Here is a 143369-nt window from a genome sequence, read left to right on the forward strand (position 1 = left end):
GGCAGTTATCCCATTTGTTGCGATCATGTGTAGTGTCTAATTAAAAAGGTAGATTTTATCATTTGCGTGATTAAAGTTTTAATGATTGTACATAGTTTTAGGTGTCCACTGCTACAGAAAAAAAAATAACACTAAGGCAGCGCGCATAATGATCGCATTACGTGCCCCTGTTATGGAGGAAATTCGGATACATTTTCTGAAACGCCCTGCAGACAAAACACTTCTTCGTTTCGCTCACAGACAAGCCACACCAGTGCTACCCCCTCCCAAACACAGAATCGACAAAATCCTGCCAACGCCCATTTTAGGTTACTCGCAGGCCCACAGCCACCGAAAACGAAACTCTTCGTAACAGGTGGTCGCCATGATCGTTCTGGTAGTATGGGCGGTTTCGGTATCACACTAGAGCTACCGAAAACATCACTAGAGTTGCCGGGTTACCGGCGTCACACGCACGGTTCATCACGATTAAGACCAATCGCGATCGAATTACTCAACAGTGGTTGGCTTCCTTCTAGCCAGTGATAAAACAATTCCAACTGCATCAGGCCCGATCGCAATCGATGGGACCGACTCCTGTCGACGTACACCCTGGATATTTTTCGATGTATCTCCCGGAACATCTACACCGGCACGGTAACGAATGTTCCTCATGCGATTACATGCCGATCCACGTCCCATTGAAGTTGCGACGTTGACGAAGAACTTGGCAGCGTTCTCACATCGTGGAATGCTCCGAAATGGCCGGACCGGTTTGCGCGACTGGCGTGAACACGGGCCACTTTTTTTTTTTTTTTTTTCTTTCGGTTCCCGAGATGCAGGCCGCCCTGACCGGCTCCGTTTTCCATTCCTCTTGGAGAGACGAGCCGCCCTCGCCTAGATATCACGTGTCCTTATCGCGGAAACAGCCAACGTGCGGTGCCCGGCTACGCGAGAGGGTACCAGGAAAAGTTGAGATAGGAGACGTGTGACGCCGCTCGCTGTTTTGTCTGCCCCGCCAACGGATAGCACCGTGTCCGTCGTCAGTTCGATCATCGCCTCCGTTGGTGACCGCACCCCCAGCAGCAAGCATGTCTTCGAATCCGACAGGTGAAGCGACGGTGCTGTCCGGAAGGCAAATTGCCAAGTAAGTGCACGCGCGAGAAGGCGTGCGCGAAATGGGGGAAAAACAAATACGACGCACTGCTAACTTCACGTGTCTCGCGGTAGTTCGCCGAACTTTTACCGTCGTGCATTGCTTGCGGGCTAGAACGTTAGTAGTAGGGCATTTTTTAAATGCTGGTAGCGGTGCAATTTTTAGCGATGTGAATGCGCTCACTTGCAGCAAAACCTCGTAGTGGTGCATCTTTTCACACCGAAACTTGTAGCTGGTGCATTAAGGGTAGTTATCCAGAGATACCTCTCGTAAACTTTGTTTTAAATAGTTTGCGTATGTGAATCATTACGGTCAAAACTTGGAACTGCAGTGCGGGAAGAAACGCTCGTATTTCAGGATCACGCCCTAAATCGTGCTCGACTCGAAATCAAGCTCATGGCCTTGAATCTGTGGATTCTTGGATATTACTATAAGTAAGGCAGCTAATTGGAACATATGACGGTCCTGCTTGTCTCTTGCACTTGTTTGTTGTTTTTTTGCTTTTATTTCTTACGCTTACCGTCGTGAGTTTTTATAAGTAAATCGGTGCTAACGAACCATGTAATTCAATACCTGTCGTACGACAATGAATTTATTAAGATAACAGTGTGCCGCAGCACTAAATGTTTACTTGGGTGCATCTGTGTCAGCTTCCTCAATTTCTGCACGCTCATTTTGAAGCCACATATCAGTAAAGACATCCTTTCTGACCTTGGTCTGGACGTCTGAGCGACAGGGCTCCAAGACTGCTGATACCTGCGAGATAACTCTGAAGCAGCAAAATGTGAAGGCTTCATATCTCTACATGGTGTGGCCGTGGAAAGATAATTTCCGAGCTGTGTAGGAACACTCTTGCATGGGTATTGTGTGAAAAGTCAATGCTCCGACCATTGAAACCTCATGTGTGGATGCGTGTGATCGAAGCATCCAACAAAGTGTTGCTCTTACGATAATAGTAATCATTAATTAGGTGCAGCAATCCACAGGATGTAGGAAACGGCTAAAATGATTAAACTGGCAAAGTATGTTGAATGTAACAGCACAAGGAAAAATAAGAAAAGCAGTTACAGTTAACCACAAAGGAACGGGATGAATGAAATAATAGGCAAATAATTGCTGGCAAATAATGCCATCACATACCTCAAATGCATTGCCTAACCAATCTACTGAAGTTATTGAGCTTAGCTGTTTATTTTGCGATTATTGTTTATTTTGGGATTATGTATATATCGCCCTGCTACGGTGGTCTTGTGGCTAAGGTACTTGGCTGCTGACCCGCAGGTCGCGGGATCGAATCCCGGCTGCGGCGGCTGCATTTTCGACAGAGGCGAAAATGCTGCAGGCCCGTGTGCTCAGATTTGGGCGCACATTAAAGAACCCCAGGGGTGGAAATTTCTGGAGCCCTACACTACGGGATCTCTCATAATCATATGGTGGTTTCAGGATGTTAAACCCCCCATATCAATTAATGGGATAATTTATAGAATGAAGAGATACTATTACTTCTTTTTGTCAACTTTCATGACCTCTCTGTAGCTATTCTCGACTTGATATTCAACTGGATGAATGAAAATGTTTTATTGCGAAACAGAACTTGCACAAAACTATGTTAGTAGCACGTTGGGATCCTTAGCCAGTTAGGCCAGTAATGAATTAATTTCAGGAAATGTTTGGAATTTCCTGCCTTGTCAAATAAAAACAAACTATTTCTTCCGTTCTTTTTTCGGAAGCGATTAGTTTTGCAAGCACCTTGCTTCTTCTTTCTTTTTTCACAAAACTGATGTTTCGCTGCCTAGGGAAATCCGGGAAAAGTTGGCTGAAGAGGTCAAGGCCATCAAAGCGAAGCACCCGGAGTTCAGGCCTATGCTTGCCATTGTCCAGGTGAGCCAGACAGTATGCCTCTTGCACCCATTTTCTGTGATAGCAAAAGGTGACAAGATAATGACGTGTGTAAAAAATTGTATCTGAGCTGGCACAGAAGCTGACATAGTGCGGAGACACTACGCATTCACAAATGTGCCTTAGGTAGTTGGTTATTATCTTGGCGAGGGAGGGGGTGGTTACGAGTCAGCGCTTTGTTGTTGTGTGGACATATGAAGCCTAAGCATTGTGCCACAACCCTTTGTGCAAGTCCGTTTACAATTTCTTTACCAATCAATGCTCAGCCAGGTATTAAATATTTTGGTTGCTGTACTGCATTGCGGGATACAATTTCACCGAATCTTGCTTGCATACGCTCGCTTCTGTCTCTTGAGTCAGTGTTTCTTGCTTGCATTGGCAATCTGCGTTCCTTTTTTTTTTGCTTTTTTTATTGCTAAAGAAAAGTTTCTGGAGATATGTGAAGAATTTTCCTTTTTATAGTTTAGTAAGTAGCATTAAGATTGCTTTGCTATTCAGCTGAAATGCTGCCACATGGTGTCTCAATGGCCATTGTCTTGTCATCTGCTAACGGATTGCTTCAGTGATGCACGTGTGCACAGTGGGGGTTTTTCGTGACAGAAAGAAACAAATCTTCAGAAAAAGCCATGTAATGTTTGAAATTAATGCCACATCTGCATTAGCCTAGGATGTGCCCACTTTGTTGTTCTTTCTTTTGCAACAGACTGGGTGATTTTCCAGGGAGCAGATTGAATACCTGGTTAATGTGGTCACAAGCATTAATTCAGTGTAGACTTAAGCATATTTTCCTTGAACCATGTTCAACTATGTATCTACCTAACTCATTGCAAACTAATCATCACCCATTACCTAGTTATTTTTCAGTGGAACTTTAGCAGTTATTGTAATTGATTGAAAAAAAAGATAGTGTATCAGCATTCAAGTGGTCAAAATACTAATTACTTTTCTTTCAAATTGCACCTAGGTTGGCGGAAGAGAGGATTCAAATGTCTACATTCGTATGAAGCGCCGGGCGGCTGAAGAAGTTGGTGCTGAATCCCAGCACATCAAGTTTCCTCGCACCATTACTGAAGAGGAGGTGAGAGGGAATTTTCTTTTGCCACTTGCATGCAGTTCTTCCATTGGGTTTTCCAGTAGAGATTACCACGTTCACATTTTCATGAAATACTCAAGATGGCTCTCAACTACGAAGCATAGGTGACCACAAATTTTTTTTTTACAAGCTTTATACTTGCCTTCCAGTCTCGAGCATGTCGTAGTTGTTATACTTAGTTGCGAAGTACGAAACAAATGTGTGCTCCTCCCACAGAAAATTTTTATAAAAAGTTCTGTTCAATTGTACTTACTCATTTTGATGACTTCAAGTTCTTGAGTGCATCATATAGCTGACTTCACATTTGTACTGTAGTGGAGAATACGCACTAACGCGTATGCACCTTAAAAAGAGAACGAAGAACCCCGTGCTCTGATTGCGCGAGAACCTTTGCCGCCTTTGCCAGACTTGCCGTTCGCCCATTTTCCGTCGCGACCTCGTTGCGACTCTTCTGTTCGAATAAACATCATCGCAGTACCCATGTTTATTGTCGCTGGTTTTAGATCAGAAACTTGAAAGGCGTGGTTGATTTCATTGAATTCTGACATTGCTGCTGAGCCAAACGTAAGGCTTTAGGTTGTTATAACAAACCTCTAACTCCTATTAGTGTAGTATTTATATTAGGCAAAAAAATGTAGTGCTTGCGGTGTGAGCAAAAAAACAGCTAGCACGACTTTTTCACACGTGTAGGTCAAAAGGGCCGCAGTTTTATGGGCAGAGCTGACATTTTTTTTAGGCTTTAGCTCAGTATGTCATCTCTAACCAGTTATTTTTTCAGGTAACTCAACTGTAACTTGTTACTTTTACACCCGAATAACCTTTATCGGCTAAACTTACTTTTTTTGCTCAATAATGTCAACATTGCTCTGTTAAAATTGCCTATACTTCCATAATTGGGCCTAACAAGCATATTTTATCAGCAAAGCACAGAGCGAACATAAAAAAACAAAGATAAGTATGTTGGTTTGTACATTTTTTTTGAAAAGGCTAAATAACTTTTTGCCATGTGAATTTAAATTTGTATTGCATGTATTGCTTGTGTTTTACACATTTCAATTATTTTTCTTGCTATAATGAAAAAATGACATTGACTTGATCTACAGTAGCTGCAATGAGCACAAGGCATCTTCATTTATTCTTGTCTAAAAACAAAAAATGCATTTTGTGTGGTGAAATTATTGAATTATTTTTTTCTTGGTGTGAATGCATCTGCTGCAAGAAGTCTCGCTAGGTTCCGTAGCGCTGTGCCTGATGTATGAAACGGAGTATAATTATACGCAGCCTTCTTTATAACTTGTGAGGCATTCATGATTGTACAGCCATGTGGATTGTTAAGGCTGTGGTCTTTTGTTTTTTTGCAGCTGTTGAAGGAAGTAGAGACACTGAACAAGGACCCCAGCATCCACGGCATCATTGTCCAGTTGCCGCTAGATTGTGAAACTAACATAGACTCTAACCGGATCACAAATGCCGTCTCACCCGAAAAAGATGTGGATGGGTATGTTCCATAACTTGCCACTTCCGTACTTCTCTGTTCTTTAAACTTGGTGTACTAAGAATTGACACTGGTAACTTATCCACATTTTTTTAGGGAATATTGTCTGGCAAGAGGGTTGTTGCAGAAGATCTTGAATAGTCACACCCATTTGTAGCGTGAAGCTTCGAAGAAAACCTACATGGGGTCTTGAAAAGATCAAACGTTTATCTTGGTGTGGCAAGTTCTATCAGCTAGCACACTTTCTTTCTGGGAAAACTGTATTTATTCACTTCATAGCTTCACAGTAAAAATGGGTGAACGGCATTATTTATTTCCCAGTTTTTAACCTTTTCCCACTTTAGCAGGCTTCCCCAAAACCATTTGTCATAATATGTCTTATTGAAGTACTCAGGTTAAACTTCCTTCTAGGTGAAGTTTCCTTCTCAGTGTCCCAAATTCAAATGTTTCTTTAAAAAATTTCCAACTGAGTCATAAGTATGTTTTCCATTCACTCCAGTTCCATAAATTAATTTGTTACTCAAAATCTGCGACTTCAGATGCTAAAACTAATCCGTAGTTAGTAGTAATCCAAAATCAATGCTTTATTGCTTGTCGAAACTAAGAGACTTCAGTGCGCATTCAAAACTTCAGTGCACATTAATAACTGTTGACGTATTTCTGTATCTGTGAAGCGTAATCTGGAGTTCGCTGACTCAGCTCTGTAATTGGATCGTAGTTTTGACAGTAGAGAATTCGTGGTTTATTGTTCTTCTAGGATCCACGACCAAAATGCTGGCCGTCTGGCTCACGGGGAGTTGGAAGGCTTTTTTGTCCCCTGCACACCAAGAGGCTGCCTTGAGTTGATTAAGCGTTCAGGTAAAGTTAGCTTTGAAATCTTTCCTGTTTTGCTTATATGAGGCATTTTTGTGAATGTTGCCTAGTTAAACCTTGGATAAGCCCCTTTTCTGGCCTTCTTATAAATTTCGCGTATGAACTGCCAAATGCAAGACCCTGGCTAGGGCAGATTTTAATTGAATTTTTAAAATTACACAGAACTTGCTTCTTTTCTAAGTCTTCCTTGTGAGGGGCAAAGGCCTTTTTTTCTCCCCAACATGTGGTTTCGAAGAGACTTGAAATTCAAGTCTTAAAAAAACATATCCGAAGCACTAAGACATCTCTGAAATCTTCGTGGGGTAAGGACCAATCGTTCCCATACTATTTTGAACTGTCAGCATTACTCTTCGGAGATTACAGGAAAGTCTGAAAATGGAGTATGATTGTAAGCCGAGCTAGTTGGTTGACGTTCACGATGAAAAATTTCATGCCCTGCTTGTGCAGTGTTTCTCTTCTTTGACCTAATCTCAGGTGTTGCATGAAATTTTTAATCACACTGGGAAATTACACCAGAGAATAACCAGACTATCAAGGAGATGATCTTGAGGTGGACAATCAACTGAAAGCTTAGTTTCGTTCACAGAGAATGCGTTCTGGCCAACAAGCACATGACCTAAAGCACTTGTTAGTACAAGTATACTAGGCATAACCATAAGCAATAACTATAGCGTGCTTGAACAGGATCTTAAAAAAAGTACAAGTTCATTCCTGCTTCCAACTCTTGCTTCCAATCCTTTTTCCTGGTACGACTGATACAGAGCGCCAGGCAGTTATTTTATTTTGGCATTGAAGTAGAAAATCGTGAGTAGAGCACCAAATATGCCATGATCACACAGCCGTATTTCTAATCTATAGAAGGTGCTAGAGCCAGGTGAGGGGGGTTAGTTTTCGTGCAACGTGTTGGACAGTCCATGACTGGACAAAAGAAAGGAGAGAAAAGCTATGTGGACATGACGTTTCCCGTTATTTTTGTGTGATTCACACTCTTCATCACGCAGAGTTGCTGTTTGTGTTTTTTAACTTACTGTCTTTTTACTGCACTCAGCTCAATCCTGTGTTTGCAAAACTTCCGAGACGTGCCTCATTCGTTTCACAGGTGTCCCCATCGTGGGTGCTCGTGCCGTGGTGCTTGGCCGCAGCAAGATTGTGGGTTCCCCAATGTCGTCACTGCTGTTGTGGAACCACGCCACAGTGACCACTTGCCACTCAAAGACGAAGGACCTGCCTTCAGTGGTAAGAGGACGCGGGCAGATTCGCTAAGCTCTTGCACGCCTGGTTAAGGCATCTCACTGGCAGCATCTAAATATGGCAGAACGGAACTTGTAAAGCAGGCTTACGTAGAACGTCCCGAGGGGCTACATAGCTCATTCTAATGACAAAATAGTGAATGCACGAGATGCGGCAGCTTTTCATGAACGTCGATTGGGACGTTTCTGCATACAAAAATATGTTTACAGTGTCGTTTTTTATGATAAGTATTCAGTTCAAAGCGCTCATCTCATTATGCCTTTCTTGTGCTCTCCTGCCAGTACTACAGTACCTTTTGATACATACCTGTAGAGTGCTCATGTATTGAGATGCGACATCAAAGCTTAGTATAGCGATTGGTACGTGCGATTTCTCAAAATAATTGCCTCATGTCACTACATCTGGTCGCTTAGGGTAATGGTGAATCTTACCTAACTGTTCGAATTTAATTTACTCCAGTAATACATAGACTGAATACTGTGGAAACAAAATTGTCTGCGTTAGATAGCCCTAAATTGTTTTGTCAGTTTGCAAGTGCTGTGTACTAACGTTTTCTTCTAGTGGAAGTTGTAATAGTTTACAAAATGCAACAAACTTGTAGCAATAGTACAAGAACCGGATCTTGTACACATCTGACGATAGAACGGAATGCTACATCACAAGAGAATGGAGCGGGTGCAAACGGCCAATAAATGTAGGGGCAGCACCCACGAAGAATACATAATGTTTTGATAATGTGCTGGAGGATCATATAATGAATTTATAAATGATCTGAATGCACAAAAAATGTAAAATACTTATAACTGAATGTGTCACTATTTCAGCGCCTTGTTTTCAAATCTTGTAACTGAAGAGCGTAGTTACTTTATTTGTGTTGATGTCTTTATTGGGTGCTAGGTGGCACCTCCACTTCATGAGTTGGTTGGTGGTGGCTCTGGAAGCCATTTTAATGAACTTTAAGCCTGGGGTTGGATTCAGCCAGGCACAAAGCAGGTTTATTCGCTTCTCCGTCCCGACAGCCTATGTTACGAACCAATCCAAAGCATTTAGAAACTTTTCTAGTATATCCGTTCTCTCAGGTGGAATGACATCTACATTTGTTCTTTGCCTAGCAGATGACAAAATGGTTTGCGGTACTCTCTTTCAGTTGCTGTTCTCATGTCTGACCATCAGAGATATACACGGGAGCCTCAATGCCGTGCAGCGTGATGGAATGTTTTATCACACAACATGTGCGATGTCATGCCCCAGACTGTGTGAAAATTTTCACGCTTTGTGCTTGGCGAATGCTTTCGTTAGCTCGTCTGCAATGTTTCCTGCAGTGCCGGGAAGCCGACATCTTGGTGGTGGCCATCGGCCGCCCACGGATGGTGAAGGCTGACTGGGTCAAGCCTGGCGCTGTGGTGATTGACTGTGGCATCAATGCCATCCCAGGTACACATTGCTTGAAGCCACATTTTTAAGAAAGGCTAAAGTTGTGAGAATAGGTGAAGAACACGGAATTCAAATAATGACGTTTCAAGTGCAGAACAATACCTTTCCTAGGATTTGGCATAGACACAGACAACACTGTGAACGAAAAAGGTAATTAAGGCAGAGAACCTTAAAATTATTGGTCATCTCGTAAACACCCTGGTGTTTTCGTTAGAGGCCTATTGGTACGAGTCGTTAGGCTTCTAGAAATAGAAGAATAAACTGTTTTCTCTTGAGTTTCGAAAGGGAAGACTTTAGAGAACCTCATGGACTGCAATATCTGCAAATATTTCACTTGTGGCCCAGCAGTTGTGGGTTCAACTCAGTTGCAGGAGGCAGTTGGTTCAAAACCCATTGCCAGGCAACCACTGGTAAAAAATGGTACGGGTGTTGGCCACGTTGCCCGGCTTTCTTTACGAGATTTTTCGGGGCTAGGGAGGCTTCTACTGTTCTATGTTAGTCAGGCTTCTAACATGTAGCGGGGCTTCTAATGCTTAGTCAGGCTTCGACAGCTTCAATATTTAAACAGTCACTGTTACCACGACTACTCCTAACTGCTTTTTCTTAGTTATTGTGGAAAATCATACATGCTCAGTTTGTTGTCGTTAATCATTGTTTTGTAGTGATGCATATTTCTCGCCATGTTTTAAGTCTATTTTAAGTTTACAGTGGTGTACCCTGGCCCGTTGTTCCATCTTCATTCTGTCATTATAGCTTGTAACGTATACTCGCAGATGCGACCCGAAGCTCAGGCACTCGCCTTGTTGGTGACGTGGACTACGACGAGGTGAAGAAGGTGGCCTCTTACATCACACCCGTGCCAGAGGGTGTGGGTCCCATGACTGTGGCCATGCTCATCAGCAACACTGTCGACTCAGCCAAGCGCTGCCTCAAGGCCTCTCTTAAGGTAAATTCTCCCCAAGTTACCTCAAGTTAAGGCGAACTGAATCGTAGCAGTGTACGGAGCTGGTACAGGTTCATGTTGAAAGTTGGCGTGAAGAAAACTGGGCTCAAAGAAGAAGACAAGGGACGGTGCCGGCCACGTGTCATCTCCTCTGCGTCTAGTTTTTCTTCACCCTACATTTTGCATGAACATAAAGTCGCCTCATATCGTACCTCATTAATAGGGAGCCAAGCCTCAAAACTTGTCTTGTTTGGAGCTCATGGCATAAAGCTATTGGTGCATTTGTTAGCAGCGCAGTTTAGTTTATTAATGCCTTAGTTATATAAAACTGTGGATACACAATTCAAAGCATTTGGCTTGGGCTAAAATCTCTTTTCTGCATGTGCAAAAGTTTTCAGCCCTGAATAAAAAAGTTGTCAAAGGTGCAAACCACTTTATCAGCAGTGAGGGCTTGATTACTGTCATGGTAAAGTTAATGAGAACTAACATACTACAATGATGCCAACTAACATATAGGAGATTTTTTTGGTATTGGTTGTAATGTTGATGTAAAGAAAGAAATGCTAAAAAAAGATAACTTGTCACAGCAGAAACGGAACCTGCGACTAAACCTGGTTGCAGGTTCGGTCCCTGTTAGCGGCGAGTTGCCTTTTTGTCCACTTTTCTTTTTTCACATTTGCATTACAATCGCAAATAATATTTCTTGTACCTTCCTTAGCTTCATTCTCTGTTATTTCCCATCAATATTGTGTCTAACAAAGGAAAACAAGCCCTTCAATTTCTGCTTGTTTTCTTGATGGTAATTCCGATGACAGTAAACAGAGCTGCCATTTTACACTTCTAGTAGACCTTTCAAATATTGTTTCATGTATTTGATCTCAGTCTTGGCGGTGGTTGTTAATGATGTGCCTTTTGTTTCATTTTGCAGCAATAAACACCCCCGTGCCTTTCAACGAAGACTGCTCAATGGATTTCGAGGCAGCTGTTCAAGTTTAGCACGAGCTTTGAACAAACATATTTTTGCGAATTTTGCAAGTGCCTCCAGTATAGATCAATAAAAGTTGTACTAGCAAGCGGCGGTGATCCCTGTTCCACTGCTAGACTTTTGCAAGATTTGTAATTTCAAGAGACCACCTTTTCGAACTTCCAAGGGATTGCAGAATCGAATTCCAGGGGCGGCTGCCGCATTTTCGATGGAGGCAAAAACACTTGAGGCCCACGTGCTTATATTTAAACTTTAAGGTTTTGTAGTGTTAAACGGAGAAAATTGTTATAACTTCCAAGAGAGGTGTTAAAAGAAGTGTACATGCTAGATTACAAAAACTTGTTTTACACTCATGCCTCAATGTAACTTATACTGACATAACGAATTATCACTTATAGTGGAGTAAATGAAGAGTAGACCCGTTTTAAATGCATTGTTACGAATATATGCTTAAAACAAATTTTTAGATACAATGAATGTAGTTTCGTGTTAGTTTGAAATATGTTGTAATGAGGGTTGATGGTATTGCATCAAACTACACAAAGGGTTACACCACTGCTGTTTTCAGGGGACCAAAAATGACTCGGCCAACTGACATGAAGTGTACTAGCATCATTTTTTTTTCATGAACAGACTTTTCTTGCACAGCTATTCGCCTACTTGTAAACAATGAGCTTCAGTACTGATGTGGTATGCAGAAACGTAGTTGTAAAGGTGCCCAGCCCTATTTATTGCATAGTAGTTGTCGGTTTGCCTCTGTGTGTTTGTAGGTATTTTCTTTCTGCTTCTCTGCTATGTATTCAAGTTAATGAATTCTTTGCTCACATGAAAAGGTGTCTGAAGAGCTTTTGTCTCGCATAAGAATTTAACAATAGTATAATAAGAATTAATGAATAATTGAATTATAATCAACTGCACCATATTGGACTGTACCGTCACAGACTGTACCATCGCTTCATGAAGTCTCCACGAGACTAAGCAAATGTATGCTGACACTAATAGTTTCTCTTGGATTTTAGACCTGACAATGTTTGATGGGTGGTGTGTAGGAATGCATGTTAGTACATTTCAATCGATTATTAAATTGGGCAAAGAAAGATCCACTTGCAATAATAAATATTCAAAGTATTCAAATTTAACACAGATGTGCATGTCTTACAAATTTTGAGCAAAAAATCCCTACTTCATTTTTTAGTAGCGTATCTATTAGGTTTGCAGATAACGAGCGCCACGAAGATTTTCTAGTCACATTTATGCCGTTTTTGTGTCTTTGCTGAATATCCGAGCAAAGTATTTTTCAGTCTGTAAGCATATTTCATAATGCCATTTGCACTGGACACTACTGCTGTGTGATGCACTCTCCTCAGTTGCGTCAACTCTCTATTAGTAGCCATCGATAAATGAGATTTGGTCCTGCGGCTACGTCTCAGCCATATATAGTCGAAAGGCACATTGTCATATCCCCCCATAAGACCCCGCGTTACTGATGCGCGATTTTCCTAGAGAACTAGTCTGGCAAGCCGAAACGCTTGCGTACTAAACGTTTCGGCGCGACAATCCGGTTCAGCAATCCGTGTTGTCTGCTCGTTGTACACTCGTAACATCCGACGAAGCGAACGAAGGTTTACACGTGACTTATTTCAGCTTACGTCATCAAAGTCAACGTACGTAAGTCGCTCTTTCGGATTGTCACGCCTTTACTTATTCACCGCGTTCCCAACGAAACAAGTGATTCCTTGGCTCCAGCGTTTCGGCCATCTCGCTGCCGGCTTTGCGTACGCCACGCCCATCCCACTCGAGCGGTTGTTAGGCCCAACGGAGGCGCCGCCGTCTTTCGTTTTGTACGATTATCTCCCCGCGCTGCTCGAAGCGCCGGCTTCGGTAGCAGACGAAATCCGGCCGCCGCCGACGGCGATAGCTCCCGCCACCATCCGAGCTGCGGAGCCCGTTCCAAGGGCACGAACGGTCCGCTCCAGTCTCTTCCAGCAGAAGTGAAAAAACCGCAGTCCGACCCGTCTCTCGGACAATCACTCCCTGGGACACCAGCCATAACCATGGTAATTTATTGCAACCGCATGTTCCCGATTCTTTGAGTGATGTCTGCGTTATATGTTGTTATATTCTTACTCTCTTGTTCAATCGCGCCCTAATGGAATGCGAGCGGGAAAAGTTAAGCGAGCTAAAGGAACCGGTTTCCGCCGGTTTGTTTTCGCTCGTCGGAGTACCTGTCGCGGGCTCGTGTTGCAAGGCTGCGCATGTTTATTTCGTTTTGCTTGGCACGTGTTTGCAAAAACGTACGCAGGGTTCTGAATGAGGGAGGGAAAGGAGGAGAGTGGGACTAACCGCCTTCTCATTGGACGAGACCGAAAGAAAAAAAAGGGGGGAGGATGGCGTACTGTCTCACCTCCTGATTGCACATGTTCTAAAGAAAGAGAAAACAATATTTCGCAATAGGCGCAAACATTGAAATGAACCGTATGTTATGTGGCCTCAAGGCGCAGCTACCGTTATAGTTTCAAACCTTCATAGCCACGTGGCGCTGGCTGGAGTTTGTTTTGGGAAAATGGTGTGACGGGTAGAGAGAATTGAAGGAGGACTGCAAACCCGTGTTCCTCCGCGGGAGCAGGGGAGGGCAAGCTCAAGTGCCCATTTCGCGCTGACCTGCCAATGCTTATGTCATTAAAATTATTAATAACCCTTTTACACAGTAACGGTACATCTTCGACTTAGTGAATATTATTTATTGGGCTGAAGATGTGAAAATTGGCCGAGTTTTTAATAGGCGCGTTCATCATTCAAAGCGCAGGACGAAGAAAAGGCCGAAAGAACATTGCTGCAAACTTTCAACTGGTTTAAATACCGCCTCATTGCAAGCACACCTGCTGGTATGGTAACTAAACACGTGGTCATTATGAGACGCCGTGGTCCGCTATCAAATGTTTATTGATATGCTAAAAAAAAAAAAAAGCGGCGTCAACAGGCACCCGAACGACACGTTGTGTGCAGGAAGGCAAACTTGTTTGATAACGCGATAGAGACCAGCCCGGTCGTCGAGGCCTCTTATCTCGTTACCATTCAAGGAAATCGCTTCCCGGCAGCTCGTGCGTGGTTGCAGACTTTCTGAAACTGCTGGCTTGTTGACCATTTACGGATGACGGCTCTCGTCACGACCACGTCTTTAGTTACCACGTGGGTGTGCTTACGAGAAGGACATTTGGTCTTGTTCGTAATAAAGAATGCAGCAGAGAGGTAGCGCGCTCATGCAACTTTCGGTCTCTTCTTCGATCGTTCTTGTCTAATGCTGCGGATCACCCCGCCGCGGTGGTCTAGTGGCTAAGGTACTCGGCTGCTGACGCGCAGGTCGCGGGATCGAATCCCGGCCGCTGCGGCCGTACTTTCGATGGACGCGAAAATGCTCAAAGCACGCGTATTCTTAGATTTAAGTGCACGCTAAAGAACCCCAGGTGGCCGAAATTTCAGGAGCCCTCCATTGCGGAAGAGAGGAGACGCCGTATCGACGAGGCTGTGAATGAAACATATTTCAAACCAGCAGCAGCGGCGTGACCGGTTGACCAGCCACCAAGCGGAGACCACTCTTTGTCAGGCACACGCGAGTCATCCCACAAAATGTCAACATGCATGTAGCAATATTATTATGTCCTTCCCCTTAGTGTGGGGTAGCGAACCGGTTGACCTCTCTGCCTTTCCCTCGTTTTGATATCTTTGCTTAGTCAATATAGTGTACGTATGCTTCTCATACAGAATATAGTATGGGTACGCCTAGTGATCAGAGTCGACAAAGTGCATGAGGTGAATCGAAGGAAAGTTAGGGTAAGTAAAGAGAACCGACGTCGAGATATAAGAGAACTGAGAGCTAAATAAAGGTGAACCAAATGTGACTTTTAAAGTATTAAGGGCATGTAAGCCAATCAAATGCCCCCCCCCCCCTTCTCCCTCACACACTCAAAAAAAGAATTCGGTTTTCACGCAAACATACGAATACATGAGCAAAGACGCATAAACAGTGGTTGACCTTTCCCCGAGAAGCAAACAATTCCTGGATAAGCCTCTAGTACAAAGGTTAGAATAACAGAGAGATGAGCTATAGTTGGTACGTATACATTTTAAATGAGACAGGACATGTAATCATGGATGTAAGCAGGAAATCCACCATAAATGCCTACTAACAACTGAAGAAGAAGCGCGAAAAAAAAAAAAAAAGGCACGAAAACTTATCTGCGGCTAATTCAGGCCATGGTGTCGCCGCCTCGGCAATGCGTTTTTGGATGGTCACACAACTTACTACAGCCCAGCGGGAATTGACTTTTTCATGATTCGCAAGTGCACTTCTCTGCACTGCATTGGTGGCACCTGTTGCGCTTCAGGCAGAGACGCGGTCCTAGTTGTATCTGAACGTGCTGGGCATTGTCTATTATGAGTGTATATGTCGAGAGATGCGACCCAACATCTTCCATGTCATTGCGTAAGCAAACTGCGCTTGAACATGCTATTTGCCCTAAATGACAAGCTTCCATTAGTTGTTCAAACTGCATAGCACTAAAGCTATAGCTTTGCGATTTTGAAAAGGCCTCTTCCTTCCTCGAAAAACTGTACATCTTGAGAAGAAGAAAAAGAGTCGGAAGACCCTGAGGCAAATATCAGTTGCTTCGCTGCCTGATCTTTACGACAGGACGAGATAAGCTATGTGAAACGAGCCCGGAGTGAGTAGCTGTCGTTCCAGTATATGGCTTCACATTTATGACATAATTCGCGTAATCGTGCGTCTCTCCGACACCGTTTCTTGTTTCATTGGCTTTTTTTTTTTCGTTTCCCAGTAATTAGGCGAAACATGCTTCGAGTTTCTGGAGTCGGTCTTACCTCAGGAGATCAGATCTTCGTTCTCATGCTGTATATAGCGAGCTTTGTTGCCTAATGTGTTAGTGTCGTTAGTAGAGACATGAACACTTCACATGTGTTCCGCAATAGTTGGTTCAAGTCGCTTATGGCAGCCCGCCGCTGTGGTCTAGGGGTTAAGGTATTCGGCTGCTGACCCGCAGGTCGCGGGATCAAATCCCGACTGCGGCGGCTGCATCTTCGATGAAGGCGAAAATGCTGTAGACCTGTGTGCTCAGATTCGGGTGCACGTTAAAGAACCCCGGGTGGTCGAAATTTCCGGAGCCCTCCCCTACGGCGTCTCTCATAATCATATCGTGGTCTCGGGACGTTAAACACCACATGTCAATCATCATCAAAACGCTTATGGCGTAAGCAGCACACGCACGTGACGTGGCGGATGAAATAGACACTAGTCACGACAACTGTCAATTGATGATCTTAATCGTAGAGCGCATGCGACAACAAACAATTGAGTTCATGTCTTAGGGCATGTGGCTGCAGCAACCTCTGGGGATCAAGCGCCGTTGCAAGCTGGTTGTGCGTGCTCTTCGCCGATCGAGCTAACCGGAAGCTATTGTGCACTCTTGCGTGCAATCTCCCCCCCCCCCCCCCCTTCTGCGGTGACAGATAATCGGACAGAATATGAGTGGGTCCGTCGACAGTAGCTCGGTTAGGGTTAGCTCGGTAGTGAACCAAAATTCAAAATGGCGGCTGAAGAGGTACCCATAAACAGAGCGCGCCTTTGCTTCTATCTAATGAATTGCTTCATTGAATACGCATGCATTTACTGTTTTTATTGAGCCGGACGGAATCCACGTGTGGATTTTGATGTTATGACAAGGGGGAAAGGCGTTCTGAATATTTGTTCCAACAATTTGTACCAATTCAACCAGGCGCATCGCAATCAGAGGCATCCCACTTATCCAGGGTGATGCCTCTGAATGTGATGTACCCCCCCCCCCCCCCGTGATTCAACATGACGCGTTTGCAACCCCCCCCCCCCCCCACTCCCTAAGACAAAATATCACTTGCGCCGTTGTTTTCGCACCCGTTGTAGCTATAGCTACAACGGGTGCGAAAACGCTACAACGGGTGACGCACTGCAACTATAGTTGCAGTGCCTCAGCGCGTGGCATTTTGACGTGGCACCTCCCCCTCTTCCTATAGAGAAAGAAGGAACATGGCTACGAGAAACTGCGCACTCTCTCTTTATTAGGTAGATTCTAGATCAGTGTTCTGCACTTGTGTCCCAATATTTTCAAAAATATGGCGTATAGCACGCGGTAATCGAAGTGAACTATAAGTCCGTGCATGATAGTCATGCGAGACAAATAGAAAAAAAAATGGAGGTGGGCCGCTTCGTGGTAAAGAGAAATAGACAATTCACAACTGGTACACCCGTTTGTATGGATAGACCAATCGAGAACTTGTTTATTCATGACGTCACGCCAACAGACAGCTGGCGTCACGAACTGCGCCGAAAATACGGGGCACGCCTGAATATAACTGCGCATTCGTTCTTTGTTCTTTCTGAAGTTTTTTTAGGAGCCATTTGTAAGATGTATTTGGTGTAGCCCTGCTCCTTCAGTGCATGTGCCCCTACATCGGTGTGGCCACTTGTACGAGTGTCAATAACCTCTCGCTCCTTGAAGATATCGCTGGTCGAAACACCAGCTTGTCTGTGCTCTCCGTCTCTGTGCGTACCCGACGACAAAACGAGTTATCACGCGTCTTATCAAGAGTGGCAATCTCTCCAAGCAGAGGCAAAGCACACTCGAGTCGCTGCCCTATCGGTTTACTCGCGCCAAGAAAAGATACTGTCTATCCTGAATGGCTTGCGATCATGAACGCGGGATCGCATCGTTGGAAGCGTATAGCCCTTTATCGCTTGCACGCCGTCTACACGCGTATTTCCTGTATTTCAGCTTCCAAACACTTATTTGATGGGGAGTACTCTGCTTGACGTGTCACCTGTGTATTTCAGCGTACCTAATAGGTGATATTTGATCTGCGAGAGCGTCTGAAACGGTGCAGTGCATTGCGATCCGCCTTGAGTGAGCATACGGGTAAAATATATTTTACGGGTCGATGGTCTTGATATGTCTACATGGCGGCTCTGTGGACTGAGGGCAACCGTTCCTCTGCAAGTGTTCCGCTCAAACGCCGGCTTATCCGTCAAAGTAAGTTGGTGAATGATTGCTTCTCGGTTCTACGGACTCCGTGTTCAATTTGCTGGCTGAGCTATCTGTGGTTATCGCTGAACAGACGTGATGAGAGCGGTGGTTATCGCTCAAAAGGGGGCCTCTCGACTTCCGAACGCTTCGAACGAACGCTCATGTGGCATCTTCTACTTCGCCAGGAGCCACGCCCCCCCCCCCCCCTCCCCGCCGGACAGCGGCGCTGGTTGCAGCGCATTGGTGTAACCTAGGGGAGGGGATGTAAAATAATTAAATACCTGTGCTATATTTAGATGCACTCATATAAACTAGCTTCACTTGCCACGTTGCCCTCTCTCACCTAATGTGTTTTTGCAAATGTGCCAGTATTGAAGCGTTGGGCCATAGCATAACATACCATAGCATGACACTGTTTAAAAGGCTAGCAGGTTGTTCTAATGGCGCGCCGAAATTATACTTGAAAAAAGCGCCAATGCAGATGAGAAGCTGTTGCACAATCAAGAAGAAACGTCTTAAAATCGGCAGACTTGCTTCATTTTGGGTTGTATTGAGACGAAGCACCTGCAATGAACATCTTGGTGATCAGTTACCGATAACTAATCCTCCAAATTGGGAAAGCATATGCCTAGACGAATAAGTTTACCAGAAGTGTCTCTTTTCCGAGAAATTTCGCGCTCGAACTAGAGGATCTTAGAAGAATTAGTGATCACTACTACATTAACACACCAGCACTGTCTAGTGAGTAGCTGTTTTCGTTGCCTAGGGAGCAAGGGCGTATAGGGAAATTTTTTTGTGGGAGGGTTCCTTCTTGATATGACGGGAAGGGGGGGGGGGTGGTAGATGTGGTGGAGTGTCATTTCCTGCTCTCTACGTCATTGAAAAAAATGGGGGGAGGGGGCACGGGCGTTTGTGTCAAACTTTTGCCTCTGGCCTGGAGTGCACTACGGTGTCACTGCGTTCAGAGCACACCAAGCAGCCATCTATTCTTTGTACTGTAAAGCAATCAGTGCTGTAAAGTACATAAATTTTCCGCGCTGCTCAACAAATTTATTGCTTCGTAAATATATATTCGTAAATATTCGGTTTGATTTGCATTTGGTTTTAATTCTTCGAATTGACTTCGAAGTTGAAATTTACATATTCCCACACTGCTGATAGAGCTAGTTTGGCACGTATGTCGAGGGGAACTCGGGCACCCACAAGGTCCAACTGCGTTACTTTACGCAGGCAACCACAGCAAAAGGAGGGGGTGCATGGTCGATGCGGTACCTGCCGCTGTCTCGGCAGACGCCCGTTCCGTCGGACTTGGACATCGCGTTCGCCCAGAAGCCCAAGTTGGTCGATGAGCTCGCCCGCGAGATGGGACTCGAGCCGCACGAGTGGGAGCCCCATGGCCGACACAAGGCCAAGCTGCTGCTTCCGCTACTGAACAAGTAGGCACACACCATGCTATGCACACACTTACGTTTTGCGAATCCATGGACGTTTTGACGATGAAACGATTTGCGTGAAAAAAAAAAAGGATTTTAGTTGTGGAAATTCGATGAAATAAACATAAAAAACGCAGAACTCAGCGTGAGAACGTTTTTTTTTTTTTTGTCATGACCAAAGCCCGCGTGTAGCTGGCGTTCGCAAAAGCCGTGTCCGGAAATCACGTGACCTTTCCCACCGGAAATGGCGTCGGTGGAATAGGTCACTTCGGCAAAGCCAGCGTCTCTAGAATTTCGGGCAAAGCACACACCCAGCTAGTGTTGCCGCAGCGACACTCTGCGCGCGCTCCATTGTACATACGTCACAGCAACCACCGGAAACCGCGGCATATATCAAAGAAAACTCCTCTCTTAGCCCCAAATTAAGAATAACATTTCTAAATACGCCCTTGCTGATACTTCCCGTGTAATGTGTAGGCGTGAGCTATGGACAAACTGCACAAATACGAAAGGAAAAAAAATTATTACCTACCACAAAGATGAACTGTGAAGTATTTTGTAACTATAGTTCGAACTTCATCCAGTACATATAATGTAGTATTGCACGAAGAGCTGAATATAAGTCTCGACACTATGTTCTCACTGAGTTACCCGGATGTTTCGTTTGAAGTGCCTTGATAAAGGCGCTCGCACTTTGGCCCAAGGTCACTTGAAGACCCGCTGACAATGCAAGCTAAAATCCTTTCACGCTTTGAAACTCTGTTCTCCTGAGCTATGCTGATGCTGTGGAGTTCTGATAATCCTGTTTCAAACAAACTATCTCCACTGTAAAAGGGACCCTCAGGGGCGTAACCAGGGGTAGTGCCCTGGCGCCTCCCACCCGAAAAAAACAAAACAAAAAAACTTCTGGATATGGGCCTTGGATGGATCAACCTTGAACGTTCTTTCGAAGCAAAATTAATGAAGCTGTATATATCGTTCATGTCAGTCGAGCCACAAGTTCAGTGACGAGATTATATAGCGGCATCCAAAGTGGAAGCTGAAGGAGAAAACGATGGTGCCCTTGCACAAAACGAAGAAATGGAATTTGGAGGCCACAGCTTTTAAAGTGAAAACTTCAGCGCAAACCAGGACGTACGACAAATAATCGATGACATTTATTCTTTGTTGTCCGCCCTATAGTTCACACTGAAGCCCCGCCACGGTGGTCTAGTGGCTAAGGTACTCGGCTGCTGACCCGCAGATCGCGGGATCAAATCCCGGCTGTGGCGGCTGCATTTCCGATGGAGGCGGAAATGTTGTCGGCCCGTGTACTCAGATTTGGGTGCACGTTAAAGAACCCCAGGTGGTCAAAATTTCCGGAGCCCTCCACTACGGCGTCTCTCATAATCAAATAGTGGTTTTGGGACGTTAAACCCCACAAATCAATCAATTAGTTCACACTGAAGGTTTCACTTAAGAAGCTGTGTTACCAACTATAGGCCCAAGTGAAGTTTTATTGGAGACAAGTGCAGCAAGTTGGGCAGGTGTCGTGTGTTAGGTTCGTCACATAGCAAGGCGTGTGACGCGAGGAAGATGGAGACAGTGAGTGAGTGAGTGAAACAACTTTATTCGGTCCACAATAGACGCGAGTAAACTCAGCGTCACCTGGCTAGGCCCACTCGGGGACCATCAGGTTAAACCTGACGGCCCTCGCGCGGGCCCTCTGGACGGCCAGGATTTGAGAGGTCTGGTCCTGGGCCTTAATGAGTCGCTTAATTTCCTCTTGGGTGAAAGGGGGACCGGCAAAGGCGCAGCCCCACAGTACATGCTCGAAGTCCGCATAACCACCACACAGGGGGCAGTCCGGGCTTGGAAACCGTTCAGGGTACATTGTGTGCAGTGCCGCAGGGCTCGGGTAAGTGTTAGTTTGTAGCAGTCGGAGAGTAACAGCTTGGGCCCTGCATAGCGAGGAGTGTGGTAGAGGCAGCAGTCTTCTTGACAGATAGTGGTGCTTGCATATCTCGTTGTACGAGCAGAGAGGCTCAGGTCGCCCAGGAGATGACGCGTTACCCGGCACACGGTCAGTCAAACCTCGTGCAGCCGAGTGCGCCAACCGAGTGCGACAGTGAGCAAAACAAACGGGAGTTATATTGGACGAACAAAAAACTATTGCACATACAGTATACTATAAGTCTACACGCACGCAGTTCACACACGAAAGAAAAGAGTAAATAGTCTCACAGTCTGTGCTGTAGCCCGGTGCCTTGAAGTGGGATCCGTTGCGTGATCGGATGCTGTCGTCGCTTAGGTGCCAGGTCAGCATACCACTGTAGAGGGAATCACCAGGTCTAGGCGTAGCCGCACACTAGCGGTCTTTCGAGGGCGCTCGCCGTACCCGAGATGTCCACAGGACCACTCACCGAGAACTCGTGCTTGGCCACGCCGACACGCCGTGCCCCGAGGACGTCAATGGCTCGAGGACTGGAACCCGGTCTTTCGAACCTCGCGCGTAGTTGCGGGTTCGCCCTAGGCTCCCTTGCGTCGTCTTGCCGGCGTCCAAACAGCTTCGTTCTCCGCGAGCGTCTCCTCTTCTTTCTTCAATGGGCGCGCTGCAATGCCTCTTCATTCTTCTCATCTTCTAAATGATGTGGTGCTGTCGTCTGCTATGCTCGCATTTTTAAGGTACTACATCACAGCAGGTTTGTCACTTACGCATAGCTTCTAATACGTAGCGCGTAAATTGATTTTGATATGTGGGGTTTAACGTCCCATAACGACCATATGATTATGAGAGACGCCGTAGTGGAGGGCTCCGGAAATTTCGACCACCTGGGGTTCTTTAACGTGCACCCAAATCTGAGCACACAGGCCTACAACATTTCCGCCACGTAGCGCGTAAAACACAGATGCAAAAGACAGAGACGTACACATCAAAAACACTAAATTTGAACCACGTTTATTTCGTAACACGCAAGAATGTATCACGAAACGTGTTTTAGCTGAAAAGCGCCAAGCAATAAAAAATTAAGAACGAGCGCTATGTGCCTCCAGCTAGCGTGGTATTGTTCTTAAGGCCTGACCACATGCATCCGTTGCAACGCGTCAGATCATGGCTTTTTGGCGCGGCGTCGCGCCTTCTTTCATATGAATAGGGAGGGCGCACAGTTTCGCGTAGCCGTTTACCTTCTCTCTTTGTGGGGAAAAGGTGTGGCGCCGCGTCAGAAAGCCCGGCGAGCTGACGCGCTGCAACGGATGTTTGTGGTCAGGCCTTAACGCGGCGCCGCGCCCTCTCCGAATAGAGAGAGAAGATACACGGCTACGCGAAGCTGTGCACTCTCCCTATTCATATGAGAGAGGGCGTGACGCCGCGCCAAAAAGCCACGAGCTGACGCGCTGCAACGGATGTTTGTGGTCAGGCCTTAACGCGGCGCCGCGCCCTCTCCGAATAGAGAGAGAATATACACGGCTACGCGAAGCTGTGCACCCTCCCTATTCATATGAGAGAGGGCGTGACGCCGCGCCAAAAAGCCACGAGCTGACGCGCTGCAACGGATGTTTGTGGTCAGGCCTTAACGCGGCGCCGCGCCCTCTCCGAATAGAGAGAGAAGATACACGGCTGCGCAAAGCTGTGCACCCTCCCTATTCATATGAGAGAAGGCGCGACGATGCGCCAAAAGGCCACGATCTGACGCGTTGCAAGCAACGTTTTTAGAAATTCTAAAAAAGTTGGCTGCATCAAATGAGTGTGGTCAGGCTTTTAGATGTATGTAGCGCGTCAAACTATTTTTTAATCCACCAGGTTTATTGTCTTTTTTTCTTTCCTTTTTCGAACGGTACCATCAAAATATCGCTTAACAACCATCATAGTCACCGATAACCTTTTCAAGCGACCATGCATGACACGGAGGAAGAAAAGATTCCTTTCCTTCCTCCGTGATGCATGAGAAGACTTTGCTAATTCATTCAACTTACACATGAGGGCACTAAAAGTGTCACGCGTTAGGCAGCAATGACCTGGCATTTTTTTTAAAATATCGCGCACTTTAAAGAAACGCTGGAAGAAAAAATAATCAGCGTTGTTATCTTACCGTAAATAGATTTAGTTATTACTGGATAAAGGCTACAAGTTTTGTATTAATTTTTTTTCTCTAGAGTCAGTACTTAAGTAGTTGATTAAGCTATGTTTCTTAATTCCTGGGCAAATGATGGATGAAAATATATACATGTTAATATAAGCGGCCACACGAACACCCACATTCGTGCAGGCAAGGCACGGACGGCCACTACGTCCTGGTGACGGGAGTGAACCCGACTCCATTGGGCGAAGGCAAGAGCACCACTTCGGTCGGGCTGGTCCAGGCACTGGGTGCCCACCTGGGACGCAATGCGATCGCCTGCTTGAGGCAGCCCTCGCAGGGCCCCACCTTCGGCATCAAGGGCGGCGCAGCCGGCGGAGGATACGCGCAGGTATCCTTTGGCTTTTCTTCGGCAATCCTGGGTTCTCGCCTTTGTCGTTAATCGCCGTACTTTCCCAGCAAGTACAAAGTGGCTTGGAGCCTGCTCTGTTCCTAGGATAAGGCGTGGGTACGTGGTGCCGTCACTCGTAGATGGCGGCTGCTGCAACTGAATAGTACTGAATGCCGTAAAAATACTGGGCGCATCGGAGCAAGCTCATCTCGCTTTTTTTTTTCGGGATATATACAATATGCGTAAATTACATAGCAAGCTCCTCCTGCCACTTTTACTGCATTCACTATTTTGAAAACGGCGCCTGAGTGCATGCGTACTCACATTTCATTGGAATCAGGGGTATGCATTGTTTTATTTTTGTGACTCTTCTCCGCCATATTGAATTTTGCTCCATGACCGAGTGATTCCCCTCCTCCCCTACAAATGTTCTGACATTATTTTTCACGATGGGGAGGGGAAGAATGCTTGCTCGAAATTTTACGGTAGGCGAGGACGTTAGGTCTGACTGAAAAATAATGTTTTCTTTCTTTTTTCTCTTTCTTTATTTATTTATTTATTTATTCATTACTGCAGACCTTATACAGGTCCAAACAGGGTGGGGAAAAAAGCAACAAAACGAAGCAAACACAAATATAGTCAATACAATTAGCAATGATCCTAATGTGATTAAATGCTACAATGAATTATTCCAGTCTGTTATGGTGCGTGGGAAAAAGAAAACTTGAAAATCTTGACTCCCGGATAAATACAGCAGACTCATTAAAACCGTCTGAAACTCATTGAAAAACTAGTGTTATGCTGAGCCTCTTTTGCCGGCATCGACCTTGGCTGAGCTTGAAAGTCAAGTTAACGCAACGAAGTGTTCTATGGGTTTGTACCACTGAAGGAGCTAAGTGGTACAACGTTTTGCTGGAGGTGGAGGAGGTGCATTCGGCTCAGGCAGCCTTTCTCTCACTGGCAGGAAATGAGTGGCAAAAGCAGTCATTATTCTGTAACGTGCAAAGTTTGCTGCCAATGCTGAATGTTGCTAGATACAGATATTTGGAGTCTGTGTGCTAATCAAGCTGTGCAGCTAATTGCTGCTGCATATAAAAATCTATAGATTTTAGCAGGGGGTACCCACCCCCTCTCTTGGGAATGCCCGTAAAGGAGAGCAGTGATCGCTCTAAGTGTTTTAGGTTGAAGTAAAGATGATTGCATATATAAAGATATCCCGATGCGTAGGTCATCCCCATGGACGACCTGAACCTGCACCTGACCGGAGACATGCACGCCGTGACTGCTGCCAACAACCTGCTGGCGGCTCAGCTGGACGCCCGCATTCTGCATGAGACGACGCAGCAGGACGCCGCCCTCTTCGGACGCCTCGTGACTCCCCGCCAGGGGGCCAAGTGCTTCTCCGAGTCGCAGCGCCGTCGGCTGTCCAGGCTGGGCTTGCCCGTCGACGCCAATCCCGAAGACCTCACCGCCGAGCAAGCCGCGCGCTTCGCTCGTCTCGACGTGGACGTCAACAGCATCACCTGGAACAGGGGTATTAGGCTTCTGCTAACAAACATTACGGTCACACATAGGCTTGCGCACAAGGAGACAAGGAGTGGGCGAAGGGGGGAAGTTTGCCACACAGTATTATTATTCAATCGTATTATGCAGTCCCGCGAACAAAGGGCAGAGTTAAAGCCTGACCACACGTGCGCGTCGCAGTGCGCGTCTTGTAGGTTTAGCTTCGCGAACTCCTTCTGGAGAGAGCGAAAGAATGCGCAGCTTCATTGTATTCATTTGCCCTCCGTAGGGAGAGGGCATGGCACCAAGTCTTCACGGCATGCGCGGCAATGCGTGTATGTGGTCAGGCCTCTAGATCCATGAAGGTTTTTGACAACGGAGACGAAGAAGCCCTGGTATTGCATTCTAAGAACACTTTGCATCCCTATAGAGCTGGAGACGATAGAGGGCAGGCTGTTGTTAAAGTAAGCCATGGCTTCCTTTGCTTTCTTTTTGTGTAATTTGTCCGAAAAGGGGTGAGCGTTGCAGCGAAGGTTGCTCCCCCCCTCTAATGTAGGACTCTGCATCCGCCGTTGGTCCCTAAGTCTAAAGGACTAATGGAAGTTTTTGAACACAAACAGATGAACGACAAAAATTCATGTGACAATAAGAAAAAAAAATACAACTTGAAATCTGCGATGCCACGCGCAGAGATTCTGTCGCGAAATTGTAAAATAAGTCATTTTCTTTCACAGTATAAACCATATGATGCTACAACTAACCTCACTACAGTTTTCAGAGTACAATTTATGGAGCTGAACCAGTTCATTCTTGCACCTTGAATTTAGTGTTCACTTAAAGATATGGGAATTTTGCTTAATCTAAATTCGCTTAATCTAAATAAAAGGGGTGGAGATTTGTTGTTGAAAACCGAGAATGTGTGGCTCTTATTAAATGCTCTCTGCAGTGATGGACACCAACGACCGCTTCCTTCGTCGCATAACGATTGGCCAGGGAGCAGCAGAAAGCAAGGCAACACGGCAGGTACGTCTTCATCGTGGGCCGACATTACATCTGTGCTTCAATGGCGCATTCTTCATTACTTGATGTCAACAGTTCTCGCATAAGAACCGCTCAGGTTCAACCTTTGTTATCACTTGTCTTCGTAATCCTCGTAACCATTCTGTTATTTTGTAACTTGATTGCCAAACACCATTCGAGCCTGGAGAACCACAGGAAATAGAAAAATTACATCATGTAGCTGTAGAGCTCATTACCAAAGTCATATGGTCAACGGCTATGCTTTTGCTGAAGCAGACACGATTTTTTTTAGTTTTATATATATCGGCTGTATAGCTAACAGGTTCATACACCTTAAGAACAGGACCATCAACTTCTCAATTTCAGTGGCAGACTGACTATGTCCTACAAATTCACATCTTGAATGTGATCGGTATGTGCAGAGTCGTCACGTACCTTCCTCAGCGCATTTGAAGGCACACTAGAGTACGTGAACCACGGTCAATAAACTTTATCTTAGTCCCTTAGCGTGTGCCATATGTGAAAGCGTGAGCTGTCAGTTGATGCGTATATACACGCACTTTTGCAGACCCAGTTTGACATCACGCCAGCCAGCGAAGTGATGGCCGTCCTAGCGCTGGCCAAGGACATGGAAGACCTTCGGGACAGATTGCGAGCGATCGTTGTGGCCAGTGATCGCAAAGGAAATCCTGTTACAGCGGACGACCTGGTTCGTGCACACTGTTGGCTTTGAAGCTTTCAAATGGGCCATAAACCACTTTTATAGGTGATCATCGAATTACCTCAGCATCGGAGTTCATTGCCTCACGAATCGATTGCCGCAAAAATTTCTCAGATTTGTCAAGAGATATAGTGAGAAAACGTGCTTTGTCGCGATTTCTGCAGTCACTTTTTCTTTCCTCTCGTCCCGACGAGCGTGCTGGAAGCTAAGCAGGGAAGGTTGGCACGTAGGAAAGTCGATCACGACCTTGAGCTCTCTGATGAAATGCGATCACTCTCTCCCGCTGTGATACCGGTGCGCGAGCTTGGGTCACTGTGTAATGTAGGCAGACTATGGAGCGTGGCGGCACCCCGTGGCAAGAAGCGCATATATGATCCAAATGCCGCACGTGAATTATGTTGGCCATTGGCCAATGACATGCTATCATTTTTGCTGTTCGACGTTAAGCAGTAGGCGCCCACAGCTTCGAAGGGCGTGATCACATTGCTCATTATGAAAAGAAGAGCCCGTGAAAATGGCAAATTATAGCTCCGCTTGTATATGAAAGCTGTCCAATTTCCATGCATCACTGCAAGATATGGCTGAGCTGTTGCATGGTGTATTTTCTCACCGACCCCAAGCAGTGGTTAATGACAAACGCTTTTCCGATGCGAGTGTGTGAAATGCGATGTTGAATCATTAATTGATTTACTACCCGTGGCGTCATGCAGGGTGCAGCGGGGGCCATGTTGGTTCTCCTGAAGGACGCCGCGTGTCCGACGCTCCTGCAGACGCTAGAGGGCACGCCGGTGCTCATCCACTGTGGCCCCTTCGCCAACATTGCTCACGGAAACTCGTCCGTCATCGCTGACCGGATGGCTCTGAAGCTTGTCGGTCCCAACGGATACGTCGGTAAGGCTACGCCGTCCTTTTGTGGTGGTGGGCTTGTTTTGCAGGGGCGTCGCCAGGGTTTTTGTTTGATTTCGTCTGCCACTCTACTTGCCATTGAAATCTTTATGTATTGCATGTGTAATGCACCCTTCAACAAGGAGTGTCGCATGGAGCCAACGTTTTGATAAGTGGTCTTCCCTTTCAAGGCTGCAATCATTGAGAAAAAGACACCACTTATAGACCACTTCACGACAGCATGCGGGATCTTTGCTACTTCGAAGAAAACAAGAGCACTTGTAAAAACATTGGCTGCAGCGTCAAGCCATCTTCAAGCCTCCATTTTTCCTAAACTTCTGTTACAGGGACAGATATGCATAACGAGAGTTGTCTCCCATCTCCCCGACACCCTTGAACAATATTTCTTGCTACGCACCTGGTTTTATACCTTAGCTCGTTTTTTTATTGCTGTCCTTTACACCTTCTATGTATTAACGTCCAAATAATTACATGCTCAGATTTCAGTGGCCTTGAGGTCGATAAACGTTTGCAGCGTCCACGCAATCGACAAGAAGCAGGCTGGTGCAATGGTGGGGGGCATGACGATGATCTTTGACTTGCGTTTGCTGCTAGTTCGTCAATCCCGCAAGACTATAGATACCTTGAGCAAGATAATACACGGATATATAGGTGGTTATGAAGCTAAGAATAAATTGCCTGAGCGGAATACTAGTGCATGCTGGTTTCTTTTCGAACCATAAGTACTTCATGCTAACATAAATGTGGCGCAAATAAATACTGAAAGCTCGTCATTCCTGCTCAAAATGTGATCGTTGGCTAAGCAGTGATGTCAAAATGTCTGATGAAATTCGCCAGGGCATTCAAATTCGGACTAATAATCAGCGACGCCAGTCAACATGCTACCTAAAACTGCAGGCCGAAGCACGGAGGGAAGGCTGTATTGTGGAGCTTCGGGAGGGTCGAAGCACGCAGCGTTCCGAGAGAGATTTCTTTGATGAAGCGTGCCAAGCAAACCGGGCGTGTAGGGAAGGGTATTTCTGCTCCACTATACGTCGTCTGAAAACTGCGTCGGTATGCAGCTTACAGTTAATAAGGTGGTGGCTGTTGTTGTGACCTAGGTTGCAACAACAACCCACTCAGTAGGGTGGTGCTTTTTGAGGCGATTTGCTGGGCTAACTGCTGCCTTCTTCATTTTCAGTGAACCGAAGGCGAGTAGTGGAATTTACGCAATATTCATGGCCCATACCTGTTTTATGATGAACCGCACCTGACTGTACATGACACACCGTGACAACATTAGACACCAACATGGCGAGACAAGGCACACCGGTGGAAAGCGCCTTACATAGCGAAACTGAGCATACATCTGTGCAAATTCTCTGTGGGTATGGAGTTGCGGCATTGGGTGAAGCTTAGGTTATAAAATACTCTGCGCAGTGACCGAGGGCGGCTTCGGCGCCGACAACGGCATGGAGAAGTTCGTGGACATCAAGTGCCGGGCGTCCGGCCTGTCACCCAGCGCCGTCGTCATCGTGGCCACCGTGCGAGCTTTGAAAGTTCACGGCGGAGGGCCCCTGGTGAGCACTATAGAAAACCTACAGTATACCCGCGATTATGATTAAATCCCTCTAGAAGCGCAGAAACCTCCATATAGCCGTGTACAGGGGTCCCGCAAGTTCATCGAATGCATATGAAATGATTCTGACCAACATTGATGTTAACGAACATTCCTTATAACAAAGGTGTTCTTTCGAAGCGAATGCCCCACCGATAGCGGTGCGTTTACTCGCATACTACTACCATTAGAATTAGCACATGTTCGCAATACATGTCAACGTTCGAAAGGGAAGTTTTGACAATGTTCGCTAAAGTCTGCATGCTACAGTGTTACTGCATGGTCGCTATATATATATATATATATATATATATATATATATATATATATATATATATATATATATATATATATATATATATATATATATATATATTACCAAGAGTGTTATTTTTATGTGCTCGGCTTAAATGCAGATCGCACCTCAGTGTTCGAGAACCTTCGCGTTTCTTATAGATGATTTTGTTAAGATTGCGCACGGGACACTCAATATTATTCCAGACCTTGTGTGACCACCAGCAATAACGCTGCAAAGTTCGACGCGTGAGGTATAATAAAAAACGGCACGTCACACTGATAATCAGTTGATTGACAACTGACGCTCAGTGTGCATCACTTTCCGAAGCCCTTCACTAAGGTGTCTCTCGTAATCATATGGTGGTTTTGGGATGTTAAACACAACATATCAATCAATCAGTGTGCATCGCTGTTATCTGACTACCGTTTACCGGTCACAAGTTCGACCAAATAAACAGTTTCATTTTAGACAAGCCGTCTCTTCCTTCAGCGTCACGACCTTGTGACAATAGTACGTGTCATTGTTTATGCGAACACGACACTCATACATGCTGGGAACGCTGCGCCCCGTGTTCTAGGCGTCATAGATAGAAAAACCATGCATTGAGCATAGCCACGTATGCATAACCACGTATGGTGTAGAACAGTTAGCAGACGGGCAAGGGAAGTGAGGGTGAGGTGGCAGAAAATAAGAAGTGGCAGTTTAAAACATAGCATAGCCGTTTAATGTATATGAGATATGGAATAGCAAGGTGCAGAGTACACAGGGGAAGTGAAGGTGGATAGGAGGGGAAAGATAGGGGGAGCATAGCCGTGTGCAGTACAGCTAGATGGCGGGAATTGAAAGGGAAGGCGATAGTAACGTGGGTTGATCAAGGCAAAGGGCGACACGGCATCACAACTAAAGGTTCCCTTTCCCCCCCTCCGACGCCGAGCTGGCTACATGATTGCGACGCCAGCATCGCCAAGGGCAGGCGAATGACTGCTCTGCACTTCCCACGGCTTTCACGTCGAGTGCGACTGCTCATACATCGTTTTTTTGCTTTGGTGTTGCAGATTGCACTAGGTGCCCCACTGCCGGCTCAGTACCGCACCGAGGACTTGTCCCTGGTGCGCAACGGCTTCTGCAACCTGGCACGTCACATCGAGAACGCGGCCAAGCTGGGCCTGCCCGCCGTGGTGGCCATCAACGCCTTCTCGACCGACACTGCGGCCGAGCTCGAGCTCGTGCGCGAGATGAGCGTGGCCGCTGGTGCCCAGGGCGCCATTGTGTGCCGCCATTGGGAACTCGGAGGAGAAGGAGCAGTAGACCTGGCGCGCGCCGTCGAAGAAGCATGCGCGAAGCCCAGACCCCAGGTATTCTTCAGCACGCGCCAACACAGCCGCACTTGTTCTTTGCCTACTCCGTCGTTCCTCACTGCATCCGAGGAAATTTGACATCGGATGTTAATATAAGTATATAGCACATAACGTAGCACAGGAACGCCATCATGCTGAAGAGGCACTGCGTTAAGAATCTGTGTCCATGACGTCGCATGCAGGTTGCATGATGCGTATTTCAGCCTAACCGCTTCTCAGCAGCTTGCATGTGTTGCAGAGTGTTCTGCTCGACAATAATTACCGAGTGGCCATGAATCTGCCTCGCTTCTTATTAACTTTATGATGTATCTGAGATAGCTAAAGTGGCGTATCCTAATTGTTATTTTATTGCGCTGTTTGTTCGCTGTTGTGAAGTATTCCATCATGTTTACCATATATAGTTATCTGGAGTTTGCCAGCTGTGTATATCATGATGCCTCTCTGCGCAGCTGCGCTTCTCCTATGACCTTTCACTGAGCATCGAGTCCAAGCTCGAAGCCATTGCCCGCACCATCTATGGCGCCCGCTGTGTGGAGCTCAGCCCGCTGGCCAAGACTCAGGCCGAACGCTTCGAGCGCCAGGGCTACGGCAAAATGGCCGTGTGCATAGCCAAGACGCCGCTGTCCCTATCACACGACCCGAAGCTGCTTGGCTCGCCGCGCGACTTCGTGCTGCCCGTGCGCGAGCTGAGACTCAGTGCCGGCGCAGGCTTCGTGTATGCGCTGGCTGGCGACGTCACCACCATGCCCGGCCTCCCGACGAGACCCGCGCTGATGGACATCGACCTGGACGTTACCACAGGACGTCCGATCGGCCTCTTCTAGACGAGAATCTCAGACGCACATCAATCGAAGATTATGCTCAGATGTTCAGCTGATTCGTAATGTGCCTGTGACCGCGTGAAAATGCAGAAGATGTGTTACCTTATGCCTTGCGGCACTTCCAGTTCCCGTCGATGTGAACCAAAGGCATAGGCAGGTGCCCGGCTACCCTGATATTTTAGCATTGGTTGGACTGTAGGCACGACTGAGTAATAGGATGGGGCAGACATTGCATTCTCCATCCCTTGATTGATTGTGGGAGGGTTGTCTCCCTTTCTTCCACTGCCCCCTTGAGAATGCCCATGCGTACTATTGCCACTGCAGTATTTACAGATTCTGTAGATATGACCCGAACTGGGTGTATACCTCAACAGTCAGTCCGCCGAATTCGATTTTCTTGTATACAGAAAATAACATCCACGTAAAAGCTGCTCCACAGTAAAGATCTCCAGCCCTGGGCTACCGTCCTCGTTCTAGCAGCACATGCTGGAAAAATGGCGCAGAACATTTGTTGAATTTTGAACAGATGTTTAGGCAAATAACGCGAATATGGACATGACATCTTCGCATGGTCAGACTCAAGGAACGCTAAGATAAGTTTTTTTTTCGGGAACATTTGATAAAAAAGAAAACATGTATTTTTGTGAGATGTATTTTCTACGACCATACCGATTTATTTTGTTTCGAATTGTGGACATTGAATAAAGAGGAGCCTTTTCAAATACACCTTTCCTATACAAGAGGAAATTTGCCCAAACATTAGCGACGTGGTTTCTTTTATATAGAAGCAGTGTGTGCCCCGCCGTTGTAGTCTAGCGTTCAAGGCACTCGGCTGCTCACCTGCAGGTTGCGGGATCGAATCCCGGCTGCGGCGGCTGCAGTTTCCATGGAGGCGAAAATGCTTTGCGTGCAAGTTAAAGAACCCCAGTTGATCGAAATTTCCCGAGCCCCCCACTGCGGCGTCTCTCATAATCATATGGTGGTTTTGGGACGTTAAACACCAGGTATTATTATAGAAGCAGTGTGCTTATATATGACAGTTTGCATGCATTGCAATGCACCTCTTTGTTTTCAGCGTTACGACAGTCGACCATCGCGGTAGAGCCATCATCAACGCGCTGGAAAAGACAAAGCAGTAAGTACACGAGCGTCGCCACTGCCCAGCGAGAACGCCGGACGCTTGGACCTAGCCGCAAAAAGGAGGGGCATGCATATTCTTTTCGCCGTTGCGGTGCGTAGGCTCCGCCCGGCACAAAGCTCGGTGCAACCCTCTATCATCACGTGACCACTGGCAAAGCGTGTCGGGGGGCCTTCCGCTTATCGCGTAATCATTGAAGGCAGTGAAAAGCTTCGAGCTTGGCGGAGCCAACGCGCCGCGACGTCGCCACAAGTGCTTCAGTATGTCGAAGGCGCCTACCCCTGCTTACGAACATAGAATAGGCTTAGATCTTCTTGAAGATACAAGCAACACTTCAACTCTCTATTGGGCATTCTGACTGCGGCTTCAGAGAGTTCACGTGTCTCTTTCAAGAGGCATATTCGTGACAAAAGACGACATGAAAAAAAAAAAGTCAAATGACTTTTTTTTTCTGAAAGCAGAAATGCTCTTTATTATTTTGTTTTCAATGCGGGAGTGTGTAAGCGGGGGAGGGGGTTACTTTGTATACTTATAGAAATGTTCACATAGAAACAACACCAAAAACTGAGGACAAGAAAAAGAAAGACAAACAGTGGCACTGTTTGTTTTTATGTGAATAATGTCGTAACAACTTGTCCAAGCAACCATTTTAGCTAATTTTGCTGACGCCCATATAGGAGCGCACACGGGGTGGAAAAGGAGGCAGCAGGACGCCTCTCCCCTATCCACCAAAGAGGGGGTGGGGCGCAATGCGTGCCCCATACACTGAATTAATAGATAGGAGGGCGGCGCTACCGCCACATCGGACAAATAGACCAGTAAAAGGAATCAATGAATTAGTTGGTAGCTATAGTCGCGCTATGCAGCTTCCTGGTTATGGAAATGATGCGGCAGGGACAAGACTTCCTCTACAAAGTTAAACACAGGTTCACATACACGCGCGCGCGCGCTTATTGAGCTCTTTGACCAACAATTAATCTTTTGTTGCTTATCGAGCCGTTTCCGATAAAACTAACTGTGCCTTCACTGAGATTAAACGCTGTGCCAGAATTCGCTTACTCCGTGCTCACGACAAGTCAGCTGGTTCTTCGAGGACGGGAGGAGGTGACCTATGCTTTGTGGTTTGACTATCTTTGATTTTGGGGGTGCGGAAAATTTTTGAGTGGCCTGAAATGGGTGGGGGGAGGGTGGATGACATCGAAGTAATCTAAGAGATAAGTTGCAAAAAAACTTCAATTTAAAAATGGCGCCTATGTAAAACGGAAGTGACGCATTGCGTTGTTGGGTTGCTCAACATGTGGTTCCTGTTAGCGGTAAGTTTTGCCGCTTTTGCTTCAACGGTGCGTTCTTGGCGAACTTTCACCGACTGCTGGTACTGCTGCTGCTTATGTTTCCCCACCTGTAAATTGCGGTGAACGATCTGGCTGAAATGGAGTCGGAGGTAGCCTCCCTACGCGCTGAACTGGAAGCAAAAGACGCTGAAATACAGAGACTTCGCCGGGCATTGTCGTGCGAACAGGTAACGTCGCACTTTTAGTTTCGTTCAACGCTTCTAATACGCACTTTCTTATGTGATTGTAGGCTCTTGCGGGTGTGATTGACGCAGCTTTGAACAAGGACGATGTGTCGCGTTACAGCAGGCAGATGTTGCTGCCCGGATTTGGCGTCCAAGGTACTTGCTCTACCAAAGACTTGCGAGTGGTATCGGCATCTAGCTTTCTTTTCACGACACTGAATTTCTACAACTGCGAACCCGAGCCGTTTTGGAGTGGCAGTGCTAACAGTTATACTTTCCTTTGCAGGGCAGAAAGCGCTGAAGTCTGCGTCCGTGCTAATCGTCGGCGCAGGTGGTTTGGGATGTCCATGTGCGGCGTACTTGGCTGCTGCAGGTGTTGGTATGTTGTGCCTTATTTGCAGCAGAAAGCCACGCGCACTCATTAGGCTCAGTAATGAAGTATACAGATAGGTTCATCAATGAGTGGTCAGTAGACTCGTTCTGCCTTTCTGGAAGCAGGTTTTCCGTCAAAACAGAAGCCTGTAATGCTTCTCATAGCACAAATATGATGAATAGATGACATATGTTACTGAAGGTTAAATCATTCGAGCCTTCTATTGCCATCTTTAGAAACTCGGCATTGCAGTCGCCTACTTGTCCAAAATTTGTACCCCCCTCCCACCCTAACGTCTCTTCCCCCCAAATTATTTCTGACCAACCCACCCTCCTAGACAACGCCACTTCCCCTCCCTATAATTCTGGTTACACCCTTCCAATATCTAAATTCTAGATAAACTGGTGGCAGTGGCTTTGTGCTACAGTATCAGACAGTAGAGTGTACATGTCATTGCTCTCTGTTGTTTAGATATGTGCATTTAAAATTGTACTCACAACAATGAGCGGCTGAGGGTAGTCCAGTATCGGTCCGGTTTGAATAAATGTGTCAGATATGCACAAGGTTTCCATGTAAACTTCTTCAAGCAAAATAACAGCTCCAAAATAATTTATCAAATGATTATCCGATTAAGTTACGGTATACCAATTTGTAAATGCAACCTGCTTTTCACCAGCTCTGTCCGTTCGAGGCAAGAAGCTAACCATTGATATTTAGGTGAGGTGAACTGAGGCCTCTGGTTTCTCACTATATTGAGTCCTGCAACACGACCACATAGCTGAATTGCTGCCGTGTTTTATAAAATCGAAGTGCTGCATTACTTTTGACGATGTTGAAAGGTTTTTATTTTCTGTTGCATGCCCTAAACTAATAAGGAAGTTTAATTATGTTCCTTAAACCAGCCATTCAGGTATTTTTACCCCTAAATAAATGCAACATGAATTCCTACCTGCTTTCTAACATGTCTCTGAATTATGAGGACTCGCTAAAGAATGCACAATCATACCACATTAAATTTTCTTGGCTGGCTAATGTCTTGTAATAAAGTGATGCAAGCTTGATGCACTTATTGACAGTGCATCATAATTTGACTCAAGGAGCTTTGACGTCCCATTTTCAAACCTTGCCACTTTTGGTGATGCTACTTTGTTTCATACCTATTCACATGTTTATTAAGTTGTGCTGCCCGTGACGACACAGCTGCTTCATGTTTCAGGTAAAATAGGAATTGTGGATTTCGACGTCGTGGAAAAAAGCAACCTCCACCGACAGATCTTGCACTCTGAGGCCAAGGTGGGCCTGTCCAAAGTAGATTCTCTGGTGATTGCTCTGAGGGAGTAAGTTTTATGAAGAAGATTTACTGCACCATTCTCTCTGCTGCTTGTCATTAGTGTTGGCAAGGTAGTTGTACCATTCATTTCCAGGATATAGAGACACATGCAATTGTCACCGTATTTTTTAATTAAAAGTGAAATGCAGTAAAATTATAGTGAATGAACAAAACCAGTTAGCAAAATTGATGCATGCTTCTACATAGTAGGAGCCCATCGCAACATTTTTGTGAATGTTTTAGTAGCGCGACAAAAGGTACGTAGAATCCCAGGACATGTTAACACCTTGCAAGGCTATGTTCAAATGTCCTGAAAACTTGCTTGGCTTGTGGTGTAATTACGGATTCTTAACAGAATGTGCCAGGGTATCTCTACTATGTGAAATTGAGAGTCAGTTTTGCGAATGGGATTTGTTCATCAGATATGAGTTTTCTTCACACAATTCTTGTTAAGTTGCTGTGGTGCACTGCAGCCAAGAGGTGGTACCATGTGCTCAAGTCCCCAAGCCCTGTTTGACTTTTCCAAACTTGGAGCAATTTTTTATTAGCTCACTGGTGTGCCAATGTTATTTGTATTGTTTAGTGGTGGGCTGTTACTATGTTGTAAGGTGTACAGACTGTTGTTTCCTGAGTAATGATGTTGAGGGGTAGTGGTATGCTGCCTCATGGCCCCTGAGGGGTGATGCTCCTATGCTAAGCGGGGCTCGCATTTTATTTCGGCTGGAACAGGTCATGTCATTCTTAAGATAGTGAATTACTTTTTGAGGTGTGCATATCTTAGATGAAAGTATTCAATCCAGGGTGAAATAATAACTTATGACATTTTCCTGACGTTTGTTTTCAACGCAGAAACAGATTGAGGTGGCTGTAAGTGAGCGCAATAAAAAAAATTTGATCCTTGTGTCAGTGAAAAGAGTTCTAATCTGCTAAATGCTGCTTCTCCTAGTTGTAAAGCACATTAAGAGAGGGATAAAGGGTATTTCTTTTTGTTAGAAACAATTACTTTTTTTCTTCGTGCTAAAATTGTGCAGGCTCCCAAAATCGAAAGATAACTACTTAGTATATCTGCATGCCTCAATTAACTTAATGAAACTTGTAAAAGTTAGCTTTATAGAAACACATAATTATCAATTCTAACATGTTTGTGATTAGTTGGCTGTTACTTATTCAAATTTGGGAATATATATGAAGTTCTTTAAAAGAGGTTGCATACTCATAGCAGCAACCTCTTCTATTTGCATATAGTCCTTCCTTACTTCATATATTGTTTGTTTTGTATTTCTCTTGCATTAATTTCTCTGCACCAAACCAACAACCTATCATTGGAAGAGAACGATTTTTTCAAAGTGCTCAATTACAACATTCTGCATATGCAAATTATGATATCCTGCTTCTTCATCCAAGCATGCTAGTTGTGGTGAAACATCACAGATTTTTTAGCTACTATCAATGATCATTGTGTCCTTGCTTTGTTTCTGTAGGTTGAACTCTCAGCCAGAGTACGTCCGACACTCGGCAGTCCTTGAAAGCTCCAATGCCTTGGACATCATTGGCAGGTCTGGAAGCCTCTTGATCGTTGTGTGGGATGGAATAAGAGAGAATGTACTGACTACAGCTTGCATTTTCGATGGAGGCGAAAATTCCGTAAGGGCGAGTGCTCAGATTAGGGTGCACATTAAAAAAACCCAGGCGGTCGGAATTTCCAGAGCCCTCCACTACGGCGTCTCACATAGTCATATGGTGGTTTTGGGATGTTCAACCCCGCATACCTATCAATCAATCAGTATGTGACGTTCTGGAAGCAGGCTTTAACACGCTATAGGAAGTTGCTTATTCTAAACGAGGTGGTCAGTGTTCTGCACATAGCTGCATTTAGGTGAGGATAAGCTCAAAAACAGGGAAGGTAAGAAGAGAATGCAGGAAGGATAGTGTGCACTCATAGGGACACTAAAGAGGAACAGTGACTTGGTTTAGATCGACAAACAGCACTCTGAGAACTCTAATGCCATATGTTTCACCATGATAAGTTCATTATTAGAAGAGGAAATAAAGGTTGAAGTTTCATGTTTAATTTGCGTGCCAAAATCTTCGTGCGAAATTTCGAAATGTATTTTTGGTGCTTTCCTGGCATTTCCTCAACGAAACTTTCTGAAATTTCATATGTTGAGTCCACAGCACCCACAGATCACAATGTGCTTAATTTTTATTGATTGGAAGCTACGTAAGACACGGTAGACGCCTTCAAAATTTCTTACGTTGCGGTGTTTAGTGTGGGAGTCTCAAGGTGGCGTCGCCACCCACATTTTCTTTTCACGGGTTTTCTCGCTTACTATTTGTCTTGTTGTAGAAAGAATGGCGTTTTTGTGATTGGGAAATTATACTTTACTAATACGTTAGAAATTGTTTTACTCTTTAGTGTTCCTTTAAGTCCACATCTAGAACAATAGCCTGCCATTTTTTGTGGAACTATTTATGTACATAGTTTTCAGAACCTGCAGTAAAGTTTCTTTTTTTTTGATTGATTCATTGATTGACTGAATGATCAGAAAGTTGCATGAAATAGGCTTATAGAATTTCCTGCTTCTCCTATTACTTAAACGTTTTGAAGAACTAATACCACTTTTGTTTGCCAATTTATTTAATAAAACTACTTCAGCAGTTCTGGGAGCGCTGTGCTTGCACATCATTGCTATGATTTATGAGGACTGCTGTCAGACTTGACGAGTTCAGCTTTGCAGGTACCAGGTTGTGGTGGATGCCAGTGACAACGCAGCCACCCGGTACCTGGTCAATGATGCGTGCGTACACCTGGGCCTCCCACTGGTGTCGGGCAGTGCTCTGCGCTGGGAGGGACAGCTGACGGTGTATGGGTACCGTGGCGGTCCCTGTTACCGATGTCTCTTCCCACAGCCGCCGCCCACGTCCACCGTTACCAATTGCTCGGAGGGAGGCGTCATAGGCATGGGCACGTGCAACCTGTTATTACCTGATATTAGAGGGAATATTACAATTTTATATATACACAATAATTCATATCATGCAGTTTCAGATGTGCAGGTTTCATAGTTCTTTCGTAGGAAGCTGTACAATGTGATTGCCATGCAGGAAATAGACCTGTGCACCGGTATCGAAATTGCCGCCGCTGGCAGCCGGTGTTTTCACCTTCAGCGGCGGCGTGTCAACGGCACGGGGTCCATCAAATCGGTGGCGGCGCGGCGCGGGTAGGGGGGGGAGGTAGAATTGTTATTCAAGGGTTGGTGCAGATAGTAATTTGTGCCTTTAATTTTGAAAAAAAAAAAAAAACTTTCTCCAAAAGGGTGAAGCAGTTGAAGTGACAGCAGCATGTCTTAATGTTACTTATTTTCGAATACTGTTCTTTCAGTTTTCGAGACATAGCAGGTATCAATACAAATGTTCAGCGCCTGCAGAAATACAATTTAACAAAATACATGTTCACGCAAGTCTTTTTTCCAATCGCTCACAACAGAGTCTGCACATGTACCGATCAAGCTAATTCCGAAGTGCACGTTCCCCAGAAAATCAACAAACAAAAGAAAATGAAAACAATTACTAATTGATCTAAAAAGCACCATATTCAGCAAATCAAATCACCGGGTACGGTGTGCTGAAGGTGCAGCGAAGGATATGGGTGCTAGAACACTGAAACCAGTGTAAACCATCTTATTTATGCAGGAAGATGGCACGATTGTAAGTGCACCGATGTTCGAGAGGGGCTGTAGCGATAAAACATGTGCATTTGAAGTGCATACAAGAAGTGCTGGCCTTAGCGACACATAGCTATATGATGCTCAAGTAGAAAAGAAAGTTGGGCAAGTTGGTGGATGTTCATCGTAGAATATTTTACAGCGCAAGGGATTAGAGATGGACAGAGAAGGGAAACAGCGCTGTCCGCCTCTAACCTGCTGCGCTGTAAAATATTCCATAATAGCTATATCATGTCCGTGGTCAGGTCATCAAACAACCAACTCTTATTCGAGTTTGGCCAAAATCTTATGTGCCGTCAGTCCACATTATTTTGTCTCGTTGCTTAACGTGTGTCAGAGATATCAGTGTTTTCGAAGATGCTGTACTGTTCCGAAATACTGTGACATTTAAATTTGATGTGAGAGTTACAGTACTCAAACTTCGTGACACGTACACCGTCATTACTATATGTAAAATAAAGAGGCTATTTCTCATTTTTAAAGTTCGTAACTACAGTATTTTTGCAGTTACTATACGATTTCCATGTTTCTTTCCTGTTACAAAACGACAAAAAAAAAAAAAACAGTAATCAGTGCATCTTGATTTTGAATATTAGAGATGATTTTGCAGATAACGCAGTCTTCTGCATACATTTCAAGCTTAATTTGGGTGACACTGATAACCTTGGCTACGTCATTTATATATACAATGGAGGATTAAGCACCGAGCCATCTGGCCTCTTTCTGATGTTTATGTACATCAGATGACTTTGCAAGATTAAACGTAATGAATTTCAAGCACGATCGCAAGTAATTTGCTATCAAACCAATTAGGTAGTCGTCACCAAAATTGTGAAAAAGCTAGAAGTTTGGTATGGCAAACATGGGAAAATCCTTAGAATAGTCAATAAATATGGCATAAATCTGTCTGCGCTCATTTAGGGAAGCAACCATGTTGTGTGTAAATTCAAGTAACTGTGTAGCCATTGTGGAAATAGGTTGCTCAATTAGGTATCTCGCATAGTGTTTGTTGATTATATACTCCCTAAGTGTGGAGCCTGCACAGAAGGCAAAGGCATTTGCCTATAATTTGCTATTTTCTTGTTTCCGAAATTAAGAGCACAACGTTTGCTGATTTCTGCAGTTGTAAGACTGTTGCAGAGATTTTTTTTAATGTTGTAGCAAAATATTTAGCACACCATACTTAGTACCTTTTTCGAAATATATTTAGCAAACCGTCTGGGCCAGATCGTATACCGTAACTTTAAAATTACATTTAAGTTATGTACTTCGGAGGAGCTCAATTCAAGATTGGGAAGAGCAGGTAGTTTGCTGCACGTGGAAAGTGAAGAAGTGATGCTGTTATCGGTAGAAAAAAAAACGGCTTTGAAGTAATTAATAAAAGCATTTACTATAGCTTCCGGATTTTAATAAACAATGAAGGCATAGACTATGCAGAGCTAATCGACCTCTAAAACCTGGATTGTTTTTTTTTAGTAACAGTAGTGAAGGCATTGCTGAAGTTGTAGTTCTTAGCCTCTTGATTTTAGCTTCTATTTACTTTTCAATGCATTAACTCAAGAAGCATTGTCATTACACTTGGTATGACGATTCTTACGTAAGAGCTTTATGCGATGACTGACATGGATTATATATTTCTGGTAGCATGGATGTATTGGGTTTCATTCAAAATATTTGTGTGGCACATACTTTGATAGGCATTATCACAAAACTTAGAGGATCGAGCACAACTACATTAGGAAATTCGCTAAAACATTCAAATTTTTCAAAAGATGAGGCTAAAGTGTTCAGTACGGAAGTGTCATCAACTTTAAGAAAGTTTAAAACAGTTATGATCTCAGGTGTTCGAGGAGAACACGCCGGCGACATAAACAGTATTATGGCCAGAAAACTCTTCGACGACTTCACGTTTCACGCCGTGCGATAAGAACTCGCAGCCTCATAATGACCTTAGGCCGCAGCTACACCTCTTTTTCATCTGATCTTGCGAAATTGCAAAACGCTAGTGTATTGGAATACGGCTGCCCTTGCGAAAATAAGCAGGGTTCGTACAGTGATATCATAGCGTGTAGAATGGTAAGTGAGACGTTCGCCGATGCCTGCTGAGACAGCGAACGCACCGTCACGTGCCACCACTCGCAACCACGCCCTTGATTCAAAGTTCACAGATACGGATGGAGCCACGCAGCCTCCTACCTGAGTATTCATTTGTACTCATTCGTCCAGCAAAAAACAGACAGGGTTTTCCTTCTAGTTGAAGAGCAATCGACAGTAGGCATCGCATGTGGAGTGATGTTATCGCATGTGCCCTCCATGTGATGGAGATGGGCAGCTTGTTTCATCTATGCTTCAGCAGTGTTCCTCGCTATGGTGCTCGTGAGATTTTGTCTGAGGGAACAGCATACAGTGTGCATACAAAAGTAATTTATTTGGACTTTATACGAAACATGACGGGGATGATGAAAGCTTGTAGACAGTGTCAATATAGTTTTTCTCGCAATAAAAAAATATACAAATATTGTCGAAGCGAGGTGGCCCTTGTTATGAAGAGCTGCGTTGTCTTCACTGTGAAGATTTCATCCGTTTGGAGAATGAAATAATTCGGAGCCTTTTCCTTTGGTTTCGTTCTCGATTATACTTCTTTAAGCTCTCTTTACTACAATTCTTACAGGCTCTTCAACATTTCTGTCTTCATAAAGCATGTGTGCAATGTGAGCGCTAAGCGTTGAGTCCACCAGGATTTCGAGCTTCTCGGCTACACTCTTCTTATTTCCACATGCGCAATCAAAAACTTGCAAAATGCAGCGATATTAGAAGTTCATCCCGCATGATAATCCTGTGAAACACGACGAAGAACGGGGGTGGCGGGTGGCGAATGTATGGCAAAGCAGGGTAGAGAACAATTTACAACTCCTATTGCTTTTATATGGAGCATTCTAGAGTATGCGCCCTATTTATGTTACGTGAATCACTGTTCTGGCATCGCGAAAGTCGCTAAAAGAACAAGAAACGCCAAGACAGAATAACACGCTGACTGTGTATCTTTGGAAGCTGTTTTAGGGCCTTATATACATAGGCCGCGCATGAAACACAGAAACAAGAGATCAGTCACGACACTGCAAATGCCGCTCTCAGAAATCTTTAAGCCGCAGAAAAACAAGTTAAGTAATGTATTTTCTGCTCAGATTCTGTGCTCTGGTAAAATTAAGACAAACGGCGGCGCGCCAAAAAATATTGTCCGACGGCGGCGGTGGCGTGATCTCTCTTGGAACTTTGGCGGCGGCGCGAACGGCGTGAGCAGAAATGGGCGGCGGCAGCGGCGCACAGCTCTAGCGGAAAAGATGAACATCAGAAGGTGCGAAATACTTCAATGTTCCGCAAAAGACAGGCTGTTTATAGAATTGTGCAGAGATTTTCGTGGCAAATCACCTGGTGTACCACTTGAAAATGAAGTGATGGCATTTAAAATCTCGCGTAAACACAAGCCATGGAGCACAGGCTCAAAATGCTTTGTAGTTTGAGAATAAAGCTTTAATAAGTTGAAAATAAGACTCCAACCCAAAGCTTTCCACTGACAGCATGTATAGAAGACTCCTGTTTCCCAATGTGATTCAGTTTTGCATTAAACTGCTTTATTTTTTTTGGTGCAGGTCTTTTTTTAATATGAGAAAAGCATTTTTTAGAGGTGCACCTGACGAGCACCTCTTTATGTTAGGATGTTACATTGGCTGCTGCCGTGCCTTCTTTTTTTTCTTTTCATCTTCTGTTTAAATAATGCCCTTCTCTTTCTCTGTGTACCGTGCAGTTCCTGGTGTTATCGGCTGTATGCAGGCTCTTGAAGTGGTGAAAATTCTTACTGGACACGGAGGTGAGTGATTTCGTACACTTGTCATTTGCAACTGTTTATTTAATGAATTTTTTTGCACATAAATGACACAGGACACTGATAATGTCTATTTATTTAGTGCATCAACTTGTATTGTCGTGTAGTCTACGCTACATTTTCGGTGTTTAGCAGTCTGTTGGCCATAGAAGGCATATCTGATCAGTGCCTGGAAATTGTGGTGCTTTTTAATTAAGTATTGTTGATATAACTGGCATTGTTGTTTAAATGAAATGCAGGTTCGTTCAAAATAGTGAGTGACAAGCAACAGTATGGAAAGAATCCACTGACTTGTCTAGAGGACAATTATCTTTTTTTACCAAATGCCGAAGTGTAAGAGTTACTGTGTCTTCTGGGAAACCCTAGATGTCTGCTCCGGAAAGCTGCTCCTGTACGACGGCGCGGACGCCAGGTGGCGACAGGTGGCACTCAGGGGAAAGCTGCCCAACTGCGACGCCTGTGCCGACCCATCGAAGGCTCCTGCAGTGCGAGACTATGCTGCTTGGTGCGGCATAGGTCCCACCAACAAGGTGACTACCCTTGCTACATAGTGTTTAATTTAAAATCTAGGCTCGTGCGAATGTTCGAGCGCATCAAATGTTTGAACCAATATTCCAGCATTCCAGTTTGTTTCGATTAAAATTTAAATTATCGGAAAATTTGAAGCAATAAAAAGAACTAATAGCTGTGTATATTATTGTGCATGTAACCACTCTGTAAACGTGGTTTCACAGCAATGTAGGGGTGCTATACAGTGAGTGCTTTTATTTAAGAAAATCTGTACTGCTGCAAAGTCCCACTTCAAAATTAAATTAGCATATTAACCTCACATCGACTTATCATTTTTAAGATTAAAAGCTGGTGATACCGGCCTATATGCTCTAAGTGTAGTAAATATTAAAACTACATATTTTACAGGCTATCACTTTCATTCTATCAAAAGTCAAGTTCTGCTAGAATTCGAAGTTGCTTTTACTTCCTTTGAAGGATGAAGAATGACATTTGCACACATTTGCACTTGCCTTGTTTCATTGAAAAAAAAAAAAAAAGAGCATTGTGCGGCTTAGTTGGTTCATGCTCAATATGTTTTTTTATAAGTGGTATATACTATTCAAATTCGATTTTTGCTTCATATTTGCTTCAAACCTAAAACTTCCTGTTCGCACAAGCCTATCAAAATCTCTTCATACCACTTTGGCTAAGAAAGACAATGAAGCATCTTTTTACTAGCACATGTTTTCTAGCATACTTGTTATGGGGTACAACATGTGTAGAGAACTTCATTCATTCACAAGTTAGGTGGGCCAGTTGGTTCAACATTGTGGCAGAACAGTGCAGACAAACAACATACAGGACAGAGCACTAACTGTCAACTGATTTCTTTATCGGAAAGGCAGAGGATATGGACAACCGAACAACGACAAGTGCAAAATAATAAAAAAAAAGATTAGATGCTGTCGAGTGTGTGGGGTCTCGAATTGGCGAGCGCCACCACCACGCTGTCGGACGAATGGACACAGCAGATGCGGTCGGTACAAACCATAACATACATTTATTTAACTAATTTCAGAACAACGATATTGCCACTTTCAACCTGCAGAGAAAAGCTCGTGCAGCAAGAAAGAAGGACGAAGTTCTTGCCTAGTCCTCTTTACGAGCACCTTTCATTTAATTATAGTGAGCTCTTCCATATCGGACTTCTTCTGTGTCTGCGTCGTGACACTGGTGGAGGTCCTTGGTACATGTCCAGGACACCTTAAAACAGCCCGATATCTAGTCCCCAAAGACTTCCACTTGTCGAAACACCCGTTCACCGCGCCAGTCGCCGCCTGTTACGACTGAGCCCAGAGTTCGGTCCTTGAACAAAAAACATGATTGCGCCCGGAAGCAGTTGCCCCGCCATAACCAGCCCAAGCACGACACAGGTGACTATTTTCACCCCTAAAATTCCTGTGGACTTCCACGGCAACACATATGAGGGTGCAGATCACTGGCTGGAGGAGTTCGAGCGCACAGCCAACGTTAACGGGTGGAACACTGCACAGAAGTTGGAGTACGTATATTTCCCTCTTCAGGACGGGGCTTGCACATGGTTCATAAATTGCGTGTGGTCAACGTGGGACGAGTTCCGGCGGAAGTTCCTGGACACCTTTAAAAACAACGAAAGGCGGGAGCATGCACAACGACTCCTCGAATCACGGATTCAAAAGCCAAACGAATCAGTTGCTATGTTTGTTGAAGACATGGCTCGTCTCTTTCATCGAGCCGATCCTGATATGTCCGAGAGCAGAAAGATCAGGCACCTTATGCGTGGTGTTAAAGAGCAGCTCTTTGCTGGTCTCGTACAGAACCCAACTTCAACCGTCGATGAATTTTTGAACGAGGCGACCGCCATCGAACGTGCACTACGGCTACGCTACTGCCAGTACGACTGCCCAAACAACAGCTGGCAAATCAGCGCAACCGCCGTGGCCACTGTGACACCTGAGCGTTCTTTGCGTGACCTGATACGCGAAATTGTGCAAGAAGAGGTGAAGAAGCTCGCCGCCACACCGAATGACTGCGCGATTGTGTCGGTCACAGAAGTTGTTCGCCAAGAAATAATGCAAGCACTTTCACTTCCCTAGCCGAACACTGACATAGTTAGGCCAACATATGCACATATTCTCCGTCGACAGCCATCTAACGTGCCGCCACCTCAGCAGTACCACCAGCAACAGCCGCCGACAGTGCCTTGGTATTACTGGGAAACGTCAATGCAAGCTCCACGTTGATGCGACGCTGATGCGACCGCAACTCCGCAAAACCGACATCTGGCATACCCCTGACTACAGACCCTTGTGCTTCCATTGTGGGGAAGCAGGCCACATCGTGTGGTATTGTCTGCATTGCGTCGCCGGGTACCAAGGATTTCCGTCCACTACCCTTCGCCGCTATACCAATGGTAGACCCAACGTTGATACGAGCACGACGATCCCGCGGGTCGTTTTTCATGGGTTCCAGTCACGCTCGCCCTCTCCTGGTCATTTTCCCCAATCTAATAAAGGTAGCACCACGGACATGGCGAGAGGAAGATCTCCCACTCCACGCAGGGGAAACTAAAAGCAGTGACCTTAGGGGGAAAGGTTGTGAATCGCTGAAGAGTTGAGAATCCTCCATTATCGCCGCACATTTCGAATGAATCGAAGACGACATTGTCACCACTGACATTACACTTTCAATTGACGGTCACGACGTGACGACTCTGGTCGACACTGGTGCGGACTTTTCAATAATGAGTGCGAATCTGGGCGACAAACTCAAGAAGGTGAAAATGGAATGAATTGGGCCGCAAATTAGAGAAGCTGGAGGCCAGCTGCTGACGCGTACCGGAAAGTGCACCGCACGAATGGAGATGGGGATTCTTCATTCGTCGCAACCTTCGTTATTCTTTCTGAGTGTTGTAAACAGGCCATCTTGGGTATGGATTTCTTGTGGGAGTACGGTGCCATCATAATTATACCGGACGGTGTACTGACCTTCTCAGCGGACCATAGCGCAGCGCTGCGCGTCCCATGCGTGTCATTGACGACGTGACCATGCCGCCGTTGTCATGCCGCCTCGTCCCGGTCACGTGTAACACGCAGCATACTGGAGAAGGTGTCACAGAACAAGTATCGACGCCTTTACTCTCTCAAGGAATTGCTATTGCCAGAAGTCTCGTCAGTATAGTGTCTGGGCAAGCAGAGGTCGTGTTGACGAACTTCAGCAACAAGCGTCGACACATTACAGAGGGTACCACAGTTGCATGCTTCGAAGAAAAGGTAGAATTCCGCAAGGGCTTCGCAGTGCAACAGGCAGAGACGCTGGCCGCTTCAACACCACTACCTGTCGACGAGAGCACAGATTTATCGCCAGCGCAGAGGCAGAGTCTTCTAGATGTTCTCGGCCAGTTCAAAGATTGTTTTTCATCGACCTCGGGGGTAAATCAAACGCCACTGACAAAGCGCCGAATTATAACGGAAGAGACGGCAAGACCAATTCGACAAAACCCATATTGCATGGCACCGAAAGAACGCGAAGCAATCCAAGAACAAGTTCAGAAGATGCTCGATGATGACATTATTCAGCCATCAAAAAGCCCTTGGGCATCACCGGTAGTGCTAGTTAAGAAGAAAGATGGCAGCTTACACTTCTGTGTGGACTATCGCAAGCTGAACCGCGTGACAAAGAAAGACGTATATCCACTACCGCGTATTGACGATTCACTTGACAGGCTGAAGCATGCATGCTTCTTCTCGTCAATGGACCTGAAAAGCGGATATTGGCAAATCGAGGTCGATGAGCGAGACAGAGAAAAGACTGTTTTTGTTATGCCTGACGGGCTTTACGAGTTTAAAGTCTTGCCCTTCGAATTGTGCTCAGCCCCAGCAACATTTCAGAGACTGATGGATACTGTTCTATGAGGCCTTAAGTGGCAGACGTATCTGGTATACCTCGACGACGTCATTGTTTTCTCAGCAACATTCGAGGAACATCCAAGATGGCTGCTATTAGTATTTCGAGCAATACGGTCCGCTGGCTTAACGCTGAAACCTGAGAAATGTCATTTTGGTTTCAAGGAACTCCGATTCTTAGGACATGTGATGAAGGTGTTCGTCCAAATCCCGACAAGATCGATGCCGTCCGAAAATTTCCGGTGCTAACGGACAAGAAGGCTGTGAGACGTTTTCTTGGCCTTGGCGCCTACCACCGCAGGTTTATCGCCAATTTCTCGCACATAGCGTCGCCCTTAACACGCATAACGAGAGGCGATGTTCCATTTTTATAGGGCGAAGAGGAGCAAGCAGCATTTGACAATCTACGATAGCGCCTGCAGACACCACCTGTGCTTGCTCACTTTGACGAGGACGCTCCTACCATGATCCACACTGATGCCAGCAACATAGGTTTAGGCGCTGTACTCATCCAGTGGCAAGACTCAGCCGAGCGAGTGATTGCATATGCAAGCAGGACGCTTTCCCGTGCCGAGTCACATTATTTCAACTCGGAAAAGGAATGTCTTGCTGTAGTATGGGCAGTTATGAAGTTTCGCCTTTATCTCTTTGGCCGTCCCTTCCACGTAGTCAGCGACCACCACACCCTTTGCTGGCTGACCAACTTGAAGGACCCATCTGGTCGGCTAGCGCGCTGGAGCTTACGCCTACAAGAATTCGATATGACGGTCATCTATAAGTCGGGACGGCAGCACTCTGATGCTGATTGCTTATCCAGGTCACGTATAAAGCAAGACGATGTCTCAGAAAAGGATGACATGGCGTTTTTAGGAGTGGTCAACACAGTCACCATTTCGTCTAAGCAGAAAGAAGGCAGCGAGTTGCTTCCTCTCATTAATTTTCTTAATGGCCAGTCGAGGCATTCCCAAGATATTTGCAAGGAGCCTGCCATCATTCTGCTTGCGCAGCGGTGTCCTATAAGAAGAACTTTTCCTCCAGCGAAAATGCCCACTACTTGTCGTCCCGACATCCATTCGCAATGAGATCCTAAGCACTTGCCACGATGAGCCAACCTCCCACCACCTCGGATACACGCGCACATTGGCCAGAATCCAACAGAAGTACTACTGCCCGAAGCTTCCAAGCACTGTAAAGCATTACGTCCGCACGTGCCTCGATTGTCAACGACGGAAATATCCACCTTTAAAACCAGCCAGATTATTGCAACCAGTTCAAGTGCCCACCATGCCTTTTGCACAAATTGGAATGGACCTCTTTGGACCATTTCCGACTTCCCATACTGGAAACAAGTGGGTAATTGTCACTACCGACTATCTTACTCGCTACGCAGAAACAAAGGCTTTATTAAGCGGAACCGCAGTAGAAGGGGCACGATTTTTCATTGAAAATATCATTCTGAGGCATAGTGCTTTTAGAATTATTATAACGGACAGAGGTACCACTTTCACAGCCATGCTCCTTAAGTCAGTGCTTGAGCTGAGTGGAACAGCGCATCGAAAAACTACCTCCTACCACCCACAAACCAACGGCTTAACAGAACGGCTCAACAAGACAATTGCCGATATGCTGAGCATATACATCGACGTGGATCATGTAGTGACATGTATCCCGAAGGAGTACGACCTCTAGTGTGGGTCCGGTCTTAGCAAGCCGCAGGGCACGCATTGACCGTCGCCGTGGCAAGTACATGATGCTGCTCAAGGTCGCAACACTTTATTGTCTGTGGCAACACCAAAAGGCAGTATAGCCCGTTGCAAAGGCACGGTGGGAAAGCAAATAGGATCATCCACACCACGGGTGCAAAGTACTACACAGGGTGCCACGAGCACGTCTCCGTGGTAAAGGTGATTCACAGAGACACCGGGACCAAGGCCCGGTTGCTCGAGTAAGGGCAAAAACGCTCGCGTTGGCTTCGGAGAGAGACGGGTCGGCGTAGCTTGGCCACGCACTAGGACACCATACTGCCCTTCGGCCGAGAGTACGCGAAGGGGGAACAAAAGGTGAGTGTTCGCCTCGGGCGTGAGGCGCCGTCAACGAAGTCCGAAGAGCCCCGAGCCACGGGAGTCAACGGATGGAAAAGGGAATGTGTGGCTCACCGTAAGCTGTCCCGGAGAATCTCTGACCCGCTCCCGACGCATGCGCGGGAAACCTCTCAGGAGACTACGCGCGCGGTGCCACAGTCGACATCGGCTACTGGGTGAGAGGGGTTAAACGTCACTCCTTGCTCTCCCAGCGCGGCAGACAGCGGAGGAGGAGAGTCATGTTGGGACATGAGAACGGCAGAAAAGGCGGCAAAGCCCGTGCAAAGGTGGCGGGCTAGTCTCAATTCCCACATAAACGACAATAGCGAGAAATGTCTCGCTTCATGCTGGGCCAGGTCACAACGTGGCTCAGTTTTGCAAAAACTTTCCAGCCACTCAGGTGACCGGCTATAGGTTCGTCGTGAGAGGATCGCAACAGTGTGGCTCTCAGACTTTTGGGCATAACCACCTTAAGCGGGTCGATGGACTTGTCGTCAGTGGCTATATACTTCAGCAGGAGCCAGTCATGGTCCAGCAAATACGAATCCGCCGGGGACTCAACGACACACGCGGCTTCGAGCCCCCTATTCGCGCCCGCTGCAGGGCAAGCAGCGTCACGGCGCTACGTCTTGCCGATATAGTCGCTATCGACGCCCGCTGCAGGACAAGCAGCGTCAAGGCGCTCTATCTCTCTGAGACCGTCGCACATTTCGCGACAAAACGGGTCATTTTGCTGGGCCTTCAGAAGCTCTTTTCTGCTTAAAGCAATTTCCATTCTACCAAAATGGGGGAGTCTCGTATCGCGCCCACTCAGGATCGCAGCAACAACCGCTTGCGTCAGCGTCACGGGTTCGCTCTCGGCATTGTGGCCTTCGAAAAACTCCCCCGCTCTGCCGCTTCGCGGTGCACCGCTTACCTGGTTAGCAGCCAAGGTTTGTCCGTATCGGGACTCACTGTTCTCGCCGAATGGCGGAAGCCGCTATTTCACCCCGACGCTTGCATGCTAAGGCACCGTTAGCGGCTGTCGCACCAGGATCAAGGTCCTCGGCTGACAATGGGGCACGAGTTGGTGCTCCCCTTTCGATACAGCACTCAAAAGTCGTAGTGCTGCATCGGGAGAGCCCAGCGCGCCAGCCTGCCGGCAGGCTCACGGAGCCGCATCAGCCAGCTTAGCGCACTGTGATCCGTTTGCGCCACGAATTTCGTCCCATCAAGATAGACATCAAACTTCTGCATTGCAAACACGATGGCGAGGCACTCTTTTTCGGTCACAGAATAATTTTTCTTCGCAGAGACCAAGGAGCGGCTGGCAAAGGCCAACGGCTGCAACACGTTATCGTATTCCTGTAGGAGAACACGCTCCTAAACCCAGATCGCTCGCATCAGTTTGCACAACGAACGGTCTGGTCAGGTCGGGGAGACTGAGCTGCGCTGTCTCCGCTATGGCGTTAGAAAGTCGACAAAATGCCTCCGGCTGATCAAATCCCTATTGCCACTCTGCAGATTTACCCTTGATCTTGCTCAAGGGCGCCTGCAGCCGGGCACAGGACGAAATGAAGGAACCGTAGAAAGTGACTGTTTCTAAAAAGCGGCGAAGGCCATGTACGTCCTTGGGCATGGGAAAATCGAGGATAGCTCAAAGTTTCTCCCTATCCATCTTTATGGAGCCGTCGCCCAGCGTAAAACGGATCTGCGCTAATTGGACCTTGGCAGGATTTAGTGTCATCGCAGCGGTCCTCACCCTCTCGAGTACATCGGCAACATGGGCTAAGTGCTCTTTGAAGGTTCGTGAGTAAATCACGATGTCGTCGAGATAGCACAAGCAGTATGACCACTTTGCTTTACCGAGGACGCGGTCCATGAGTTTTTGAAACGTCGCAGGAGCATTGCAAAGACCAAAGGGCATACGAGTAAACTCTAACAACCCTCTGTGAGACGTGAACGCAGTTTTACACTGGTCACGGTTACCCATTCGGACCTGTAGGTAACCTTTAGAGGCGTCAAGTGTGGTGAAGTACTGTGCATCACCCAGGTTACCTACGATGGAGTTTATCGTGGGGAGCGGATAGGCATCCTTACGAGTCACTCCATTCAGACGGCAATAGTCTATGCAAAGGCGATGACTGCCATCTTAGGCACCAACACAATTGGAGACGCCCAGGAGCTAGACGAGCGGCGAATAATGCCAGCCGCAAGAATGTCGTCTAGCAACCCATCGATAATCTGCCTTTTGGTGAGACTGACCGGCCTGGGGTTACACTTCAAAGGAAACGCGTCACCAGTTTCGATCACAAGGCTCACTAAATCGGTGCAGCCCGGTTGATCGGTGAAGAGCTCGTCGTACTGACGTAACAGTGTCGACAGACAAGCCTTCTGTGCATCATCCAACTGAGTCGCGCAGGCGACCAAACGATGTAATGCCTCTTTGTGTCGTGTCGGTCAATCCACACAGGGGTTTCGATCTGACGAGCGCGGAAAGCCAGGGTACGACCCGAAAGTTGCCGCACGACACAGTTCGTGCCGCGCCTCTCGTTCCAGAGGGGTACTGTGAGAGGGCAAATGCGTTGAGCAGGTGCTTGGCCCTAAACTCTGCGCAAGGCACATTTCTGACGCTTCTGTGGCAAAGGCAACGGTAAGCGCCGGCAGGCTGATGAACGGTTTGAGTTCGCAAAATGGGCCATCACGATAGCTGCCATTCGCAATGTTCACAACGATACTGGTTTTAAGGAGAAAGTCCCGACCGAGAATCACTGGAACATTGGGCCCTGGAAGATGAACAAGACGGCAGCGTCTCATTCGATCTCCCCATCTGACAGTCGACCTTGCAGCGCCTGCCAAATGGGCCACGCATTTCGCAAGGGTGAATGTCGTTCGGCTGTCCCGCAAGCGCACTGAGTGCTTCTGCAAGTGGGACAACAAATGTTTGCCGAACAACAAGGCGCTAGCCCATGTTCAGCAACGCCGGAAATTCACAGCCGGCAATAGTGACCGGAATGAACGGCGCGTGCGTATCAGCAAGAAAAGTGCTTGCCCTGCACGCAGAGGGAAGAAGCAAAGGTTGGGTCGCTCGTGCATTCACGAACGACCAGGAAACCCGTTTCCTTGCCTCGCAGGAGGCCTGGGTACGGTGCATTCCCTTGCTATGTGCCTTCGTTCACGGCAGCGGTAACGGCGCATTCCATCACGGTTTGTTTTCCCAGAGGGAGCAACCTTTAGCTGTCGTGATCGGCTCGCTACGTTATCGCAGGATACGTTTCTGCGAGCCTCACCTCCCACATTATGTTGGGTCGGAAAGTGTCCCTGTGTGGAGGTTTCAGGCGGAGCAGTACAGGCTGCCCGCCTTTCATGCGTAAAGGGATCGAGCATGATCGCTCAACTCCCAAGCACAGCCGGTTGCAGCCGCAAAGGCGGCGTCGAGAGGCTGTTGCCGTTGGGGAAGAGTCATGGCCCCTCTCCAAGTGCATCGAGGCTCAAGGGCATCGCTGGCTGGCAGGGGCGGGTGATAGGCACGCGCCGCAAGAAGGTCGCCTTGAATGCGCTTTGCCTCGGCGGCCAACTCCTCTAAGTCACGGAAGCGGCCGCCGCACAGGTATGCTGAAAAAGACGGATGTGCCTGCCGTGTCACCCGTTCAACGCGTTCCTCGTTCGAGGCTCGGGGCTCTGCGATAAAAATAAGTTAATCTATGGCACATACATACTCGTGTAAAGACTCGTCAGGAGCTTGTGTACGGAGCTCGAGCTCTTGCCGCATCCTACTTTCGGAGTCAGCGGGTAGGAATTCACGCAAAAAGCCCGCATAAAACTCCTCGAGGGTTGCTGCACGGTAACTGTTAAGCCGATACCACCTCGTCGCCGTGTCAATCAGTGCAGCTGGAGCAACAGGTTCGAGCACCACCTGATCATTCAAACGCATTGCTTTCTGAGAACGGGACAGAGAGTCGAGGTAATCTCGGGCGGTGAGCAGATCACCGTATCCACTGTAGGTTGGCACAAGCAACATAACAGCAGGGTGACCGCTTTTCGTACCAGCGGAAAGCGTTTGCATAGCTCCCGAGAGTGCTTAGATCATCTGCACGGCGTTTTGCAGCAACATCTGTGTCGTCGCACCGGCTTCGCAAGAAACTGTTGGTGCCCTAGCGGCGTGGTCGAGCGAAGGTGAGCAGTCGCCCAGCTCGATCAGTGGGGCGGTTTCAAACGGACCACTGCCCTGCGTGCCACTCTCGGAGCGAAATAGGCTCCTTGTGGGATTGGCCTGTTGTTGAACCAAAGGCGCACTTGGTGCGGCTACCATCGACAATTCAGGCGCCTGCTCAGCGTGCGTTCGAAGTGTCGATTGCATGGCTGATGGCGGGCAAAAGTCGGCGAGGGCCAAAGCCTGCGTCCTGTCAATTCTGCAGGTAACCAACTGCGAGCACTGTGCCGACGAACTGCCACGCATGCAGAAGGGGGCATTAGCACTCAGAGGCGCTTGTTCGGGTAGGGCAAGAGGCCCATTCCGAAACGACGCGCCATTTCCAAAGGAGCGGCTAGGCACCTCGTGCCTTCACCGCAATAGAGGGTGGCGACACGGACGGGAGCCGAAGGGTGCGCGTCGATAGAGGCGATGGCCTCTTTGTGCAATGCGGCAAGCCACGAAGCAGACATGTTGCGACAAGCCCTAATCACGCAGGCAAACTGACTCGCTAGGAGCAGTCAAAAGCTTAGAGCTTCTGATACCGTGTTGGGCGCCAGTGTAGTGACACGTATCCCGAAGGAGTACGGCCATTAGCGTGGGTCCGGTCTTAGCGAGCCGCAGCGCACTCGTGAACCGTCGCTGTGGTGAGAACCCAATACTGCTCAAGGTCGCAAGACTTTATTGTCTGTGGCAACATCAAAACGCAGTACAGCCCGTTGCAAAGGCGCGGCAGGAAAGCAAATGGGCTTATCCATGCCACGGGCGCAAAGTACTACACAGGGTGCCACGAGCACGTTTCCGTGGTGAAGGTGATTCACGGAGATACCGGGACCAAGGCCTGGTTGCTCGAGCGAGTGCAAAGGCGCTCGCGTTGGCTTCGGAGGGAGACGGGTCGGCGTAGCTTGGTTATGCACTAGGACACCGTACCACCCTTCGGCCGAGCGTACGCAAAGGGGCAACAAAAGGTGAGCGTTCGCCTCGGGCGTGAGGCGCCGTCAGCAAAGTCCAACGAGCCCTGAACAATGGGAGTCGACGGATGAAAAAGGGAGTGCGTGGCTCATCGTAAGCTGTCTCGTAGAATCTCTGACACGCTCCCAACGCACGCACGCGATACCTCTCAGGAGACTTTGCGCGCGGCGCCACAGTCGACATCCGCTACCGGGTTAGAGGGGTTAAACGTCACTTCTTGCTCTCCCAGCGTGGCAGACAGCGGAGGAGGGGAGTCATGTCGAGACATGAGAACGGCAGAAAAGGCGGCAAAGCCCGTGCATAGGCGGCGGGCTAGCCTCAATTCCCACAATCATAAAAATTGGGACGACGTTCTACCATGTGACGTTTGCCTATAATACGGCACAGCAGGAAACTATCCGAAAGCCATTTAGTCTTTTTTTATGGCCGTGAAGTGACGACAATGCTTGATGCCATGTTGCCGCACGACTGCAACGATACAGACACAAATGTTCAAGTCTTTACCCCACGAGTTGAAAAGGCGCAGCAGCTAGCACGCATGCAAATCGCCCAGCAGCAAAGTTATGACGCACAACGTTATAACCTGCGACACCGATACGCCACTTATCAACCAGGCGAGAAAGTGTGGGTCTGGAGCCCTATTGGCCGACGCGGCCTTTCTGAAATGTTACTTAAGAAGTACTTTGATCCCTACAATGTTGTATGGTGCCTAAGTGACGTGAATTATGAGGTCATTCCTGACAGTTTCTCGTGAACTCACCAGCAAAAATCAGAAAACGTACACGTTGTGTGGATGAAGCCACATTGCAGTGAGCCAGTTGCATAATATGTCAACTACATACACCGCGTATTTTGTAGCAGAGCATCGGGATGATGCTCTTCCTGGAGGGAGTCAAATGCCACATTCAACCTGCAGAGAAGAGCTCACGCAGCAAGAAAGAAAGACGAAGTTCTTGCCTGGTCCTCTTTTTGAGTGCCTTTCATTTAATTAAAGTGAGCTCTTCTGTATCGGACTTCTGCTGTGTCTGCGTCGTGACAATATCTTCCGCCGAAATATTATATTGCCGCGACAGGTTGGCCACGTTCAAGTAGCCGCCGCAATCATCATGGCAAGAGCACCAGCAAGACCCGGCTGGCATGCGTCACGCGTTCGTGCGCTCCAACAACGAGAAAGAGGAAGTTGTTGAATCTGTGCCTCTCGTCTACTCGGACTCGACGACGATAGTCATTAGGCTTGTGGGCACAAGTTCGCCCTAATAAAGTTGCTTGTTTTTTAGCCTGTCTGCATCAGCATCGCTACATTTCTGGTGGAGTTGCTGGGTTATGAATCGAAGCCCCGCGAGCTCAAGACAGCGTAGCCCCGACGACCAGCCTATCAACCCCGTGGAAGTGACTCCTGTACACCAGAGGGCAAGTCGCCGTCTTCGAGGTGACTCACCTGAGTTCGGTCCTCTTCACTTCTCACCAAGGGGAATTCAAACAATGGATGCCACCACAATGACTACTCAGGTAACACCAGCACAAGTGTTCATTAGCCAACCGCACCAGCCGCCAGTATTCCACGGCGACTCATACGAGGATGTTGAAGATTGGCTGGACCTGTTCGAGAGAGTGGCGCGCTTGAATGGATGGGACGAAAGAGAGAAGCTCCGTCCCGTATACTTTGCCCTGGAAGACTTCGCAAAGACATGGTTTGAAAACCATGAAACCTCGTTGTCTACCTGGGAGGTATTTCGACGACAAGCGGTGGCTACGTTCGCGAACGTAGACCGAAAAGAAAAAGCGGAAGCTGCTCTTCAATCCAGGAACCAGCTCACAAACGAGAGTGCTGCCATGTACATTGAGGACATGGTCCGTCTGTTCAAGCGTGCGGATTACAACATGGCTGAAGATAAGAAGGTGCGCCATCTAATGCACGGAGTAAAGCAAGAGCTGTTCGCCGTTCTCGTCCGCAACCCTCCAAGCACTGTTGCTGAGTTTTATTCCGAAGCGACGGCCATCGAAAGAACACTGGAACAGCGCGCTCGGCAGTACAACCGGAATGTTAACTGCGCATCTGCACAGCTATTCTCTGGAGGCGTGCGAAACGACGTTGAAGCCCTGCGAGAGCTCATTAGATCAGTTATTCGGGAAGAACTGAGCAGACTGCAATTGCCCCAGACTTCAACTGCACTATCTGTTACAGACGTTGTTCGTGACGAACTGAGGCAGGTCATACGAGAACCAGAGCGTGAGCTGCAGCCAGTTCGACCTATCCGAACGTACTCTGAAGTTCTCCGACAACCCACAGTACACAACAATGCAGCAGTTGCGATGGCGGCGACTCCTCTCCCATCTACAGCACGCAGCGCACCTCGTCCACGGGAACCAACGGCTACCTATCTGCCCCCAGGAGCACGTAGCACGCATCGCTATGCGGATCCTAGGCCCAGGAAAAGTGACGTCTGGCGTGATCACGAGCGCAGGCCTCTTTGTTTCCATTGTGGCGAAGCGGGTCATTTGTACAGATTCTGCCCTTACCGACAGGCTGGATTAAGAGGCTTCCCGTCGTATGCACCGTGCCCCCGAAACGGCGAGCGACCAGCGGAGATTGAGGAGTACTTGGCCACGCACCAGAACTCGCCACCTCTACGCCAACGTCGGTCACGGTCACCATCGCCTATGCGCTACCGGTCATCCAGCCCACGTGCACCTTCAAGGCAGCCTGGTCATCGCTCACCAAGTCCACTCCCGGAAAACTGAAGAAAGCGACCTGTGGAGGTGAGGCCGCTGATAACATCAATTACGAAGATCCTCCAATATGGATTGAGGGCGACGACGGTGTATTTCCGGTAAATCGGTGCAACCACGAAAGCGTTACTTCAGATTTGCGGTTGAGAATAGAAGGATGGGAGCTGAATGCCTTAGTCGACACCGGTGCTGATTATTCAGTGATAAGTCACAAGATGGTGAAGAAGCTAAACAAAGTTGTGACACAGTGGAGTGGATCGCAGATACGCACGGCAGGTGGTCACATTATTACGCCCCTTGGCAGATGCACCGCAAGACTTGAAATACGGGGCTTTATTTACGTTGCCGATTTCATTGTGCTACCAGAATGTTCAAGAGACCTCATTATAGGAATGGATTTTTTGCGAGCTAATGGCGCCGTAATTAACCTGCGTAGGTCCAGCGTGTCATTTTCGACTAAACGAGCTATACCTGTAGAGGAATCTGAGGGACGCCTAACTGCTCTACGCGTTGTTCATGATGACGTAACTGTGCCACCACGCTGCAGCATAATGGTGCTCGTAGAGAATGACGCATCTTACAACCGCGAAGGCATAGCGGATACAAATGTAGGGCTGTTTTTGAAGAAAGGTGTCTGCGTAGCTCGGGGTCTTGTTCACTTGACGAATGGCCGTGCAGATGTCCTACTTACGAATTTCTCCAATGAACTTCAACACATCGCTCAAGGCACGGCTATTGCCTATTTACACGACTTCTGTATGGCGACAGAACTATGCAGCTTAACCACGTCAACCACTCGACCAGTGGCCTGCAACATCGACACATCCGTGACCGTCAACCAGAGCCTTCCGGACAGTCAAAAGAAACAGATTTACGCCTTAGTAAAAGAATTCTCTGATTGCTTTTCAATTGCCTCGAAGGTCCAGCGCACGTCAATTACGAAACACAGAATTATAACGCAAGACGACACGAGGCCTATATGCCAGCATCCATATCGAGTGTCACAGAAAGAACGGGAAATCATTAAGAAGCAAGTGGAGGAAATGCTTTCGGATGATGTCATCCAGCCTTCGAATAGTCCATGGGCGTCCCCCGTAGTGCTCGTTAAGAAGAAAGACAACACGCTTAGATTCTGTGTCGACTACCGAAAACTCAACAGTGTAACTAAACGAGATGTCTACCCCTTGCCACGTATTGACGATACACTAGATCGGCTGCGATCCGCAAAGTTTTTCTCCTCCTTGGATCTGAAAAGCGGATATTGGCAAATAGAGGTAGACGAGCGGGACCGTGAAAAAACGGCATTCGTAACACCAGATGGCCTCTACGAATTCAAAGCGCTTCCATTCGGCCTCTGTTCCGCGCCAGCGACGTTCCAGCGAATGATGGACACTGTCCTCGCGGGATTGAAATGGCAGTCATGCCTAGTGTATTTGGATGACGTGGTGGTATTCTCTGCAACGTTCGACAAACATCTAGAGCGACTGCGCACTGTATTACAAGCCATCCGGTCAGCAAACTTGACAATAAAACCCGAAAAATGCCACTTCTGCTTCGAAGAGCTGAGATTCCTTGGACATGTCATTAGTTCTGACGGTGTTCGTCCTGATCCAGAAAAGACAGCCGCTGTTCAGAGGTTCCCTACACCCAAAGACAAAAAGTCAGTGCGTCGATTTTTGGGTTTATGTGCCTACTATAGGCGATTTGTGGAAAACTTTTCAAAGATTGCGGAACCTCTTACAAAACTAACGAAAAACGACGTGCCCTTCACATGGGAAAGCGAACAACAGAAAGCTTTTGATGAATTAAGAAAACGGCTACAGGGTTCACCAATACTTGCCCATTTCGATGAGACGGCTGACACTGAAGTCCATACCGATGCCAGCAATGTCGGCCTCGGCGCCATCCTGGTCCAGTGGCAAAATGGTCAAGAGAAAGTGTTAGCCTATGCCAGCCGCAAACTCTCAAAAGCTGAGGCAAACTACTCTGCTACTGAAAAAGAGTGCCTCGCAGTCATCTGGGCAATAAATAAGTTTCGACCCTACCTTTATGGTAGACCGTTCAGAGCTGTCAGTGACCACCATGCTCTATGCTGGCTAGCAAATCTCAAGGATCCGTCAGGTCGACTAGCCAGATGGAGCCTTAGGCTGCAGGAGTATGACATTACGGTCGTATACAAATCTGGAAGGAAACACAGTGATGCCGACTGCCTGTCACGCTCTCCCGTCGATCCAAGTGTACCAGAAGCGGAAGACTTCCCGTTTCTAGGCGTTGTCGACGCATCCGAAATCGCTCAACAACAACGAGATGACCCGGATTTGCTGGCGCTTATACAACACCTGCAGGGTCTCGACGTTCAAGTACCTCGCATATTCTCCAGAGGGCTCTCCACGTTCTGCCTTCGAGGAAGTGTCCTTTACAGGAGGAACTTTGAACCTAATGGCGAAACGTTTTTACTAGTCGTGCCCACAGCCATGCGACAGGAAATTCTGCATGCATGCCACGACGAGCCAACATCCGGCCACATGGGTGTGAGCCGAACATTCGCAAGGATTCGCCTGAAGTACTATTGGCCTAAGTTGCTCGCATCAGTGCAGCACTACGTGAAAACTTGTCGTCAATGTCAACGGCGCAAAACTCCAGCCGTAAAACCAGCCGGCCTTCTCCATCCAATAGACCCTCCGGATGCCCCATTCCAACAAGTTGGCATGGACTTTCTAGGACCTTTCCCGACATCATGTGCAGGCAAGAAATGGATTGTGGTAGCTACGGACTATCTGACCCGTTATGCTGAGACTGACTCTCTGTACAGTGCGACAGCTGCCGAAGTCGCCAAGTTCTTTGTGAACAACATAGTGCTCAGACATGGTGCGCCCATCGTCGTTATTACGAATCGGGGCACAGCATTTACTGCAGACCTTATGCAATGTCTGATGCGCATGACAAATACCGATCACAGAAGAACAACGGCGTATCACCCTCAGTCGAATGGTTTAACCGAACGCCTCAACAGAACTCTGACCGACATGCTATCAATGTATGTCGATGTTGAACATAAACAGTGGGATGAAATATTACCCTACGTAACATTCGCATATAATACCGCCGTTCAAGAAACAACCCACGTTGCCCCTTTCGAACTAGTATTCGGCCGAAGAGTGACCACCCCACTGGATGCCATGTTACCCCTACAGGACGAAAACAGCTATCCACCTGACTTAGATGACTTCTTGCAACGAGCCGAAGAAGCACGACAAATGGCAAGATACCGAATACGCCGTCAACAGCGCGTCGACTCTAGTCGGTACAACAAGCGACGCAGTGACGCACTTTATCATCCCGGTGACAAAGTGTGGATATGGATCCCAGTGCGCCGCCGCGGACTCTCTGAAAAGCTTCTTTGTCGATACTTCGGCCCTTATGAAGTACTCAACCGTATCAGCGACGTCACTTATGAAGTCCGATTCGCGGGACACGTGAGCTCAAGACGCCGCAATACCACGGAAGTGGTACACGTAGTCCGCATGAAAAGCCCTATCACGACAGATCGTCGGAAAACGAGTGAGAGGGCGCATGTATCATTTTACTCTCTCAAGCATCGGGACGATGCTTCTGAGGGGGGGGGGGGGGATAATGCCGCGACAGGTTGGCCACGTTCAAGTAGCCGCCGCAATCATCATGGCAAGAGCACCAGCAAGACCCGGCTGGCATGCGTCACGCGTTCGTGCGCTCCAACAACGAGAAAGAGGAAGTTGTTGAATCTGTGCCTCTCGTCTACTCGGACTCGACGACGATAGTCATTAGGCTTGTGGGCACAAGTTCGCCCTAATAAAGTTGCTTGTTTTTTAGCCTGTCTGCATCAGCATCGCTACAATATTATCAATCGTGATCAACCCGCTAGGATATCCTTACACAATATTACCATACACCTTAAAACATGACAAACACAATAACACACCCAAGGCGGCGTCCCCAACGTTTGATTTACCACTAGAGACCCCGACGCGAAACCTGCGGTGCCACGCACCCAGGACCCCCGCTTGAGACAACCAATCGCGGGAACCACCACGCGCTGAAGAGACCAGCTTTTTTCTCGCTCGCCGCTACCAAGGCCTGTCGCCGCCGGCTCTATACCATGATGATGATGATAGCTGGGATCAACGCTCGCAGACACAACACCACCTACTGCCCGGTAGTTGTAACCCACAATGCGACTTTTGGGCGAGACACATGCTCCGCGCATCGCAAAAAACATTACAGGGGGTGTCAGCACCCCCTTATTATTTCAATCTTAATTCAAACCATATTTTGAAAAACAAAGAAATCAGCTACACAAGCTCTAAAAAAAAAATAACACATGTCCCTTCATAATGTCCGCTCACCACAACATCGCCGCCGGTCGGCACTGCTGCACTGTCCGGCTCGACGGCTCCACCTCAGTACCGGTCCCGCAACAGCAATGTTGCCGTCCGCGCGATGATCCACCACACGCGCCGACACGTCTTCCTTTTGCTACCAGCACTCTAAACTAGCGCTGGACCATAGGCAGTTGCGCAGGTCCCAGGCATGACCATCGCCCGACCTAACGACTGCATTCCTGGCGAGCGGCGCTGTCGATGTGCAGTAGACGGCCAGCCGTGGATTATATCACTCCCGCTGTGTACATTCCGAAACACTCGACAGAAACAATGGAGCAAGGCCTGGGGAAGGGAGCTTCGGGCTTTTCGCCCACACTGTACGAAGGTCAGTACTGCTAGCTAATGCATCGGCGGCGGCCGAGACGCCCATCTAAATAAAACAAAAATCACCTTCTCGTGCATCGCAAGATAAAAAAAAAGTGAGGGAAGCAGAGTGCAACACCTCAATGCCGCGATCTACCTAGTTGTGCCACGTGCGACTGGCGGTTACGCAGATCCTTAGGCCTAATGAGTTGCTCGACAACGACCGGCATCACCCAGCACACAGCCTAGGCGTAGAAGAGGCAGCCACAAGGAGACATTTACTCTGCAAGGTGGCCCTATCGCTCGCCGCACACAGCAGCTTACCGAGCGATCGGCGTTCATTGTCCCAGATGCTGTCGCTATGCCCTGGCATTGTGCCGCAATACCAGACAGCAACGACGCCCAGCTCCCTGAGCCCAAAAGAGATAAAAGCTATTTACAGAAAATCGGACCACCCACGAGGCTTCTGTACTCGCTCGCTTCGGTGAGTCTTGCTCACCCCAGGATGCAGACGGCATGGCTCTCGTTTCAACTGAACAACGTTCTTAAACCAACAACAACATTGGAAAAGAACTCACTTGTGAGCAGAAAGAAAAAAACAACTCAACGTGCCAACAAGTTCGAACACGCCACAACAACCGATCTCTTCTCTCTCAACAAAGCACACCGCCCAGGCTAGCACTGAGAAGTCCCCCCTAGGCCTACCCTTCACTGACTCTAACAAAAGATTGTACCGAGCCGCACAAACTGTCGTCCGATGCTCCAAGAGCTCCACATTGGGCAGCCAGTGTGAGGTCTCGAAATGGCGAGCGCCACCACCATGCTCTTGGAGTGAACAGACACAGCATACACGGTCGGTACAAACCAAACAACATACATTTATTTAACTAATTTTAGAACAACGATATCATCCGCCAAATTATTATAACATGAATCGTGATCAACACGCTAGGACATCCTTACACAATATTACCATGCACTCCGAAACATGACAAACACAATAACACACCCAAAGCAGCATCGCCAACGCTTGACTTTCCACGAGGGCCCTCGATGCGCAACCCGCGGTGCCATGCACCAGGGAGCCACGCTAGAGACAACCGTTCGCGGCAACCGCTGTGCGCCGAAGAGACCAGCTTATTTCTCACTCGCCGCTACCAAGGCTTGTCGTCGCCTGCGCTATACCATGATGATGATGATAGTGGTTATCAACGATCGGGAACACGCCACGTACCGCCCGGTAATTATAACCCGAAATGCGGCTTTTGGGCGAGACACGTGCGCCACGCAGCGCACACAACTTTACAGAGGGTGTCAGCACCCCCACAAGTGACACGGCCAACTGTCATAACTATAGATTTTGATGAGGGTGTACACAATGGAAATAAAATCAGATTTCATGGAATAATAAACACAAGAAGAAAATGGCGAGAGGACCATGACTTGCCAGTCCGCACCAAACTAATCTCAGCAGACTGAGTTTGTCCCGCCGCTGTGGTCCAGTGGCTAAGGACTGCTCACCCGCAGGTCGCGGGATCGAATCCCAGCTGCAGCGGCTGCATTTCCGATGGAGGCGGAAATGTCGTAGGCTCGTGTGCTCAGATTTGGGTGCACGTTAAAAAACCCCAGGTGGTCGAAATTTCCGGAGACCTCCACTGTGGTGTCTCTCATAATCATATGGTGGTTTTCTAACGTTAAACTCCACATATCAATCAATTAATCAATCAATCAGTAGACTGAGTGAACAAAAATATTTTAAACAGAACTGTTTTTTATGAAACAACCGACCATGATGTGATTGATTTCATACTTGTGTTCCCTGCCCCTGTTCCTCTCCCAGTAAATGGAACTCCTGCTATATGGAACATATCTTCCTGCTCCCTTCAGGTTCCCTTTCGCCTACTGTAAAACAGTTGAAACTGGACATTCAGAAATCAACAAAAACCAAGAATGGAACTTTAATGAAAAAATTGGCCCCATGTCAGCATGTTTTACTGCAAATTTCATCGAAAGACAGTAGTCTTGCATTTGGAGAGAGTGACCAAAACATTTGTTTGATTTTCTGTGCGAGAAAATCGGTGAATTGTATTCTGGGATGCTGCGTTAGAGTGCCTCGGTCCGTGCAGTGGAGGCGAACGAGCGCATCGAGGCATGTGAGATACGAGCGCCGTCTAGTTGTTATATTTGGAAACGAAGGATGGCATGTGCGCTTGTCTTGCAGGCAATAAGGTGTAGAACGCAAAATTACGGGTAGGTGCCACAAACCATGTTGTCTTAGCAAAGCGTTGAAAACACTTGCCTTTTTGTACATTGCATTACATTGTCATTGCAGCGTGATAAACGCTACGGTCCTTAAAATTACTTATGTATGCCTTCTTTCGAACAAGTAGACACAGCACAAAATATTGATGTGTCATTATTGTGCCTCAGATATGCCCAATAATTGCTTTTTAATTGACAATTGCAAAAGTATGCACGTTGAAACTTGAGCAATATTGGTGGGCGCTACGGATGGGGTTAGATTTTGGGTCGTTTCGGATATAATTTCTGCAGACAAACAGACAGACAGACCAAAATTTTTGCATTGAAGTACCCCTAAAAAGACTATCGTCTTTAAAAAGGTTTGTGTACAAGTGAGACAACAAGACTCAAAGACTGTAACCAGGAACAATAAGTGTGAATGAATAATAAATGGTGTGAATTTAAAATGATATATGTTCATTCAAGCTGCTATAACAGTTCTTGGCACCATACATTTCCAAGGAAACTGTTGCTGTTTTCAAAGATATTTTTAAAGAATGTGGAGAAAAAGTTTTTATTGTATTCCAAATGTTGTGCTGAGCCTAATGCCAAATTTGAAAATGTATTTTGGCTACTTTTTTTTTAGTGTAGTGGACTCAATGTGCTACCCAAGGAGCTACGGATCTCATGCCAGGTGAATTTTTGTTCACAAATGGTTTACAAGAACAGCACTTGATTTCGATATAAACCAAGGCACTCAGCTACTACATTTGACAGTGCAAACTGGGCCATATGTTGTATGTTGTGTGTGTAAAGCATTTCGCTAGGCTGCTTTGGAAACTGCTAGGTAGCTCATCATAGAGATTTCAGCTTGCAGCTACACATTCTTTATTGCAGCATCTCAAATTTATGGCATTCACGTAGGAAATGTTACAAATGTCAACACTTGCACCAGCGTGTAAACCAATACAAGTAATATATGGATGTGGGAGAGCTTACGGATAACTTTATAGATTAAACTGACCCCAAGTGTCACTGATGCCTTTGACATTTCTCGTCTGGCAAAATGCACAGAATGGGTGTTTGTTTATAGCCTCCTTCAGCAGCAATGGCTGCATTTGTGTATGCAGCTTTATTTATGCTAGCAGGGTCAACTTTTGACCAAAAGACAAGATACATTGTTCATTAGATGAACTTAGCCTTATGCATTGTCTATGTGACTTGATTTAGGATCAGTGTGTTGCTTATGGCTGTAAACAATCACTTTGGAGAAGGCACTGTGATGTTTGACGGGTTGTTTGACGTGCTATGGTTACAACCTACATCAAAAGGATTACTATTCTTGAAATGAATGCAACTAAAAACTAATTGCGCACACATTTAGAGCCTATTATTTCATTCTCTTTATACCAAAATTGAACATGACTGACTGCCAAATAATGATTTAGATACATGTTATTTACAATTAATTGCTGCAACTCACACAAAACAATGCATTACTTCATTTTTTTTGGAATGTAATACTGAATCTTTTGGAATTGTGTTACGTGAACTGGACACATTTGTAAACCGTGAATTATAATTTGTGTTTAAAAGGGGTAAAAATGTAACTTAGCATTCACCCATACCACTTATTCCAATAGTTGATTTCACTTTATTGGCAGAAAAGGAATGACAATAATGTAAGATTCGTTAGAGAAAGAAATCTGGTTTCCTAGCCTAAAACTGGCGGGGATTCATTGAAAAGTAATTATGAAAATAAAAGCATGTCACATTGCAAAAATGTGAGCATACAAACAATAATATTTTGCTAACATTATAACACTTTAATAACTAATTATAACATTATGTTTGTACATAGTGTAGCAGTTGATAATACGTTGCGACTAAAGAATAGTGTGACAGTGTATGAAAAAAGCACAGTGAAGCATGTCAAATAGCAAAGCAAGAAGTGTACACTCAAACCTTGATATAACATATTTCGATATAACGAATTATCTTATAACGAAGTGACCAGTAGCTTTGCCATAAATATTGTTACAAATAATCGTTTGTAACGAATTTTTGGATACAACAAAGTATTTTTGTGGCACTTGTGAGTTTGTTATGATGAGGTTTGAGCGTACAATGAGGTTTGAGTGTACAACCATTTGAAAGCTAATTATGACTTATTGTGTAACAACAACTAACGCATAACAACAACACATAAGGACAACTAACACATAAGGACAAAAAGAAAAAAGTATATGAGAGCTTGCACACGAATGTGGTGACATGCAAACTATGGTAGTGAGTTCAATATGTGTGTTTCTAGCAGCAAATGTGTTAGGAGTCCTTTCAGACACTGTCGCAGGCTCTCACATTTTTCATTACATTTTTCTTGTTGTAATGAGCATGGGATATGAGAGGCATGCTGAATAAAAGCATTAAAACCAGGAATTTTATTTGCTGTATTAATACATGTCAAAGTCCGCATCTCACACGTACACTAACAACAACCCAGGTTGGTTTGGCATGACTTTTTTTTTTTTTTTCATACGGCTATTTCAGGATCTGAGGGAGCGACTTTTGCGCAAGGAGCCTGACAGTCTCCTGCTCGATGTTAGGCCTAAGTACGAGTTTGAGATGTGCCACCTTCCTGGCAGCCTCAGTATCCCTTTTGTGCGAACTTTCTGGGTTTCTGTGCCAAGTGTGCCAGTTGCTGCATAATCTCAATTAACCCTTTGAAACACTATGTACACCATTATGTACACCACTCGTTACTGCTGTTTGCATCATGTAGAGACTAAGAAAGAGCACAATATACGATACTTTGAGTGAATTGAACCTCCGGCATAATAAATTATTCTTTATTTGACTTTGTACTAATACATATGATCGCATTTATAAAGGCACTACCACGTTCGGCGAGTCGTGCGACATGCCGCTTCCAGCAAGCAATGTGAAAAGCAGAATTTTTCTTTGCTCAAAATAGATCTTGTGGAGTATCGTATTGGCGAGCGCCACGCCACGCTCTTTGAGTGAAAGGACACAGCAGACGCGGTCGCTACAAACCAAACAACAACATACATTTATTTAACTAATTTATAACGACGATGTCGTCTGCCGAATTATTATAACATAAATCGTGATCAACACGCTAGGACATCCTTACACAATAGTAAACATGCACTCCAAAACATGACAAACACAATTACACACCCAAGGCGGAGTCGCCAACGCTTGACTTACCACACGCTTGACTTACCACGAAGGCCCTCGACGCACAGCCAGCATTGCCACGCACTGGGGACCCACGCTAGAGACAACCGTTTGCGGCAACCGCCACGCGCAGAAGAGAGCAACTTATTTCTCGCTCGCCGCTACCAAAGCTTGTAGCTTGTTGTCGCTGGTGCAATACCATCATGATGATGATAGTGGTGATCACCACTCGCGTACACAACGCCACCCATCGCTCAATAGCCGTGACCCAGAAATATGGCTTCTGTGCAAGACACGTGCACCACGCGGTGCAAACAGTTTTACAGGAGGTGTCAGCACCCCCACATTCCCTCAACCTTGATTCAAACCATATTTCGAAAAACAAAGAAATAAGCTACACAAGTTATCAAAAAAATGACAACACATGTCCCTTCATAATGTCCGTGCACCACGACACCGCCGCCGGTCGACACTGCTGCACTATCCGGCTCGACGACTTCACCTCAGTACTGGTCCCGCAACAGCAACGTTGCCGTCGGCGCGATGATCCGTCACTCGCGCCGACACGTCGTTTGGTTGCGACCAGCACTCATGAGGGCGCCGGACTGCAGGAAGTTGCGCAGGTCCCAGGCATGACCATCGCCCGACCTTACGACCGCATTCCTGGCCAGCGGCACTGACGATGTGCAGAAGACAGCCAGCCGCAAATTACATTGGTCTGGCTCCGTACATTTCGAAACGCTCGACAGAATGCAGCAGGGCCTAGGGAAGGGAGCTTCAGGCTTTTCGCCCACGTGGTACGATGGTCAGTACTGCTAGCTAATACATCGGCGACGGCCGAGACGCCCATCAAAATAAAACAAAAATCACTTTTCATAACTCGTGCATCGCAAGATAAAAAAAAAAGTGAGAGAAGCAGAGGGCAACACCTCAACGCCTCGATCCACCTAGTTGTGCGACATGCGACAGGCGGCTGCGCGGAGCCTTAGGCCTAATGAGTCGCTTGGCAACAACCGGCATCCACCCAGCACCCAGCCTAGGCGCAGAAGAGGCAGCCGCAAGGAAACATCCACTCAGTAAGGTAGCCCTATCGCTCGCCGCACATAGCAGCTTACCGAGCAATCGGCGTCCATCGTCCCGGACGCTGTCGCTACGCACCGGCGTCGAGCCGCATTACCAGACAGCAACGACGCCGGGCTCCCTGAGCCCAAAAGAGATAGAAGAAGCTATTTACAGAAAATCGGACCACCCATGAGGCTTCCGTACTCTTTCGCTTCGGGCTTGGCCTACAAACCACGTGCTCTAAGCCTTGCTCACCCCAGGATGCTGACCACATGGCTCTCATCCCAACTGAACAACGTTCTCAAAAACCAACCACAACAACAAAAGCACTTGCAAGCTGAATAAAGTAAAAACTCAACGTGCCGACAAGTTCAAACATGTCACAAATACCGATCTCCTCGCTCTCAACAAAGCACATTGCCGACGCTAGCAAAAAAGTCCCCCTACGCCTACGCTACCCTGGCTCTAACCACAGCTTGCACCGAACCGCGAAAACTGTTGTCCGATGCTCCAAGAGCCCCACGTTGGGCGCCAGTGTGGGGTCTCAAATTGGCGAGCGACACCACCACGCTCTTGGAGTGAACGGACACAGCAGACGCGGTCGGTACAAACCAAACAATACACATTTAATGAACTACCTTTTGATCGACGATATCGTCAGCCAACTTATTTTAACATCAATCATGATGAACACACTAGTACATCCTTGCACAATAGTAAACAACACTCAACAACATGACAAACAAGGTGGTGTTGCTAACGGCTGACTCTCCACGTGGGCCCACCGCAGGCGGCCCGCGGTGCCGTCCACGGCAGACCCACCGCTGGAGGCAACAGTCCGTGCTACTGCCCCACACCACAAGAGACTCGCTCAACTCTCTCCCCGCAACCAAGGCTTGCTTTCCGCCAGGGGTCACCGCCGGCACTAGCGCTCTATCAACCATGATGATGATAGTGCTGATCACAGCTCGTGAACACGCCACCTATCGCTCAATAGTTGTCACCCCCGAAATACGGTTTGTGTGCTAGACATATGCGCCATGCGGTGCAAATAGTTTTACAGGGGGTGTCAGCATCCCCACAATCTAACTAAAAATGAATTTGCACTATATCCCTAGCCTGAGAATCTATTTTGTTGATGTCAAAAGTAAGCATCAATGACTTCAAAGTAAAGAAATATTTAATTACAACCTAATTAGGATACATTATTATAGCACACTTTGATTCATCAATTATCTCATTCGTCTTTTTTCAATTGAACATTGTGTGCCTTGAAGTAATGTTGTAGTGATTTGACACATTTACAGACAGTAAATGTGTCAGAGTAATCAAGATTAATTATAATCAGCAATAATTAAGTTAAGATTAAACTTTAAACAGATAGTAGGTGTCAAAGTAATTCTCAGAAAGTTGTAGCAGCAACAATTACGCAGTGTTTTTACTTACAGTGTTGAGATTTTGCTGTGGCGAACGAGAGGCACCTGTAGTGTATGATGCAAGCGACTACTGAGCGGTTTACCGATGTTCTCTTATTCTCGAGTCCTTTACAAATGACGAGAAGTACTGGCATCAAACGGAACAACTTTCAGAGCTCTAAATAGTTAATGTTCTGTTGAAGGAGTGCCCTAGTTGGCTAGTTACACATGTAATAGTTTGCCCTGGTTGCAGTTTCTTCATTTGTTGATAATAGATGATGCATGCATGTGTAAAAGTGTGCATAAATGCAAATTTACAGCTCCTAAATGGTTACACTAACAGTATAGTTACTGGTCATTTAAACTTCATGCTAAAAGAGGGAGAAGTTTATTGCTGTATTATAATAATACAGTAGTTTAAGAGTAAATAATTAGCTCCATCGAATAGTTATACTTCACAATTATTGTGCACTCAAGCACCACGGTATGCATTGTATCATGGTAACTGTGGTTAACTCGCACTCTGTTATGGTGCCAATATGCGATTTTTCCTTTACTCTGGTAATGCTCAGACATTCCTATTGAGCAGCTGGATAATGAGCTCGACTCATTAGAAGAAAAACTGGCCAAAAACACAGAAGGTAAGGGTCGCTGTGATTTTTATTTTGCATGTTATGTGTTTCTGGTATCCTGCACTGCACCTTACAATGGTGAGCATGATGGAAATGATGGTAGCAATGTTGCGCTGTATGCAGCGTTCTAGAGCAAGTCGCACTATTGCCTAATTATTTGGGACTAACCGTGCAAACTTCCAAAACTATAGTGTTCATTCCATTACATAAATGCTATTGAAATCTTGTGCCTTGTGCAATGCGCTTAGTAGTGAAAGCTGATGTAGTTTATAGCAAGTTGTGCAGTCTGTTTTCTCGTGGCTGTGAAAAAGTCTTGCGAAATGTAAAAATTGACATCTTCACATAATTGTGTTTGGGAGTACCCAATTCAAGTATGTTTTCACTGAATCAAACCTTTATGGTGGCTATCATGATAAAAAAAATAGTCATGTTTGATTGCCAGTGTATTGTTTATACTGTGTTTTGAGCACCTTTATTGGAATAACTATCAAATAGGCTTGTGCGAATATTTGAGCGCTTAATATATTCAAATGGATATTACAGTATTTGGATTAGCTTTGACTCGAATATAAATTATCAAAAATTTCAAAGTATTCAACATAAACAATACATGTACATTAGTTCGCAAGTAGTCTACTGTAAAGGTGGAGGGTTGCGGTGCCATGAATACACCTGTTTTGGGAAATACGCACGGCTATGAAGCCCTACTTCAAGGTCGACGAGCATATACACTCGCATTGATGCATAATTTTCTAAGTTTAGAGCTTGTTATACAAGCTTGTATGCTCTAAGCATAGTAAATTTTAAAACTTGATATTGCACAGGTTGCCACTTGCATTTCTTGTATTATATTAAAACTCAAATCCTGCACTATTCAAAGTTGCTTCCACTTCTTTCGAACAAAAAAAAAATCATTTGCACATGTGTTTTTCAATTAAAAAAATTATTGTTCAGATCTGTTGGGTCATGATAAATATGCTAAATTTTCTTCATATGCGATATATACTGTCTGAATTCGATTCAAAATTATCCGGCCAAATTACTATTCACTTCCAAACAAAAATTTAATACTTCCACGAGCCTACTATCAAACATGGTCAAGGCACATTTGTGTTGCCTGTCATCTTGCTGTCAGGGTACGTATCAATGCATGCGTGCGTGGAAGTGTGGAACGCTCTGTTTTTGCAGTGGTTGTGATCTGTCGGCGTGGCAACAACTCTCAGCTGGCAGTGGAAAAGTTGAGACAAGCGTGGAGCGAAAAAATCAAGGTGTGTGACGTTAGAGGAGGCCTTGAGTCCTGGGCCAGAACTGTGGATCCAGAATTCCCCACGTACTGAGCTTCTGGTGCATAAATATGCCTGATTGTGCATTTCTAAACTATTGACCCAGAGGCCTGAGCATTCACCAAGTGTAAGAAATGTTTCATCTTTCAAGCAAAGTTTAGCTGGGGTGCCCAGATTTAGAACAAGTTAGAAACTTTATTATCTTTATATATTACAACAGACTGAGCACTTAGTCATTTCGAAGCTAGAAAAAATGCCAGTATTGACTAGTAAAATTACATTTTGCTAGGTCAAAAGTAGGTTGTGGTAGCTGTGTCACTTGATGCAGAATCCATGAAGTTGTTTAAATAAATCATTTTATTTCACCAACCATTTGTAACCATGATTCGTTCTAGTGTTCAGCTTTTTTTCTGATCCATGCGTACATAAATAATGAGGATGATTGCACTTTGCAGTTAAAGCTGCACTTTTTACAGCCAGTAACAGAGTACAGCCTTGTTTGCTTTAGTGGTGCTTGCTAAGCAGACTAATTTTCAACTTCAGGCTGGGTTGAATGTTTGAATAACTTTTGCATTTTGGGGCAAAAATTAGTTCATATTATGTGTTTCAAAAGCCAAGGAGATCACCGGCTCCAAGTGTTGGCGTAATGAGACTCAACATTAACATCGACCAACCTTGGGATCCAGGTGTGTGTAAATAGACCTGGATCTAAGTGGTTGCAAGTTTTTGTGCATGCTGCTTCCATGAGTGTTGCAGGGAAACAATCTTCCCGCCAACTGTTCCTCCCATAAGCTGTAGTAGTTGTTGAAACGCATTGGGGGTTTGAGGTAGGTCTTCTCTAGCTTTTCTGCCACAGTAATCTAGAGTTGCACTACAAACAGCATAGTGGTCATTAAAAGTATTACATCTTGATATATTAGAATATACTAAATCTGTCAGTGTGAGCTGACAGAAATTGAAGGTTTCCACAAAGCCTGTATGTAAACTTCAGTCATTGTGCAAAATGAAGCCACATTAAACAAGAGTTTCAAAGAATGTGTTCTATAATCACTGGAACTGCCGCAAGACCTGCCAGCAGTGTTTCTGCATTCTCTTTTCATAGTTCACTGCATCATTGTCATAAAATATTTACTTTGATGTTCTTTAATGACCGTGGGCTACACTCAAGAAATATTGATCTTACTCGCCATTCCCAATTAACGTTCACCGAAAGGGGTTAGTTTAGAAGCTGCCCCTGCGGCAGTTTTTTGCACCAAAATACCTCCCAGCAAGTGGAGAACATTTTCATCTTGAACTCGAGAACACAGTTCACTCATACTTCTCACTTTCGTTATTACAACATGGTGAACCCTACTAGCAGAGACTGTACAGAATCGCACAATACCAGGGATCTTGGGGGGAAAAAATAGAAGAGCGCATTATACTACTGTTAATCTGCCATGTACAATAGCTTTCTTCTAGTTTGCCCTTTTGGTCATTGCTGGAAGGACATCTAAAGCAAGATGTGAGCAGTGTATCAAGCAAGGTCTTTTGGCTCATTCAAGTTTGAAGTCACATACATAAATAATAAATTTAAAAGCATTAAGATGCTATGATTCTTTATAAATTGGATTGCTCTGGTATGTTCTGTTGACACTGGCACCAGAGTTTTTGGAGCCAATGATGAGCTGCCATATGGTGTTTGGCATTCTTTGCAGTTCGATTTGGTGCCTATTCGCTTTGCCAGCAAAATGCACTTTCAATGTGCACAGCAAAAATCAATTCCTGACAAAAAAAACGAGGAAAGTGACTATGTTTATTTACAATAGCAACTTTACAATATCGCCAAAGCGATGACAGCACTATAAGTATACCTTTCCACACAGTGTTTCCATTCAGTTTCCATTCAGTGTTTCCATTCAGTTTCCATTCAGTGCAATCCATTTTTCTTGACAGCATTAGTTTTATTATTATAACTACAAGAAATTCAGCATACGCTTATATGCAGACATTTTTCTGGTCTTTACTTGCCACTTACAATACTATGCTCAGTAATTCAGTTTACGTGTGTGCTTTGTAACAAAATCAAGCTCTCAAGAGCATTTTATTAACAGCAATTTGTCATAAATTGCCTGCCTTTCTTTCCAAACTTCTTGGAGTGGCAAACGTGTCTGAGGAAAAGCCAAGCTCCTTTTTTGGTACAGGGTGTAGAGTGCCCGGTATAGTTTTGCAACAGTCCACACTTCCACATGTCCAACATGAACAATACGAGTTATTTCTACATGCGAAAACGGAAGGTTCTGATGATTCGCACAAACTTGCCAGCACATTTGAATAGTACATGCGTACAGCCCAGCATGCATACGACTCCACTTTGCACTACCATCCACGAACAGTTCAGTTCAGTGAAGTATGACTGGATTTTTTTTCCCAGCTGGTTGGTGGCACTGGACTACTTTTTCTTGTCAGACACTGTGTAGCGCTCGTACGAGCGGGCAGGGTCGTAAGGTTCCCATCGGGACGCCGGGAAAATGTGCTTGTTCCTCTCGTACCATGATCGCAGCAGAACTTTGCCGGCGTGCGACTCTTCCTTCTCAATCGACGCGTCGTTGGTCAACCGCACGTCCTCCCTCGCATCATAGGCAAACAGCGGGCCACTCTTGCCACGAGCCTGTGCAAAACAAAGCATACCCTAGCTAAGCCACCATGTCAACTGTGTGCTACTGCCTCCTAGGAAAGCCTGGGTAAAATTGCAAGTAAATGTGCCGATTCTCGCCGCAGAAACAATGCTTGTAGCAGGACATAAGGCTGGTGAGAAACGATATTTCTTATTTCATTTGCTTCAGTTTATAAGTCTCTTGCGACCTATTGTACGAGTAGTTTATAGATTTTATTAAAACAACATGCCCAGTCATGCTGTGCATTCGTGAATCATTGATAACTTTCTGCCTTGTTTTTTTGCTTTTGAGAACTATCTAGTCAAGCAAAAATATTTTGTTTGTATCAATGCAATGATCTAAATACCTTGTTTCTTTCAGGGTTGCTTGAGCACAAGTTGCATCGAACATACAGCCCTACAGGAAGCTATTTTAGCTATAGCATGCAATACTTGCAAAGCAGATAATTACTCAAGTATGCCTTTATACTGTGAACTTCGCTTCTTGTTGTAATCATTTAGGTTATCAATCATTCAGTTGAAATGCTTGCCACAACCATGCCGAGATTAGTTTTTTTCTTTTTTTTACAATGAAAGGTATTGCCTTTTTAAGTGCAAGCAACATTCACCACAGCAAGCACGGTCAGGTGGCTAACGCACAAGCACACAACCCTACCTTCGTGACAATGAAGTCATAAAATGTGTAGTGGTGTGGGATGATTAAGTCCTCCTTGACGTACATCAATTGGTCCGCCGTAACTGCCCGCAACTCATAGAAATCCTTTCGAAGAACCTCGAGGCATTTCTGCAAGTGAAGTGATGAGCAATGCTGTCAGACCAACCAAACACTTCCAAAGCTACAGCTTTCGTCATACACTCAGTAACAGGACCTTGGTGCGTCCTTTAGACGTTCGTGATCCCCATTTCAAGCTTTCCCTCAAATGACCTTGCAAAGAAGGCGCCCTTCTGGTTCTGTTTACTGGTTGGCTGATGCACAGCACAGAATGCCCAACTATGAGCATTAGTACACAACTAAAGTTGCTTGGCCATTTACGCTATGTACAGTACTCGCGGATTAAAATTCAACTTAAAAAATTTCAGTAAACCTACGACACCCTCATTAACGTGCAACTGCTTGAGAAAGCCACATCATGATGCTAAAGTTGATGTCGGCTCAAGTGTATGAGTCTAAATTATACTAATATCACTTGAACTGAAGACAGAGGAAACAGGTATGTGCACTACTTAGCCGTAAATTGTCGAATTTTAATCGACGCACTGCACATCATCGGCCACTCAACAAAAGGATCTGGTCAAGAAGCATTTAACTCCAGGCAATCTTCAATATGTGAAGGCTATGAAGTTCTTGAACAAGGAATACTTCTTAGAAAATTATGGGGCACTGCTCTATCACTCATCCAACTCTTGCACGTGACACTGCTAAGCTTGAGGGTATGAAAGGGCAAAGAACACCTGTGTGCTTAGATTAGGTGCACAAAAAAGAACCCGAGGCTGTCGAAATTAATCTGAAACATCCTGCTACAGCGTGTTTATACCAAACCTTGGTTTTATAATGCAAAATCCAAGCCATTATTCTTATTGGAATAAACATTGCACACTCATGTGGCTGTCTAGAAACAAACTACTTTTAGCCAACCATTATAAAACAAACTTGGAAAGATTCAAGCTGACTGTTTCTCAAATTGTGTTCATATATGAGGAGCTTTTTTTCCAAATTTGTCAAATCCAGAACCGAAACTAGCTCAAGTAAGGCTGTATTCGCACATGCATACTGATTGATTGATGATTGATTTGTGGGGTTTAACGTCCCAAAACCACTATATGATTATGAGAGACGCCGTAGTGGAGGGCTCCGGAAATTTTGACCACCTCGGGGTTCTTTAACGTGCGCCCAAATCTGAGCACACGGGCCTACAACATTTCCGCCTCCATCGGAAATGCAGCCGCCGCAGCCGGGAATCGAACCCGCGACCTGCGGGTCAGCAGCCGAGTACCTTAGCCACTAGACCACCGCGGCGGGGCACCGCGGCGGGGCACATGCATACTACACTCAAACTTTTATAAAGCAAATCAGATATAACAAAGTTCGTTAATAAAAGTCTAGCAATAAATATAGTGTTAGGAATATTCTTTTACAGAATTTTTTAATACAATGAACTTACTCTGATGTAAGATGCAACTTTGTTTTAATGAGGTTTGAGTGTATCAACTTTCTTCTAAAACAGTAATAATAAATTATTACTAATTTATTATTACTGCTGTAGAGGAAAGTCGAGAGTATGTATGTGCCAATTTGAGCTAGTGTAAATTCTGGCCCATTTCAAAAAAAAAAGCTTCTCATACATTGTATGTACACTGGTCAAGTGGATGCAATCAGATGCACTGAAATGTCAATTGAAAAAAGTAGGCGATGCAACTTCACCTGCAAGAACTGGTAGATGCTGTTCCCTTTCTTCATGCGTACTACTTTTCGATGACCCGAGCCATCCCAGTAGCTGAAGGTGATCTCAATGTCTTCGTTTTTCAGTTGCTGTTGTTTCTGTACCCACTCCTGCAATGGCATGAAATTATACCGTTTGTGAAGTTTAACATGGCCAAGTAACGCCCCTATCCTACTAAACCATGCCCATTTCCCATTAATTCAACACTTAGACAGTATTTTTTTTATCCTATGCAATATAGCAAGAGAGGAAGGCCAGCAAAAACATTTGGCAACATTTTCAATGGATTACCAAGTTGTGTGCTTAGGAAAATACTTCGGTAGGAAAACAGATTTCAGACGAGCACTACCCAAGTTTTCAACAGGATTTCTTTTTTATCCTATGCAATATAGCAAGAGAACAAGGCCAGCAAAAACATTTGGCAACATTTTCAATGGATTACCAAGTTGCGTGCTTAGGAAAACACTTCAGTAGGAAGACAGACTCCGTACGAGCACTACCCAAGTTTGCAACAGTGTGGCAAAGGTTTGTAGATTGCACACATTAGAGGCATATATTTTGCAAGAGTTTCTACCCAGCAGAATTGTTTATAATGCATTTTTCTAACTTTCAGGCCCAGTATGTTACGTTACAATTGTGACCTCTTATTGTGTTCATGTAAATACTGTAAATCCACAGTTGGAACTTGGTGCCTACGTCACCTGCCGTTTCTCTATCACTGCCTGCATTAGTATATCTATATATGGACATATTTACTTCACCTCAGTCGACATCATCATCACTACCAGCCCGCAGAACAGAGGCCTCCTCAAATGATCTCCAATTCACCCTACCCTGCAAACAACAAGCACATAGCACTGCATACCATGCGAAGCTCTTCTCTGATACGCTTCTCATCTTCCTCTCGTTCTCTGTCTGGAAGAAAGCTGGTGTCCACATCGGGGTTCTTGCCCAACTTTCGTTTCGACGGTGGTTCATAGTCGGCACCATCTCTGTCTTTGTCCTCTTCGCCCTGCTTCTTTGTTTCTGGCAAATCCTCCTTCTCTTCACAGTTGTTGTTTTCTTCTGCATCCTCCTCTTCTTCCTCTTCATCATCCAGCTTGAATGACAGTGCAGCAATCTGGATGAAAGAAAAGACTGTACACTCAAACCTCATTCTAACGAAGTTGCGTCTTACACGAAAATAGGTTTGTTATATCCAAAAATTCGTCATAGTGGTATATTTCTAACACTGTCTATTGTAAGACTATTCATTCACTTTGTTATAACCGATATTTTGTTATATCTGGGTTTGTTATATTGAAGAATAATTACTGTTGCAATAATCAGGATGTCTCAAGGGGCTAGTTGGTTCATTGCACAAAGAAGTTTAAATGTGCAAAACCTTTGAACCGACATCGTAGAAGCCACATAAAAAAGTTGAGGGCTAACTACCAGCTGCTTTATTGTAAGTGTCGCTTAAATAGGCCATCAAAACGTAACAGTACATTCCTGCTACAGCAGAAAGCAATATGCACTTCAATGCCAAAACACAGAGTTTGAAAATGCCAAAACACAGAGAACAGGACACTTACTGCACTATTTTTCAGACTGAGATTTTATGAATTTATACACAGCTTCTAGAAGTTCTGTTTTTAAATCTGCATTGTAAACCATAGCTGATGCACTTGTCAAGGATAGTTCAGTGTTAGGTGCAATCTTGTGCACATTCTATAATACTAGAATGTTCATCCCCATCGTATGTGATTGGTCAAAGCTCCAGTGTATGTGCTCGGTTCATACACTTCGGCCGATCGTGTATAATAAGTGACAAATGTTCTATTAGGAATGCGTACAAGGTTGTGTCCTGGTGGCTGCTGCAAGAACTAATGCAGTGATTTTAGTCTGGCCTTACCTGCTTCCAGTCAAGTATAATGCTACAGCAAGCATACATTAGATTCTAATTTGCACTAAGAAGCCTAGGTCGGCAATCAATGGGGGAGCTCACTCAGACTCACTCACAATACATGCCGTGTGCTTAGAACTCGCTCGGACTCGCACTCGTGGATATTTACCTTAAGCGGGCTCACTCGGACTCGGACTCGCTGCCCGATGAGTTGACTCATGAGTTTGCCAACCTATGCTGAGTGGTGACGACTATACAATGATAGAATCTCTGCACTGCATTCACCGAGCCAGATAAATAATTTCAGCAAAGAAACGATGCTTATCCTCGTCACTTGCCTGTCTCCTTTGCCTTTCTTGCTGCTCCCGTTTTTTCTGAATTTCACGCTGCCGCTGAAGCTCGCGTTCTTGTTGCCGCTGTGCTAGTTGACGCTCCCGTTCTTTCACTACGTCCTCTTGCTTGGCCTGAAACACAAAACGCCCACAGATTGCAAGCAAGTCCTGCTCAAGTGCGGTACATTTATGAATCATCAGCCTGACTGCACCCACTGCAGGACAGGGGCCTCTCCCATGTCCTGCCAGTCAACTCAGTCCTGTGCTTGCTGCTGCCACTTTATACCCGCAGGCTTCGGAATATCATCTGCCTACCTAACTTTGTCTCCCCTTCACCCGCTTGCCTTCTCTTAAAATCGAGTCTGTGATCCTTAATGACCAGTGGTTATCTTGCCTTTGTGCTACGTGCCCTGCCCATGACCATTTCTTCTTGATTTCAACTATAATGTCCTTAACACCTGGTTGTTCCCTGATACACTCTGCTCTCTTCTTGTCCCTTAGGGTTACACCTATCACTTTCCTTTCCATCACTCGCTGCGTCGTCCTCAACTTGAGTTGGACCCTCTCTGTAATCCTCCAGGATTCTGCTCCATAGGTAAGTACTGATAAGATGCAGCAGTTGCATACTTTCCTCTTGAAAGATCATGAATTATATGTGGGGTATTATGTGCCAAAACCGCACATATTATGGGGCACACGACAGTGAAGGTCACCAGAAATAATGACTATGCGATTTTCTTTAATTGACATCACACACTACATGAACCTCTAGCGTTCTGCCTAGATCGAAATGCGACCACTGCGGCCCGCAGCGAACCCACGACCTTTGGGACAGCAGCCGAGCATCATAAGCACTGTACCACCAAAGCTACGAACAACGGCTAGTTAGTCACGTAGAACTGCGAAGTACTTCAACACTCAATGACATATCTGCTCCTAAAACAAAGCCCAAGAGCACGAGGGATGAACACAAACAGAACAGAATAGCCCGATCTTCCAACAGGTTCGTTTCAAGTGTGAAACGGGGATCAAGTACGCAGAATAGCACATGCACACAATGACGGAGGCATTCCTAACAAGGCAATTAGCTTTTATGAAATCTTTTGCATGTGTATTAAGGTGTCACTGATGTAACCGCAATCAACCGTTACAATTAGAAAGGCTTCTAATAATTCACGAACCACTCTACACTTGCCCCTGCCAACACCCTTTGGCCCGTTTTGTCTTGTTGGCATTCCTCTACTTAGTTCTGATGGTTTTTTATAGTGGCAGATATGTCATGCAGCAAGAACAAGGAGAGCCAAGAACGAGTTCTCGGCATTCTAAGCCGTGCAAGTACACTCGTGGTGATGTGTAGTTGACAGTAGTGGCGCAAGACTACTGATTTGCTTTTATTGTGCATTGAGTGTATGCCGGACATAAACTAATGTCGAGAAGGAACACTAATGCACCTTGCCTTCATTTCATCGAGGGTGACAAGACCAATCGTGCTCGACTTGAGCTGCTGCTCCACAGCGTCGTAATGTGCGGCGAACTTGTTCTCCATCGTAGACAGCTTCAGCTCCTCTTCGATCTTTTTCTTTCGAAGCTCCAGTTCTTCCAGCGCTTTCTCGCGCTTCTTCTTGAGATGCAGTGCGCGGCCAGCCTCGCTGGCAGCTCCTTTGTACATAGCCATGCCTGGTTTCGCAAAGTTCCTGTATCTGCAAGCATCGGACACATAAAGTTCACTCACTGGACAGAATGGCAACTTTCGGCAAAGCTTTAATGTCCTTACAATACCTCTAGGCGAACGGTATTAAGTCAATCCGATAAATCTTCAAGGTGTCAGAAAATTCGCGGCTGAGAAACGATGCCCTGTTCATCATGCTTGCATAAGCAAGTTCACCTAACGTAGCCAAAAATCCAGCATTCGTGAGTTTATATCTGAAGGAATTTCCTAGATACATGCAACTGGCATAAAGAAAACAGGCGTAGTGCCAGCGCGACGTACTGCGATGCTGGTGATCAGCCTAGATGTAAATGTCCTAAAAATTATTCGCTAACGAGCCTTGACGCGTAGCACATACGATTTGGCAGCTTTAGAGTACAGTGTACTAGAAGATACTTCTAGTACGTTGTACTTTAGAGGAACCATGTTCTTACCGTAACAAAGATGCCAACAGCCAGATACCGTAGTTCAACTCGAGTAACTGGTCAAAATGCAGGCCACAGGCACGGGCGCACTGTAGGCTGAAGCAGGCTTCCCAATTTCTCCACTTTTCTATAAATATGAACAGTGCAGTCACTAACCAAACGCGGGGGAAACCATAGTTTCCTAATTTTCGGAAACTCTATAGGGAAAACAAGTGGTAAATCAACGTTGGCTAAACCAACGCCTCCTACATTTTTTGTGCCTGCCGGATAATCGGCGGTCACTTGAAAAGCGGCGGTCGTCAGAACTACGGTGATGGCGCCACTCAAGTAGGAGTGTCTTCAAATAAGTTTTTACGTTTTTGAAACTTATATGCAAAAAAATAACGTAAAACTGTTTTATATAAGCGTAAACGTAATTTTAATCAACCCTAAGTAAATGACGTCGTTATTCAACAAGCAACTTTTTTAATACAAGGCATCGTCTGAAATTAATAGCAAACGCCAAAATTGCCAATCTCAAAGGCCAAGTACAAAAACTCTTATTCCTACGTAGGCAGCGCCGCCATAGATGACCGGCGTTTTGCGTTTATCGGGCAGGCACAAAAAAATCTAGAAGGCGTTGGCTAAACCCGCCTCTGGACATATAATGCCTACGCAGTGTGGCTTTCCCTTCTGAAGCGCGAAAGTTAAATGCGGCGCATTGAGACCTAAAAGGTAATGTAGAAAGTGACAAACCTTGCGTATTATTTTTGTTATTGTAAGCGTTGAAGCTGAAAACCTGAACATATAATACCTATAATATCAACACACCTACGTGTGTTGATGCTATCTATTGATAGATTTGCTTTGTTACGTCACTTATTTTAATAAATGGTTCAGTAGCTAGTGCCAACCAAAAAAAAAGTAATACTAAAATGGCTGTAAGTTTTAAAACCTGAACATATGATATAAGCGCTATGCAAGCGTCATTGTATTTGAGGGCGTAAAATTCTACTAAATTTGTTATAATTAAAAATAATGGTAAGTAGATAAATGAGTTATTCTGATAATTATATAAGTAGATAGATGAACAAACAAGTAGATAAGTAAATGAATAAGAAAATGTTTATAAATAATTGACCAGTCAAACAAGTTAATAAATGAATGAATAAATAAATAGGTAAACGTGTCTTAGATAGATAAATAGGTAAACATATATATATATATATATATATAAACAAATGACTAAATAAATAAATAAATATATAAATTGACGAACAGATAAACATAAAAGTAAACAAATGACCAAATAAACAAGTAGCTGGTAAATAAATTAGTAGACAAATGACTACACAAACAAGTAGATTGATGAATAAATAAGTAAATATATAGATGAATAAATAAGTATTTAACTATATAGATAAGTGAAAAAATAGGTGAACAGATAAGTAGATAGATATCTGAACAAACAAGTAGATGAATGAACAAATAAGTAGGTAGATAGATGACTATGTAAGTAACTAAATATATAGATAAATAAAAATTAAAAAAAACCTATATATAGATGACTAGACAAACATGTAGATAAATGAACAAATAAGTAAATAGATAAACGACTAGATAAGTAATTAAGTATATAAAGAGATAAAAAATAGGTAAACTTGTAAACAAATACATGACTAAACAAACAAGTAAATGGATGAATATATAAATATATAGATAGATGACTAGACAAACATATAGATGGATGAATGCATAAGTAGGTAGATAGATAATTACATAACTAAGTACATATCTAAATGAATAATTAGGTAAATCTATAAATAGATAGATTACTATACAAACAAATAGATGACAGAAGAAGGAAAGGTAGGAGACGCCCTGCCGCGATGAAGCCGGAAGTCGGATATATTGACTGGGCAAATTGCAGGACTCTCTCTCCGGCTCGGAAAGCACGTGAGCTACGCAGCGCGCGACTCGTGACGATCCGAAACTAATGGAATGGGGCTCAAAACTCTCGGCCAGCGTGACACCTTCGGCGAAATCGTTTCGTCCGAGTATTAACAGCGAGTAACAGCTCACCGCCAATGAATCAAGTACAAGAGAACGCGCGCTAGATACACTGACAACGGCGAGTGTTTTCACGTCATTAATTCAGAAACTGCACAGACAACACGATCGGTCGTGCGCCTTCTACGGTCGCATTCCGCCACACGGCCGACGCAGCGTCCGGCCACTGTGTCCGTGTTCCGCGTGAAACTCGCCGGCGTCAGCATCCTGCAACCGTGGTGACTTTGAGCACGGTACAAGTGACACTTGAACGCGGTTGCTGTTATGTTGAGATCACATGCAATGCTAGGGTGAAGTATACGAAGCGGAACAGAAAAGGTGTTTTAATATGCACATGCAAGTTGTTACTGTACACACAGAACACGAAACTACGTATATGCACATGGTCCTCATTTAGTCTTGCTGGGCTCAACAGCGTCGTCCGTTGTCACAAGCAGGGGCACTGCCCAACCACAGTGACTGACCTGCAAGGCTTTCGTCGTCGTTCCGCCTCGTCATGGTGCCCAACGCAATTTCGCTAAACACTAATCGCTTCATTCGCGTCATGCGCTGCACGACACATGGATATGCACTCGTTCTACGCACTGTTGGAACCCCGTAATGGACAAAAGGATTTGTAAACTTTGATGAGGGTACAGTAACTGCCAGGAGAACACTGCGTAACCAATAACGCGGCGCAAAGCATGGATATTGTCCGTCGTGATGAGACCTGGGGAGGCACACATGCTGCCGCCAGCCGCGGTTGCTCACTAGACCAGCTCCACTGGGCAACACGTAACCATAGCAACGCCGCTATTGTGCCCAGTGAATATGGCCGCTATGATTTCATTTTCTCCACCACGGACCTTTTCCTTCCTCCGTGTTCTCCACACTTCTTACTTAGCGCGCTGGCTGAGCACGCCCTCTGCTACCTTTTCTTCCTTTGTGAAATAGATGGATGAATAAACAAGTAAGTAAATAAATGACTAGATAAGTATTAGATTATAGGTAGATAAATAAATAAATAGATAAACGTATATATGAAGAGATAACTAAAAAAACAAATAGATGAATAATTGAATAAGTAAAAAAATAGATGACTAAATAAGTAATTAACTATATAGATAAATGACTAAATAATTAAATGTAAATATAGATAGATGACACAAATAGATAAATGATAGATTAAATAAGTAGATAGATGACTAAATAAGTAATAAACACATAGGTAAATGACTGAATAGGTGAACGTAAATATAGATAGATGACTACACACACACACACACACACACACACACACACACACACACACACACACACACACACACACACACACACACACACACACACACACACACACACACACACACACACACACACACACACACACACACACACACACACACACACACACACACACACACACACACACACACACACACACACACACACACACACACAAATAAATAAATGATTAAATAAATGATTAAATAAGTAGGTAGATAAATGACTTTCCTACCTTTTTTTTCCCTCTGTGAAATAGATAGATGATTAAATAAGTAGATAGAGATATGACCAGATAAATAATTAGGTTATACACCTTTTCACAGGAAGGAAAAAAACCTTTTCTCCCTCCATGGAAAAAAAAAAAAAACACCGCCATGATTGGCTGTGAGCGGGAGTACAAAGGCTAAGGGTGCAGCGTTGCCAGTGCATTTTCGAGGGGACGCGCCAATTTGCACAGCTCAACGAGGACTATGGCGGAGCCCAAAGAGGCGTTTTTAAAAAGGTAGATAGATAGATGAATAAATAATTTAGGGGATAAGTAATAAATAAGCAAACGTATAGATAGATGACTAAACCAACAGGTAAATGAATAATTGAAAAAGTAGGTAGATAAATGACTAAATAAGTAACTAAGTATATAGATAAATAAGTGACTAAGTAAACGTATAAGTAGATAGATGATTAGACAAACAAATAGATAAATGAATAAGTAAGTTTGTAGTAGATGACTAAATAATTAATAAAAATGCAGATAAATATTATAATAAGTAAACGTATAAATAAATAAATATTTTAACAAAAAATAAATAATTTAGTACTTATGTATATAGACAAATGGCTAGATGAGTAAATAGGCACATAAATAAATAAGTAGGTAAACGTAGATAGATGACTAGACGAACAAATAAACAGATGAGTAAATAAGCGAATAAATGAGTAAATAAGTAAATAAATGAATGACTTAACAAAAAAATTGATGATACAGTGAATAAGCAAATAGGTAAACGTATAAAAAATAGGTAACCGTATAAATAGATAGATGACTAAACAAACAAATAAGTAGGTAAGTAAATAAGTTAATAAATAAACGACTAGACAAATAAAGAAATAAAGAAATAAGTAATAAACAAATACGTAGATTAATGTATGATATGTAGATAGATGAATAATTAAAAAACAACTATATAAATGAACGAATAGATGAGTAAGTGGATAGATGTAGAACTGTGGAATGTTATGTTGACAGGCAGCGACGTATTCTTGTTGGCGTCGTGTTTGAGAAATAATTTGGAAACTGGCGACTGCCCCAGAACTGGGCTTGACGTTATGGGTTGGTGACAGCAGAGCACCGAGTGACGAAGTCGTCTTACGCATTCGTTTCGTCTCTGCTTCAAGCAATGCGCTTTTAGCTGCTTTGCCACGCTGTACTGAAAGGAGGCCAGATCGTCTCGAGCGGACACACCACAGCCTCTCCTTGCAGACGTGAGTCGGAATTGTTTGTTTCGGTTTGTGATCGCGAGTGAAGAAGAGATCCGTGTTTCTTTACACGAAACTTCGGTTTCTTTCGGCCTTGCCTTTGCGCTATTTCCTAGCCGACGTCGCGCGTCTTCCATACGTAAGTAGGAAACACGCTGAGTTTCATATCTTGCTTAGACAGATCAATATGTCTCTGTTAATTCCATGTTTTTTGTAGTTTTTTTTTTCATCTCTGCATCTTGAGTACTGCAAGATCTTGCCTATATATATTGACCATAGTCGGTTACAACACAAGAATAAATAGAAGCATCGCCGCGAAACCGTGGTGTGTTTGTCAATCACATACGCAAGAAAGTCGTGCGAGCTGATTTCATTTCGAACCGCGAGTTATTGCTCGATGTTTCAACCTAAAATGTTACCTTTGGCTCAGCGTCGATGTCACAATATATAACTCAGTTTGCCGAGACGCTGAAGTTTTCGACACACTGCCAGCGACAGGAGCAAGTGTCTGTTTAGGAGCACCTACAACCGATGAGTACTTCGTCACTTGAATGAGTAAATGTGATTGGGGATGGAGTGTCAGTGGGCGAGAAAGCGATATCTCTGGGCGGAGCTTGCATTTTATTCGTGGGTTGCAATCGACTATAGTGCAACTGTACGACAAGTGCATTTTCAGATAGTGTAAGCGTGTCACATTTGAAGGATTGCATTTTCTGTTGCCGCAAATCTAGAAAATCGAAGCATACCTCTGAGCTGCTTAGAAGAGCGTGACTGTACGTGTCTGAAACATACCATTTGCAGGCATTGAAGGGAAGGTCGGGGCACTTGAAAAACTAAGCGAGCAGTTGCCCACAGCAATGTCGTAGCCCACGATGAGTACCATGAAGTGCGTCTGTCAGGTAAGAAACTCGACTGAATTTTTTGACGTGTGAACGCTAAGAGAGGCCTTAATCAAATATACACCACCACAGTTGGTTAAGGGCTGCCCAACACCACACTTACTTTGCATGAAGATTAAGTAGTGCGAATACTTTCTGTATACAGTCGCATAATTGTCACCGTTTCGCTTCTGAAATTCGCTCCACCTTTCGTTCACTCAGTGGCATTGATTATGGCATTTATAAGGGTATCGTGTCTTCCAACCCGAGTGAAGTTAAAATAAGTGGTGGAACTTCAACGAGCCAGTGTTATGGCTGTCGTACATTGGTGCGTGTCACTGGAATCTCGTGTGATGGAATGTGGCTGAAAGTTACTGAGGACATGGAGTCCTCCCAGTTACAGTATCAATTGTTCCATATTTGTTGTAATGAACAATCCAGAATTTAAGGTTCATTTTTAAAGTACCAAGGGGTGGCACACTGGACCCATGCTACCCCCCTCATATATCTTTTTTCGCCATGGCATACAGGGTGCGAAAATTTATCTGTAGTAGTCAATTCAATGGAAGTTAAATGCCAGGGTTCTTGTACTGGGGGATATCAGCACACGTTAAAGAATGCGAAATGGTCAAAATTTCCCGAGCTCTTCAATCCGTTGTCTCTCATAATCGTAGCGTGGTTGGGGGACGAAGCGGCAGATATTATTATTATTATGATATCAAACTGTAACAGAAGTTTCCAGGAAAGGAAATGTGAGCAAGCCAGATGATGATTCTTGTTTGATTCAAAGATGCTTGAAAGTGCGCAGCCTTTTTGACATTAGACATCATCTTTTACGCCAGACACTTTTGTTTCTATGCGAAGAAGTGATCCGTTGTGCCTGGTGTTTCCAGGAGTGCGGCTGTGTGTGTGAAAGCTGTGTGAGCGGCAGCAACAGCCTGCACCTTCATCAGGAGATCGAGGCTCTGAAGCGGCAGTTATTGGAGCGAGATTGTCACATTGTCCGCATGGAGACGCAGGTAATGGATTTACACTGCAACATTTCATCCTCAAAAACGGTGCACACAAGCCTGCGCCAATGGGTGCACTCTAGACTGTGGTCGTAAGCCCAATAGTCTGCTTGTAAAGAATGGGATGAAGTGCACAACTAGAACAATTTTTTTAGTGAAGGAGGCTATCGGCTGCTGTGCTGCAGTCATCTGTGTGGTGCCTTTCCTGCCTTGTTATGTTGCACTAGAATATAGCATATCGTAAGTTCTAGAGCATACAAAATGCTAATAGACATGACCCAATGGGATATAAGGGAGACTGGCATATTGTGGCATAACATAAAGAAGAAAAAAACGGAACAAAAAGAAAAAAATTATTGTCAAATGTTTTACCGTACCACACAAGTAATATTACAAGTGCTAAAGTAGCTCAACCTATTTACAGCTTTGTTGTTTTAATTATGATGGTGTGGCTACAGGAATCTGAATGCCATCGCGTACGTTTCACATGTTGTGTGTGTATACAAGTCACAGGGTTACATTCATCAGGATTTGCGAGCAAGTGTAAAGTTATAGGTCATTGTTGACTCGTGTCTAATTAAAAAAACAAACACAAAGTCTGGTTTTTGACATGCATGTCATCACTGTGACTGTGATGCATCGGCCTGAATGTATTTTTGTCGTTTTACGTGGCTGATGCAGGTGTTAGAGGGTCCCCCGCAAGGCAGGCCCCCGGAGCCTCTGCAGCCCAACGCCCCCTGCCGCCAGGAAGCCTGCCAAGACAGGTGGCAGAGGCTTCAAGATGGCTACCGCAAGCTCCAGAAGGTGGGTGCGAGCACTTTCTTTCTGTTCAATTAAAATTTTCTGTTTACCAGACAAAACTGGAAGGTTGGCAAGGCTAGAAGCCGTGAGAACGGCCCGACAAAGGCCCTGGTGACTTGTACATGCACATGGCAGTAAGGCGGAAATACAGTCGACTCTCGTTAATATGAAGTTCACGGGGACCGCGAAAAACTTCGAATTAAGCGGAATTCTAATTAACCACAATGAACGAAAAGTACACTTATTTCAAAGCAGTTTATGAGAAAAAATCTGCGATTGCCGTTTGCTTCTGTTTGCTGAATCTTGCAGCAGAAAGCAAGTCCTGCAGGCTGTATATGTGCCCGAATGCTTCCTCGGCGTTGCTCTCAGCAGTGAAAAACCGCTGCGCGAGGGCAAGGCCTGCGGCTACATCAGAAGCCCGCGGTAGTGGCTCACTTGCAGCGGCGTCGTCGTCAACCTCCGTTTCATGACTAGGCTTGCTGCGCCGAACCATCTCCACGATCTCGGCGTCCGACAGTGCACCGCACGTTTATACCGAACTGTCGGCGGCAATGTACTCCTCGAAAGGGACGTCGCCGAGAGCTGGTAGTAGACCATCAACGTCAAGCTCACATGTGTCTTCTTTCCCCACTGTACAAGATGCGTTATCATCTGCACCACTTGGTGCCATAGTAAATGCATGTGGAGCTTCGTCGCATGTGAAAACGCTGAGTCTGCACACAACCGTAACGAGATCAACAATGAGGCCCGAAACCGGAACCGCCGAAGCAGCCACTTCGTTATCTGGGGCGCTGCATGCAACTGCGATGCCATCAGCTGACGTTTCGAGCTGCGGCGCTGTGGTCAACTGCAATGTCCTTGGCTGCCAGTCGCACACGCATTGTTGTTTAGCACTTCGAAAACAGGAAATTTAACAAACATTACGATTTCCTCCGGGAATTTGATTGAAAATAAATTCGAATTAACCGAAATTTTAGACCTCTAGCTTCTAATTACCGAGAATTTCTTCCTGTTGAACTGCATGCAAAACTGATGGGACCCCAACTCCACTTCCAATTAACCAATAATTCTGATTAGGCGACTTCAAATTATGGGGAGTCGACTGTAATTACAAAAATTATTACATGAAGATAACATACTAATTCAAAAATGATTTCCCAACTGATTCTTTTATAGCACCTATTATAAATCAATATACCCCATGCATAAACCGTTGTTTACATTGACACATATGTACATTCACATGATTACACATCAATTTATCTTGCTAATACAATGCAAGATAACAAGACGTAACATGATACAATTTATTTATGCTAGGCTATACTATGAAAAATATTACATGGACTGTCAGAATAGTTTGTTGCACACATTCTTATGAAGTCAAAGAGCAGAAATGTGAGTGGAGTTGATTCTTTCATAGCATTGAACGAAAGGAGGAGAATTTTTCAAAGCGCTCTTCGTGAGACACAACCCAACAAATTTAACGGACAAATCAACCAAGGATAGCATAGGGAAGGCCACTTGTTGTCTATCACTGTAGTGTAGTAATTATTACATTAATTGAAGTGAACAAAAGTGGATGAAAAATTACCTTTTCTGTCGGCGGGATTCAAACACTCAAAATTTCAAAGGTTGTGGGTTTGGATCCCATTGATAAAAAGGATGATAAAAAGAGTCCTCTTCAAAGAGAGTGTCTACTGCTCGAAAGAATTTGTCTGACTGTGATGAAAATGCGATCATTTATTAGATTGGCAGCAACGAGCATGCTTTCGTTCTATAAAAAACGAATTGTAGTTTTAACTTGATTTCGAAAGTGGGCAAAAAGTTACTGCTAGTGTCACCCAACAGCGATGTGGTCAATCTACTGGTAGGGCTAGAAATCCCCGCATGTTGATTGGTTTCTTTTGCTTGAAAACAAACACGTACAACTTAAAATGTATTTTCCGCTCTTGAGGCAGCTTTAGGTCGCGCCAGAGACTAATTTTTGTTGTTTTTTTTCTCACGCATTCAAAAACGCTCCCAGTGGCGCTGTCAGCAGTCTGTTTGCTTGCCTGTATGCCTGCCTGTAAATGGCGCATAAACGCAAGCGCGGCGTTCGCCGCCGCTCAGAAGAACAGCAAAAAAGTGTGTACGTGCCTTAAACGACCACCAAGGTATTTGTTTTACTAATAAACAAAACTTGATGAAGCCTGCGAAAGCCGCTCGGGGTTTCAGCTTTCGACTTTCACCACCAGTACAATTGTCATCACCTCCACTGACCAGTGTTGTGGACATTCATCCAACCAATTGAAGGAGACGCAGATCGAAATATTCTGTTAAAAAAATTTCTACACACTTTCCAGAGAAACTGTTGCAAGGTTAAGAGACTTCAGATGATACGGTTTTTATTGCAACACAAAACAGAAAAGCAGTGGAGGACGGTAGACAGTTCCTTTCAACTAATTTCAATTTGTGTCATATTTACCACACCAGATTGAGATACAAAATTTGATATCCCCTAAACATTTCCTGGCCTAATTGTCTCTGGGATTGATTTGTGTCCATATACTTGTTGCATTTATTTTTCATTTACTTGTGTTTGTGTGTGTTTGCAAGCGACATGGTAGAACAGTTTAGTGGAAGGGTTTGCGTAATGTAATTTCAGAGTCCAATCGAACATGGTAAAATTGCCCCTAAGCATTGAATGGAGTAATAAATATCTGATTTCTGATACTTTAAGCTACAGAAGACATGTGGATTTCTCAGAAAGGATGAGTTATAGTTGAAAAAAATTTGGCCTAGACTTGGATTTGCTGATGGCTGGATATGCATTCTGTCTTCAAAACTTTCCTGTCTGCACCCGTAGTCCAATATCGATGATTTCAAATTCGAATTTCCCATTTTGGTGCATGCTTGGACAAGTAGTGTCATCCAATGGAAAAAAAGAACACTGCTCTTGTAGCTTTGCTTGTTTTTTGCCGCAACTAGGTTTTCCTTCTAAAAGTGCTGCTGAAGTTCCCAAGATGGCGTTGTAGCTCCACACTGCAACTTTGTAGAGCTTGATGTATTCCTGTGGGTTCTGCTGAACCTGTGCAAGAAATATGCAATGCTGGCAGCATCGACAAATCTCAAGGCAACTTTGGTTCGGCAGATTTCGATGCCACAGATAGTAAAAGTTTGTCATACTCATACCGGCCTATTATGTAAACAGCTGTTCTCCGTTGAGCTTTGTTTTCCTCTCTGTCTGACAGCTGCCCCACTGTTACCTCAAGATCCCTGGCTTGCCGTAAAGGTCAAAATTTTTATCTGCCATGTTTCGGCACCGCCTGCCGTTTAGTGCAGGGGATGTTTTGCTTTTCACAATGAGACGGCTTGTTGAAGTTGTACCTTGAATCGTACTCTGGGGTGCTTACATATTTATGTTTATATTTGTAATTGTCTCAAACCACTGAAGCAAAAATGCTTTGTAGTGCTGCCAACAAAATGTTGAAGGGAAAGGATTTCAAGGATCCTTTCGATATAAAGCGGGTGGAGACAATGCCCATTGTTGTACTGCCATTTCAGTTTCCATTACATGACAATGAAGTGGATTATCTTAGAGGCTGGCAGCTTCTAGAAAAGCGATCTGCATTGTTTGTTTCCAGCACAAGCTGTAGACCAATTTTTTTTTTTCATGTGTAATCATAAATTCACGGGACTGTGTTTTTGCAGAATTTTGCGACGTTTGGCTGCATTACTTAGAAAGTGTCGTAGCCTTACTTTATGGAAAATGTAACAGATAACCACTGGGCACCAATGTTGTAGAGTTCAATAGAACTTGTTGATGAGCTAGTTGGTTCAATAATTAAGGAAAAACAGGCAAGACACAAAGAGGACGATGCCAAAGTGAAGACACAAACTGACAGGCACAGGTGCCAACTTACAATTGTTTATTTAACAGAAACCGCGCTGATTTATGTAGGCTGCCGAACAAGGCAATTTCGTAACATAAATAGACACATGGCAAAACTAGCGATTCATCATGAGCGACTCAAGCTGATTTTAGGCATGCACCAGAAACGGCACTGACCCAAACAGTAAAAACACGCCAGAGCATGTGAACATGTGTCGAACCTAGTGTACAGAAAAATGGGCAGCACACAATTTAAATTTTACATGTCTACAGGCTATCTTTCAAAAGGACAGCTTCTTTCTCACTCATATCTTGTAATGGAGCACCAACACACTGGCTGCCAACCTTTTTATTGGGGATGCCTCGATTGTGTCCCTTTCAGTGCTGCTGCCTGCTCGCCTAAGAAACGTGGTTTGGCTGAAGCATGGTGTGCATCTACAGCCCTGGTCTGCCAAGTGTTTGGTTGACCACAGCAACAACTGCTGCGTACCACTGCAACAACTTGTAAAATTGTTGAGGATAAGAAAGAAAGGGTATGGACTTTTTGTTTAAGCATTTGGGTACGAATGAATTTGGGTGAGTACGGCATTAAAGTTGCAGAGGGTGCTTGTTCAGGTGGGGGCAGTCGCTTGATATACTACCGTAGAGCATTTTTACAAAGGAAGATAGGTGAGAGCAAGCACACAGCCCACAGAAGCTTATCCTGGTGACCTGTGCTTATCCTGGTGACCTGCTTATCCTGGTGACCTGTGTTTTGCTTATCCTGGTGACCTGTGTTTCCCAGGTGAACCAGGGCCTGGAAGACAAGTTGTTACGGGTGGTCGACCGGTGCGAGACGGAAAAGAATGCGCTGAGCCGTGACCTCCAGGAGCTGACGACGCGACTCGTTGATGCACAGCTGGCGCTGGCGCAGCTACGTGAGGAGAACGTGAGTGTGCCTCGTTGTGTGTCTTGCAATTATATATTAAAGGTGCACAAAAGTTAGGCAGTACATTCGGTTAGACTAATAAATTATACCCCGTAAACTCTTAGTGTTATCATTATCACCAATGTAAATTTATTTCAAAATGAGAGAAACAATGTCAAAAGTCTCACTTCTAAGTTTCCTGCTAAAACCTCTGGTAGCAACGCCACGAGCTTCCACATGCTTTTTCATATTTTGGTGAAATTGGTTCAACTAAATTTTCTGAAACTTGGCACGTTGAGTCTCTGGCTGCCTGAGAAGACTGTATACTTTGTTATTTTACTGTTTAGGAACTATGTAGACTCTAGTAGACGCCGTCAGGGGGGGTGTTTTAGAGTGCAGCTCTTAGACGCTTGCTTCTGCGTCGAGCGGTGTTGCCATTGTTGGTATCAGTGTAACCCATAGAGTGAATAAGAACAAAAGAGCACAAGTGCAAAGTCTGTCAACATCATGAGCTACTGGCCTCTAACCTCGCTTCGCTCCTGTCACGCGTGCTGGCCCCTCAGTTGGAGTTCGTTCGCAAGTAGGGCTGGAACGTGCACTATGGCTTGTCGTAGCGGGGCTTATGGGGTTTCACTTGGTTGGCGACGCCTACACCGCACAGAGGTGTGCATAGCACCGGAGCACTGTCAGTGTTTTTTTTTTTTGCGACACCTTCAACGCACCGTGTGGTGTGTGGCCTGTGGCATGTTGTTGCAAGTTCTGATAGCCGAAACTCCAAACACAATTTGCATTGCCCCAATGTGAAGCTGCGCTCAGAATTCGCATTAGAGGGTATCCTAACTATCAATGAATATTTTTGGTATCGTGAAAGGGTAGCTTATTAATACAAAAAAAATTCTATTTATTGTTCTTTTAATCTAGTTATTCTCGGTGTGAGTGACAGCCATGGAGCAAGTGGGGCAGGAAATTGCAGTGGCATGTGTGTCTGGATTAACATTTCTTAATGACACATTCATAATTGGGCATTCAGCTTCATCGAGATCGGAACAAATGCCGCAGTACTATTCTGCTGTTAATATGACTAGCGCAGAAGGAGTGATAGGTACTTCTGCACCTCCTGGAAAGCAGCGTAAACTCATTTGTTCTAAAGGATAAGCCTGACATGCAGGTCACTGTTTTGTAGATGACTGCTTGTAATGAAAGCATTAAAAGACAAATTGGGCAATTTTTCCGAGCATTCTCATTTCATTAAAATTTGATTGTGTAATCCTGTATGTTGCTACCACGGTTCTCACAGAATGCCAGCCTAATTAAATGAAGTTCGGATGTGGCTTAGAACAAGTTAAGTGTGCCTTGAAGTTTCCTTAATTTAACACTGTTCACTATAGTACAGTTAAACTTCGGTAAATTCATGTCACCGGGACTGTAAGAAATCTTCGAATTAAGGGGTTTTTCGAATTTTCATAACATACAAAAAATGGGATGTAAGAATCTTGTAATTAATTAAATTATTCAGGGCTGGAAGTTTGCTCTGCCATCAAGTTTGTGGCTCCAAAGCTTATGTTTTCTAGCAATACCTGGTCAAAGTTTTGCTGCAAACGAGGGAGAATCCCGGACCTAATCGCTGTCACCGAAAAAAAAAAAAAAGAGAAAAACGGTTATCAACTAAAATGCGCGCCTGCGAAAAGCAAGACATCTTCACTGCAACACAGTAGTGACATGCGGGAAGCATGTCGTTTGCTTTTCGCTGCGTCAGCACGTGATGATGCGACCATTCGTCCATTGTTTTTGGTAAAATAAAGAATTTTTTAATGGACACTGTGACGAAATTCGCGATGCGTTTTGGCTGGAAAACTTCACCATTAACACTTTTGGCCCAATTTTTGAAGTAGACATTGCAGGCAAGAATTCCTCCAGCAGTGCAAGTGCGCAAATTGCTGGAGCAACTGGTTGGAGGTTTGCATACATCGCGGATTTCTCCGCACTCTCCTTTATTAATTTCTTTAAATTCCCAGAAAAAATAGTTAATCTGTTACGTGATGACATTGTGAGAAGCATGCAACATGCTGCCTGAGCGCCACTGGTGTATAGCAGTGAAGCATGTCTTGTTTTCCAGAGGCTCATATTTCAGTCGATAACGAGACCGTTTTTTATAATTTCATTTTTGGTGCTGGAAGTAGCGAAACAGGGGTGCTTCAGCTACCACTCACTCATTAGTATTGCTAAAGTACATTGCCTAGTGGCAATGTACTTTAGCAATACTAATGAGTGAGTGAGTACTTTAGCAATACTAATGAGTCGTCGTTTCCGCGGATTTGCGGCAAAATCGGAACCGGGAATTGGCACACTGCAACCAAAGTTTTCGAATCAACCGGACTTGTGCTGACCGCCACTTCAAATTATCCACTGAAACTTAAATTTCAAAATACGGGACTGCAGAAATACTTCGAATTAAACAGAATTTTGAAAAACGTGAGTTTGAATTAACGAGAGTTTTTTTTTGTAATTCAGTCTAGTATTCAGTCTAGTGTGCATTGAAAAGTATCAGCTTTTGGGTAGACAAAGATGTTGTAATTCCTTTGGTGGTCGCTGTACGTTTATTGATATGTTGTTTTTTGGTTTATTTTCCATGTGATAGGTGTTTGTGTAATAGTTCACAAATCATTAGTGTGCTCCGAGAACTTGCTCATGTGACCAGACAAGTTTTGAAATGCCACTTTTATCCGGTTGCCTGCACGCTGTGTTACGCAATTGATTGGCTTCTGTGTGACCTCTTTGCAGGAGCAGTACCGGAACGATTGCAACGTGGCAGTGCAGCTGTTACAATGCAAGCCTTCCAGCTTTGTAGCTTCCAAGTACAGCACGGTACGATGCCTTTCATCTCGGCTGTACCCATACTAAAAAGGCCGTATTGTGCACTGACTCGTTTTCTTTTCTTCGTCCTTAGCTCATTAGCTTGTCTGCTGCTTTGTGAATGGTTAGCAATTCTAAGTGTGATGGACAATCAGGCAATTGTGGAATTGAAGGGGTCTTGCAACACTTTTTAATGTAATTATCGAATGGGATCACTAAAAGAGCTTATTGCCTCATGAATTGACTGCTGCAAAAATTTTTGGAATCCTTCAAGTATGAGCAGAGTTAGAAATTCGTTTCGTCTTTCAAGTGCTTTCTCTCGTTTCATCCTAGCGAGTGCACCGAAATCTACGCAGAGAGTAGCATGACAAGGAGGCAAGAAGACCAGTGCCTTCATCAGTGCACATCACGGCCATGAGCACTTTCTCTTTTTCTTCAAGCGTGCGGCTAACATTCAGTGTGATTGCGAGAACACGTGGGGCCGGCCACTTAGTGGCATTCTATGGCGGCCACTGCCACTGTGCTGCTCGCGATGCTGAAATCATCCAATCACTGTGGACTTTGGCTATATGACATCCTTTATAGAGATAAAATGGGGCAACTTCTAGCTCAGTTTGAGAATTAATTGTAAGTTCCAGGTCGCATATTCGTTATAAAGTTTCACTTGCGTGTTCTCACGAGCCTCTACTACTGATCAGCAGTGTTTTCTGACCGTGCTCAAAAAGTGGTGCAGAACCCTTTTAAAAGGAAACATTCATTGCAAGGTACGGCCATCAGGGTGGATGCGTGATCCACATCGCACTTATTGTGAAACTTTGAGCCCTTTCAGCGTCATGCATGCATACATCACTCTCCACCAGTGGTTTATTATCACTGCACTATCACCGTTGTCGTGCTATTGTGCGAGACATGCATGCTGTCTGACAAACTTTGCGAACGCCACTATTTCGACCACGGTGTAAGAAAAATAATTTATGTGTGGACACTCTGCTCGACGGCGTGGCCACATAATGTTCGCCTCTTTCCTCTTCTCGGCCCCCATGTTGCAGCGCCTCCCACGCAACCGTGGCCGACGCACGTACTATAGAAGACGAGCTGCGTGCGTAGCATCCGTAACAACGTTGTGCACGTGCGAAGTCAGCGAGCAGAAAGACTGCTTACGCGCTCTAAGCAGGACGCGGCACGGTCGCGAGAAACACAGTATGCATTCCTTGCTCTAGTTGCTAACATGCTCTGTTAAAAAAAAAAAAATGAAATGAGGTGATAAAAGAAATGAAGAAAAACGCGCATTCGCCTTTTCGCAATAGGTTTCTTAACCCCCATGTCGCAGCGCCCCCCACGAAACTGCGGCTGGCGCGTGTATTGAAGGCGAACATTACTTGGACGGGCGCTCCTTTGTGGCGGGCGGAGAGTGTCCACACCTAAATTATTTTTCCGACACCAAGATTTCGACATACGTATCATATGAGTCCGACATCACAAGACGGCGCAAGTGCTCTGAATGCCATTATGCCTTCGATAAAATATGCCTACAGCAACACAGTTCTAGAATGTATGCTGATGCAATATAACAGTGATATTCTCTTTGTTGAACATCATTGCTCTAGTCTTGCTTTGAGGGCACAAAATTATTCACAAAGTTCTGCTAGAACCCCGTTTACAGTGTTTGTGTTAGTGATGATACTCCATTAACACAACACACTTTACTTGTTGAACATATTGTACAGCTCTGAGATGTTCTAATGCTTGTTCATGTCCATTAGTATCGTGACGTGGTAGCAGTGCTCCTACTGTCACGTATAACCTGTGCCCACTTTCAGCTGTTGGTTTATAGCTGAGGATAGGTGCAGATTTACTACGCTATCAGCTAAAGTTTGATTTCTCATAGGGGCTAAATTGTTTTATGCAGTTCAGGAAGGAAGGAAAGCACACTATGGTGTGGTCTAGCTAAAGCCAGACAGTCAATGTGTCTCGGATTAGCCAATGACGTGCTTCCGTATGTAACGAACAGTTTTTTTGTTTTCAACTGGTGTTTATGCTTCTACACTGGTTGCTGGTCCATAACTCGACATTGGGGGGCAGGGAGACTTCCTTGCAAGCCTCTCTCACATTCTAATTGCATGCTTATCTACACACAACAGCTTCCCAATGAGCTTCAGGAAAAGGTTCGAAGCCACTTGGGTAGCCGGTCGCAGCGAACTCCTCCGGAAGCACGGGTTATCCGGGTGCCCATGCCCACATTCCCACCCACTGCCATGGTGTACTCGGTGTCGCCCGAGGAGACGACACCCCCGCAGCAGCAGGACGGCAACGGCCCCCTCCCCGACTACATCAGTGCAGCTGTCATGGCCAAGGTGCGCAATTACGTTTTCTGAGACTGGGGTAACATGCACGTGCTCTTATTTGCTGCAAGGGTTGGTCAGTAATCAAGGCAGCTCTCTATTTACTACTGGATTAGTTGACCATGCACGGAGGACAATAAAAGTGGCATAAAACTGAGCAGATATTGGCCTGAGAGCTAATCTTGCATTGAATGTATTACGGCATGTGGTCATCTGTTATATTGAGCCTGACTGTACATTCCAGGCTCTGACCTTTGCGACATGCATTGTGATCCACCATCCATGAATGCATGAAGTTAGTACAATTTTATGCCAAGATTCTGACAACTCAATTTATATCAAGTGGAATTATATGAATCTTGATGGAAATTAGTTTCTATTTCAGTGTAATTATAAAACTACTGTAGAGTTAGTCATGCAATATTTATTCATGAAATCTGATGATGGCAAGCCCATTCTGAAAAATTAAAAAGTATTATGAAATTCCCCTAATTAAGTGTCTGGTTAAACGCAGTACTGCCTTATTAAAAGTGATAGTGTGCGGCAAAATATTTCACCCAGAAGTAACATGTGAGAACTTTACGAAAAGAGAATGTCTAAGTTACCATTAGCTAAGTGTTCCTTGCCTCTTTATTGCCACTAGTGCACAGCAATGGCAAAAGTAAGTCTCGTGTAAGAGTGCCTGCGCACTCTCACAAAGGGCTAACGTCAGCAGGTGTGTGAATAGTTTACTACTGTGATGGCATTTTTGCTGAACCTCGACACCTTGATGCAGGTACTGGAAGAGCGTGCGCGCGAGCGGCGACGGTCTCATCCTTCCAAGGGAACCCAGGCGTCTTTGTGTTGCGGTCGATCCTCCAGTCAACATTGTGCGGGTGATAGCAGTTCCATACAGCGCACCACAGAGACACTCATTTGAAAAACAGCTTTTCCAATACCAAACCATGCAAAAAGGGGAAAAAAAATAATCCTGTGTTGACACTAGTATTATGCTATTTATTTGCCAGAATAAAACTGCACGGAGCCTTTACTGTGATTGTTAGTGTTCATCAATGCGAGCAAAAATATCTTTGCTTTGCCATCAATTGTTGCATTCACAGCAATAAAAGGCGGTCCCAGAGTAGGGTACGCAAGGGTAGCGTTTGTTGGGCACGCACACTGTTTCCGCTGCTGAAGAGGATAGCGTTAAGTAGAACAGACCCCAAAGCCAGGAAAAAATTAGGGACGTGTCATTTGTTGTGATTGTGATGTAAATATGAAGAAAGAAAAGTGGACGAAAAGATAACTCGCTAAATGCAGGGTTCGAACCTGCGACCTTTGCATGATACTCTCTACAACTGAGTTGGGGCTGTGGTCATCCCCCCCCCGCCCACTTTTTATATACATATGCACATCTGAACCTGGCAGTGTTAGTCAGTTTTTAGGGTACCACTACAAGTAAATTCCCCTTCTCCATGATAATGGTGATGGTTTTAATGGCCAAGCAAGGGGCATGCTTGGCCAAGAGCTCCACCCCCTTCTTCAGTGAATAGCATGTGACACATGGACAGTGGCAAAGCTTTCTTATTTCCATAACTTAACAAGGCTATGTAAGAGCATGTTGCACATGTGCACTGGTGACATAAATTTGTACAATCAAGAGCCTGAACAGGACGCAATTTTCCCCTCTTCTATTTGCAACAAATATCACAACATCGGGTCCCGTGAATGATGAGTTAGAGGTATCGAGTGCTAATGGCACAAGTCGACGTGACCGTCCGCGCAACCAATCAGCAACAAGCCTGGCCGACTCGGATGCCAGTCGGGATGCGTGGCCGGCGTGTTATCACCCGGCAGCGATACCACGGCGACCGTGTTCACGTGCCGCGCCGAGTAGATATGCGGTACACCGTCCGCGTCACCGCTGCAGATAAGGGCACCGTCCGGTGACGCGCTACACCTAACTGGATGACCGGACACTTTGTGCCCTTCGAAGCGCTTACGCTTGTTGAGCCGATAAGGTCGATCCGCGTGAAACATGGCGATGTAGTCTCCGTTCGTCTGCGCCAAGATGGTGTTCGGCGACAAACTTTCGAGGCAGGGAATGGTGTATCGCTCCTGGTACAACTGACCCGACAGCCGGGCGCCCGAACCTACGTCCCACACGGAGAGCGCTGCTTCGCAGGAATCCCTAGTGACGAGGTCGCCGCTGCAGGCCAGTTCTAGACCACCGCGAATTGGCAGCAGGTCGAGTACCTCTCCGCAGCGAACGGGAAAAGTCCGCACGGCCTTTGCCGCCGGACTTCGACGCGTGTCCCACAGCTCGGCGACGTCTCTGCTACCCACGAAGAAATTCGGCTCGCTCGACGGGTCCAAACGCACGCATGTGGGGAGACCCTGACAAGGCGTGCACGAAAACAGTACCGCGTTCGAAGTCGGGTCCACCACGACCGTCTTCCGGTCCCAGCCGCAGCGCACGAACTTTGTGCCGTACAACGCGAAGCGAGCGCTCCTGATGCCGTCATCGCTGGGAAGGTCGTAAACACACTTTCCGGTCGTCGATTGCCACAACTTGACGTGACCGTCGTGAGAGGCGGTCAGCAGAAGTCTGCCGAAAGGCTCCGGTGCCCAGGAAGCGGCCACAAGCGCCTTGTCGTGCGCCTTGAAGCGTCGAAAAGAGCGCGTCACCACCCTCGCACTGTACTCGGCGGCGTTCGTCCGCTTGTCTTCGGAAATTACCAGGGATGTATCCAAGGCGCCCCGCGGTGATGCAGTATGTTTGGCAGGTAAGGAATCGTCTTGCTTGGTTTCTAGCTTTGCGTGCTTTGTTTCTGAGAAACACGCGGTACTTTCCGAAGTTCGCTTTACGTTGGGACGTCGCGTGCTGTGCAGCTCCTTGCGACTCGCCGGTTGAGGTTCGGACTTGATCTTCGGGCCAATGCTGTCGCTTGCGAGTGTAGTTGCAGATTCACGCAAAACTAAGTCGGCTTTTATGAATTCGTACGCCTTCTCTGTCGCTTCATGCAGCTTCACGTCCCAATCTGAGCCTTTTAAACCCAAGAAGTCGCTTGAATCGCCGTCTTCACTGCTCGACTCGGAATCGCACATGGCCAATGTTTACGTATATGTCGCTTAAATCGTATGAGTTGCGAACCTCCTCCCCTTAGGGTCCATGTTTCAAACATTCGGACACAACCTTAATCCAAACTAGGGGTGTGCAAGTTGTCGCGTCACCTGTTTACCAGAAATATAGTTGTTAAACGCATTATTTTGTTTTATTTGTTATTCTCAGTTAGTGCGACAGTTTGTCAATTTTTGCACTTTATCAGAATAAATCTAGTTGCTTAAGTTATTTACATAGAGCTAATATACAGCTCTATTGTTATTTATGCCAACGCCTCCTTTATTAAGATGCCTGACGAATGACTCGTGTTGCAAGCGGAGTCGCCCTGCTTTCAGTTTTGAGCAAGCGCCGCGCAGTGGCGCTCGCGACCAACACTATCATTACGGCTAGGTGGCACTAGCCGCCGCCCAACTTGAAGAGTACAGCCATATCAATCTAGTTATACAATCATCCCTTCATCATCATCATCGTCGTCATATTTACAGTGTTGTTTTGTTTGTAGTTTATAGGGGTGTGTCAGTCGAGAGTTATTCAAAACCTGCAACATAATTGTGAGAAAGCTATGTCTTTAATTATACACAACTTTTACGAATCCTATGCAAAATATCAAGTTGTTGCACCTATCGTCACAAATAGCGCTAACGACCTACACCAATAAAAAATTAACGTTTTTAAAAACCTCTGTAAAAAAAGTGACAGCTGCTTTTGTTTTTAGGCAGCAGGCATTTAAAAAAATAAAGCACTGGTTGTTGCATCATTTGCTACAGGCGACGCTGGTGACCAACACTAATCGCTAGCGACCAACACAAGTTGAATAAGAAAGAGTGTAGCAGCTGTTTTCATACTCATGCGACAGGCATTCAAATAAAAAAAAGGCACTAATTGTTGCGCCGTTCGCCGCAAGTGGCGCTAGCGACCAACACTAATTGACTAAGAAAGAAAGAAAGTGTGACAACACCAATTTTCGTTCTGATGCGGCAGGCATTTAAATAAAAAGAGAATGGCCACTTGCGTCGTTTACCACAAGTGGCGCTAGCGATCAACACAAATCAAATAAGAAATAAGAGTGGCAACAGCTGCTTTCGTTCTGAAGCGGCAGGCATTTAAATAAAGAAAGGCGCTGATTGTTGCATCGCTTGCCGCAAGTGATGCTAGCGAACAACACAAATCAGTTAAAAAAAGTGTGGCAGCTGTTTTTGTTTTCATGCGGCAGGCATTTATACAAAGAAGGCGCTGTTTGTTGCGCTGTTTACCGCAAGTGACGCTAGTGACCAACATTAATCAAATAAAACAAAAAAGTATGGCAGCTGTGTTTGTTTTTATGCGATAGGCATTTAAATAAAGAGGGCGCTGGTTGTTGCACCGTTCACCGCAAGAGACGCTAGTGACCAACACTAATAAACTAGAAAAAAAAGAAAGAGTGTGGCAACGGCCTTTTTCTTTTTGAAGCGGCAGGCATTTAAATAAAAAAGGCACTGGTTGTTGCATTGTTTGTCAGAAGTAGCGCTAGTGACCAACACTACTTGAATTAAAAAGAAAGAAGTGTGAAAACAGCTGTTTTTGTTCTGATGCGGCAGGCACAAGAATAAAGAAGGCGATGGTTGTTGCGTCGTTCACCACAAGTGGCGCTAGCGATCAACACAAATCAGATAAAGGTAGTGTGGAATCTATGATAATTGTCGGGGTAGTTCTCTAAATCGAAGACGTATCGGTTCTGTGGTCTCTCTGGCCCTTCTGAAACATGGTGCCATGACCAGGAGATCTGAGGTCAGACGCAAAGACTTCAACCCCATTCGCAACGACGGATTGAACAACGATGCTGCGGTATCTGGCTCAAGGAAGAACCGTCGAGGGAAGGACCACGACCGACGACTGTTGGCGACGCACATAAACAGACAACAGCTCTTTCAACACGTTTTGAGCATGAATAAATAGGTCCTATTGAAGAAGCGGAAGACGCTTCGAGCAAATGTGACAACGCTTACGAGCGAAATCGATAAGAAGATAGAAGACGCCGATCGAGCGCAACTTATGACGCTTCTAAACCAGATGACTCAGAGCGTGTCACAGACGCTAAGACAAGTTAACGAACAGATTGAACCGTTCATTGAAGAAGACGACGCGGGGGCAGAATTTGAAAGAGTTTTGCATTATGAGATGAAGATCGTCGCTGCAACGACAAAAATAGAGGAGCAATTACGCGAGTTAGAACAAGCGACGCAACTGACTACGAGAATAGTCACGTGACATTACCGTACCGCTTTGTCACGTGATATCACAGCTGCTCGGAGGCAACTGTGAGAGCATTGCTGTGTTCGCAGGGAGCGACCGCTTCCGTACCGTAGGCGGAAGGTAAAATCCAAGGGTAGGGTGGCGCGTTCGCGGCTCGCGTTCCAGGCATAATTTTTAATATGCAGAGTTAATATACATCATAGAGTTAATACAGTCAGTATATTAACTCTATACTTCCTTGTAGCCGGCAATTAGCACTATATCATAGAGTTTCATACAAGTATTATTGTATGAAACTCTATCACTCTACGCACTATACCATTTTAGGCTGGTAAGTAGCGCCACTGTGGCGTTTTTATAAAAAACGTCATTGAGGATAGTGATGACGCAAGCAAATTATGTGTGCTTTTGTTTACAGAATGATGCAACCGTTTTTCGCGCTAACGTATGTATTTCGCAATCAAAGTAGTTTGTTATTAGCCCGTGCGCGTATCTTAAAGCTATTAAAATGCGACAAAAAGCCGAGCGTTGGCAAATCGGTCTTCATGTGGTTTAGTTTCTTTTGAGGGATGTCCCAAGCACATCACGCTAGATGTCCCAGGCTCATCAACGCAAGCAGCACGATTAGTCGCAACGCTCCCAAGTTCCTTTAATTTGTAGCGCATTCTGAAACTACCTATGATCGGTATTCGATGTTTAAAGAGTAATGTTGTAGGCAGTGCAAAAGGAACAGTTGTCGGGCTACCTTCCGAGTCCTGACTAAGCGCACGCACCTCTGTACTCGTCCGCATTGCGCATTCAGACACAGCTGATATCGAAATCACTCGATACACCCGGTGCCACAGTTCATTATTAACTTACGAGCTGTAAGCTACGCCACTACGTATAGGCAATTAACCGCTACAGCGTTCAAATATTTTCGTCGTCGAAAGCGCGAGGAACTATCGGAACTATTTTTCGCAGCGCGTTGGCGTATTATTCAGCGCGAGTGCGCACAAAATGCAACGCACAGGAAAAAAAAAAGCGAGCACAAGAAAAACAAAAGTTAACAGTAACCTCGATGGCGGAAAGTTGACAAGCCACCGCGCCTACGATATCTTTGCTGCAACTGCTCGGCAGACCGCCCTTGCCCACGCGGAGGAGGCCGATTTATTTCCAGTGAGTGCAGCGGCGATATGCAGCCGACCAACTGTGCAGCGATGCCGTGACGCACTCGGGGAGTTGCACGGCAGTCCGCAAGCTCGCACGGAGGGCGGGAGGGCCCGTGCTACTACGGCTAAGCTGCTGAGCTGGTGCATCGGCGGGCCTCAAGGTTAGCTTTCCCGATTGCAAACGCACTAACGCCGTGGCAGCCTCCGCTTGCACTTGCAACAGGCTGCAAAATGCTGCCGTGCAGCAGGCTTGCGAGAGGCCGGCTTGCAAAAGACACTGCTTCGGAAAATGCCGCAAGCTTTCGCTATCTTGCGCGCGAAGATGTGCTGGCGAAACGCGTGCAAGATCGTAAGGACGTGTGCTGTGTCGTTGCCGGGCGCTGTGTAGCAGTTACGCTCAATTGAGTAGTGTGCGTGCTCTGTCGATCGCGTGCCGACTCTCCGCTGCTCGTCAGTTGAGCGTGCGGGCCGTGTCGTGAAGAAACTCTAACCTTGAATTCGCCGTACGAGGGTAAATTTACGAGAACCGATCGCGCGCCTCCGAGCAGCGCGCGGAGATATCTTTGCGGCGCCAGTTGTACGGTGCGCAACCGTCGTTATTTCCTGCCGTTGGACAGGAAATCGCCCCGTGCCGCTTTGCCCGTTCAGCACGGTTTTATTCCCGGGCGTTTGCAGCGCGTCAATTGTCGCTGAGCGTTAAACCTGCCGGAAAAACGGAGCAACACCTGTGAAGCGCACGCAAGCGGCTGGCTGCACGTTTTGGAGAGATGAGGATACGTGCGCGCGTATTTTTTGCTTCTCATTTCATAAACCGCCGTTGTAGTACTTCAACGGTTCAGCTGGTCACTCAATTGGGAGGAGGAGGTTACAACGCGCTCAGCCGCCGTGTTGAGCCGTGAATGATGATGATGATAATGAATGTAAGTGAAACGCAACCAACCTGTTGCCAATGATTAACGGATGTATTGTCCGTTGAATATCTGTACGCGCACACTCGCAATGAAGAGCTGCATTCCTGCTTATTCATGAGAACCCAATCTGGCATCCTTTGCTGCAAAGACATTTAATTCATTATTTCTTATGTGTGTGTGTGTGTTTACAGTGTTCTTGAGTTGTGATGGTAGATCTAATGCTAATGCTTTTTGGCGAACCATAGATAGTAAACAGCCGCGAAGGGGAGGGGGGGGGGGGGGGGGGCTCAGAGTAAATTGTGGAGAACTTGCTTTGTGGAAAGTTGCTGTTGAGGATTTACATATGTAGACCAGATATGGTTTGACTGTACACAAGGTGAAATTTGGGTGTCTTTCAGTATAATAGTGGTTGTGCATATTTTTAGTGAAGTGCTACGAAACGTCAATTTTTTTTTGGTCAGTGGCTGACCGTCTTGCTGCATTTGCCAAAAGATATTTTGTTCATGGCTTTATTGCATAGAATAGCTTTTACTTGAGTCTTGTGGAACATATTAAGCTTGTTCCTTTTTTATAATGCAGGGACATTGCAGCACAAGTACGAGTGCTAAATACAATTTCGCTATAATTTATTTGAATCGAGAAACCACCTCCTGTGAAGTTACGCTCGATCATGCGACAGTGGTAGTGTTGTGATTGGGCTTGACTAGACAAGTTGTACATAACATTGGCGTGGTTCATTCTTGCTGAAAAAATAATGCACCAATGATGCGTGCACGAGAGAAGTGACACACACACAAGAAGTGTCGAGACCGTGCCAGCTTTTTGTTAGTCTCAATCAGCGCACCAAGTTGAGGAGTTCGAGCGCACTCCAGCCGGTGGATGCGCCCTTGTGAACTTAACAGTTATAAAGTGACTTCCAGTGTATGATTATGGAGCGTGTGGACGCGCTGCAACCATGAGACGATGCGTGAGAGCTTGGGCCTGCTACGGCTTTGTTGAAACAAGGATGCTTTGTTTCAGACTCTCTGCTCCGATGAAGTGTGTTCTTCTTTCCCTCTCGTTCCTACCATAAAAGCGACAGAACATTCGTCGTGTAACGATTTTATGTCCCCAAAAGCAGGCGGCGGCATTCATTGTTAAAGGGACGCTAAAGAGCAAACCATTTTTTCTGTATAAAGTACAATTTTGCAATCTCAAAAACGCCACTTTCCGCAACACAATGCTTAGTAAGCGAGAAAACACACGCAGAAAAAAATGCAGGGGCCGACGCCACTTTAAGATTCCTGCACCAAACACCGTGACAAAAGAAATTTTTGACTCTACTGTGTCCTACGTAGCTTACAATTGATAAAAATAAAGTGCATTGTAATCTTTGGGCACCATAGACTTAGTGTACGAAGTTTCATAAAATTTTATGGAGCCATTGCCACGACAATACCAAGAATATATTTTGAAATTTCTTGTTTCACCCGCATGCAAACACAAAATTTTTTATGCGAAATTTAAAAATGAAACTTCAACCTTGATTTTCTGTGCTAATAATGAACTTATGATAGTGAAACATATGGCATTAGCGTTGTCAGAGTGCAGTTTGTCAATCTAAACCAAGTCATTGTTCCTCTTTCGTGTCCCTTTAAGCTAAGCTCCAAAGCCGTCGCACACGAGCGCATTCGACTGTGTTCCTTTGGAGTTCAGAGTGCGCTGACTCAATGTACCCACTGGTGCTCTATTTCTTCCATAGCATGAACCTACTAACCCAGCCAAAGTTTTTCTTGGTCCCATCGAGGCCACAATATTGTGATATTGTGCTTATGATATTGTGATATTGTGCTTATTGTGCTTATGCTTCACCAGATACAAAATGGTTTCTGCTTTTTAAGCATCATATATTGAGAGCAATTGCAACATGATACTAGATACACTGTGCAATGGCCATCATGAGCCAAGTCATTTTGTATATCCTTATATGAAACTATGGGACGTGTGATTGGAAGCAACCAGTGATGTCATTTTTTCTCCTTATAGGCTCGGGTAGTCAACTTTCAACTTTAATAACTTCAGTTTTTGTGGGCCAATTTTTATTATTCTTTTGCTATTCATCTTGGCATTTAAAACTATGCACGATCCGTTGCTACAGAAGGCACATGTGGTTTTTATCTCTTGCGTGGTTGTTTATTTTATGGTCACGTGTTAAATTCTGGTTTTAACAATGATGTATATTTTATATATACAAGAACATTGTTCCAAAATAAAACTCTGTCTCTAGTAGTTCATTGTCCTGTGCACTTCTTAAGCTTTTGTTCCTTTTAGAGCTTCATGATCGTGAACAGATGGCAGTAAGAATAAATATTGCAGGGCTCCATTAAAGCTTGCCATTTTAGTTGAAAGGTGGGCTTTAGGAAAGTTCGACTATGACAACTTTATTGGATGACAAAATCATTGGATGCCGAAATTGTTGCTTATTCTTGCGAGTATTCTGAGAGAATGCATGCGATGGTGGCAAGATAACGATGTAGAACAGCTATGCATTTTTATGCGTTCGCGTTCTTTTGCAGAAAATGGAATAACTCGCACTTGGATGTGTACTGTCATAAATGTACTACAGACAAGTCTTGAATAATACTTTGACATTGCTTGAAGCAAAGGAACAGTAAAAACAATCAAACATTTGTGAAAGTGATCCCCAAATGCAATGGTAAGGCAAAAGTAAAGATTCAAAATAATGAATTCATCGACTCCTTCTTAGATTCCTTCCTGAATTTTTGCTAAACCAGTTGTATGTTTTACAGTATAATGCTGTTTGACCAGTGGGTACATCTAACACATATTGACTGGATTTGTGGCACTTGCTTTCTAAGTTCTATGGAGGCATCTCAAGCATAATATAACTTGTTTTTCTTGAACATGTTTAGTTAGCAGTTGCATGTTATAAAATTTTTGTCATTAAGTACTTTTATTTGTGGTTTACGGCTTATGTATGGGGTCTGTTTTTGCCTGATCTCTTCTGTGGTGGTAAGGACATAAACACTTGGTGTTTAGCTGCAAAGAAATCCAACATTTGAATCATGCATTCATATAACTTTTATCACTAGAGAAATATTAATAAACACAACCACCAGCCATATTTTGTGGGATCGTATAAGGTTTATCACCCAATGTGTGTAGTCCAGAAATAAACTTGCCCAATACTTGTTTCTATAGTTGCCTACAGAGGTGTAAATTTCAGCTGGAAATGTCTGTGCTTCTATGTTTAAAAATTAATCTGTGCCAGCAAATTTACAGCTTTTATGGCTGCTTCACATACAATACAAGCATTTTGGTCTCTAAATTGGAGCCATGGCAAATTGGAACCATCGCAAATTGAGCAGCAATCTGTGTTAGCTGGAAAATCTCTTATACAAATGTCACAGGGACACTTTTGATCACAATCGGGGTTGATCTAGGTCAAATTTCTTAATCATTATCAATAATTATTGCTGTTGCAAGGTACATGGACCTTGCTGTTGCAATTATTGCTGTTGCAAGGCTAATTCGGACCGTGATGGTGCAGACGTCGGTCAAATGTCGGTTTGGTAAGCAGGGCTCACTCGTTAGGATCTAGATAGAGCCTGATCGTGATTAAAAGTGATTGTGTATTATCACTTGATCAAGATTAAGCTTAAGCTGAGTCGGCCCTGATCACAACCAAAATTGCCCGTGGGAAACTGGTATTAGCAATGTCCTAGATTTGCTAGTTTCTTTCAATTGTGCATTTTTTAAAATTCCAGCTTACATTGGGTACTTATTATGAATTTTGCTGAATAATTGAAGCCTAAATTGAAACTTACTTGAATTTTCCTCTTAGTTACTGGACTTGAGGAAGTGCTAATAGCAAGTGTAAAGTTTTCGAAAGAGCGAATGCAAGCAATACAGATGACGATGATAGTTGTGGGTCAAGAAGACTTCTCAAAGCATGCAACTGTTTTCAGAGTGCTGTATGCTTGGCAGCACTGTCTATATGAGATTGGTCAAGCAGTGAGTGGGCGATCATTTTTATTTATACCATACTTCATACACTAGGTCCAATCAGAGTGGGCAAAGCTGATGGAATAAAAATGGGAGTCAACAAAAAGAAAGAGCAGAAATATATAGGTACAAAAATGTTATTCATGGTCTGCTGATAGCATGCTCTAATAAGATGATTACATTCATGCATAGTCCTGAAAAATGTTTTTGAACAGGTCAACATGCACGGAATGTATTGTTAGTATATATTGTTAATGTAATGTCGGCCTGCTAGCTAAAGGTGATCAAAGTTAGAGCTAATTTGTTTTTGTAATTCTAAACTTCATCTGAATTTACAGTAGGTGTATTTTACTGGTTTTAATTAAGTTAGAGAAATAGTCTAATGGGACTAATTTGATATAGAGCTTATGACTTCCCTTTGGAACATTTGAGGCTATGAATATTATTCTATAAAAGGTGTACCAAGTAGTGCTTGCATATGTGTAGTTTCGGCCCAACAAGATCAGTATACCAGTAAAAGAATTTAACCCTTTATGTCCTGTTGACGAGCATAGCCACGGAATTTTGTATGAGTATAACCAACAGCATCGTCCTAAACGAAATCTCTCGCTTGAGGAACCTCTGGCAACTACACTCATCCTACAGGTGGAACTCGATTCAATGAAGTTATGACAGGGCTAAAGTTCAATTGAGAATTTCATGAAATTGAGACTCGGATTTTTTGGCCCCTCGAAATGTAATGTACTGTCAACAAAAGCCTATCACAGTATTTTTTTACTGTCAGCCCATGGCTAGGTACATGAAATGTCTACAAAGCCGGCCCTGATGTCAGGTACTCCCAGATGTCAGGATGTTTGGGCAGTACAGGGCAGGTATACACGGTCACATGAAGCTACGGCAGGCTACCGATATGCGATGGCATGGAGAATGAAAGCAGTGGTTGTGCGAGCAGGCCGAGAGAGAACGATGAGATGATCGGTACTATCTGTTGCATGAGCCATAGTTTCCCAATAATACACTAGAGGGAAATCTGGCGCAAGTGTCTGTGAGAGCTGCGATGCATGGCACTTCAGCCAACATGGAAATGATGGGTTGATTGAATTGCTATATGTGGCTTCGATTTCCGTTGGAATTAGTAGAATGGAGCTTGAACTGACGCATGCACTTCCCTCGTCCAATATGTTAAAGGCTTCTCCAATTTCGGCTTATTATTTGATTTGGTCAAAACTGGCGTTTTTTTTTTATAAAATAGGGCTGCACCCACACTTTGTGCAGTGCGTGAAAAGGTTTGAAAAGGTTGTGCAGTGCGTGAAAAGGTTCCTGCAGTCCCCTTTGCTTGCAGTCTATAACACCGACGAAAATCGAATCCATCTGAAGCCACATATAGCAATTGAATCTGCATTTTCGGAAAAGAACTGCGAGCCATTGCTACAGCTCGTAGTTCTAATCACCAGCTGAAGACAATTCAGAAAAATTTTAACCCCCTCATAAAAAAACTGATCTATCACTTTTATGATCTTTTCCTTTTCTTCAGTTGATAGTTTGTGCTTGTAGTGTCCACTTTGTTTCGTGTCTCCTCCCTAACTTCGTATTTTGCAGTAACTGTACACTCAAACCTCTATATATTGAAACCGGATATAACAAAACTGGATATAATGAAATATTCATTGTAACAAAGTAAATGAAAAATTCTTGCAATAGATATAGTATTAAAAAAAATCCTTTATGACAAATTTTTGGACATAAAGAACTTATTTTTGTGTAAGTTGCAACTTTGTTATAGTGATATTTGAGTGTAGTGCAGTTTTTTAACCAGCACTGATTTGTCGAAGCTCTATTCTTTCGGCTCCGTGTGGCTTCATGTGGCGTGCAGGCGCTTTGTTGCAAGACAAAGGTGGGCAGAAGTTCAGCATTTCCGCTTCACCACCTTGACTCTTTAGGCTTTCCATTCAAATCGGCTCACAGAGTTTGCAGCAATTAATTTTTATCCAAAGCACAACAATAAACAAAGCTCTCCAAGTGCACTCGAAGCCATGAGCACAAAAGGACAAATCTGTGTACCACCCATCATTCCCATGGTGGCTGCACAATCGCAGGGCTTGAGTTTCGTCTAATAAATATTTTAGAAAACACTGCGGCATAAACCACGAAATAACCAAGCAAGTGCTGCCTCTAGTATGTTTGTGTACATGATGAGCGCTACAGACAACCTGATGTGTTGCTTCGTGCATGGGCATGGTATGCAGCCTTGCAAAGTAAAGCTACGGCTATATCTAGGGCGCCTCAATGTACTGATGCAATAGCATCAGTGTGCATACTCGAAGAAAACCCCATCGTGGTCAAAATCGGAAAAAAATTGCCATTTTCTCACTGAGTTATTTCATTTCAAAATTTATTGAATTGGGTTTGGTGGCCAAATTAGTTCGGTAGTTCAGGTTGATGACAAAACTGCTGTTTTTTGCTGGGGAAAGGATTTTTCATTTCAAAATTTATTGAATTGGGTTTGGTGGCCAAATTAGTTCGGTAGTTCAGGTTGATGACAAAACTGCTGTATTTGCTGGGGAAAGGAAATTTCTCTGTTGGATCGTGAACTTCATTAAGTTGGGTTTTATTGGATCGAGTTCTAAATGTATTACATCAAGCTGCAATTACAGACACTTGAGAGACACACATATGGATGTTGTGCCATTTGTGTTTCGTTTTTCATTGTACTGCCACCTCTGACATCTCCAAATAGATCATGGTAGCGTCATTGTTACAATGGAATGAAAGCACACACAAAGAAAGTGTTTTGACAACTCCTCATCGGATGACAGCTCTGTACAATTCTGCACAAAAGTGAACCTTCTAAATCTGAGCTGTTTGATGACACTTGTGCTGTCAGTAAAGTGTTCTTTGAACAATTTCCTTATTCATTTTGTGTGAAATAAAGGAGACCCATTGAATTTTGAATAATAGTGCCGTTTTATGCTCTACAAGCAGAGTAAAAATAGTGTTGCCGGTTCCATACCATCAAAACTCTCGGACAGCAAACCTCTAAGCGCGCATGATTGTATGTGGTTGGCTAGCGAGATCGTGATTTCGTCGTCAATTTGCTGCTAGACTTGAAATATATGTGCCTCATTTTATTTATTTATTTGCTCTCGCCTCTGGCGACGTGATCTGCATCATGCCCAGAACTACTACTACTACAGTCACAAGGATGACACAGGCAGACTAACCCAGCTTAGTCTGATTTTGAGCATCGTCATCACCATTATTTATAAATATTGTTTTATTTTATTTATTCAATCTACCCTGTGGTCACGCGGCCCTAGTCAACCTACTACTACTACTACTACTACTACTACTACTACTACTACTACTATTACTACCACCACCACCACCACCGTAAAATGTCTGAGCAAGTGGCTCCACCCGAGCAAGTCTCCCATCCCGTTTTTAGGAGATTTGAAATAAGCGACAACGATTAGTCCAGGACCGAGCAAGTACGCTCCCCCCAAATCTGGTTTGATTATCCTTCACCATGGGGTAGGGGGAGGAGCTTGCTCAGAATTTCAGCGTACTACTATGACAACAATTATAGAATCTTGCTTAGTGTAGCGTGGATTTTGGTTAGGAAAAGAATACACGACAGGAAGGGAGTGGATGGCGCGTAGCATACTTTTTTTTTCTCAACCAGAGAAGTGTTAACTTGATGCAAGACGTTGTGTATGCCATTGCTGACCATGTGGGTACTTGTTGTGGAGCAGGGGGCGCGGCAATGGGCGACGTCTGCTGTGGCTGCGGCTGAGGTGGCATGTCCAGCAGCCTGGAGGCTCCCTCTCCGCCCCCACCCTCCTCCTCTCCTCCCCCGGCCCCACAGTCGGCCATGACGGTGGACTTCTCGGCATACGGGCTCTCCTCCTTCGTTGGGGGCACCGACAATGCCACCCAGGTACCACAACCACCGTGCCTTTGTCAGCTAATGTGCTTCACGCTCATGTGCATAGATGATGCCCAGAAAGGTTGCAGCCGGTTTTATGGTGAATTCTATTGGCAGACTCGAAGCGTCATACTTTAGGCAAAAAATGGTCGCAACAGGTAAAAATGGGTGTTCCACACTCATGATATTGGCAGCTGGTGGCACTGACTGACACTCTCACATTAAAATGCATATACCCTGTAAATTGGATGAAGGGATGACCGCCGCCCTATTAGCTCAGTAGCTCAGTGATAGAGCATCGTACGTGTTATTTGAAAGTCCCGGATTCAGTCCCTACCCATGGCAATTTTCTTTTTGTCCAGTTTTCTTTCTTCATATTTGCATTACATTTACTACTAACATCCTCTATACATTTGTTGGCAATGTTGTCTGTTCTCATTATTATTGTGTCAAAAAAAGTCAGTTTTGCCGCAAAAGTGAAGCAATGAATGCGATAGCAACAAATTGCAATGTCGGGCGAAGAATGGAGAGCATATTGAAACGTGCCCCTCGTTGCTCACGCACAAATGAACACGAATAAGTGTCTCTGTTGTTACCTCACTGTGTCTGAAAAGCATACCTTTTTTACAAAGGGAGACACTGCAGTGACCTTTGTGCGCCCCGTAACTACAACAGAATCGTTCCTTTGAAAGCCGTAGGCGTAGGATTCTCTCCACCGTGAGATGAAGCGCGCACACGCGTGAGCGTCTACCCCCTCCGTGGGGCAAAGTATGCATGGGAGATCAACACATCAGCGCATGTTGCCACGTCATTGCGCCATCTCACTAATAATGCTGAAACATGATAGTTCCCCGAGAAGGGCATTGCCAATGATAAGTGGTAGATGTAAATAGCTTACCATTTCAATGCTGAAGAGGGTGCTCCTTCGTGGCCCAGTGGCCAACACCACGCACTCACAAGCAAGAGGTCGGATTTTTGATTCCGCACGCTGCAGTCTTTTCTTCTTTCTTGCAATTTCATATATATATATATATATATATATATATATATATATATATATATATACTGTGAATGACGGCGGTCACCAACATCGACGACGGCGGCAAAATCTAGCTGAAAGTGTCCATATAATTGCTATTGCAATGAAAAACAGAACGAGTCCTTACAATTAATATAGTAATAAATTTTGATAGCTCAATAAGAAAGCTTTCAACTTTTTAGCACCATAATGTATGACCATGTAGTCTGGCACACTAATTCTTCATGGTAGTTGCATGTGGAGTTAGCACGAACGGAGGGTTTATTTAAATTATTAATATTATGAAAAATATTTAAAAATATATTCACTCAATCTAGCCGTGCTTATTATTTGAAAAAAAAATATATATACATACAGAAAAAATGGTGGAAAACATGGAAATAAGTCCTTTCATGCGCCAGGAGTTGTGATTTTTGTTGCGCCATTTCTGAAACACTTCGAGTGCTCCTACATGCTTGGCAATGCAGGGTTTAGGTCTTCAGAATGGGCATAATCCTTTAATATTGGACGAAAAAAATCTGTCTTATAGTCAGTCTGTCTTCACTTCAAGTGCAATTTTTTTTTTTTTTTGTTGGCTGTTTCTTTGGTGCTGAGTCTTTCTGCGATTGTGGGTTTTTGTACCTCTTCAGGCTCTCTACCTCTTTCCTGAGGCTGCAGCCTTTTCTCCCAAGGACCAGAAGGGTCCTTCACCCCCGACCAGCCGAGCCTACGACCATGCTGGCGATGCTATGCTCAGTGCAATCAATTACGGGTAAGTGACACTGCCCATTAACCTGCAAAGGAGATTCAGTGCTGTAGCATTAAGTTTTCATTTGATGCTTAGCAAATTTTCTGTACTCTTCTGTAATGCTATAGCATTAAAGTCGCTGTAGCATTTGTTGCATTGTTGTGATACTGTGTCGAGATGTATTGTGGTGTATTCAACAGGCAGATTCAGGGCAGTATGTTTTGTCTATGTGTTTAAAAGTAAGCTAAAGTGAAATAGTAAATTAGTTGTAACTGCAATATTAACTGTAAAACCTTAATGTCATCAATTTCACCTGCGTAGGTTTGGTAATAAACGAGAAATACAATGTTTAAATCTCACTTTTAAATTTTCCACTGAAATCTCTGATGGCGACACCGCAGATTTTGTTGTTTTTGTATTTTGTCCACATTGGCTCGGTAGAATTTCTAAAACTTGGTATGTTAAAGTTCTGACACAAAATTTAGAAGAGGAGATAATGCACGAGATAGATCTATCTAGAGACCTACACTAAATCTACAAAGTATCAAGGGCGAACATAGCCTAGAACATATTTAATATCAATTTTAAAGTGCTTGCCGTGTGACTAAGCAAGATGCGGAGCCCGTCGCAATGCCAACATCGATGCGGCAGGAGTGTAAACAAACCTACATAAGGAGTTTGTGGTCGCTGTCTGCTCGACGCGCGCCTTGCACTCGCTACCTGTCATTTCTTCCTTCGTGTCTGCGGCGTGGCATGTGCTGGCTGTGCTGGTGGTTGTCAGTGCGACACCTGCTTGTGCACGTTCTTGCGTGTGGTGCTCACTCACAATTTCGCGTGGTCACGTGGTCAGCTGTGTTTATTTTGCTACCAGAACTTGTGGGTTTTTAATTGGTGAGCGCCACCACTATGCTCCTGGAGTGAACAGACACAGCCGACGCGGTCGGTCCAAACCAAACCAAACACACATTTAACTACTTTTTGATCGACGATATCATCAGCTGAATTATTATAGCATCAATTGTGATCAACACGCTAGGACATCCTTACACAATAGTAAACAACACTCAAGAACATGACGAACAAGGCGGTGTCGCTAACGCCTGACTCACCACGTGGGCCGACCGCAGACAGCCCGCGGTGCCGTCCATGGCAGACCCACCGCTGGAGGTAACCGCCCGTGCCACTGCCCCACATTGAAGAGACTCGCTCAACTCTCTCGCCCGCCACCAAGGCTTGCCTTCCGCCGGGGATCACCGCCAGCGCTACCGCTCTACCTACCGAGATGATGATAGTGGTGATTATCGCTCGCGAACACAACGCCATTTATCGCTCAATAGTTGTTGTCCCCGAAATACGGCTTCTGTGCGAGACCTGTGCCACGTGGCGCAAACAACTTTACAGGGGGTATCAGCACCCCCACAAACTGCATCGGCCTAGCTCGGTGCTGTTTGAAACCGAAACTGCGACTGGGCGCTCTAAAAACGTCTTCTAACAAATAACCGCCTCACACTCATGCAAACGAGGTTTTCAACTGTAATAAGTGGGTCATAAGCTGCCTATTGGAAAAAAAAAAGGTTTAGAATTTTTGTGTCTGTGCTACTTTAAGTACCTGGCTTCCTCAGAAGACAATGTGGTATTTCCTTTTTACCAATTTTGAACTATGTAGGCTCAAGTAGACATTATTCAAATCCATTAGATCACAATGACTGGCGTGAGAGCTTTAATGTGGCTTCAGCAGGTGCATTTTCTTTTTGCGCGTTTTCTCACTTACCAAGTTTCTTCTCGTGGCGAGTGTGGCGTTTTTAGTATCGGTTTCAACAACAACAACAAAAAAAACTAGCCTCTAAAAGGGCCCAACACTTTTTGAGCATAGTCGGAAATCACTGTCGATTGGTAGTCGAGGCTCCAGAGAACACGTAAGCCAAATATTACACTGCAGCACTTGGCCTGAAAATTCACAATAAATTCTCAAAGTGAGCTAAATATTGCTTTCTCTTCTCTCGTCAAATGACGGAACAAGCTCGAAAATCACTCGTGACAGCCATTGTATTAGCAATGGGCTGATTAGAGCACGGCGCGCTCCGTCATTATTGGGCCCGCCGTGAAAAGTCGGGACTTGTCCATGCATGCGTGCGTAATTGCAACTGCGTATTCAAAGAAAAAAAAGAGAGAAAATAATGCTCAAGGTCGCGAGGCGCGAGCGGTGTTTTTCTTTCCCATGCCATTCGTCCCTGCTTAGCTTCCAGTGCTTTCGTCAGGACAGATAAGAGAGAGTGCAATTGCAGCATGCGACAAATCTTTGTTACTCCACTCGTAGTGGACGGATTCTAAAAGTTTTTGCGGCCTGTGAATTCGTGAGGCAATAAAATCCTTTATTGAATCCTTTGCATGGCTACTGAAAAAGTGTTGCAGGGCCCCTTTCCTCTTCTTTCGTTCCCCACATGTGGTGTTGTTTTGTCAAAAGAGGTTCATCTTCAGCCATTTCCCTGTGCAGCGAGGATGAGGTGCTTAACGAAGGTTTCGAGGTTCCCTTTGGCTCTCTGGATGGTTTGCTGCGGTTGCCCCCTCGGCCAGCCACGGCCCCTGCCGACGCTTCGCCGTTTGACCTGCTTGGGGACAGCGAGCTGCAGTTGTCACCACCGCAGGCCTTTGGTGCGGCCACTCATGCACCAGATTCAGGTTGGTAGTGGGGCAGAGACAACTATGCCACCAAAATTTACTGTTGTGACCTCGTAGTACCTTTCACTGTAAAAAATCTGCTTGTGTACATAGTGAATTTCAGGTTTGAAGCGAATTGAATTCAAAGCAAATAATGATGTTGTAAAATAATTTAGATTTTAATAGTATGTGTCGCATATATAAAGAAAAATGGGCTTATTTGTAATGACCCAACTAACCTGCACAGTATTTTCTAAAATTGAAACAAGGCCTGTGCAAAGGCCATTGAAAAGGTTCATTGAAACAAATTTGAATAGCAGCAGAATTTGACTTTCAGTAAAATGCAAGTGATGACTTGTGAAATATGTTACGTTTTAAAGTTTCCTCTTTTTAGAACGTATAAGTTGGTATAACGAGTTTATACTAGAAAAACAAATCGACGTTATCTTCGTTTAATCTTGTAAGTGGGGCTTCACGACAGTGCAAGATTCCTCCTGTATTGGTGTTCTCATGGTTTAGCACCTGTTTACTGCAGTGAAACCACCTTTACAGGTGGTTACGTGCAGACTAGCATACATTTGTTTGCTAGTTTTGAATACTTCGAAATTTTCAACAATTTAAGTTTGAATCGAAGTGGATACAGTAATAATCGTTGGAGTATTTGCACAAGCTTAGTGAAGAAGTACAAGATGGGATATTACTTTTTTTCTCCTTTCCTTGGTTCTCAGCTTGCACCTCAAATCTTTCTAGTTGGCATAGTGTTTGGCATGTATGGTACCCTCTCGTTCTCAATTACACATTGTTCAATTACGAATAGTGTGAACAGAGTTCACTTACTCCCAGCAGTCAAGCCAGAACACTTCATTGACTGCCTCCACATGGATCTATCGCCGCGAGCTGACCAATTGTGCATGCCGTGTTCTGAGGCTTGAAAACGTTTTAGCTGCAGTTATGAGGCTCTGCTTTTTATAACTTTCTTTAATATTACTTATTTATAATGAGGAAACTTGCTGAGCTACTGCAAATTTGCTTGGGAATTTAAAATATGCAGTTATTTTTGTTTTATAGTGTGTATTTAATTAAATATCAGTAATTTCATGTACCTTCCACAGAAAAAAGATTTTAATTCCTAAATGGGTCGAACTATAAATTAAATCAGGGTATCACAATAATTTGGAATAAGAATTGTATGCAATAAAATACTAATCGATGTTCGTAGCTCACTTGAACAGAATTGAGGATGAATTGAAAAGAAATTATCTGGCTTCAGTCTCACACTCAGATTAAGCGTTTTTTCTTCTCGTGATGCGTAAATTTACCACCCTCGTTCATTTTGCACTCGTCATCCCTTTGTTCTGTAACTGCTGAAATGTTCGTGTGGTTTTCATTAGACATTCAGTTGAGAGACAGTGCTCCTGTTGTCCTCTGCGTCCCTGTCCTTTTGCTCTGCGAACCTTCACAGTACTCTGGTACAGTGGCTTGTGAGTCTTACGTGCGGACATTTTCTTTTGCTCCACTTGGTCTCTCAGTGGTAGGGAGCAGTGGTGATCCACCCGGAGCCTCCCTGTCTCTGCCATGCATCAGTCTTCCATCGGACAAGGAGATGGGGCGGCTGTCACCGGCCTTGTCTGCTGCTGCTGCTGCCACTGGCATTCGGCCCATTGCCAAAGTGGGTGGCAATGGTGGCAGGGCTCCCTCCGCGCAGCCCTGCCCAGTGTGCGGCAAGGTGGGTGCAACCCCGACTCGTTAAGACTCCCACCTGCTACGGTTGGGGTTTGTTGATATCTGGCATCAAGAGTATCTGGCCAACCAGACGAATGCTTCTGATGCCCTGGAAGTAATTTATCACAATTTGCCAAAAGTTGAAAAGGAGGATATGTGTGAAATTGCAAATGCTATTAGCATTTCAAGTGGCGAGCAGTGGTAGATGCTCCATGCATTTAAAAAGATGATTGATCAATGTGTTCTCTGCAGCAACAGTAATCGCACAGGTTTGTCCAGAGCTGTTCCTTGGATTTCTTTAATTGTGCATATTAAAAAGGAAATACATATTCAAAGGAAAATGGCATGGGCGGTTCTGTTGCAGGTATTTGGAAACTCAAGCGCACTGACCAAGCACAAGCTGACTCACTCGGACGAGCGCAAGTACGTGTGCAGCCAGTGCCAGAAGGCGTTCAAGAGGCAGGACCACCTAAACGGCCACATGGTGACGCACCGCAACAAAAAGCCGTACGAGTGTGATGCAGAGGGCTGTGACAAGAGCTACTGTGACGCCCGCTCCCTACGTCGTCACAAGGAGAACCACCATGCCTCAGTGGCGCTCACGCTGGTGCCCTTCCAGGTGAGGCTTCGGTTATGGCTTCGGCTCCTGGATTTTCTTCTGTTTAATCCTTCGGGGGTGACCGCTACACATGTAAAATAACAGGAAAAAGAAAATTCAGCCATTTCCACGCAATGAGAATATTTGGACCAGCAGTGAGTGCCAGCAGTGAATTCGCCTTAGCTCAGCAAGGCGGTTGTGAGAAGTTCAAGCAAATAAATGTTTATAGTTTATGCGTATGTTTTTAAGTGTTTATTTTCTTCAGTAAGTGCGTGAGTGCTAGCATTGTCTGCTTGTTTGCCTTGGTGTGTGAAATTTTCGCACTGCCTTTTCAACATCTCGTTACCTATTGGCCTTTATTCAGTTGTGACTCTGCAACGCTTTTTGTATGACAAATCAACGTAGCTGTCCTTTTTAGTGTGCATGTTAATTTTGACACGACTACTAGTCCGGCACGGTTAAGTTCAGCTAAAAGAATTTGGTGCTAGTAGTTCTCTGGCATCTTCATTGGTGCCTTAGTTTACCGGTTGTCACTACAGTGTTGCAACCTGAGAAAAATTGTTAGCTTCGCCCACACCTATTACTGCCACTACATCAGAGAGAATTAGCATAATTGCGCTATGCAATCACGCTTTTTCATTGTCGTACTAGCTCTTGAGAGTTTCTGGTAGCTGACTTTCCCACACACTCACCTCTGTGTCACTGGTGTAAAAAAAAAAAAAAAAAAAAAACGACAGGAAGATGGGAGCTTGCGATGAAATATCCGTAAACAGGGGTTGTGTCGAGCCGACGTTTCGACAAGCGAACTTGTTTTCTTCAAGGCTAGAACAGAACTGATTTCTTTAGTGCTGGCGCATCTACGTTTCATACCCTCTCCTCTATCCTAACAATGCTGTTGCAATGGGCTGAATTTAGCCAGGGATACTGGTGTCGCCGCACAGCCAAGCTTAATATTTCGGGTGTTACCAATGGACCACTAGCTCCTAATGTGCAAGTGCATACTTTAGCTGGGGAAAAACAAAACAAAAAAAGGGCTTATGGTTTGACTGAAATCTTGCTACACTCGTCAACAACTAATCTTGAAAGCTAGGAAAGTAGGCCTTCCGCACATTCGTTTTGCTCCGCAAGTAGCACGGCAGCTTGCGACTGATTTAGGTTTTGCTCAATCTGATCGTTACGCGTTTAGCACAGCATATACACAATAAATGTCTAGGGGAGGCACGTTTCAATTGTTCAGAGCACATTTTAGTGGCCTGCTACGAATATATTTTTGTGGAGAACTAAACAGAGCATTTGCAGTCACACACTGACTTCACAGGTGCCATGTTTTCTTGGGAAAGGGTGGGCTGAAAAAGTTCGTGCTGTCTAAGAAATGGAAATAAAAAAAAACAACATTCTTGCTAGGTGAATAGTAACTGTATTTTACCTGCAGCCTTCCGCAACTGTTTTAGTCGCACAATAAGTAAAGAAGTATTTGTTTCAGCAAGCCAAATGGGAAAATTGTCTGTAAATGTCTAAGTCCTCACACCTCAATATAACGAATTTGGGTATAACAAATTACCGATCATAACTGAGTGAATAATAGCTTTGTTATAGGCAGCATTACGAATAATCGTTTATAACAAATTTTTGGATACTGAGGTGGAAACAGCACAACTGGCCCCCCAAGACAGTCTTCTGCAATTTTTGGATATAACGAACTATTTTAATGGCAGATGCGACTTTGTTATAATGAAGTTTGAGTGTGCTATTTTTTGAGGCGGTAACAGGCATGGGCTTTGGTTCTGTAGCTTGCACAGTGCGGTACAGAAAAGTTGTGGCCGAGTATAGCACGACCTTCTTTCACAGACGAAGGGCAGGGGCAAGCTGCAGTTCTCTAGGTGAAGCTTACATTTTTTTTTCCTTGTTTGTATCGAGTGTAGCCTATTCAGCCACCTTCTGAAAAGGTGCTTTAGCAGACTTCTTTTGGTTTGCATTTTAATTCATACTGATGGTGCAGGCCATCCCTCTGCCGCCGCAATTGCAACTGGTGGCGTTTCCATCGGAAGATGGAGGGACCTCGGTGTGGGCTCCGGTCGGGGGAACCACCCAGCGCCCTCTTCTGGTCGCACCACCTGCACAAGGGACGACCGTGCAGCAAGCCACGCCACAACAACCGCCGCAGCAGGAAGTGCAGCAGCAGACCTCCCAGCGGCAGCCTTCACCAAGACCGCTGCCACAGTCCGAGGGCCCGCAGCTTTTGCAACAGCTCTTAGAACCAAGCAAGGCGTGGACGACTGTGCCAACCGTGAGAACAGTCAACGTTCTATATCTCGGACCCTCAAGGGACCACGAAAATTTCCAGAAAATCGGGCAGTCCGGAAAAACAAATGCACTCGAAAACGCACCTTTTTTTTTTGCAGGCATTATTCGCGAGCTCATAGGGTGAACGAACACAATGAGGATTGCCCACAGATTAGATTAAGCTACGGCTGGCACTGGATTGGCTCTAGATTGCGTCAATCGCAGTTTCGAGGATACATCATCCATGACCCCGTGGCACGTGCGTGCAATGCAAGTAGGGTGGGTTCGAGGGTACAAAAACAACCATAATGGTAGGCTTCATGGAGACTTTGAGTCTGCAGTTAGTAGTGAGAAGTCCAGAAAATCGGATGGTGCAGGCTATAAATGTTAAAAATTCTGGACTTTTTAATACGTTGACTCTATGGGAAATTTGACGGTGCCGGAGATGAGCCAGGAAAACCGGACATGTCCGAAATTTCGGGAAATCGGACATCCACTGTAGAAGTTGAAGATAGTTGGCAACCTCTGAGGATATAAAGAATGAACATGTTACTCTCTCATTGCATTTCCCATTTTTTGGCGCAATTCGTGCCGCCAGCAGTTTGTCATAAGAAAATAAGCCGTCGATTGGTCTATATACAAAGGATAATATGTAGTTGTAAATTGTCTCTTACTCCGGTTTGCCATGCAGTCACACGCCCGTTCGGCCTTGTCCGAACTGTAGTGTGTGATCAACTTATTCAACTTCCTTTTGAGTGTCTCCGACTGCTCAAGTGAAGATAACGGCATGGAGTCGAAAAATGTGAAATCCTGTTAGGCTCGATGCTTAGTGCTGATGACATTGTCCAAGCGTTTTATCAAGAAATAGGCGGTGAGGAGGAGATGGCACCTGTAGACAGGGTAGTGATGGCGAGAAACAAACCACTCTCTCTTCTTTTAACTCTGTAATTTAGGGGCCCTTTAAAATGTGAAAGCCTTAGACCTCGTCAGGCGCAGAAGGGGACTGTTGGCGCGGCAGTGGTGGCGTCAACAAGAGTGGTGCAAAAAAATCGTCACGCTGTAATGAAATCGCAGGTCGCCAGAAGTTGTGATGTCATCATGACGTCATGACGTGAAATGGTTGCTTGGCCAATTGTGAGCCCATCATGGAGGCAATGCAGAACCGGCTTAGGTAGAGAAAGCATCTAATGCATGTGATCCTTGAAGCAGTGCAAACCGATTTGGATCTTGAAAGCTTTCAGGTGTGAGGGGGATCAATAGAATGAACTGATACAAAAATGAAGATGCTGGCTTTAGTCTTCAAGTTATTTTAGGCAAATGCAGAAAGGGATGTAAAAGTTTTTCATTGCAAGATGCGTGCAACGTGATCAAATGAGTGTCGTCTGGAAGCCTGCAATGTTATTCTGGTGATTTTTCTGGTGTTTCATCTTTGAAGTCTCTCTCTTTTGAAACGTTATGACACATACTGCTTTTTTTATGGCCTATAGCTTTTGTTGAAAGTTTGTTGACAGTTATATGAACTCAACCTAAAATATTTGTCAAGATAGCTGAAACCAGAACTGAATTAACATGCCTTTGTTAGGCTTTGTTTGCATATTAACTCATTTTCCTAATAAGGTAGTTCAGCACTCGTATCGTGCTCACCAAAGTGGTCCTCGTCGCCATGTGCGCTGCTCGCAACAGCGGATGAGCATGTGTATGCTCTTTACTGATTGATTGGTTCATTAATTTATTCATTCAGTGGTCGATTAACTTGTTGCCGTTGTATGTTTGCATTGCAGGTCTCATTTTCTGCAGAGGCAATAAACGAGCCAGTGCCAGGCCATAGTGGCAGTTCACTGCCTTCATCAACATTGGATGCTGTGCCAATGGCAGCCACAGAATGCCTCTGCAGCCTCTGCCATCAGAAACTCGCCAGCCTGTCTGAACTGGAGCAGCACATGCGACTCCACCAGCCATCCGCTACAACCGCCGCCACACAGAGCACAGCTATGTTCACGCAGGTATCTCATCAGCTCTCTGGCCACAACCATTTAAGGGACACAAAAGAAAACATTGTTTTATTAGATTGCTTCTTTACCTGTGTTGTAGTAGATTGCCGGTTTCTGCACACTAATACACGATTTTTTTTTTTGCGGCAAAAGTGGGCTCCACGGTAGCAACAATTTTGGTTTACTGGATGATGATTTATTGTTGAAATTATGTGACTCACTTTTCATGTGTAAGTTGTTAAGTGATCAGAATACGTCATCTGACAGTTATTTTGGTACTCACTGAGCATGACAGAGGGCACCACTTCAATTTCTCAATTTTGTTTTCTCACGTGCAAATGCTCTGTGCTGTCACCTGGAATAGTTCAATAGTTAATACAGAAGCCTAATCTTTCAGTCTAGCTCCACTTAATATTTCTCTTTAGTGTCTGTCTGTATCACTGAGCCCGAGCTCTACTTGTTTTGAATGGCATTTATGGGCCGAAAGGCCTAGCATCACGTCTGGCTTTGCATAAATATTTTGGTTAAAGCTTGCCCCTGCTTTCATAGTTGCCTTTAGTTGGGCTAATGTTTTTGCTTGCCATCCTTCTAGAGGCTTCAAGCAACGTGCCAGCCTTCCATGGAGCGTGTTGCAGTAAGCAGTTCGGCTATGCCCATTTTGCAGCCGGACGAAGTGATTACCTCTGTTGCACCGAGCCAGCATCGCCCGGGGCCATTGCTCCCGCCTCTAAACACGTGGGCAGTAAGACCAACCCGCCCATCCCTGACCAATGCCAACAATGAGCGCCGGCGCCACTCCGATTCTGACCACTTGGCCTTTGAAGGCAGCAGCGGTCTTCTCGCCGATCTTTTACTGGGACCTCGCCGTACCTGTAGAGTGGGCTCGGACCCAGGACTCGAACCACTGCCCTCCTTCGAGCAATTGCAAGGGCTGGTGGCATCATCTCGAAGCTCGCTCGTCGTGTCGCCCGACGCAATGCAGGCCGGCATGTCGTACGGCGACTCTCATCAACACGAGGACGTGTTTGCCGCCATTAGCGATGCGTTTGACGAGGAGGAAGAAGAAAAGCCGGACAAGGACATGTGTAGTTTTGTAGACAACCACTCTCCGCACCATGGCAATCTTGGCCGTTCTCCGGCCAGGACGACACTGGCGCAATCCCCGGTGAGCTTTGACCACGAAGTGGTGTGCGTTCCAGATTCGCCGCCGCTCGTCGAAACCAAGGAAATCAAGACTGAGCCAAGTTACGAACAAATGGACGTTCGACAAAATGCAGAAACTTCTGATGTGCGCCGGACTGCGCAGATGCCTACATCAGTGATGGTGTCTACCATAGTGCACTCGAACCATCCGGCAAAACCCATTGGGCATTCAGTCATGCCTGATGTTGGTAGCACTGAAACTCCTCATGTTCCGGAGGCTTCTTTGGAGACGAAGAAGCCATTGGAAAATAGCGGGAGTGAAGAGGTTCAAGTGTCTTCGTGTCGAGCTGCAGAATGTGATGATGACGATGTGTTTTTAAGCCCTATCCCGACGTGCCCCTTGCGGAGTCGACGGAAACACAGACCAGAGGTGAGCTGTTCTGTTCGTTGCCAAAGCTTTAATTGTTATAATTATGCATGTCAAATGTTGATATTGATAAAAAATAAGATGAATTCACCTTGTTATAGATGTGTAGGTTGCATTGAAGTATATAGTGTAAATTAAAAGTTGCCCTTTTCTGAAAGGAGATGTATCTAAAGAACCATGGCTTGAGAAGTGGCACAAATCTGCAATTCAATTTCCTGTTAATAAAGAATGCGGCAAATCATCCCTTCCCCCCCCCGCGTCATTGAAATTGGTATAACATGAAAGTGAAACACGAGTTCAGAGGAGCAACTGAATGTTTATTGTGCGTAGAAATATAAGAGCTTGCACAGCGTCTGTTGGTGCTTGGCGTTCATGACCATGTCAATTCTTAAAGTAGGTGGAGTATATAACATGGCACCTGGGCAAAGCAGATGACAAGTGTGCGCAAAGAACGCCTCAATACTATGTCCTTTAATCTGTCATGTATACGTATTGTTTGGTCAAAAACTGCATGTTTAGTTCGTTGTCCGTGTAATTGATAAGGTGATGACGACTTGGCTTTGATATGAACTAGAAAAAAAATTTTGATATGTCGACATTGGAATCGCCTTACGCTATCATTGGAGCAACATGATGGCGACCTGAAAAACTGGGGGGGGGGGGGGGGGGACTTCAGGCAGTTGTGAAACATAGCGTATTTACTTGCATAATGAACCCAAACCCCACCTCGGTCCTCGAAAAAAGAAAAAAAAATGTTTAAACGTATATGTTCAAATCATTTCAGTGCGATAACCAGCACCGTTGACAATCGAAAAAGTGTTAAATCAAGCCATCATATCACAAATTAACGATGCAATAAAAGTCAAAACGGAGTTTTGTTACCATGCTATACACTTGTGAGCAGCGCGAGCGCGGCAACGCCAATCAAGCTTTAAAAGACGCGCTTTTTGCGACAAAGCGCCATTTGTCGAATGCAGGAGAAGCCTCTTTGCTTTTAGCACTGCGCAAGCACATCGGCACCAAAACAAAGCAAAAAACAACGCGGATGGCTTTTGAGATGGCTAGCGTGTGGTGTAGAAACATGCCGCCATAGTCTTTCCTAAATATACGCTAGAGGGAACTCTGGCGCTAGTGTCTATGGAAGCTTCCACACATGGCGCTTCAGTGAGCATGGGGAATAATGGGTAGTACACAGATTTGCCTAGTCTTCGTACTTTACGTTCCTCTTAGCCTTGCGTGGTTTGAAGCTGCTTTGTCACGAAACAACAATCGGTAAATGTTCAGTAGTTTCCCTTCATTACCTTAACTTACCATTCAAAATCGGGTTACAAAGATCAAAAGAGTTCATTCTTTCCTTTGAAACAAAACCGAAACACAGCAGTGAATGGAGCCACAAGTACGATTCGCCACCTGCAAGTACGAAGACTAGACAAATCCGTGTACTAAACATCATTCCCATGGTGGCTGAATGATCGCAGCACCAGAGTTCCCTTTGGTTAATTTTCGGAAACTCTATGCATGCCGTGCGCTCGCCATCTCGGAGCTTATGCGAAGCCCAACTGCAGCATCTGCACATCGTGCAACTGCAACGTTGGTACGCCGCCATTCGACACTGTGTTTTTGTTGTGGGGATTGTCATTGTGAACTTAGTTGGATACCTGCTGTGGAGGGCACGTTTGGTCAATACACTAGCTACACAGCTGGCTTTAAAATGAAGGTTAGTCAAGCATGCACTGGAACATGGACACCAAGCAGCTGGACAACGCTTTGGCGTCGATCCGTGCGCCTTTGTTACAGGAGAAAACGAGAAGAGCTTCGGGCTATTAAAAAAAAAAAAATTGTCGCGTACTTCGCCGGTCGAAATAACCAAAACCATCGCGCGAAATTTTTGCTGCCACAACTCCCGTGACTTTTTTTCTCCCGCGTAAAGAACCCTCTCCCTAAATTGGCGCCTCCAAAAGGTGGGCCCATTACGTGAGTAAATACAGTAATACAGAAGGCTTACATCCAAGCAGGTCTTGATCTGCTTTTATGCCATGCCATAGGCGGAGAGTTTTCATATCCCCAGAGGGGTGGGCCTCCTGACTTGCTGTTCCACATTCTCTCTCTTGAAAGTAATGAGGAGACAATAAGCAATTGTCTGCGACATAAATTGAAACTTTCATTTTTTTTATTTATACATCCTATACTTACTTTGCATGAGAGTTGTGCAAATTCCTAAATTTTCGTCATCCTGGGACTTCGTTCTCAATGTGACCACAGCACCAGACTCTCTGCTTGTCACTGACCCATGATTCGAATTTTATAACCCCCCAAGGAAAAGCAACAGGCATAAACAGTCTCCTGCAAAACAGCTGCAAGACAGCATGGAAAACTGTCCGTTGGCAATGTGTGAGAGTCAAGCGAAGTTCTTAAAGGGGCCGTGCAACACTTTTTGAGCATGTTCTGAAAACACTGCCCATTAGTAGTCGAGTCTCCCGAGAACATGCGAGCCAAATGTATTGGCGCAGCACGTGGCCTGGAATGCCCAATAAGTTCTCAGTCAGCTAGTAATTGCTTTCTCTTCTCTCGCCAATCAACGGAACAAGCTTGAAAATTACTTGTCACAGCCGTTGTATGCCGTTGACCACGGCTCTATCTAGCCGTTGACCACGGCTAGATAGAGGTGGCTCGTAGTGCGCAAGAGGAATAGCTTGTGCAACCTCTTACGATATAGCAGTGCAAAGCGGGGCAGGTAGACGGATGGTGGTCTCGTGAGTAAAGGGCACTAGGGAAAGTTGGCGGGCGACTTCCTCACGGACGAAGGCTCGTACTTGCCTTCTCTGCTTAGCTTCCAGTGCTTTCGTTGAGACTAAAGAACAGAGAATGCAATTGCAGTGCGCAACAAATTTTTGTAACTTTGCTTGTACTGGATGGATTCTAAACATTTTTGCGGAGGTAAATTCGTAAGGCAACAAGCTCCTTTATTGAACTTGTTCTATTGCTACTTGAAAAAGTGTTGCAGGGCCCCTTAATAACTATGCCGGGAAAGTGTTAAAAAGGCTCTGCCCCTTCCCACCAAGGCTCTCGGCCTATGTGTTATGCTAGAGATATGTAAACAAGTCTCTTAGCTGCATAAATCTTTGCCGTATGAGGCACTTAGCAATACATTTGAGGGGCAAAAGATGGGTTAGGTACTCTCGTTATGTGAAGCCATTGGAAGTAGACGTCATATTTTTAGACAGTTGCTCTAAGTAGAAACACTGGTGTTAAGAACCCTAAACAGAATACTGTGGTGCTTGGGAATGTATTGAATACATTTTTAAAACTACTACCTTGAAAAGACACTTTTGGTTTTGATACCGACGGAGGGGCTTCTCAATGATGTGTCATAGTAGAGCGACATCACAGAAAGACAGAAACTCAACATAATATTGGTAGATTTGTCATCTGCTCGCGGTGCAAGTAAACAATAATGAGTACATTGTCCTCTGGTGACCTCAGCCGTAATTTCTACGATTTAGCATGTGTGCAGGACGTAGAGTTTGCAAACTCAGGGGAACTCTGTAGATTCATCTGGATAGTGTTCATTGTGGCTAGCTTGCAGGGGCTCAGTGATGAAAAAACTTTTTTTTAATGAAGGTAAATATTTATTCCATGTTGAACTCCAACGTATGAAAAACGTTAACACAGCATACTAATGGAACAGAAAATATCCCTTTTGCAATGTCTCAAAATCGTTTCTGTACTCCTAAAGGTGGCAACAATAATTTGATATGTTTGTTTGAATAGGGAATTGGGGAGTCGACCATGAGTCAAGTTTCTGTTTAAGACCTCTCTTGGCTTGCTGCAGCCACTGTACATACCGCCCCATGTGAATGCCATCGGCTTCCCGAGCCGGCTGCGCTCGCCTCGTCTCTGGGACCCGTGTGGGGAGGCCGGAGGCTGCAAGGGCTCTGCTGGGGTCACCTCACCGCCCCCGTACACTCCACCTCCCATGCTCAGTCCCCTGCGGTCGGGCTCCGGTCTCTTCTGGCACGTCTACTCGGGACCCCGGTCGGCCGGTCCAATGACTCCTCACGCTGTAACTCCTAGAGGTGACTGTTTGGTGCACCCCCTAATATGGAAACTGGCAAAATAAGTGTTTTTTTCCATTGCCACTTGCCTGCTGCATGAAAACGTGTGAAGTAGACTTGAAATGTTTTTCAGTGACTATTTTGAGCCCGTAACTTTCAAAACTTTTGCCATGTGTGCTTGTGGATAAGTTTCATGGCGCTAAAAGGGAAGCCGTATGTGTTACGGTCCCAATAGTCTGGCCGAGTTTTACAGCATTATTTTTTTTTTCACTTACTCGCAGTTACTGTACAGTCGTAGCTTGCGCCACAGTTTCACGTTTCGGCAAAGGCACAATGCAACAAAATCATGTTCATATTCAACATTGAGTGATAGGTTCTCTCCTACTTTAAGATAAGTGCTGTAGTAAGCTAGATGTTACTCCTTGCCCAGTTAAAAGGACATGATAATGTGTTCACATGAGCGCTGTCATGCACGTGCTCTCCCGCGGTAGCTTTCTCTTTGCTGCTACAAAAAGTTCTTTAGTGAACACACGAGCTTCATCCGTTAACTGGCTTCTGTAATGCTTGCGCAATACGTGCCTGCAGCTAATAAATTTGGCATTTATTGCAAAAATTATTGTGTTTTGGCAATGAAAATGTGTTGTTTTATTTGATCAATGTTGTGAAACCCCCATTTACATAGGTCACCGCAGAAAGGCTTCGTTGATAGCTCACTTCAATCTTTTTTGGGATCCGTTGTATGCAGATCGGGTGAGTGCCGTCTATCCACCCACTAGCGGTGGAGGCAGCAGTGCAGTGCCCCAGTCACCTCTGGAAAGTCCGTGCGAGGCGCCCGTTTCTGAAGAGGAGGGCGAGCTGGCACCAGAGACGGACATCCTTCCGTGAGTACATCTTTTTGTGAGATGGACATCCTTTCAGAACTTGAGCATTTTGTTGGCATGCACGGTTGAGGCACCAAAAGAAGTCATTGCCTTTGGAACTGCAGCAAACTTCAGAACAGGCTTTAATTGCAGGGAAAAGTCACTTATTTGAGCTGATGATACATGTTAGAGAGGCAGCACAAAACTGGCTCAAGAGGCAGCTCTGAAAGCAATATTACTTTGTAGCTGCAGTTCCGAATTCCTCTGTACGTGAAATCACTTCCATAATTGCTTCCAAGTTCTTCTGTAAGTGAAATCACTTCTGTGATTGCTTTTGAATCACTTTATAAATGGAATAACTTGTAATCACTGCTGAATTCTTCTGTATATTAAACTGCTTCTGCAGGGATTTTTTAGACTCTTCCGTAAGCCAATTACTTCCATCATTCTTATTTCGTAAATTATATCACTTCCCTAACCACTTTCAAATTTTTGCATAAATGAAATTGGTGTGCTACAACGGGCTTCATTTGTACGCCTAACTGAAGTCTTCTCGATAATGTAGTAATGGAGCATGGCATGGTTCAACTCGTGTAGCGTGATCGAGGGATGGGAGACCACTGCGTTGAACTATTAGTGTGTGGGCAAAAAAGGGTTAAGAAAGCATATATGTGGTGTAACCAGAGGAATTACAAACACACATCTCGGATAAAAACATGCATTTACAAGCATCAATTACATTGCCCAAATTTTCATTGGGTCAGTGTTGTAGCCTTTTATTATGCTGTTCAATGCGCGAAACACGGTCTTATTGCAAGCACAAGGAGCGTAATGCATGCATGTTTGCATGGCATGCTGCATTCATCTGACATTCATGTGATCAGCTCAGCATTTTAGAAATGGCAGCAAGTTTAGAATGTTACTAACATGTCATAAAACACAAATGACGAAAAATTATATTCTTATGTCTGCTGGATGCCCATCTATAAAAATTATTGTGTTGGTTAAATGCCTGAACCGTGCAATTACTGGAGATTGGCATCACATATTTTGAGCTCACAAAGGACTACGGCGTTTTTTTAATGCTCGTTCTAATTTACACCATTTCTTTCTTCCAGGCACGTCAATGTTGGTCCACAGTATCAAGCCCGGTTGCCCCCCTTGGATGGTGAGTTTGTAGTACTTGACAAGGTGGTTACAGTTTGACTTTTATTCCATTGTAGCTAAGTGCTATCTATAGTAAAATAAAGTCGCGGTGAAATTTTAAAAAATCAGGTTACCATATTTACTTGAATCTATCTAGGCCGATCCCAATTCTAAGCCGACCCCCTAAAATCTGAAGCCCCCTCCCCCCCCAAAAAACTCGATTATAGGCTGAACAAAACAGCGAAGACACTGTTAACAAACAGAAAACATTTATTTAATATAAAGATGAAACAAAGCAGTTGGTTCATGATAAAAATAGTAACTTGAAAAACATACAGCCGCTAGTCCTGTTGTGTTGTTTTTGTCATAGTTTTTTTCGCACTGCCTCTAGCTATCGGCATCATAAAGACGACGCGCTTGCCGATGCCGCGCTCATTCCGAGTTGTCCTTGCTGCTTTCTTCGTCGCTGACTTCTTTGTCGCCGTATTCAAACAGTGCACAATCCTCGGGGCCATTAAGCGCATTGGATATGCCGCACGTTTTTAAAGAATGCACAATCAAAGTTCCTGGAATGTCGTCCCACGCTGCAGCCTTTCCAGCGATGCACAATTTTTTTCATCCACTTCCACATCTCGCCCGGCTTTAACGTTGGACGATGAGGACGACTCCACGGATAGGACAACTTTCCTTTTATAAGCGAAACTAAAAGCTTCAGGCAGCTTGTATATGCCACGGGTTTCGGCGAAGAGCATTAAATAAACTCGAGACCATGCGTACCGCTTCTGCCCTTCAAAGAACGTGCATCACGGACTTTTTTGGGGGGAACTGACACAGAACTCCTTGAGCGCTGCGGCGGCCTCCTGCACAATGTGATGTCGTGTCGTGCAAACCGTCCCATTGTCCGTGCGTTCCGCTTTTAGTGCGCTGGCAGCCCAAGCGCTTCTACTGGGTAGTGACTAGCGCCACCTGACCACTTCCCCTCATTCACTATCATCATGATCATATTCCACTGCAATTGTCAGTTCGGTTTTGGTTTCTCCAAAACTCCCCTTTTGCGTCAGTTACAGGAAGCAGTGCTTGAGCCTCCTAGCCGCCATTATCGAGCAACTCTAAGCATTGAGTCCTGATAGCCTTCTCCAAAGTTGTCTCAGTTAACCAGTGCCCGGCTTCATTCTTTTGAATTAACAAACATTTGATGTCATTGAAAGATAGCTTTGCCGGTACTACGCCGCGAGTCAAAGTTAACGAATTTTTTAGGTAATGAGATCCAGGTCAATGAGATTTTACTGTACAGGGTATTACATGTCATGACCCACACTATGCACTTCAAGGGTTGTTATTTTTACCTTTCAGTCGAAGATGCATTGAAGTCTGAACACCTTGCTGACCTCGTCTGGGACCCACGCATTGGTGACCACTTAGCTGATGATGAAGGTTAGTCTATTAGTCAGTCTATCAGTTTTTATTAGTATACAATACTAATAAATTATAAAAGAATACAATATAGAGTAAATATGCACAAAAATGTACAGTCTTAGAAATAACGCATTTATAAGTTGCTCAAAATTTGTTGACATTTCACTGTCTTTTTTGTGTATGTATAGCGCTGTATGTGTATTCTGTCTTGGAAATCTGTTGGCAGGGCACTGCTGTCACAGCTTGTGAGCTCATTACCAGCAGACGAGGTGTGGGCTGATTTTTCTTTTACATTATACATACAGTATTGCAAATACTGAAAGTGATGTGTTAAAAAATGTTGTAAACAGTGCACAAAATAGAAACTTTTCTTTAAGTAGCCATAGTGGCTCAGTTGAGCACTAGTGATCTCTTATTGAAATCGAAAGCACACCTTAGGCTAGGCTGAGGCCGATTCTGTCTTGTAGCAAAATGGCGTTTTCAGTAACCGTGCGAGAATGTTGCAAACTTTGCACAAAATAGCAACTCTCCTTTAAGTCGCCATGGTGGCTCAGTCGAATACAAGATCTGAGTGATGTTTCATTGAAATCGAAAGAACATCTTAGACAGGCTGAGGCCAATCCTGTTTGGTTGTTGCAAAATGGCGTTTTCGGTAATTGTGGAATGATGAAATCCCTGACCTTGCCGGAACTCCTTTTTTTGGCGGCAGTGGAAAACTATCTGGAGTTTGCGTGCTGCGCGGCCGTGCCTGGTGGAGGTCGGAACCGAGAGTATGCCTTTCACGTATTGGCACTCTGCCAGGGGAATCTGCAGGTAAGTGTGATTGATAAAACTCGTGTTCCACAACTTCAAGAACTTATCTTCTCACTTATTATGCTGAGAAAGCCTTTGGGCTTTCATTATCTTGGCAGCTGGATGTCTTCTGAAAGCCATAAACTGCAGAAATCTAGTTCAGCCTAGGTCTTGAAAAAAAAAAAAAAAAAGCCCTGTTTAGCCACATTTCAAAAGTCTTTCATTGCTATGTTTGTCGCCTGTGGGACTGTATTGTGGTGTACTGTTACTCCAATGCGGGCATCAAGATGCAGCATCACGACAATGTTTTTAAATGTATTGCTGGCATCTCGAAAAGTAAAAAAAAAATTACTTGTTGGAAAAAGATGATTGAAATGCATAGTGTTAGCTCAGCTGGTGCGAAATTAGTCACGCATTAGGTTTAGCAAATATGCCCCGAATTTTTTCCTGTAAACACGCGCCCTCAACAACTATGTGTCAAAAGCTTACATATTGACATAAAGCTAGCTTTTTTGCATAGCTGCAGAGCACTGCTATGAAGCGACGTTTGCAGACTGGAATTTGCATGCTTTGTGTTGACATTAGTTCCAAAAGCGGGCTATATGCAATGAAGTATGGTATTTGTTAACTGCTGTTTACAAATTTGGCTTGTGTGAATAGTGAATTTTAAGTTTGAAGCGAATAGTGATTTTGGTCGAACAGTATTGAATTCGAATAGTTAATATGTCACATATTATAAATAACAGGGGCATATTTGTTATGACCAAACTAACCTGCACACTATTTTTTAAAAATTAAAACAAGGCCGGTGCAAATGTCTTTTTTTTTTTTTACGTCAAAGGACGTGAACGCAACGCTGAATAGTAACACGATTTGCCTTTCGGTATAATGCAAGTGATAGCCTCTAAAATATGTTACATTTTAAAATTTGCTATATTTAGAGCACATAAGTGGTTATAACGAGCTTTTAAACTGAAAAAATGAATCAATGTGAGGGTAGAATGTTCATTTAATATTTTCAAGGAAATGCGGATTTCTCCTGGATAAGTGTTTTCATGGTTTACCATTACTCTAATGCCGCAAAGTGACTTTTACAGGCAGTTACATGCAAATTATTATACATTTAGATAAGTGTTTTCACGGCATAGCACTCGTCCACTGCAGTGAAACCACCTTCACGGGTTGTTGAATGCAGATTATTACACACCTATTCGTTCGTCTCGAATAATTCGAAATTTTTGAAAAAATGAAATTTGATTCGAAGCAGATTTGAATGTTCAAAGCATATGAATATTCGCACAAGCCTAAAAAAATAGTGAAGGAAGAAACTGCCATCAGTCTGAGGCTGCTCCTTGAGCTCTTTGCAATGTGGTGCCCAGGAGGCAACGTTGAGGTTGATGGAGCGGGAACCGCGGCTGCCCGGTGGTCACCCGCTGCTGACGTACCGCTACCCAGAGTGCCATCGTTGGAGCCGTGAGGAGATGGAGCGCTTCCAAGAAGGGCTGGCCACTTTTGACAAGGACTTCCTGCACGTGGCCACCAAGGTTCGTTAGGCATCCATGTTCACAGCTGTTTGGTATGCACATTGCGTCTGCTTGCTGGGAGCCTTCGTTAGGCAAAAGCCTAATCGCTCTCACAAGTTGGAAAATCTAGCTTAGTTGACGTCAAACTAATGGCAAAAAAATGCAGTCGTAAGTCGGTCAAAAGTCTCATGATGTGCAAGTGAATTAATGTATGTCTGTCACCATACCAAAAGTCGGATAACCTCAGTGTAACAGGCCACCATTCTGTGACACCATCATGACATCACATATTGCCAGAATTTGTGGTGTCATCATGTCATGACGTCGTCATCAGATTAGGTCATCAGATGCAATCAATCGATCAACAACGCAATGTGCTCAACACAGACCATAGAGTTTCTCGCAAGATTACCTCGAGGGAAATCTGGCGCTAGTGAGATGCTGGATGCAAGAGAATGCCAAGATATGTGTGCCTCAAACTTTACTCAGATTTGTATACCTCGAATACGCGTCTGGCTTCACGTTAAAATTGATTTCTTACTAAATTAGCACACAAGCTATTTATTTCTTACCGTTGCACAGAAACGTGTTTTATTTAACACTCAGAACTTCTGCATCGGTGTAGAATATTACGAAGCCTAAAAAGTAACCAACGGCCATTAAACAAGGAGGCAGACGACAAAGCCAGCATTCCCTCTATCACTTTATGTTGTCTATTTCTTTCTTTCACCGTTTGGTTGTGCCGTCAAAGCGAGTGGACTTTTATTTTGGAATGTAATACGCGTGATAACAATCGGCAAACGTTCAGAAGTTACGCTTCCCCACCTTCGCTTTTTAGGATGACCATTTAAAATCGTGTCACGAAGTTTAAAAAAGTTGGCTCCTTCATTGGAAACAAAACCAAAGCGCAGCAATAAACGAAGCCACAAGTGAATTCGCCGCTCTCAAGTACAGAGACTAGGCAAATTCATGTCATACCCATAATTCCCATGGTTGCTGAACGATCACAGCGCCAAAATTCTGTATAGTTAATTTTAGGAATCTGTATGCGTGCGGTGCTTCAAACTGTTTTGGGGAAAAAATGAGAAACCCCATACGGACGTCCTGTAGTGCAAGGAGTCTGTTAATGCATGTAATATTGCATGCTTGGATCGTGGAATCACACCTGCCGTTAAAACAAGTGATTGACTCGAATGGCTGGTTTAAAGGCGCATCCATTACAAAGCACTCGGGCAAAATCAATCATGATCAGCCGCGGTGTAATTATAGTGTTCAGCAGTGCTAGTGTGCACATTGCCTTACTGACACATAGTGGGTACTTCACCTGTTTGCAAAGGGAAAAATTGTGAGGTAGTGAGCACTTTGTAACTGTAGTTGCAGTATAGGCATTTTAGGATAGTTTGAAAGGGCCAATGTTACAGGCACAGACATTCCTTTTTATTTGCAGCACGGTTGAGGTGTCCATAGAGAACCAAAACCAGGCTAGCAGTTGAGGAGGCGACGTGTAAAGGGCCCGTTTATGTTATCGTGTTCTGCTCTCAAAGGTGAAGCTCCAGCGTCCTCCAAGTTTTTGTTTGGCTATCTGACGTGCGTGCGAGTGATTTGGAGTGTTACCCATGCTTGTGTGACCTTTGTCAACTGGCAACTGCTGTGTGGTGCAGGTTGGAACCAAGAATGTACAGCAATGTGTAGAGTTTTACTACGTGTGGAAGAAAGTGGTGCCAGAAGAGTACCGGCGACTACGGTGTATGCGGCGGCGGCGCGAGCTGGACCAGGCTGCACCGGAGGAAGACGACATGGAGGAAGCGGCCGGCAGCCCGTCGGCTGCGCCTGCAGCCATAGCCAAGCCGACGATGCCCGCTTCGGAACCTGTGCAACCCTGTGAGCCGCCGCAGGAGTTCCCGTGCAGACTTTGTGGAAGGTGAGTCGCATTGCTCCTTTTTTTTCTTAGTTCGGATTATAAAAACAATAGTAAACAGGCAGCATTGTACTACGGCAGTGTAAACAGAATTCAATGCTGTTGTGTCAATTAGCAGTCTGTTAGAGTGACAAGACAGATTTTAAGAAATGGGAAGCTGAGAGTTTGGTGGTGCTATAAAATAAGCGAGTTTCCAGGCCCAAAATTGAAATCAAAAGCATTGACTGTTGCATCATCATAAGGTAATTGTCAATGCTATGGGTTAGAAATGGGCAGAAAGAAGAAAAGGACACACTGCCTGTGTTCGTTTCTAACCCATTGCGCTGTCAATTCTTCTACAATGAAAAGGAAAGACCGACGACACATCTTTTTGGGTCCGAAGCATCCTACGAGTTCGAGCTGTTGGTTTCTCTCCTGTTGTCGTAGCACGTCATGGTGTATCCTGTCAATGCCCTTCATGGTAAAGCAAGCTGCAAATAAGACTGTACATTCACTGGGGCAAAGCTCGTTAAAATGCACTTGCACTCTCGTCCACAAGAGGCAATGCTGCATGCGCTTCTATGAGTGGAAAATAAGGCTCTGCATTGGCTCTGGGAAAAATCTATTTCTGTTATAGATGATGTCTGCGACGCTTTCTGTATCAGTGAGGGCACTGTCCTCTTGTTGCTGTTGAAGTGTCCCTTTCAGAAACACCTGTGTTTTGCACCTTCCCAGGGTTCGTGTTAGTGGAACTGTTTTTTTACTCTTTTTCCGTCTTCGTGTGTGTGTGTGCTGTTTTACAACAGCTCTAACACCTCGCCTATATTGCTACTTTGTATGTTTCTGTGTGCATATGTGCCACAGTTTGGTGTGTGCATCCCAACGTGTGCAGGGTGTTTGCCAAAGTGAAAAGCCGAAACGCCCACATGAAGAGCCACGGAGCCCCTCGTTCGGTGCCCAGCAGTCGATTCGAATTCTGAGTGCCGGTGGCAGTATTGTCACCGATGCCTCCCCACCACCACGGTTGGTGCTGCTGCCCTCGTTTGCTGCAATTGCTCAACACCTGGGCCGAATGTTCTGGCCCATTGCCCCAGGCCCACCCTTCGTGTCGTCCCTGTACATGGCTTGTAAATACTAGGTTCTTTGTCATTCTTTTTAATTGGGGAATCGTAACGATCCCATTGCCAAGGCCGTCCGGCGGGTCCTCGTTATTTTTGTACTCGCGAGGCACGTGCTCCACAGATTAAAGAAGAGAAGATATGCTGTTGACCACTGATGACTCTGATGGAGTGACTTTTTTCCCCCATCAAAATGAAGTGTCATTTGCTTCAAAAGCGTTGCCATGGTGCAGTAGCCTTTGGAGGATGGGCAAAAAAAAAAAAAAAAAAAATCTAGGAAAGGTAGTCCCGTGACAATCTTCGAATCATAGTCATAAAAAAAAATGTATTTAAGAGAAATTAGCCCTCCATGTGATAGCCAAGCATTAGCTTCCTCACTTAAACCTTATCATGACAAAGTTGCATCCGTCATGAAAGTGACTTCATTATATCCAAATATTTGTTATAAGCATAAATTCATACCGCTGTATCTATGACATGACTATTCTTCATCTATTTCATTATAACTCATAATTTGTTACATTCATGTTTGTTATCATTAACATTTGAATCTATGTTTGATCTTAAAATTTTTGATGTTTTATTCAGCCAGTAAGGCCATCTTTGTTATGCCTGACAATTAAAAACAGACCGTATCTCAAAATTATGGCAAAACTGTCAATAATGCTACTATTTTGCCTGTTGGTGTCGCATGCTACAAGACATCAACTATCAAAAAAAAAGTTCCATACTCTTCATAATGGCTACTGATGGTGCCTACTGATACTCCCATGTTTAAATGCACATTACCATCTAAAGTAGATGGAGGGATGACCGCTGCTGTAGTTCAGTGGTAAAGCATCGAACGGGTTGAATGCAAAAGCTAACAAATCTACTCTATCTGTTGAGGAGGTTGGGACAGAGCAGCGCAGGATATCGTAAGATTAAAGTGACCATCCGTCACCTAAAGGGTGTTACCATTTTGGCAGGTGGCACTAGAAGTTGCCATCAACCTAACTATCACCTAAATGCCATACTGGGCTAGAATGCTCCCGGGAGACAGCACAGGACTTAATTGTTCACCGTTCTGTCCACTTTTATTGTCCCAGTCTTTGGTGTGTTTCAAACTAATATTTGCTCACTAACAACTACCAACCAGCCTAACTCACCATCATCATGCTGCCACCTACTTTTTTAGTCTTTCATCCAGTCACTGCAGGAACAAGTGAGCTACTGCTGAGCTTCTAGTTATGCTGTAATGTCTTTCCTTTATGTAGAGTGAACCCACAGGAACATCTTCAGCTTCTGTAATTGGTAATCTCATAATTAATCTGTATTGCAGTAAGTGGCCCCTTGCTGACCTGGCTGTTTGTAATGCACAGAACATCTTAGCAAGGCTTGCCTGTTCAAGGCACTCAGTGTAGTTCTTGCGCAGAGCCCCATGTTCATTTGCTGCTCCACGTTTCACCTCAAAGTGAATTTTGCATTTGAGTGGTGCCTGTGCATTGGTGAATAGGTTGCTGCTGTACAGATGTGGTTCTGTGTGCACAGCTCTGGTCAAGCTGTTTTTAACTATAGAAGCCATTCCAGAGTTGTACAAAGCTAAGCTGCTGCGTGATAGAGAACATATTTATGGAAAGTGCTAGTTATAGATTTCAGTCACAATCTTTTCAGGTTTGCAGGGGTGCAACAGCTGCATCAATTTGATACAATTCTCGAGTGTTGCACCAAGCTGCACCAAAATGATCAGCCAGCCTCAAAATTTTCTCAGGTTCGCTAATTTTGGCGAGAAATGCAGGCCACGTTGGCCACCTGCAGTTTTCGCCATCAGTCAAAGCGCGCAGACCCTAACTATAGTGCCTAGAGTAGCCTCGGCACCTGCCCTAGGCTCGCGAGACACGATCGACCAGATAAAGTAACAACGCTGCGCTCCCATCAGTCCGCTGACCACTGCTCATACCTATCGGTGGGACAATAGACAGAAATGCGTTGTTGTAGCCACCAATGCTTCATGGGAAATGTAAATTTCCTAGCCTGAAAGCGCAGCTATGGCTTCTTGGGAACTAAAGGTGGAAGCGCATGCCGCATTTTTCTTGTGCAAACAAGCTTGACGTGCTGCGAACGCCGGCGCTAGAAGCGACAATGTTATCCCGGCTGCGGCGGCTGCATTTCCGATGGAGGCGGAAATGTTGTAGGCCCGTGTACTCATATTTGGGTGCACGTTAAAGAACCCCAGGTGGTCGAAATTTCCGGAGCCCTCCACTACGGCGTCTCTCATAATCATATGGTGGTTTTGGGACGTTAAACCCCACATATCAATCAAGAAGCGACGATGTTGATTGCTTTAGCAGTGGCACATAGAATTTTCCGAATTTCGAAGTTACAAGCTTGGTAGATCCATATTTAAATTCAGAGTTCGTCTAATGATTTGACTAGTGCAGCAAATGCTAATATGGACTTTATTATTGCTTGCTCAGCGAGGTGGTTCTAAATACTACCCTCATTGAAGTACAGTCGAGCCTGCTTATAACGAACCTGAGCATGACGCGGCATCGGTGCGCTGTATCTCGA

The 143369-nt window shown here is 44.9% G+C and overlaps 6 protein-coding genes across 9 annotated transcripts; 4 read left to right on the forward strand and 2 right to left on the reverse strand.

Moving 5' to 3' along the window:
* Positions 1-814: 814 nt before the first annotated feature.
* pug (pug C-1-tetrahydrofolate synthase, cytoplasmic) lies at positions 815-33002 on the forward strand. The gene is made up of 18 exons (XM_075870851.1): positions 815-1126; positions 2932-3016; positions 3999-4112; positions 5489-5625; positions 6380-6480; positions 7595-7731; positions 9069-9180; positions 9954-10114; positions 18846-18852; positions 19425-19614; positions 23859-24060; positions 25288-25594; positions 26510-26586; positions 27152-27292; positions 28015-28195; positions 29630-29769; positions 31161-31460; positions 31913-33002. Exons 1-18 carry the CDS (start codon positions 1071-1073, stop codon positions 32285-32287), a joined length of 2823 nt encoding a protein of 940 aa, XP_075726966.1. The 5' UTR covers positions 815-1070; the 3' UTR covers positions 32288-33002.
* Positions 33003-34716: 1714 nt separating this feature from the next.
* Positions 34717-73479, forward strand: Uba4 (Ubiquitin-like activating enzyme 4). The gene is made up of 12 exons (XM_037417343.2): positions 34717-34941; positions 35004-35094; positions 35225-35317; positions 36528-36648; positions 38123-38197; positions 39380-39606; positions 44172-44234; positions 44616-44779; positions 66248-66295; positions 68152-68251; positions 71852-71920; positions 73100-73479. Exons 1-12 carry the CDS (start codon positions 34852-34854, stop codon positions 73246-73248), a joined length of 1290 nt encoding a protein of 429 aa, XP_037273240.2. The 5' UTR covers positions 34717-34851; the 3' UTR covers positions 73249-73479.
* A 1767-nt stretch (positions 73480-75246) lies between these two features.
* LOC119164036 (protein FAM50 homolog) lies at positions 75247-82785 on the reverse strand. Its single transcript, XM_037416141.2, has 7 exons — positions 82651-82785; positions 81965-82208; positions 80515-80640; positions 79157-79411; positions 78273-78401; positions 76506-76634; positions 75247-75844 (listed from the first exon to the last, which is right to left on the reverse strand). The coding sequence occupies exons 2-7, from the start codon at positions 82181-82183 to the stop codon at positions 75626-75628; spliced, it is 1077 nt and encodes a 358-aa protein (XP_037272038.2). The 5' UTR covers positions 82184-82208; positions 82651-82785; the 3' UTR covers positions 75247-75625.
* Positions 82786-87276: 4491 nt separating this feature from the next.
* On the forward strand, positions 87277-101127 carry LOC119164039 (uncharacterized). 2 transcript variants are annotated; one of them, XM_037416146.2, is made up of 8 exons: positions 87277-87438; positions 88234-88331; positions 89204-89329; positions 90002-90124; positions 94780-94923; positions 97684-97767; positions 99897-100109; positions 100873-101127. In XM_037416146.2, exons 2-8 carry the CDS (start codon positions 88305-88307, stop codon positions 101014-101016), a joined length of 861 nt encoding a protein of 286 aa, XP_037272043.2. In that variant the 5' UTR covers positions 87277-87438; positions 88234-88304; the 3' UTR covers positions 101017-101127. The 2 variants fall into 2 exon arrangements, with proteins under 2 accessions (XP_037272043.2, XP_037272044.2); XM_037416147.2 differs by lacking the exon at positions 87277-87438 and adding an exon at positions 87447-87571.
* Positions 101128-101642: 515 nt separating this feature from the next.
* Positions 101643-103293, reverse strand: LOC119164038 (WD repeat-containing protein 25). The gene has a single exon (XM_037416145.2). The coding sequence runs from the start codon at positions 103182-103184 to the stop codon at positions 101829-101831; it is 1356 nt and encodes a 451-aa protein (XP_037272042.2). The 5' UTR covers positions 103185-103293; the 3' UTR covers positions 101643-101828.
* Positions 102722-140973, forward strand: LOC119164037 (uncharacterized). 3 transcript variants are annotated; one of them, XM_037416144.2, is made up of 17 exons: positions 102722-102862; positions 115252-115436; positions 117093-117214; positions 119685-119869; positions 121378-121574; positions 121935-122189; positions 124168-124455; positions 126233-126454; positions 127035-128015; positions 131845-132088; positions 132813-132948; positions 134046-134095; positions 135427-135507; positions 136199-136302; positions 137661-137825; positions 139466-139725; positions 140594-140973. In XM_037416144.2, the coding sequence occupies exons 2-17, from the start codon at positions 115299-115301 to the stop codon at positions 140679-140681; spliced, it is 3516 nt and encodes a 1171-aa protein (XP_037272041.2). In that variant the 5' UTR covers positions 102722-102862; positions 115252-115298; the 3' UTR covers positions 140682-140973. The 3 variants fall into 3 exon arrangements, with proteins under 3 accessions (XP_037272041.2, XP_075726965.1, XP_037272039.2); XM_075870850.1 differs by lacking the exon at positions 102722-102862 and adding an exon at positions 106466-106590; XM_037416142.2 differs by lacking the exon at positions 102722-102862 and adding an exon at positions 106606-106744.
* Positions 140974-143369: the final 2396 nt, after the last annotated feature.

This window comes from Rhipicephalus microplus, chromosome 8, assembly GCF_043290135.1.
Source record: "Rhipicephalus microplus isolate Deutch F79 chromosome 8, USDA_Rmic, whole genome shotgun sequence".
Lineage (NCBI taxonomy): Eukaryota > Metazoa > Arthropoda > Arachnida > Ixodida > Ixodidae > Rhipicephalus > Rhipicephalus microplus.

What these genes read in the sequence shown, in the direction of transcription:
- LOC119164037 (XM_037416144.2), top strand. Translation starts at nt 115,299, where the DNA reads ATGTCCAGCAGCCTGGAGGCTCCCTCTCCGCCCCCACCCTCCTCCTCT. An exon ending in GACGGAAACACAGACCAGAG is followed by an intron (nt 128,016 to 131,844) that starts GTGAGCTGTTCT and finishes GGCTTGCTGCAG; the next exon opens with CCACTGTACATACCGCCCCA. An exon ending in TCACGCTGTAACTCCTAGAG is followed by an intron (nt 132,089 to 132,812) that starts GTGACTGTTTGG and finishes CGTTGTATGCAG; the next exon opens with ATCGGGTGAGTGCCGTCTAT.
- Uba4 (XM_037417343.2), top strand. Translation starts at nt 34,852, where the DNA reads ATGGAGTCGGAGGTAGCCTCCCTACGCGCTGAACTGGAAGCAAAAGAC. An exon ending in GCCTTGGACATCATTGGCAG is followed by an intron (nt 38,198 to 39,379) that starts GTCTGGAAGCCT and finishes TCAGCTTTGCAG; the next exon opens with GTACCAGGTTGTGGTGGATG. An exon ending in AATTCTTACTGGACACGGAG is followed by an intron (nt 44,235 to 44,615) that starts GTGAGTGATTTC and finishes GGGAAACCCTAG; the next exon opens with ATGTCTGCTCCGGAAAGCTG.
- LOC119164036 (XM_037416141.2), bottom strand. Translation starts at nt 82,183, where the DNA reads ATGGCTATGTACAAAGGAGCTGCCAGCGAGGCTGGCCGCGCACTGCAT. An exon ending in TCACCCTCGATGAAATGAAG is followed by an intron (nt 80,641 to 81,964) that starts GCAAGGTGCATT and finishes TTTGTGTTTCAG; the next exon opens with GCCAAGCAAGAGGACGTAGT. An exon ending in TCAGAGAAGAGCTTCGCATG is followed by an intron (nt 78,402 to 79,156) that starts GTATGCAGTGCT and finishes ATGCCATTGCAG; the next exon opens with GAGTGGGTACAGAAACAACA.
- LOC119164039 (XM_037416146.2), top strand. Translation starts at nt 88,305, where the DNA reads ATGAGTACCATGAAGTGCGTCTGTCAG. An exon ending in GCTACCGCAAGCTCCAGAAG is followed by an intron (nt 90,125 to 94,779) that starts GTGGGTGCGAGC and finishes TGTGTTTCCCAG; the next exon opens with GTGAACCAGGGCCTGGAAGA. An exon ending in CGCAGCTACGTGAGGAGAAC is followed by an intron (nt 94,924 to 97,683) that starts GTGAGTGTGCCT and finishes ACCTCTTTGCAG; the next exon opens with GAGCAGTACCGGAACGATTG.
- LOC119164038 (XM_037416145.2), bottom strand. Translation starts at nt 103,184, where the DNA reads ATGTGCGATTCCGAGTCGAGCAGTGAAGACGGCGATTCAAGCGACTTC.
- pug (XM_075870851.1), top strand. Translation starts at nt 1,071, where the DNA reads ATGTCTTCGAATCCGACAGGTGAAGCGACGGTGCTGTCCGGAAGGCAA. An exon ending in TCCGGAAGGCAAATTGCCAA is followed by an intron (nt 1,127 to 2,931) that starts GTAAGTGCACGC and finishes TTCGCTGCCTAG; the next exon opens with GGAAATCCGGGAAAAGTTGG. An exon ending in TGAGTTGATTAAGCGTTCAG is followed by an intron (nt 6,481 to 7,594) that starts GTAAAGTTAGCT and finishes TTCGTTTCACAG; the next exon opens with GTGTCCCCATCGTGGGTGCT.